A 144,179-nucleotide genomic window follows, 5' to 3' on the forward strand; every position below is an offset into this window, starting at 1 on the left:
TGTATTTTGCCAGTTTCACTATGATATGTCGTGCAGAAGATCGATTCAAGTTACGTCTGAAGGGAGTTCTCTGTGCCTCTTGGATTTCAATGCCTTTTTCCTTCCCCAGTTCAGGGAAGTTCTCAGCTATGATTTCTTCAAGTACCCCTTCAGCACCTTTCCCTCTCTCTTCCTCCTCTGGGATACCAATTATGCGTATATTATTTCTTTTTAGTGTATCACTTAATTCTCTAATTTTCCCCTCATACTCCTGGATTTTTTTATCTCTCTTTTTTTCAGCTTCCTCTTTTTCCATAACTTTATCTTCTAGTTCACCTATTCTCTCCTCTGCCTCTTCAAGCCGAGCTGTGGTGGTTTCCATTTTGTTATGCATTTCGTTTAAAGCGTTTTTCAGCTCCTCGTGACTGTTCCTTAGTCCCTTGATCTCTGTAGCAAGAGATTCTCTGCTGTCCTGTATACTGTTTTCAAGCCCAGCGATTAATTTTATGACTATTATTCTAAATTCACTTTCTGTTATATTATTTAAATCCTTTTTGATCAGCTCATTAGCTGTTGTTATTTCCTGGAGATTCTTCTGAGGGGAGTTCTTCCGCTTGGTCATTTTGGATAGTCCCTGGCGTGGTGAGGACCTGCAGGGCACTTCCCCTGTGCTGTGGTGTATACCTGGAGTTGGTGGGCGGGGCCGCAGTCAGACCTGATGTCTGCCCCCAGCCCACCGCTGGGGCCACAGTCAGACTGGTGTGTGCCTTCTCTTCCCCTCTCCTAGGGGCGGGATTCACTGTGGAGTGGTGTGGCTCGTCTGGGCTACTTGCACCCTGCCAGGCTTGTGATGCTGGGGATCTGGCGTATTAGCTGGGGTGGGTAGGCAAGGTGCTCGGGGGCAGGAGGGGCAGGCTTAGATCGCTTCTCCTTAGGTGATCCACTTCAGGAGGGGCCCTGTGGCAGCGGGAGGGAGTCAGATCCGCTGCCGGAGGTTTGGCTCCGCCTAAGCGCTGAGTTGGGTGTTTGCGCGGAGCGAGCAAGTTCCCTGGCAGGAACCGGTTCCCTTTGGGATTTCGGCTGGGGGATGGGCGGGGGAAATGGCGCTGGCGAGCGCCTTTGTTCCCCACCAAACTGAGCTCTGTTGTCAGGGGGCTCAGCAGCTCTCCCTCCCTTTGTCCTCCAGCCTTCCCGCTTTCCGAGCAGAGCTGTTAATTTCTGACCTCCCAGACGCTAAGTCGCGCTTGCTGTCGGAACACAGTCCGCCCGGCCCCTCCGCTTTTGCAAGCCCGACTCGGGGGCTCTGCTTGGCCGGCGAGCCGCCCCTCCGCCCCGGCTCCCTCCCGCCAGTCCGTGGAGCGCGCACCGCCTCGCCGCCCTTCCTACCCTCTTCCGTGGGCCTCTCGTCTGCGTTTGGCTCCGGCGACTCTGTTCTGCTAATCCTCTGGCGGTTTTCTGGGTTATTTAGGCAGGTGTAGATGGAATCTAAGTGATCAGCAGGATGTGCGGTGAGCCCAGCGTCCTCCTAAGCCGCCATCTTCGAGTTTGATAAATTCTTTATAGATTTTGGATACTAACCCTTTATGTGATATGTCATTTGCAAATATCTTCTCCCATTCCTTTCCATACTGTTTTGCTGATTGTTTCCTTCTCTGTGCAGAAGCTTTTCATTTTGATGAGGTCCCAATACTTCAGTTTTGCTTTTGTTTCCCTTGCCTCTGGAGACGTGTTGAGTAAGAAGTTGCTGTGGCCCAGATCAACGAGGTTTTTACCTTTCTCCTCTAGGATTTTTATGGTTTCCTGTCTTACAAATAGGTCTTTCATCCATTTTAAGTTTATTTTTGTGTAAGGTTTAAGAAAGTAATCCAGTCTTCCCAGGACCATTTGCTAAAGAGACTGTCTTTATTCCATTGGATGTTCTTTCCTGCTTTGTCAAAGATTAGTTGGCCATACATTTGTGGGTCGATTTCTGGGTTCTCTGTTCTGTTCCATTGATCTGAGTGTCTGTTTTTGTGCCACAGATCTTGGCTATTTTAAATACTACTGCAATAAACATAAGGGTGTATACATCTTTTTGAATGGGTATTTTCATTTTCTTTGGGTAAATACCCAGTAGGGGAATTACTGGATCATATGGTATTTCTATTTTTAATTTTTTGGGGATCCTCCATACTGTTTCCCACAGTGGTTGTATCAGTTTACATTCCCACCAACAGTGCAGGAGAGTTCCTTTTTCTCCACATCCTTGCCAACACTTGTTTTTTATTGTGGTTTTTATTTTAGCAATTCTGATAGGTGTAAGGTAGTATTTCACTGCGGTTTTGATTTGCATTTTCTTGATATTCGTGATGTTGAGCATCTTTTCATGTGTCTGTTGACCACCTGTGTATCTGCTTTGGGAAAATATCTATTCAGATCCTCTATTTCTTAATCGGATTGTTTGTTTTTTTGGTGTTGAGTTGTATAGTTCTTTATATATTTTGGATATTAGTCCCTTATTTAATATATCATTTACAAATATCTTCTACCATTCAATGGTTTTTCTTCATGTCTCATTGACCAAAATTGTGACACATGTCCTTCCTAAACAAGTCACAGGAAGGATCAGAATTGTTGTGTATTAGCTTAGCCCAATCAGGGTGTACCCTGGAGGATACATTCATCTGGTCAGGCACATGGTTAGGCAAAGACAACTGACCAAAAGCAGGGTTATGTTAGCAAGGAAAAAACGAAAATGAATTCTGGGTAGACTTCCAACAGTGTCCATTACAGGCATCCAATGTCTATGGTTAGGTTTTTCATCCATTCACATTAAAGCAAAACTTCCCAGTTGGCAAAGCTCTGCCCATGGACATAGAAGTCACAGTTCTCCCACTGCATTATTGTAAAATACGAACACTAAGCAACACCCTTCAGACATGTAAGGAAAATGTCCAACATGAAAATGTAAGATCATAATAAAGAATTCTACTTTCAATCATGATAAAGCAACTGATACTGGATATAAGACTTTCCACCAAAAACAACCATCAAACTAGGCAAAATAAATGTTTTTAGACATTGATCAATAGGAAACACAGAACTATTATCCCTACAAAAGAGAAACAAATGAACAAGCTTCAGGATTGCAGTGGCTTTTGTCTGGGGGCACTTTCCACTGGAAAGGCCAAATAAAGCATGGTGGTGTATCTGAGCTGAGGAGATGGAGACCAGATATCATTGAGAAGGAAGTTGCACAGAGAAGTCTGCACAGGAAAAGACTCTGCAAGACTAGGCAAAGGGCAACTATTAGGAAGAGAACAACTATGGAGAAACTATGGGTTGAACAATGATCAGAGGTTGAACTGGAATGGGAGATGTTGGTGTTCCAACCAACCACAGTGGAAAGGTCTATTTAACTATCCGAGAAATTTAGTAGACATCCCAGAAAGCCTAGGTTTTATGAATGGGGTTAAACTAGCACTACAGTAGCATACTTCATGAAAAATATAATAACATAAACGTTATTTAAACTTTTTCTAGTAACCTCTTGGAAAAAAAGTAAAAAAGTAAACAAAATTAATGTAAATAAAATATTTTACCCAATATGTCCAAAAATGATCATTTCAACACAGAAAATTATTAATGAGATAGTTTACAATCTTTTTCATACTAAGTCTTTGAAATTCAGTGTTCATTTTACACTTACAGCACACTTCAATTTTGACTAGTCACATTTCAATTATTTAACAGCCCTATGTGGTTAGTGGATTTCGTATTGAACACTGGTGTCCTAGAGTAAGGGGTACTCTAGCTCTAAAAACAAAACTTAAAAGCAAACCTTGAAAGTATCACACTGAGATGCAAGTAAATTAACTATTTTAGCAATATTCAATACTCCACCATGAAAGAGAATAAAAGTCTTTCAGAGTAGTGTCTGTAGTTTCTAGCCTAAGATAGCAAATTACAAGACATGAGAATTGGAAAATGTGACTCTCGACCAGGAGAAAAAATTGTAAATTCAGAAATGAAAGAGATGACGAAAATAGGGGATAAGGACTTAAAAGTAGCTATTATGTGTTTAAATATTTAAAGGAAAACATAAATGTAGTAAGGCAACAAATAGAAAATCTCAATAGAGAAATGGAAACTATAAAAAAAGAACAAAATGGAAATTCTAGAACTGAAGAAAATAGTATCTGAAATGAAAAGGTAACCAGATAAGCTTCATCAGAATTAGACACTATAAAAGTAACCTTGAAGGCATAGCAATGAAACCATCCAAACTGAAGCAAAAGAGAAAAAAAAAATCAAAATCAACCAAATAAGACAATTTCAAGTTGTCTGATTCTGTGTCTGGTGAGGTCCAGCTTCCTGGTGTATAGACAGCTGTGTCCTCACATAGTGGAAGGGGCAAGGGACCTCTTTGGAGCCTCTTTTATAAGAATACTAATCCTAATCATGAGGGCTCATTACAACCTCATTCACAATATATTCCTAGTTCAACTCAGCCCACCTTGATCTTCAACACTAAAATAACCCTCAGTTCTTTTACAAGTAGTAGGGAACCATGATCAGGAGAGATGGGAAGAGGGAGTCTATGAATGGTACTGTCATTTGTCCTCCAGTATTTCATGTAGTTTTTATCTTTCGTTTATGAACTCTTAATATTGATTCCTATGTATCCCTGACTAATAAACACTTGACACTTCCATGTAGGTAATGATACTCCTGACATTTTGGCCATAGGAATATTTCTTGGAACCATATATGTCTTTCCCAAAGTTCAGCCTAAATACATGCATGCTACATAGAGATTATGGGGAAGGTAAAGTTCTATTATTAAGTATCTATTCTCCAGTTACAAAAAGAGATAATAATATGTTTGAAGACAAAAGGTAACCTAGGATGTTGTTGGACAGAACTAAAATAGGAAAGGAATTATACCAGAGTACGTGGCAACAGAGCCACATGTAATTTCAAGAAACACTCTCTCTAGAACAAAAGAGAACACTGCAAGAGTCACTAATAAAGTAAGTTTGGGATAAAGGATCCTTTGCTCTTTGAGCTGGCGTTCAGGATAGTGCATCCCAATCTCTTGTGAGGATCCCTCTTTTGGTGCTAACAAAATTGCTGTCACTAAAGTTACCAGTAGCCTCCTGATAGCTAAAATCAATGCTCTAGTTTGAGACTTCATACTACTTAATCTTTCTTCAGCAGTTGATATAGTTGACCAAACTTTTATTCTGTAAACCCTTTTTTTCTCCTTATTTCTATGTGATTATTCTCTAAAGCATTTTCTCCTTCTTGTCCTATTATTTCTTTGTACTTTTTTTAACAGAATTTTCCACTCTTGTTTGTTGTAAACAAAATCCTCAAACATTAGTGTCCTTCTGGGTTGTTGTTTTGGGTCCTGTTCTCTTCTCCCTGAATTACCTCATTCATAGCCTTCTACCCAAGTCCTAATAACTCACATGTCTATATCTCCAGACCCATATTTCTAACTGACTACTAGATATCTTTGTCTGGGTGCTCTGCAGGCATCTCAAACTTAAAATGCCCAATGCTTATCTTCCCCTCCAACTCCTACAAAACCTCCTCCTCCTCCTTTATTCCCTATCTCAGAGAGTGGTACCACTATCCACCCAGGAACCCAAGCCAGAAACCTGGGTGTGATCCTCAACTTCTACCTCTCCACATTTAATGGACCATTAAGTTCTTTTAAATCTATGTTCAAAATGTTTCTGCAATCCAACCTCTCCTCTCTTGCCCCCCAACAGCCTTCTGTAAGTTCTTATCAATACTGTTATCAACAATAACATCTTAGCAAGTCTCCTCTACTACAAGGCTCTGTCATTTCCAATGTTTTCTTTAGAATAGAGGCCATTAGACTTAGAGATCTCACTGTTCAGAAAAGTCTAAAAAATGGTTTTGAGAACTGACATAGTATGGTTTTCTTTTTTTAAAAATTTTGTCAGGGCACAAAACCCAACATCATCATCTACTCTCACTACCATTTCATAGTAATTTAAAAGACTATTCAACTTCAAAAAATAGAAAGTACCATACCCTCGTTGAAAACAGTTCTTTAAATATATTTGCCTTTTTATTTTATTTTTTAAGTTTATTTATTTTGAGAGAGAGTGAGAAAGAACAAGTGTGTGAGCCAGGGAGGGCCAGAGAGAGAGGGAAGAAAGAGAATGCCAACCAGGCTCTGTGCTGTGAGTTCACAGCCTGACAGGCTTGATCTCACAAACCATGAGATCGTGACCTAAGCAGAAATCAAGAGTCAGACACTTAGCCGACCCCTATTTGGCTTTTTAAATGAAACCGTTTATTGGATGGCAACCATTGCTCTAGAATTTAGACCGCCATCACAGTGATCTTTAGCTAGCTTGAAAATCTCTGTGTTACATAACCATTTAAATTTATCCATATAATCTACATGCATATCCTTTTCTGGCTTTTAATGGCACATAGTAATCATTTTATTTACATGTTATTGACATGTCTATTATGGCTTTCTATTTTAGACTTTTTTCTAAAATAATAAACTTTAACATCCCTGTGACATATCACCTTCAGGCCTTACAATACAAGCTATCCTCTAGGGTAACATAAAAGGCCCTTTACAATCTAGTTGTAATTTACTCCTCAGCAAGAACTTACCATAAACATTCCATATTCTTTCATGCCTTTATGCCAGTGGCTCTCAGCTGGGAATAACTCCCTGCACCCTTCTATAAGAAGGCATTTGGCAATGTCTGTGTTATGATCTGAATTTTATTCCCCCCCCAAATTCACATGTTGAAGCCCTAACCTCTATGTGACTGCACTTGGAGACTGGCATGTGTGTGTGTGTATATATATATATATATATACACACACACACACACACACACACACGGCATATGCATGTATATGCCATGTCATCTATAGATTTTTAAAGAGTTATATCACGTTTTAAACATAAAGATATGAAAAAAATATCCTTACCCTTAACATTAAGAAATCAAGCCTTCTCAATTTTTTTCCTAATATATTTCTTGCTAACCCATTGCCAGAGGTCAATAAAACATAAGAGTGCCTTAGGATATCTAGGCCATCAAATGATCCAGACAAATGTAAAATTTCTAGGAGCATGGCTTACTAACAGTAAAGTTAGCTAACATTTATCACTATTGTGTAAGACACTGTGCTACCATGAGTGCTTTCTCTCCATATTGAAATTTAATTTCCATATTCTATGCAGTACTATTATTATACTCATTTTAGAAATAAGGAAACGTATGTTAATGTTAATGTTAGTTAACACAAGTAAGAGAAGTGCAATTTGGAGAAATTAAGTGACTTGTTCAAAGCCATACCACTATCAAGGACTTCAAAATAAAAAGTAAGACTGGGGCTAAAATGTCCATTTTTTGAATCGAGGTTTTCTTAGCAAAAAATACATTTCTGGACAAAATAATAAATATGTCTTATTGTATCCAGGCACCTGGATGGCTCAGTCAGTAGACCATGTGAATCTTGACTTCAAGGTTGTGAGTTTGAGCCCCATGTTAGGTATAGAGATTACTTAAAAATCTTTAAAAAATATGTCTTATTATAATGCATTGACCTTATAAATGGAAAAGTATCTCCCTAAGGAAAAAATACATTTTTATCTGCTTATCTAGTTAGCCATCTGAGACAAAATTACTTCATGTAGCCAGCTAGGAAAAATATTTTAGCCTGTACTGGTATTGAGTTACATTATTTACTTAGATTCTTAGTTCTCTTAGATTCTTTGAGATTTCAACATTTCTCATTCCTTTATCCTATTCAATTTCCTCTTGTAGAGAAACTAAATGAAGAAAAATGATGGAAATAAGGAGTGTAACAGGCTATTATTTTAAGTACTTACTCAGTTATCTCAAACTCTGGAATTTCCTGGAAAACAATCATCCAACAAATATCGACTACCATACTGTTGAGATATATATTGTTTTTATACAACTACCTTGAAGTTTAGTTTTCTTGCTTCTTTTCAGGAAAAAAAGGGGGAGAAGTAGAGTACAATCCCTTTCCAACAAAGAAACAGTATTTTGTCTTATTGCATTTTAGTAGCTTATTTTTTTAAGTGAACAAATTTTATTTTGACGTTGATAATTCTGTCAACCTATACCAGCACCCCTTTGTGAAAATTCATTTATCAGCCCTACAGTTTCTGTCCTCCAGGATCCTGTGTCTCCTCAACTGGGTCTGAGATAGTAGCCACAGTACAAGTATTCCCAGAATTTACAGAAAAACCGGGAAGATTTACAAAAAAATTTTGGAGGCATTTTGACGTAGCAGTATTACTTATAAGGATGTTAAAAAATCTTCTGCAGTAGCCTTGCACCTCAAAAGGGTGAGCTTTGATTTCTCCTGAGCCTAGTCACATCCTTGCCCCTAGTCTGAATATCTTCTAGACTGTTTTAAAATTCCTCACCTTTGTGATAGATTAGCTTGGAATAGAAAAGAATTAAATGACTTAAGTATTAGCATAAGTATTATTTTATTCTTATTTAGTTAAATTTTTGTCTCACTGAATGCTACACTTTCTTGAGGGTACAGATTTGTCCTTCATTTTTTTATTGCCCATCAAGAAAAATTATTTCTAACCTACAATCAATAAATGTTTACTGATTTGAAATTTCAATCGGGAAGGCAGAATACAGAATTATTTAACTTTTGGTGCCTGATGCCTGTTTGGATTCTATTCACTTGCTGTGTGACCTAAGTTCACAAAACTTTCTAATTTCCTCAACTCAGAAGCGGATAAAATGAGAAAATAAAGTACTTGGAGCTTTTAAAGTGCTATTGATACAATGACTATTTCCTGAGCTCAGACTATGCTTTAGCTTAGAGGTAGGTGCCGGTGACAGAACACAAAATACACAGGGTGTTCTCTTCAGAGCCCAAGGTAGTTGGGGAGACAGACATAAACCAATTTATCAAACATATTATGTAATTACAAATAGCCATGAAAGGTTAAGAATTCAACGAGAGGTTGTAAAAGCAGGGCCTGATTTAGATTACCGAGAAGAGTCTCAGAGGGAGTGGCATTTCAGCTGAAATTTGAAGGATGAGGAGAGTCTCTTATTTCCTCACCTCCCTCTCATTCCTCAACTCTCTGGAGTCCTCCTTCCATCTCTCACTATCTAAGTAGCTGTTGCAAAGGTCACCAATGTCTTCCATGTTACTATATACAACTGACATTTTTCAGTCCTCTTACTTGACTTCCTTAGCAGCACTCTGCGGTTAATCACTCCCTCCGTGAAACGCTGTTTTCCCTTGCCTTCTCTAATAATAAACGCCTCTTCAGTCTCCTTTGCAGGTTCATCACCGTAAGTGCTTGGACAGCCTCGTCGTGAACTGTAACTGTGAAAAACAACGCAGTCCTTCTGAGTCCTAAAAAAAAAAAAAAAAAGTGTACAAGTGAACACATTTTGGGGCCCTCTTCTCGCTTTCGGCACGCTTCATAAATCCGCTAATATGACTTTTCGGTTTCAGCACAGACGTCCCTCTCTCTTGAGGGCTGGGCAAGCACAGGCATTCAATGTGCCCGGGGAATGCCCGGGGACAAAAAAGGTGTATGAGGCAGCCCCACTAGCACTTCAGCAGCCACAGTCCAGCGCTCCTCCGCAGCCTCGCCCAACACCCTTTCGCGCGCGATTCGCGCCGTCGAGTCCTCCGACATCCCAGCATTCCCTGCGCTCCTACCATCGAGAGCAGCTTCCGGCGTCGCTCGTGTGGGTGGGTGAAGAAGGAGCGGGCCCTCGCCGCCCTGTCTCACTGTCTCGCGCTCTCTCGGGCAACATGGCGGGTGTGGAGGAGGCAGCGTCCTCCGGGAGCCACCTGAATGGCGACCTGGATCCAGACGACAGAGAAGAGGGAGCTGTCTCTACGGCTGAGGAGGCAGCCAAGAAAAAAAGACGGAAGAAGAAGAAGAGTAAAGGGGCTGCCACAGGTAAAGGGAGTTTTGTATGTTCCCAGTCCCCGCCAGGGATTGCCGAACGGCTCGGCCCAGGCCCGGCAGGGGTGACAAGAGACTGGGGGACTCGGAACACTGCACTGGACTGATTCCCAGGACTGAGTGTGTGTTGAAATCGGACTACAGATTCCCAATCCCGGGGGGAGGCGGCTTCTCTTTAGCTGGGACTAGAGAGTTGGTGGGGGTGGGGTGGGGGAGAAAAGGGTGCTTCAGCCTGTGGTGAGGTAGTTCTGGGGTTGCTGGGCCCTTATAATTGCCAGAACTCAGCTCCCACCCATACATACCGTGCAACGAACTTGAAGCTGTGCACAGGGCCCAGCTCTACTACCCTCCTCGCGGTGTGCCTTCCTCAAAAATCCGTTCTGACCCGGACTGTCGCCTCTTTGCTGAAGCAACCTGGAGCATATTTTCGTCAAGGATAGGAGAGGAGTGGGCAAATCTTAGTGCCTTGACTGCGCCTCCCCCCACCTTCCTGGTTTACAGAAGGATTTTTGTTGCGGGCTGCCCTTCTGGGTGTGTGTATATGTGTGTTTGCCCACGCGCTCATGTCACTGAGTAGTAATTGCAGAATATATGGTAGTGGTGCGAATTTTCACCTGCCTCATCCCCTAGCATCACCAAGCTTCAAGGCTTTTAGGTGTGAATTATGATGCCATTTGCCGGCAGTCCAGATAGAATATTCTGTGGGTTGGAATTGAACTTCTTTAAATCCATTGGTAAGGTAAGGAAAACAGCTGAAAGTTTACACTTGGATTACATTATGAGTTAGGAACTTAAAATATTTTGAGAAGTCGGTGTTTTTGTTGTACGTGGTCCTTCATTTTAGGGAAAAAAATGTTGTACCTGTTTCTAAAATCAGCCACACAAAGATTGAGGGACCAATGGAGAGGCCACAAGTGATGAAGGTGAAGTTGAGACAGGTTGGAAAGGGTTAATCTATAGCTTTATGAAATTTTGATTAAATGGGAGTTGAAAAGGGAAAGTTGTGGGTGCTGAGAAACTTCAAGAGAAAGTTTAATCCCTGGACATAAGTCGGCTGTTCCTGGCTTTCGGATGAAATCCAAACTCTTCAGTTTGTCCATTCAGGTGTTCAGTAGACTGACCCTAATATATTTTTAGCAGTTGTATCTCTCAATATGAACCCTCTACAGTAGCCAGAATATCACTTCAGTATGTGCTAAGTGGGAATACTATCCCTTTATACACACAGCTATTGCTCCTACAGCTAGATTCTTGTAATCACTTGGGTGAGGTGGGGGGAGCTGGTCTTGTGCTGTTCAAGAATTTAGGTTTTTTAGTAATGGAATTATCTTTTCCTATTTGTTTTGATTTTACCCATCCTGGCTTGGCAACTTCTTCATGAAGATTTGAAGTTCCCAGTGTCTTGTACAAATCCTCCTCTTGCTAAGACCTTCAGCATTTACTACCTATCTTAAGTACCTGTTTGGTTAATAAAGTGTTTGCTGTAGTCAAATTGTTAAGTACTTTAAAAAGTGAAACAACTTAAGGCTAGGGACCAACTCACATTTTCTTTTATTGTTTAGTTACTAGTACAAAGAAGGTGTAATGGATAGTTTATTGAATGGACAATGCTACTTAGATGTGGCAGATTTTTGTTAAGTAAATTCGATTATGTTCACAATAACGTTTCTGTTTTTGTTTCCTGAATACTTATCAGACGGGAAAGGACTTGTGTGTTCTCCAGGATCCTTAGAACATATTCAAATTGGAAAGTATCTTTATTAGATTTGACTTATGTTATATTTGATCAGCAGGGCAACAGGAACCTGATAAAGAATCAGGAGCCTCAGTTGATGAGGTAGCAAGACAATTGGAAAGACAAGCATTGGAAGAGAAAGAAAGAGATGATGACGATGAAGGTAAATGGTAAATTTGATTTTTGTGGTTAGAAAAGCAAGAAAATATGATATTCTTTAAACAAAATCTGCTTGTGTCCATATAGTTTGTGATTCTCTCTGGTGTTTTACTTAATTAATTGACATTAAAGCCTCAATATCACAGATAAAAAAGAAAAGGTATTTATAAGTAACTCTTAAAAAGTGGGATAGGTTGAATGACTGCTCAAATAACACAGATCTCAACTTTTAAAAATGTACTTGGTAAAATACCAAGTAGTGGGTATCAAGATGAAATAAAAGGACTGTTTATTCAACTAACATTTATTGAGCAACTAATATGTACAAGGCGCTGTCTTAGAATACTTTCACATGTGTTCTCATTTTACCTTCACAAAACCAAGCAAAGTAGGTGCTCTTTTCAGGAAATAATAGTTATGTCATTTGCCCAGTGTGACACAGCTATGTGTAGAACCAAAAGTTTCAAACCTAGCACCTGATTCCAAGTCTATTCCTTTACTCTGTATGAAAGCTCCCTCTCTTTATTTTCAAAGACTATATGGAGTGCCTCTAAACTCTATTACAAATTTCCCAACCCTAGCTTCTTGCCGTATGTTGGTCCTATAAAATTTCTTTAAAGACAAAAACTCTTGGAATTCTAACAATTGATGTTATCGGTAAGACAGTGGAGGCAGTATTTGCTAAGAGAACTTATTCTGCAGGCTTTTTTGGCAGAAAGGGAGATGAGATTTTCCCATTCTTAATTGTACCGTTGTGACTTGCTGCTCTTCCTCAAGCACTGCCAACTTGGGCTTGTGCCTTATAATCCTTAGCAACACAAAAGCTTGCTGTACTTTAATTATTGTGTTAGGATAAGGCAGAGTAGTTGTCTCTCCTTTAGAAAGATAAACTCTATGTCTTCAAGGAGCTTATAGTCAAAATTTGGTGGAAAATATGCCAAGGTTCAAGGGAATAGTTAGCTCTTCCTTAAGCAAATCTCTTGTCCATTTTACTTTGGTTTGTGCTTCAAATTATGACCATATTTTGAGCTCTTAGCAAGAAAGAAAATGTTAAATTCAAGGTTATATAATAGATTGCTGTAGGCCTGTGTACAATATCAAAATGTTAATCTTGAAGAGTGTTCCTTGTTTCATTGCACCTCTGCAAAGTTGTGTGAATCTCTTGACATTGAAGGAGAAAAGTTTGATTGTCGGATTGGAAATCATCAATGTTTTAAAGACAATTTTTGGAGTATTGGTTTTCTCTAATTGAATTGTTTGCCTAATTCGTTTCAATAGTAGCAATTATTGAAATGAATTAATAATTAGTACTAATTCATACTAATTAGTAGTACCAATTAATAGATTAGTACTACTTATCTATTGTGAGAGTTGTTTGAGAGGATAGAAAGTATTTCAGAATCTTTGTACTAAAGAAAAACTGATAGTGGGATGGAGAGACAAACAGCGGAAAAGATACACTGAAAGCTTATTGGAATTTGGAGATGGAATTACGGGCTCAATGATGAAGGAACACTCTTTGGAAGGAGTGGGACTTGAGTGAATGAAACCAAACAGAAGAGACCACTTTGGGGCAGAACAATGCTGAGAATGTATTCAAGATGTAGTGAATAGTGCAGACCAGCCACATGAGATGATTTGTTGAAGGAGCCTTGGAGCATTTTTAAAAGAATGTTATAGGGGAGCCTGGCTGGTTCAGGCCATAGGGCATGTGACTCTTGGTCCTCGGGGTCGTGAGTTTAAGTCCCACATTGGGCATAGAGCTTACTTAAAAGATAAAATGTTAAAGAAAAGAGAAGAATGTTATAAAAATAATTTAATCTTTATATATATGCAGGGTTGCTAGAGGAAATATACAGGAAAGGCTTGGAAATCATTTTGGAGGGCACTTAACAGCTTAGGCATGTGTTAATGATGATTTAAATTGGTGGGCATAAATGAGAATGGAAAGGAACGGTTCATTGGAATAGTGGTTGTGGAAGCAGAATTCAAAGGATGCAAGAGACTTTCAAACTGGGGAGAAGGAAGAAGAGGCATTAGTAGATTCTAGAGGTTTGAACATGGGTGACAATGTTGGTGCTGTTCACTGAAATGGCGAAGTAGAGAGGGAGAGTGGGTGGGGATTGGAGGAGGGAATTTGTAGGCAAAGGAGAAGGTATTGTGTTTAATTTTAGATGTGTTTAATTTGACACTGGAGTATTGGTGTGAAAAGTTAGTCCCATGGGCAATTGGCAATGTTCTAAAAGTAATTCAATAAAGTTTTAAGTTAAGTTTTTAAAAAAAAAATTTAAGTATTTAAGTCCAGTGCAGGACTTGAACTCATGACCTTGAGATCAAGACCTAAACAGAGCTCAAGAGTTGGACCTTTAACCAACTGAGCCACCTGGGTCCCCTAAGTCAAGTTTATTAAGGTATAATTTGCCTAGGACTATATTCACCATTTTCAAAAAATACACTTTGTTTTGGAGAAGTTTTACTTGGGGTTCATAGCAAAATCAAGCAGAAGGTACAGAGATTTCCCATGTACCCCCTACCACTACACATGCACAGCCTCTCCCATTATCACTGGATCCCCCACTGGAGTGGTGCATTTGTGACAGTGGATGAACCTACATTGATATATCATTATTATGCAAAGTCCATAGTTTATATTAGGGTTTACTCATGATGTTGTACGTTCTATATATTTGCCCTTTATGAGTAATCGTTTGATGGGGCGCCTGGGTGGCCCAGTTGGTTGAGCATCTGACTTAGGCTCAGATCATGATCTCACCGTTCATGAGTTCGAGCCCCGCGTTGGGCTCTGTACTGACAGTTCAGAGCCTGGAACCTGTTTCGGATTCTGTATCTCCCTCTCTCTGTTCCTCCCCTGCTCACACTGTTTCTCTCTCAAAAAAAAAAAAAAAAAAAAAAGATAAAAAAGGTAAGTATATCGTTTGGTGAGTTTTGACAAATGTACGCATTTGTGTTACCACAACCAGGATGTAGACCATTTTCTTTTAATGTTTGTTTATTTTTGTGAGAGAGAGAGAGAGAGACAGAGTGCAAGCAGGGGAGGGGCAGAGAGAGGGAGACACAGAATGTGAAGCAGGCTCTAGGCTCTGAGCTGTCAGCACAGAGCTTGACGCAGGGCTTGAACTCATGAACCAGGGCTTGAACTCAGGAGCTGTGAGATTATCACCTGATCCGAAGTCGATTGCTTAACCAATGGAGCCATCCAGGCACCTCAAGATGTAGACCATTTTCATTTAACATTTCCATCTCCACAGAAAAGTTCCCTTGTACCCCTTGAAGTCTGTTCTCTGCTCTATACCCTGATCCCTTGAAACCTTTGATACATTTTTCTGTTACTGTAGTTTTTTCTACAATATTATATAAATGGAATTATTGTAGTGTGTGGCTTGTTTGGCTTATTTCCCTTAGCATGATAATCTGAGTCATCCAGTTGTTGGATATGTGTCAGTAGTTCATTACTTTTTATTGCTGAATAGTATTCCAAATTCGTTTATCCACTTACTAGTTGATGGATATTTGGATTGTTTCTAGTTTTTGCCTTATGAATAAAGTTACTGTCAACATTTGTATACAAGGCTTTGTGTAGACATTTTCATTTCTCCTGAGTAAATACCTAGGAGTAGGTTTGCTGGTCATATGGGAAGTATATGTTTATAAGAAACTATCAAACTGTTACTTAGAGTAGCTGTGTCATTTTGCTTTCTGGTCAGCAGTGGTTGAGAGTTCCAAGTGCTTTGAATCTCTTAAGCATTTGGTATTGTTAATTTTTAAATTTTAGCTTTCTGACAGGTGTGTAGTAGTATGTTATTGTGGTTTTAACTTGCATTTCCCTAATGATTGATGATGTTGAACATCTTTTCATGTTTTTGCCTTTCGTATATCTTTGGTGAAATGTTCACATCTTTTGTCCATTTTTCAATTGAGTTATTTGTTTTACTGAGTTATAGTAGTTCTCTATTCTTGATACAAATTCTTTATCTGATAAATGTTTTAATATTTTCTTTCATGTTAGTATTGTTTGCAGCAGAAAAGATTTTAATTTTGATGAAATCCCATTTTATTTATGGGTCATGTTTTTTGTGTGTTATCCAAAAAGTTAAATAATTGCTGTCTCTAGGGTCATGAAGATTTTTTCTTACGTTCTCTTCAAGAAGTTTTATACATTTTTATTTTTATTTTTATTTATTTATTTTAAAGAATGGAAAGTTTTGTTTTTTTTTTAAATCTTTATTTTTGAGAGACAGATAGCATGCAGGTGAGCAGAGATGGAGCAGAGAGAATTTTGAGCAGGCTCCACACGGCCAGTGCAGAGCCGGATGTGGGGCTCGAACTCATAGACCATGAGATCACGACCTGAGCCAAAATCAAGAGTTGGGACATTGAACCAACTGAGCCAACCAGCCACCCCAAGAAGTTTTATATATTTTTAGCTGTTATGTTTAGGTCTATGATCCATTAGAATTCATTTTTGTATATAGTGGAAGGTAAGAATTAAGGTACCTTTTTTTCTTGCATATGGATGTCCAGTTGTCATTCAACAAATGTTAATTGATTTGGACATGGTGCTAATCCAGCAATAAATATGAACAGTCTATACCTGTTAAGAATATCCTGGGATGCTGTGAAAGACTTACAAAAACATAAGTTGTGGGGCACCTGGGTGGTTCAGTGAGTTAAGCGTCGGACTTCAGCTCAAGTTGTGATCTCACTGTTCATGAGTTTAAGCCCCTTGTTGGGTGCTGTGCTGACAGCTCAGAGCCTGGAGCCTGCTTCCGATTCTGTGTCTCCCTCTCTCTGCCCCTCCCCTGCTTGCATTCTGTCTGTCTCTCAATAAATAAGCGTTAAAACATAAAACGTAAAAATAAACATTAAAATCAAAAATTTTAAAAACCAAAAATAAATAAACATTAAAAAAAACATAAATTGTGGCATGGTATAATGCATGGGAGGATAAGCATATATAGTTGAGTATTCGGATCCAGGCTCTACTACCCTTCTGGCAATAAACAGTAGCTATTATTCCATACCGAATACAGACCTTGAACATTGGATAAAGTAATTAGCCTCAGAAGAATGAGTATCAAAGGAGGAGCTTCTTCTTACCTCATTTTCAAGATAAAGAAACCATGGTAGAGAGAGGCTAAATAATTTGCCTAACATCACACAGCTGGAAGGACTTTTAGGGTGTGTTTAAAACTGGATATATATCTTGAAGCATTTGTTTTAGGTTGAGTGTAGTGTTATGTACGGTATGCTAGACATTGAATGTTCTTCCAGAGTAAAGACCATCTTGTTTGCTATTTTACTCCTTTTACCTATTTGAGAAGTCAGCAAATTATTATTATTATTTTTTAATGTTTGTTTTTGAGAGAGAGAGAGCATATGCACACATGAGTTGGTGAGGGGCAGAGAGAGAAGGAGACACAGAATCCAAAGCAGGTGCCAGTCTCTGAGCTGTCAGCACAGAGCCCAACATGGGGCTCAAACTCATGAACCATGAGATCGTGACCTGAGCCAAAGTCGGATGCTTAACCGAGCCACCAATCCCTAAGCAAATGTTTATTGAATGAATGAAAGTTACTATTAAAATTGTAGTGCAGAATATATGAATTAGTGTTTTCTTTTTTAATTATTTATTTTTTTTTTTTAGAGCACCTGCAAGCAGGGGAGAGTGGTGGAGGGGGAGGGGAAAGGGGGTGAAGGAGGGAGAACCCTGGGATCATGACCTGAGCTGAAATCACTAGTCAACCACTCAACTGACTGAGGTACCAAGGCACCCTGAAAGTTGTGTTTTCTAAAAAAAAAAAAGAAAAAAATTCATGTTAGGGGCTCCTGGATGGCTCAGTTTGTTGTCTTGATTTCGGCTCAGGTCATGATCTCTAGTCAGATCAAGCCCTGCATTGGGCTCTGCTCTGACAGCGTGGAGCCTGCTTGGGATTCTCTCCCTTCCCCTCCCCTGCTCATATGTGTGTGTGTCAAAAACAAATATGTCTCATATGTCTCAAAAATAAATAAATATAAAAAATTTTTTTTACTGTTATTTTTCTTGAGCTTTTGAATCTAGAAACCACTAATGCATAAGTTGGCAATGTTTGTGTTCCCACTGTGTTTCCATGTTTCCTGTACCCAATTTCATGAGGTTGAATGAACATAAGAAATTGCAAATTTCTGGGGCGCCTGGGTGGCTCAGTTAGCTAAGCATCCGACTTCAGCTCAGGTCACGATCTTACAGTTCATGGGTTCGAGCCCCGTGTCGGGCTCTGTGCTGACAGCCCAGAACCTGGAGCCTGTTTCAGATTCTGTGTCTCCCTCTCTCTCTGACCCTCCCCCGATCATGCTCTATCTCTCTCTGTCTCAAAAATAAATAAACATTAAAAAAAAAATTGCAAATTTCTAAGTCAAAAATTGTCAAATATTGGCTGTTTCTATCACTCAATCCATTAAAGCCCTATATCATGTTACCTCCTTCTGTTAAACTGCTGTTTCCTATTTCTCATTTAGGTGAAAATAAGTAGGATAAAATAAGCGAAAAGAACATTCATTTGTTGAATAGAGTGAATATTTATCATGTGCTTAGTCCTGTGCCTTAGTTTAAGAAATGGTGTATAATCTTTAAGGAGCTCACAGACAAGTAGGGTCATTGTAGCTCCCTTATCATTTTGCAGACAAAAAAAAAAAAAGATTATAATTTTGTGTGATAATTATAATAGAAGAACATAGGTGGTAGCATGGTGAGATAATTTATGACTCCTGCTTATCATTCTGGGAGTAGAAAATTTAAGCATTCGTTTGACATTGTTTTATGAGTGTGGATTTCATGATCTAAAATTATTGATGCTAGCCATGAGTTACTGCCACTAGGGGAAACATTTAAAAGAAGACTATACGGTGAACATACTATTAAACTGTCAACTTCTAATTGTTGCCACAGCTTCCTATTCATCCCTGTTTCATAGCATTGTGATTTGTGGGTAGACTGGCATACTTCATGACTGTTGAAATTTATTGAGCAGCCTTTTTAGAAATTCAGAAATTCCAGTCTATTTTTTGGTACCCTTTATTTAAAATGTTTTAAGTCACTATTTATTTAATCTTGGCCATAATAGTATCCTTTATCTTTTCTCCAAGAGAATGGCATGGGCTTCATAAAATATTGTTATAAAAACTAACAGATAGTGGTTACTTTAGTTACTCTTTTGCCAACTATTTTTTCAGATAGTTCTTAATCTCCATTTTTGGGCATCAGGTTCTTTTAAGAACCTGACAACTGAACCTAGGAAAAGCATATATACCCTCTGATTTTTGTGTACATTTGACCCAGAAGAACTCTTTCTTTAATAACAACTATACCGGAAAATATATTTAAAAATTTTTAATTTTTTAAATTTATTTTTGAACAAGAGAGAGCGCAAGTGGGGGAGGGACAGAGAGAGAAAGAGGGAGACACAGAATCTGAAGCAGGCTCCACGCTTGGAGCTGTCAGCACAGAGCCCAACGCGGGGCTCAAACCCATGAACCGTGAGATCGTGACCTAAGCCAAAGTCAGATGCTTAACTGACTGAGCCACCGAGGTGCCCCAGGAAAAGATATTTTAAAATATGACCCCCTAAATATCCCTGCCTGGATTAGGAATCAGGTGATACATTCTTGGTCCAGTTCTGCCATTATCAGTTAGGATTACCTTGGGCATGTCCGTTAAACATTCCTTGTTTTACCTCATAAAGTTGCTTTGAGGATCACATGAGGTCATGAAATACTAACCTGCAAAGCATATGTAAACAAACTAGTAATATTTTAGGTGAAGTCACCCAGTCATTAGCATTAAACTAACACTGGTTATTTTTCCTAGTTTTTGAAAAAGAGTGTTAATGTACTTTTTATTCTTAAAAATACCTTTTTCAATAATTCTTTTATTAGAGTGAGTCAGAGTTTCCTTAGTGCTTTTGATTATACAAACCAAATTTTGATACATTAGCATATATATAGAATTCTGTTCTAAGAATATTGGATCAACTCTGTTGTATGCTATTTAAGATGCTTTGTGTGTGTGTTACTTGTCTGCTTATGCTTGTTTTGTCTCTCTGTTTCTGAGACAAATAAATGTGTACTTGAAATGGTCTTTTCTTAGATGGAGATGGGGATGGAGATGGAGCAGCTGGAAAGAAGAAGAAAAAGAAGAAGAAGAAGAGAGGACGTTAGTATCTTAAGTTGGTCTTAAAAAACTTGAAGTGTTTGTTAACCAGCTGGTTTGAAGAGTAGGTTTGAAGTTGCTTAAGATCCTAGTGTGTGTCAGGGAAATAAATTTAGGCTTAACAGAGGTAGAATTTAATGAAACAACTATTCTTTCATTTAATAGTCCTGTTGGTATTTTCTTTACCTATTGTTGAGATAAGGGATGTTAATAATAAGTTGGTTGCATTTTACCACAATTTAGGGATGAGTTTATCATTTAAAACTTGAATAATGCAAATAACAATTCTTTCAGGGATGACTAAAGTGATGCCACTGTGTGGTAATAGGGTAAACATAGTTGGCAGTTCACCTGCCAGCTTTGAAATTACAAGATTCTTGATGAGTATTTAATGAGGATTCCCATTATTTAAAATTTGTGCATATGGTAAAATGTTACTAATGACGTATTGCACTATTTCATATTACTTAAAATATGATCCTACTTGCGTTTTGTTTTATTTTAAATGGCAAATCAACATCTTCAGGGACCTGGAATTCTATTAGGGAGACCAGGGGGAGAATGTATAGTATTGGGGAATAAATGTTGGGTTGGGTTGAGAATCAGAACAAGTTCTAATCTTGGATGCCCTTTGGGCTATTAGGGAACATTGAATGTCTGGTTGCACCTTTCTTTAAATCTTTCAGGCGAAAATTTTATGAATTAGAATATTGGGGCTTGACTCATTTTTATCTCTGTGTTGAGAGAAATACCTAACTTTTTTAAGAAAGCTTTTGGCTCTGCCAGCATTTTTCCTGATGGGTCTCCAGATGAAGATAGGATAGCCTTCTTTCTATTCAGGCATCTACTTTTGTTAGGTCCTTCTACACATAGGATGTCAGTTCTGTCCCTAGCATAGTCTGTATTAACAAAAAAAATTTTTTTTAAGTTTATTATTTTTGAGAGAGACAGAGAGCAAGCAGGGAAGGGGCAGAGAGACGGAGACACAGAATCAGAAGCAGGCTCCAGGCTCTGAGCTGCCAGCACAGAGCCCGACACGGGGCTCGAACTTACAGACCACGAGATTATGACCTAAGCCGCAGTCAGCCGCCCAACCGACTGAGCCACCCAGGTGCCCCCGTAGTCTGTATTTAATGAGCATAGGCTACCTATGTTCTAGAAGTCTTCCAGGGATTATATCATATTCCTTCTGTTCAAAAATTGTTAAAAGTGTGCCCATGAGACAAGGTATTGTCTGAAAATGGTTTGAGAGATAACTCTTTCTCCCGATACTCTTAAATTACTCCCTAACAGAAGTAGATAAACAGGGAGTAATGTTAAGGGGCTACTTTGTATATGTCACTGGTAGAATTCTTCCACTGACAGATGTTTTACTATGATGCCATCAGCTTTTATTGTGCCTCCTCTGAGGATGTTGTTCAACCTATTGTTCATTACATTTCTTTATGAGTACTTGTAAGAGACACTCTTTTGTTTGGTCTTAGTATCAAGAATAATTGTGCTTTTCCTGAGTACTTATGTATTTATCTCATAAGCATGATCTATATGCAAATAACCTAGCTTTAAAAATATATATATTGGCTACTAGAGGGCTTAGAGCCAAATCTGTGGTTTTGTATTGGCTGTATTTCAGGTTCTACTTTATGTTCTTTCCATGTTTTGATTTTTGTTCTCTTATTTACTGTTTCTTATTTGTTTATTTTTGATCTCCTTGTAGGCTATCATAAATCACTTCTGGAATAAGCCAAATAATGTAATAATGAGCCATTCACTGCCCTTATTTTCCTCATTTATAAAGTGAGAGAATTACAAATGATAGTAATGATAACTGTAGTACAGATTGTATAATTATTCATAGTTTTAGATAAAACTTGGGGAGGGTACATTAGTATTTTCAAAGGTTATCCAAGATTTCATCTGGTTCTTCATTTTGTGGATGAGGAATCTGAGGCTTGGCACATTTGGCCATTTGTCCAAGTCACAGTTAATAAGTGGTTAAGGCTAGTCATATTTTTATTAACAAATTTTTTTCTCTAATGTTCTTTTTGAGTCTTTTGCTTTAATAATTTATGGACAGTATAAAAGGCATCTGTCAGATTTGTAGATGAAATAAAGCTGAGGGTGGTAATACTTTTGTTGATAAACTCAGGATTTCAAAAGATCAAAAAACCTGAGAAATAGACTAGGATTAGCAAGCTGAACTTTTATAGATGTACATAAAATTAGAACAGGGTAATAGGATCTAAGGATTTTGAGTGCTAGTACATTGTGAGCCAAAAAGCAGGGAGTCTTAACTATTTAATAGCTCTAAGATTTTTAGAATTAAAAGTATAGTCTTATATTAATTATACCTTATTTGGACTACTAATATAAATCAATTCTGATACCAACTTACAAAGAACATTGACAAATTCAAGGCTGGCACATAGGGGTGAAAGTGTTAAGAACCATTTCCCTTAAAGTGGTTTCTTATCATAGAGAGGAAGGAATCAGTTGAAATGAAAAGTAAAATGTTTTCAACTGCAAAGAATAAAGCTGGAACTAACAGTATAAGTATAGGAAGAGGTTTCTAATAGTTACAGTTCTTTCAAAATGAATGGATTTTTGCTTGGGAGATAAAGACTGCTTCCATTGTTAGGAGTTCACTGCCATCTGTCAGAGGCATTAGGGGATTCCTAGATTGAAGTGTAAAGCTAAATTAGTTGACCTCTAAGATCTTTTTTTATTTTAAATTTAAATGTTCCCTCTTAGGAGGGCCCTAAAACAGTGTTTCCCAAGTTTACTTGCCCATAGGACGCTTTTAAACATTATGTAAAGACGGAAAAACATTTGGTGCTCATGAGATACTATTTGGGTTAAAGGAAGGAACTGAACATGGTTCCATAGATAAATGATTTGGCTCAATAAAGTCATATTTTTATTTATATAGTTTTTTCCCCCCATTGCAGAACAAAAAGAGCAAAATATGTGTTAAAATTGAAGACAAAAATCTGTAACATGAGACCAGTTATAATAAAAAAAAAAACCACGTATTTCACCTCAGTAGTTGAAATGCTGGAGATATACATTAAATGTCTTATATCACTGCATAAATTAACTCAACTTCCTGGCAGTCTTTGGAAATAGCAGTCATTACTAAAAGGTGATTCTTCATATAATAAGAACTATGTAACTAGTTCTTATGTATTTAAACATTTTTTTCAGAAGACAGATCTCCAGATGTTTTTGAAAGTCATCTTGGAACACTGGTGTGTTTTAGAACATAGTTTGGGAAATAATGCTCTTAAAACATATGTAAGAACTCTACCTTTTTTTAAGTATCTGGAAATTTGTATATGGCTACCTAAATTCTTTTAGCCCTGGGTATGTATATGCTTAACTTTTATACCTTATTATTTCCTTGAAATAAGTTTTTCACTTAATTTATTAATACATAGTAGTTTTATATTTTTATTTCATCTTTATAGGATTTCTTTCATATTTTCTTGTTGCTTCTTTGATTTTTATTTATGAAAAACAGCCTTCATGCTATTCCATTTCCAGTATAGTAAATGAAGACAAAAACATTAGAATGTGCTTTCTGCCAAGGCATATACTATTTAAATACATAATGGAATTCTAAGGAGTTGAATATTTCTATTCCCAAGCAGCAGTACATCGGAGAGGAGGTGGCCAGCATGGTGAAATATCTTCTGTTTTTAACTGTAAGACAGCAAGGAGATTCTTTAAAATTAGGTCATATAACAATCATTAGGAACTGAGAAAAACTGTAATGATAAGTGCTTAATTTTATTTTTAACTGCAGGAGTTAATGCTTTATTTGTATCTCACAGCAAAAGTTCAAACAGACCCTCCCTCAGTTCCAATATGTGACCTGTATCCTAACGGTGTATTTCCCAAAGGACAAGAATGCGAGTACCCACCCACACAAGATGGGTAAGGATCATAAAATAACTTCCAGTTTGATTTTTGAAAATTGTAGCTTAGCAATAAAGCAGATTTGATTTTTCTCAGAGCTTTGGTCCACCACCTTAATAAAAGCTTGTGAATTTGTTAACCAAAAATACAGTAGAAGCCCTCTTATCCAAAATAATTGGGACCGGTCATAGTTTAATCAAAAAAGTATGTTAAAGTGGGGAATAACAAAAAATAAAAATCTTTATTGATAAAAGTTAAACATTTGTTTTTTATCATTCTTGATATTTGAACATGTTTTTTCTCATAAGCTATATCCATAATGCATTGTCTTTGAATGTATTCCATTTTGAGCTGCTGTGAATAGAAACTATGTAGTCTGAGGTCTGATACTTGTAAGTTTACATTTTTTTTCCTGAAACCATTTGCAGTTCTTATCTACACTTAATGTGACATGTTTTTTTTTTTTTTTGATGACTTGCCTTTATTTAGACTTTTCTGAGTAGTCAATTTAGTTTTCATAGGAATAATTTTTTTTATGTACTATATAACAAAATTACAGAATTATAGTAACTGATAATTTACACCGGTTTGTGAGCAAATCACCTGATTGTTCTGAAAGGCAACATTTCCGCTGGTCAGCAGACACTCATAGTGGCATTATGTTGACTGGCTAAGAACATGGAAGCTGGGATTCATTTGAATACCAACTCTAATGCTTATTAGCTTTGTGACTTGGGCAAGTAATTTATCATATCTTTGTTTTCATTTCTTCATCCATAAAATAAGCACTTCATAGGGTTGTTGTGAAGGATATATGTAAAGCATTTAGGGGTAACAGACACATGTAAGCATTGTTAGTTGCTGCTATTATTATTCGGAACAGGAACCTGTCAGCCCCTAATTTTCAGAATACAGTGGCCATTGGTCAGTATATTTTACAGAGGGAAGTGAGACCATCAGTTAATCCAGTGGTTGCCATAGTTGGTTAAGAAAGCTTCTACTGTAGCCTTGTTTCACTGACCTGTAAAGACATCATTGTTTTTCTTTAAATTTAGGAAAGAACATGATATTGTTATATTTTAATCCCCCTCCTTAATTCCCAGTACCTATAGGGAATAAGTCTATAAAGTTCTGAAATTTTGTGTCATGAGCATCTTTTCTTTGGATTTGAATTCATCAATCACCATCCCTATCTTAAAGCATCTGTTTTTGAAATGTTACAGGCATGTAATTTAACTTTTTGTAGTACATACGATATAATCAACATTTATTTTTAAATATAATCTTTTTAATTTTTTTTTTTTTTTTTTTGCTTGTTCCCTCTTCCTTCCCTTCCTTCCAGACCCATGTAACCACCTAGCAGGTAGCCTTCCATATTTTTATATGCTCCTATATGTACACATCTATGTCTGTTTATGTAGGGGGAGTGTTTTGGTCTTGTTTGTTTTCCAAAATGGAATCCTATGCACATTTTCCTCACCTTTTCTCATTCAGGAAGGCTCTCCAAGTCAGTCAGAAGACCTGTTATTCTTTTGAATGGCTTTATAATATTCCATAGAATGAATATGCTATATTGTATTTTACCTTTTTCTAATCGATGAGCATTTACTTTGTCTCTAATATTTTTTGCCATATTATAAACCATTTTGTAATAAGTATTTCTAAGATACACATATGTATTTATGTATACGTGTTTATGTATGTGTCTCCTTACACTCTGGCAGTTTTACTGTGTGATAGTTTTCCAGGAGTGGAACTGCTGAATCAAAGAATATGTTAATACTTTAGTTTATGATTCTCAAACTGCTAATGATTGTGAGCATTTTTTGATTGTTGGCTTTGTTCTTTTGCTCTTGTAAAAGTTTTAAAATTTTGAATATGGTATATTACACCTCTGGATTCCTAGCAGTCTCTTAGATTTTTTTCAAACTCTTCCTCTGTGTTTTATTATGTCTTTAGTTAGTCTGGAATTTTTTTGTGTAGAGTTGGGAGTGCTAATTTTATTTTATTTCAAATGGACAGCCAATTGTGCTAGAATTGTTTATTCATGAAATAATTCATTCTACTCGATGGAATAACCACCTCTGCCATATACTATATTCTCATATTATGGAACTATATTTTCTTAGTCACCCAATTTCTATTATTCTACGGATCTGTTTGTGTATTCCTGTGCTAGTATTTGGATTTATCAGCCACTTTATATGTTGATAATTCAATAAGGCAAGTCTTTCTCCTCTGCCATACACACCCAAACACAGTTCTTTTTTATACTAAGCTGTTTTTAGTCATAATAGTTTTAACACATATACCCACAGAAAAATGCTCTCATTAGAATTCTGATCAGAATTGCATTATACCTATGTATCTTTTTTCAGAAAATTGACAGTTGTGTCACTTTATCTTATCCATTGTCATAGTATATTTTCCCACTTATTCTGATTCCTTTCAGGTAGGTCCCATCCCTTGTTTGTTAAATTTGTTAAGTGTTTTATGGTTTTGTTACTGATGTGAACAGGATGTTTTTATGTTTCCATTTCTATGTGTTTATTGCTAAGTGGAAGAAAACCATTGATTTCCTATACTTATTAAAAAATAGATTAATATTTTTAATAATGTGAATATAGTGGAACAGTTGAAGTAATGTTTAATACAAAGAAAATTGAGATTTTATAAACCTTAAAAACTATCTTTCCCTCCTTACTATCATCTGTTGCAAATTAAACATTGAGGAGATAGAATAACCTCTGATTTTGAAACAATAGAGGAAGATATTAATTATATGTTATATTTCTTAAGTAATACTTAAATATTTAAAAGCAATCTTGTATGCTGTGGGGAAATGAAAAAGAAGTTTAATGTGGTTATGTTTGCTTTTTAGTAAGTTTTAATTTTTTTTTTTTTAATGTTTATTTATTTTTTTGAGACAGAGAGAGACAGAACATGAACAGGGGAGGGTCAGAGAGATGGAGACACAGAATCTGAAACAGGCTCCAGGCTCTGAGCTGTCAGCACAGAGCCCGACGCGGGGCTTGAACTCACGGACCGTGAGATCATGACCTGAGCCGAAGTCGGCCGCTTAACCGACTGAGCCACCCAGGCGCCCCAAGTTTTAATATTTTTTGACATTCATATAACCAGTTTTGACTATTTGCAAATAGATCAGAATCAGTATTCTTACAGGTTTGGTAAAGTATTAAATACAGTTTTATATCTACCCTTTTTTTTTTTTTTAAGTTTTCATTTAAATTCTAGTTAGCACACAGCATAATACTAGTTTCAGGTGTATAACATAGTAATTCAACACTTCCATATATCGCCCAGTGCTTGTCACAACAAGTGCACTTCTTCCTCTCCATCACCTGTTTCATCTATTCCCCCCACCTCCCACCTCCTGTAACCATCAGTTTGTTCTCTACATTATAGGGTTTGTTTCTTTGCTTGTCTCTTTTTTTCCTTCATTATTTTTTTTTAATAAACTTACTAAAAATTGCATGAATTATCACAAAGAACTTGCCTGTGTAACTACCACCCAGGTTGAGTGCAGCATTTTATTTAGCTTTTTATTTAAAATAATTCTGCACTTAAGAGAAAGAATTCCTGCATACCTTTCACTCAGGTTCTCTTTAACATTTGCCTCATCTATTCTCTTTCTCAGGGGAATATGACAATTACACCAAATATATATATTCTGTATAGTATACCAGTAACATTCCATTTTCTCCTTGGAAGACAGAAAGATAGAGGGCAGATGTGGAAAATGTTATATTGGTGAATCTCTATTCATCTGCTTTTTCTGAATTATTTGAAAGTAGTTTGTGTATTTTTGGATGGAATACTAGACAAGTAGATATCATGTCCTTTTCAGGATTGTCACATCTGGAGGCACATGATATCAGATTTTATCACTTGGATAAGGTGTATCTAGTTTCTCTAGTGTGTCATTACTATTTTTTCCTCTTATAATTAGTAATTTGCACTTCTAAAAAAACTGACTTTCTCTGTATTTCCTATGTTAGTAAAAATTTTTAAACCAATTTTGAATGAGTATAATATTTGATTTTGTATCTAGTATAATTTTATTAGTGATTTCGCTCTATTTTCTGTCACCTGGAATTAGTTGTAAAGCCTTAGATTATATTTAGATTTTGACAAGGACATACAAGTGATACTGTGTTCTTCATATTGAATCATAGTCTGTTGCATCAGATACAATGTCAGATTGTTCTGTTACTAGTTTTACTGTATGTGGTCACTTGGTTAATGTGATACTAGCCAGCTGTTTCTTTTTTAAAGGTACTTTTTTCTTTTTGCAGTTTCCAAGTAGTCTGTGGGTAGTTTGGTACCATTGGAATATCCTTTTTTTCAACAGCCTTTTTCTCAATTATTTTAATATCCATTCGTGCTTTATCAGTTTTTTCATTGGGGACTGCAAAATGGTGAATTTCTAATTCTGTAGTTCTTTCTACATTTATTAGCTGATTTTCTATAAGAAGAATTTTCCTGTATCAGCTGGGTCTCAATTAACTTTATCAGTTAACTATAGTTTCTTATAGGCAAAGTTAAAACATGCTTTATTTTTCTGTTTACCAGTTTTCAGAGGAAGGAATTGATCTACATGCAATCTTAATTTCTAGGTTAAAGACATGCATTTTTATATGATTTTTATAAACGTGATATTTGGTGCTTTAAAAATATAAGTGTAAGTAGCTTTCAAGTTATCCATGCAGTGAGTTCAGAAATGTTTACAACTGTTTGAAACTAATAATCAGATTCCTTTGTATCTTTTGGTTTTACTTACATTTTATGCTCTTAACACATCTAGTAAAAATGATGAAATATTGAAAAGACTCCGAAATATGAAAGAGGTGTGGGAAGTTTACATACTCTGTAAACACTTCTGTAAAGATTCTCTTTCGAGCAGTTATTTTGATAGTTTTGTTGTACATACATAATTTATTTAAAAAGTATTTCTAACCCACCTCTGTCACTTGGATGAATTAATTGCCTTTTCAAATAATTATTGGCTCAGAATGTTTTTTTCATTTTACTGATTGCTATGTATTTGCTAAATAGACTGAACGTCAAAATATCAAATTTAGGAAAGAGGACAGGCTCCTTGATAATATTTTTTGTCTTTAGAACGAACCTGGAATTCTAATTTTAGATGCTGGCAGTGTATTTCTTGAATATTACTAATGGCTTTCAATTTGAACTCAAGACTTAGGAAAAGAATTTCTTTAATCTAGCTTCTGATTGGTACCTCTTTAGCAACAATGTAGAACATTCCATAACCTTTTGAAGAATTACTGCTTCTAAGAATCAGCTATGCAGCTTCAGAAGTGTAAGATGTTTGAGACCTGTTGATTTCATTATTGGAGATCTTTATTGTGCCATATTCTGATTCTAAAATGTAGTTAGATAGCATTTGAAATTTAATTATACTTAGCATTTTAATCTATAAGAAATGGATTTGAAGAATTGAAGAGAAAAAATGGGAATTGATAATGACCAATTTCATTTTCATGGCCCCACTGCATGATATCCATCAATTCCCTGTGGACATAGTCTTTCTAGAAAAAACATTTGGGGATATTTTTGTTTTTCACAAAATGGCTTTTGAGGCAAGGGGTGCAATAATGGTATGGCTGTTGTATATGTGCCAGAATTATGGCCCATGTAAGAGACAACTGTGATATGTTTTGTTTAAAAACTGATGTCTTTAGCCAGTATTCTTATGCCTGGAAATGATTGATTCTTAGAATGTTTGGGTTCTTGGTTTCCCGGAAAGATTTTTGGATTCATGGGAGAGAATAAACTGGAGTTATATCTGGAGGTCAGGAGATTGTGGCTTGTCTGTCCCATCATGGAGTGAGCAACTATAAGTGTATTGCAGCTAAAAAAGATTGAGCCACATGTTGAGAATATACTTTTTAAAGGATCGTATCCTGTTACCTTCTAGTCTGAGGATGTTCCTTTGAATACTTGTAATTGCCTCTTGAATCTTCACTATTCCGATTAAAAGTAATTCATACACATTTAAGTATTTGTGGCGTTCAAAACTGACCTTAACAGATGGTGCTGCAATATTTCATTTCTTTGTAATGTCAGTATATAGATCCAAAATACATTTCCAAACAGAAAATAAGCCAAAGAAGCCTCTGTGATTCTTAAGTATCCCTAAAATGACATAGGACGGCCCCTTTGTGTCATTGTAGCAGATTAGAGGTGCTAGATGTTGGCACACAGGTAGCTGTTGGTGGTAGGAAGTAATCATAACTTGACAATGACCAAGAACTCACAGTATTTGGAAACATTAATATAGGGGCATACTCTAGAGCAGTGATGTTAACTTTTTCTATAAAGAGCCATGTAGTAAATATTTCAGGCCATGAGTGTTACTCACTTATGCTTTTATAGCATGCACGTAAGTACCTATAGACAGTATGTACACAAATAGACATAGTTGTATTGCAGTAAAATTTTGATTACGAGACACGTACCAGGCTGTATTTTGTATTTGCCTGCAAGCCATAGTTTGAGGAAAATAGGAGTAATCTTGAAGGCATCACTTTATTTCTTTTATTTTTAAATTAAAACATTTTTTTAATGTTTATTATTGAGAGACAGAGAGAGCATGAGCATGGGAGGGGCAGAGAGAGGGGGAGACACAGAATCTGAAACAGGCTCCAGGCTCTGAGCTGTCAGCACAGAGCCCGATGCAGGGCTCCAGCCCACAAACTGTGAGATCATGTCCTGAGCCGAAGTTGGACACTCAACTGAGTCACCCAGGTGCCCCAATGAAGGCATCGCTTTATACTGAGTATAATTTATACCTCAGTGATCACTGAGTTGTGAACTGTGTATTCAATATTGCCAGTAATGTATGAAAGTTATAAGAACTTTTTAAAAGATTTTCATTTGATAAGTTACTATTTTTGAAAGGTGCTGCTTAAAGGGAGTCAGTGTATCTTCTCATTTCCCAGATACTGAATAAAAAATGTTTGTTATCCCTGGCAGTTTTCAAATATGAGCCATATCCTTGAAGGAGCATCGCCTCTTACATTAGCAAGATCCTGCAAAAGCACATAATATTTTATATTTTGACGAAAGTGTATGTAGATTTCCGGTCAAGTTTTCATATTAGTACTTACCCTGTTGATGAAATTAAACGTTAATTTTTGGTGTGGTCTTTGAAGTCTCTCAGAGTAACCTTGAGTGGAAGGATAATTTTTTTTCTTCCACTGCTTGGTTTCCAGGACTCTTTTCTGGCTTCTCTGTTTTTTTTTTTTTTTATTTTCCTTTTTGTGTTATTTTTGTGTGGCAAAGTTTTAGTCTCTTTGACTATGAATGAAATTTCACTTGAGGACTTTGAGAGTCTTACAAAAAAGGTTTAACTTGATTTGGCTTGATTGCAAGTGTGTGACAACTCGTATTTCAGAAACTTTGCTGATGTTTAATATAAGAAATTGAATGTGTGACATTTTTATCTAAAATGTCTTATATTAGTATATTTTTATCTCTCAGCTTTTATGCTTATCTGCTGTTTCTAAAGTGACTAATACTATGCTATACATACTATAAAGGCGAACAGCTGCTTGGAGAACTACAAGTGAAGAAAAGAAAGCATTAGATCAAGCTAGTGAAGAGATTTGGAATGATTTTCGAGAAGCTGCAGAAGCACATCGACAAGTTAGAAAATATGTTATGAGCTGGATCAAGCCTGGGATGACAATGATAGAAATCTGGTAAAAGGAATATATTTTTGTAAGAATGTGATAAAAAAAAATTTTTTTTTAAGTGCTAACTCTCCAGTTGTAATGTTTGGCTTTCTTACTACTTTGCTTAAACTTGAAGTGAGGGTTCTAGAAATATGAATTCTTATACTGTAAATGTAATGAGGAAACCATAAGAGGACATTTATACCTCAACAACCCTATTTTGTACTTTGTACACTTATATGTGCAGATGCACACATTACTCTGATTCTTACTTTCTGTGTGGAAGTCTATTACTTCACTAACAATTTGTATTAAAATTATTGGTCACAAAACAGTTACAATGCAATGAAGAAACCAATAAAAGTACTTTGTCTCTAGTTTTCCTTTCAAGTAGTAATTAGCTATAAAAGGCAACAGTTTTCTAATTCAGACAGTTTTTTAAATGTGCAACATTGAGCAAATAAAATGTAATCAACATTTATATTAGTCTGAGTGGAGAATCTCACTTCCTAGTAACTATTTAAAAGTGGATTGTGTGGTTCTGTTTTTCCAGATTTCTAGTGGAATTGAATTTTTTTAATCTTCTATCTTTTAGAAATGAGCTACTATTTTCATAGCATCAGAGAACTATTAGTCATTCACATCCAGGAATTGTTCAGATCTTTCCCAGAAAGTAACTTAAGAGTTTTAGTAAATTCTCTGGACCTGATGACCTTTAAGGTATATAAAGATAAAAATGTAAATAATTTTTTTTTTTTTAAATAGTGAAAAGTTGGAAGACTGTTCACGAAAGCTAATTAAAGAGAATGGATTAAATGCAGGCCTGGCATTTCCTACTGGGTGTTCTCTAAATAACTGTGCTGCCCATTATACTCCAAATGCTGGTGACACAACAGTATTACAGTATGATGACATCTGTAAGATAGACTTTGGAACACATATAAGTGGTGAGTTTTTGGAAATAATCCCCCCCCCCTCCAGAAAAAAGTAGTCTTCTCTCTGTTAGATGGGGCTCAGGTACTTGAACTCCCTAATTTTCTTCTTTATGCCTCACTTTTCAGTAGAGTTGTGTTGAGCCAGTTTTTGAGATTTACTTTTAAGTATCCTACTACATGGAGTATAATGCAAACCATTGGGTAATTGAGGTTTATAACTCTTTGTATCAAGGTGAGAAGAAATTAATCTTGTTTATCTATTCATGTTGTTTCAGAAATTTATCTGTTAATAAGAACAACAAACATTTACTTAGAACATTTAAGTTTACCAACCTTTATACACTTGCTAGCTTTTCTAAATTCTGCCCCCAAACCTTGTTGGGTGAGTACCTTTTATCTCACTTAGGTGAGAAAATAAAGTTCAGATAAAGAAAATAAAATTCAGATAAAGTACTTACCTGAGGTTTTGCTAAATTGCAGCAGCTGCACTGATTGGTGTCTGTAGACCTTTACATTTTCTCTGCCCACATTACTGTTCCTTAGTCCCCAGGTTTTTCTTTTTTTGATTTGTTTCTGTTTATATTTTTGCTTATCCACCTGGGTTAGTACTATATTGGTGCTATCTTGAAATGTTATATACTGACCCTGGAATTAGTCTTTGCATTCTGAAACTTTTATATAACTTATTTGTACTTTTTTTCACTTTGATTTTGAATGCTGTGTGGGTACTTGGACTGCTGCCTTCATTTGAGCCCATCGTTTTATTTGCATGTTAACTAGGCAGATTAATAGAATAGATGCAATAAAGTAGACAAATTGACTAGCTGATACATCAACTTAAAGAAGAATTTTCTCTTTCAGGTAGGATTATTGACTGTGCTTTTACTGTTACTTTTAATCCCAAATATGATACATTATTAAAAGCTGTAAAAGATGCCACTAACACTGGAATAAAGGTATGTGAACTGGAAGCACAATTTCATTCAATGTATTTTGAGCATTTTATAGCCTGTTGAAGGTCTTTGGATTATGTAAGACTGGTCCACTGCCCTTAGGATTTTAAGTGGACAATTCTAGTATAATATACCAAGGTTTTATAAAGGAAGTTATAATATACAAAGCAGTTTATCTAATTGTCCTTTATTTTAGAATACTTATAAATTGTAATAAAATTATGCATTTTGAGTAACAACTATATATATCATTTTGTTTTTAGTGTGCTGGAATTGATGTCCGTCTGTGTGATGTTGGTGAGGCCATCCAAGAAGTTATGGAATCCTATGAGGTTGAAATAGATGGGAAGACATATCAAGGTATGTTTTTAAAAAATGAATATTATTTTGAAATGCATGTGACCTCTTGCAGAATTAATTTTACAAAGTAGTGTTGAGTGCTTTCTTTATCTCCTGGGAATATAAAGAGGGAAAACGGAGGGAAAATAACTTCATCTTATTAGGAAAACTGTGGTCACTAGGTGGGAACTCTTGCCGAGCTGCGGTGGTAGCTGATAAGATACCCGGGGATTTATCTGAGAATGGCCAAAATGTAGACTTGGTTTTCTGTGACTAAGTCAAATTGAGGCTTAAAAAGAAGCCAGGGACTCATTCCATTGATGAGCCCTTCACCTTTTTTTTTTAAGTTGAGTTCAGAATTTAGAGCCCAGTTAATTCCTTGTGTGTTTTTTCTTTAATCTTTATTCCCTTTGCCTCTTGGTCTTTCCCAGCCACTGCCTTAGGTACACCATCCCAGAGTCATCTGTGCTTTGTGCTGCTTTCCCAGCTCTCAGGGTCTAACCACTGTCCTCCTTCCTGATCTGTGCTCACTGCTCTCTGTAACTACTGTTCTAATAACTTTTTAATTTTATTTTTATTTATTTTTATTTTTTAGTGAGTATATTTATTCTAATAACTTTCTTAAGGAGTGTTTCCCACATTTCCTTTAACCAAATTCTGTCTCTCCCTTGTAGTCATCTGAGCAGGGACATTCATACCTCCTTGACCTCTGTAAATTCACATGATTTATTTAGCATTCTTTGCCTGACCTTGTTGATACTGATAGACTACTGTGTTTCTACCAACTGCAGAAGGTATTCTTCCTCTGCAACCTGATGGTGTATGTCCTTGTTGCTCACAAATCCGTAATCCTGTAAACATCAGTGCAAATAAATCATTTGTACAGTACAATCAATATAATTGTCGTTGTTTCATTGTTGTAGAGTTGAAAAAACCTTGCTACCTAATTCTGCCTTAAAAGAAAGACAACTTGTACTGGAATTCTAGCACTGCAGAGATAGATTTTTTTAAACCATTTTTATTGTGGAATATCACTGAAAATACATGCAACACAAAAATTCAGTTAAACAATTGTAAAAGTTATGTAATTTTATCCCTTGAGAAATAGAATATTGTCAGCATTCCAAAAGCCCTTCAATTCTGTATACTCTTTTGAATTACAGCAGTCTTCCTCTAGCAAACCACAGTCTTGAGTGCTAAAGTATTTACATTTGCTTTTCTTTATGTCTTTAGTATCTAACTATGCATCCTTAAACAACAGTATATTTGTCCTTAACTTTTACATATATAATAATAAAACAACATGTATATAATTGTGCCTGTTGTTCTTTTTTCTTTAGGTTTTATTTTGTTGTTCAGTGTATCCCCAACCTTTCATTTTTATTGTTGAGTAGTATTCCATTGTGTGAATATACCACAATTTGTTCTGTAATTGGTCTCAAGACCTTGGAGTTGTTTGGATTTTCCTTATTAACATTTGGAATGTGCTATAATTGTAAAATTTAAGATAGGGAGGTGTGTGGATTCCATTATGTAGGCCAAAGCTTTCTGGATTTTTCTACACCCTGGTGGCAGTCCTGCTAGATTCATTTTGTGTCCTGGGATCTTCAAGCCCTAGGACTGGAAGTCCAACCCCCCCCTTTGTCAACTGAAGACAAAACTGTATGAGTTGGTTTGTGAAAAAAATAAAAAAATGTATGGTTTTACATCCTATCATTTCGACACAGTATCCACATTTTCACATTACCTTTTGGTCCATAACTGTAAAAATATTTTTTGTTTGTAATCACTGTGTACATGACATGTACTGTGTAATATAACTTTATATTAACAGTACCTCCTTAAGGGCACTTGGCTGGCTCAGTCCATGGAGTGTGTGACTTTATCTCAAGGTTGTGGGTTTGAACCCCATGTTCGGTGTAGAGATTAAATAAAAAAAAAAAAAGTTAAAAACGAATGAAAAACAATACCTCCTTAGATGACCCCCCCATTGTTACCTCATCACATAGTTTTTTCTTTTCCCATCATCCCCCTTTACTCCCTTCTAGTTTTTAGTAAATTGCAATTAACATGTTTTCTATATTCTGCTAGTTTTCCAGTTTGTATTTAACTATGTCAATGCGAGGTTATTTAGTAGTGCCGTATCGTTTTTAAATTTTTTTTTTTTTTTTCAACGTTTATTTTTTATTTTTGGGACAGAGAGAGACAAAGCATGAACGGGGGAGGGGCAGAGAGAGAGGGAGACACAGAATCGGAAACAGGCTCCAGGCTCTGAGCCATCAGCCCAGAGCCTGACGCGGGGCTCGAACTCATGGTCCGTGAGATCGTGACCTGGCTGAAGTCGGCCGCTTAACCGACTGCGCCACCCAGGCGCCCCAGTAGTGCCGTATCGTTTTTAAACCAATGCTTGAACTCTGTGCCAGAAAGCCAAGAGATCTGTTTGTGCTTCTGGAAACCTTGAATAACTGTTTTCCTATTATGCCAGTGAAACCAATCCGTAACCTAAACGGACATTCAATTGGGCCGTATAGAATACATGCTGGGAAAACAGTGCCCATCGTGAAAGGAGGAGAGGCTACAAGAATGGAGGTATGTATGCCATACATACAAAGTGTTTATTGTGAAGCATTCTGATTTTTTTTTTTCCCTAAACTAAAGTTAGTGATAGTTGAGTATATAGTATGTTGAGCAAAATTAACTTGCCATCTTTACTGGTCTGTGTGAGTATGCAAATTGTGTCTGGTCAGGCCAGGGCTCAGTCAGCTATGGAAGTTGGGTATATCAGAGGATTGTTCATTCAACACTTAATGAGTATTTACTAAGCATCTCTGAGATGCCAGTCTCTTTAGTAGTCACTGAGGATGTAGTAGTGAACAAAATAAAATTCCCTGCCTGTATAAAGCCTACATTCCAATAGGAGGACATAGACCAAAAAGTGCTAAGGAGATAAAGCAAGGAAGGGTGGATGACTACCAGGGGGTTATTTCATGTTGTTTCTTTTTTTTTTTTTTAATTTTTTTTTTTTCAACGTTTATTTATTTTTGGGACAGAGAGAGACAGAGCATGAACGGGCAAGGGGCAGAGAGAGAGGGAGACACAGAATCGGAAACAGGCTCCAGGCTCTGAGCCATCAGCCCAGAGCCTGACGCAGGGCTCGAACTCACGGACCTGTGAGATCGTGACCTGGCTGAAGTCGGACGCTTAACCGACTGCGCCACCCAGGCGCCCCTATTTCATGTTGTTTCTTATATGAAGTAAATAATAACCTCAGCCTGAAGTTAACAAATGGCAATTTTAATTGGCTCTGAATTTTTCTTCTCTCCCCTTGACCTTACATATTCTTTAGGAAGGAGAAGTGTATGCCATTGAAACCTTTGGAAGCACAGGAAAAGGCGTTGTTCATGATGATATGGAATGTTCACATTATATGAAAAATTTCGATGTTGGACATGTGCCAATAAGGTGAGAGACTGTTGTTTTTATAGGAGTATTAAGCTTCTTTTCCCAGTTAGTAGCATTTTTAAAAATGTGACAAACATTCACAGTGGTATATTCATTAATGTACAGTTCTATAGCCTACCAGTAAGCTGTGTGGATTTTTATAATACAGCAAGGAAATTGGCCTGTTAAAAATCTTAACTGAGATGAAAATGATATAGGCAAGTATTCTCTTCAGATCCAGTTTCTAATAATTGTTAATACTTTCAGAGAGAATCATTTTGCTGGCATTTCTAGGTTTTTGTTCTTAATATTTTCCTATTGATAAACTTTCTATTTTTACCTTTTTTTCCCCCTTAAACTTTTTGGAGAAGATGGTTGAAGGATGGATTTATACCTCCTTTATGTGCAGGTCTTTCAGCTTGGTGCACAAAAAAGGAAATTACCACCATAATACTGTTGATGAGTCTCTACTGGGAATTTAACACACATATGTAGACACATAAATAAATACGTAAGATAGTCTTCAGGTGGTCTCCCATTCAGCTGCCATCTATAATTAGGTATGGGCTGTTACACATTCTGACTTTTGAATGTTGAAAGAGACAAAAAATTTTTTGAAGTTAATTACCAAGTAAAACCACAGCTACCATATGAGTTTTCCTTAATGGGGAAAATGAGTTGGTAACTTTTTAGCCACCTGTTAATTTTGGATTTTCTCCTCTTAGGCTTCCAAGAACAAAACACTTGTTAAATGTCATCAATGAAAACTTTGGCACCCTTGCCTTCTGCCGCAGATGGCTGGATCGCTTGGGAGAAAGTAAATACTTGATGGCTCTGAAGAATCTGTGTGACTTGGGCATTGTAGATCCATATCCACCATTATGTGACATTAAAGGATCATATACAGCACAGTTTGAACATACCATACTGTTGCGTCCAACGTGTAAAGAAGTTGTCAGCAGAGGAGATGACTATTAAACTTAGTCCAAAGCCGCCTCAACATCTTTTATTTTCTAAGCTTTGTTGGAGTACATTATACCACAATTAATTTGCAACATGTTTGTCTGTTTAACAGTGGACCTATGTAATGCTTTTATCCATGTTTAAAAAGGAAGGACTTTGATCAAATGCAAACCATCTAATGTAATTAGCCAAGGAAAAAGCTTTCAGGACTTTCAAATGTTAACTGTTTTTCCCATCTAGGAAATGCTATAAAGCTCAAATTAGTTAGGAATGACTTACACATTTTTTGTTTTAAACACCTAAGAGATGCTTTTCAGATATTTATATTGCCATATTCTTAATTGAATGCTTTGAATGACTACATCCAATTCTGCACCTATACCCTCTGGTATTGCTTTTTAACCTTCCTGGAATCCATTTTCTAAAAAATAAAGACATTTTCAGATCTGAGAGCTACATTTCAATGTCTGTGGTTATAATTCTGCACAGGAAATAGCTGAACTTAACGTAGGGAAATGTAGAGCCGTTTATCTGGATTGTAGACCTCTACACTGAAACTTTTCTTCTGACATAATGGCTAAAACAAGATCTACACATGCATAATGTGGGAAAATCTTCACAAATTAATATAAAGCTTTAGGAAAGGTTTGCCTTTATTTTCTTTTTAGAACCATATTAGTCTTTGCCTTTCATTTTTTTCCCATGACATTATGAAGATTAATTGAAACATGACCTGGTAGATACATTGTACCAACTTGAAACCTTGATTTAGTAAAATCTCAACATTTAGATCCTTTATCCAGTGGTAGTTTTTATCAGGAAATGTATTCAGCTTGCTCAATAAACCAAAAGGGCATTTAAAACTACAAATACTAGAACAGGAAAACTTCCCATACTTGGATCTTGCTATAGTTAGAAAAGTTAAATTGAACTATTAGGCTTTTCCATTAATGAATCAAATTCACCCTGCCCCTTGACTGGCTTGAATTAAAAACTAGTGGCATTTCAGTTACACTAATTATGGCAGCTAAGTGCGTAAGTTGAATGTAAGATACCTAATATTTACTTGTTTAAACTGAGTCCCACTACAGATTCTTGAACAAATTGCCTGAATTCTTTGTAACCGATTTGTTGGGAATGTTCCAACACAATTTCAAAATTGTTTATGTACCAAGGTAAAGCCTTAATTTGTATATGCTTTAGCACAATAAGATTCACTGCCTCTGGGATGCTGTTTAGTTTGTATTTTGTTTAATGTTTTTCTTATAGGAAGAAAAACTGGATTTCTGTACTTAGATCATTTATTATATATATAGCATTAGAGCTATAAATGTTGTCTTGTGGGGTAAACAATCTAGTTTTCAGTTATATGAGCCATGTTTATTATGGTGCTAATGTTCAATAGCTACTTTCAAATTATTTTCTCCAGTTTCTGTGATGTGCTAGTGGCAGAGCTCACAAGCTCATGCTTAGACATGTTATAGGGCTTGGGCCCTCCAGCTAGTTCTCTTGGGGTTCTGAGTCCATACTACTTTGATGTGTTTTGGTGGGAGATATAAAGTATCTCAATTTCTATGCTCAAGAGTTTTATAATTTGCCCTGTGAATGAAGAATATTGGAGCATTATAAGACCTCTCTTTAGCAGTAGGGATCTCAAACCAGTTATGACCTCCAAGCTCTCTTCCTAGTAACTCTTGTGAGCAGTAGCATCGCTGCATGCCCCTGGAATAGCTGGAAGAAATATGATCTTGTAAATAGGAAAGCTGTCACTTAAAAACATTGTATTGTTTACCTACTAGCCATGTATCTCTTGAAATCATTTTGTTATGTTTACAATGATGTACCTTATTAGTAACAAATTACTAGTTGATGTTTAACAAATAGTGCCTTTAGTAAATTATTTTACAACCAAAACATGTTGTTTTTTGTTAGATCAACTTAGCCGAATGTAGAAGTCTACACTAAGATGTACAATAAGAAATTTAAGTTTCTGTTCATTGGCTAGGTTTTGGTTTTGTAAATTTAATACATCTTTTTATATCCATTTTAGGTTTGTAGCAAAATTGAGCATCAAGTACAGGATTCCCATATACCCCCTTGACCTTACACACACAGTCTTCCCCCTAGGTTTTAGTTTTGAGGGATTAAAAAGTAAAAGGGTCAGGGCGCCTGGGTGGCTCAGTCGGTTGAGCGTCTGACTTCGGCTCAGGTCATTATTTCACAGTCCGTGAGTTCGAGCCCCACGTCGGGCTCTGTGCTGACAGCTCAGAGCCCAGAGCCTGGAGCCTGTTTCAGATTCTGTATCTCCATCTCTCTCTGAACCTCCCCCGTTCATGCTCGCTCGCTCTGTCTCAAAAATCAATAAAGGTTAAAAAAAAAAAAAAAAAAAAGCTATGTGCATACATATAGGTGTGTATACCTTTAAAAAAAAAGTAAAAGGGTAAGTCTCTCATCTATTTTTATATTGAAATAAGTACTGAAACATCTATACCATTACAAACAGCAGATCTTCCAGAGTTGTCTTTAAATTATCTCCCTAAAACCAGGTGCTAAAGTGTATAGCAGTTTACCCAAGTATAAAGTAATCCTTGAAATTAAAAAAGGCTAGACTCAGGTATCTTGACCACATAAATCTTTAATGAGGTATAATTACGTTAACAGTTGAGGTAACGACTTGCATAGGTAATTAAGTGAAAGATTTTAAACTTTAGCCATTTAATACTCAGGCTGTATTTTGGCATAAATGACTTGTCTGTTCAGTGATAAATTCTCATTGCACTTCATCATCAGCTGCCCCAGCAACTTGCTCTCTGAAATTTAAGGAAAATTTGCTAATAGAGGTCCTTTTCAAGCTTATACTTAATAGATGAACACTGGCAAAAAACAGCATTCTATAGGGTATTATCTTTCATGAAGATTTCAACCTACAAGCAAACCTAAAAAGAATAAATGATCTTCCAGTGGTTAACACTGAGCTAAGATGTGAAATAGCTGATCTATAGAGGTTAGTGGATGATAAATTAGCAGCAGTAGGAATTTAAAGAGATCTAGTAAGATTATTTGGGAAGAGCAAAGAGTATTTCATAACATATTTATAATAAAATGGAAGTTTAGTTTTTTTAAAAGGGCCAAGTATTTGAACATCTGAGGTTCCTAGTCTTCACATAATCGGAGCAAGAGTGAGTAATCCAAGCCTATTTAGAAAATGAGATTTAGAAAAATTATTTTAAAAAAATGAGATGCTGAATATATTGCCCAGTTGCCAATTTTGAACAATTATCTTCTCTGTCCTAAGCAATTTTTTCTCTTCAAGAAGACTTATTTTTTTTCCTTTAAAAACCTCAAGATATGATACAGTACAAAGCTTTTAAGAGATCTAATGTTAAACATACAAAAAAACTTCATATCCAAGTTAAACTGCACTTGCTTACCATAATACACTGCTGAATTCAGATTTTTGATAAGACTGCTTTATTACAATCTGGACAAACCTGTTTGCTGCCAAACAAATCATTATAAGTCTGAGCCATCATTGTTTTCATGTCCACAGTACTGAAGTAATTTAAATATACTATTTATAAAGCTGTCATTTTCATTTGTATGAAGTTTGACTATGCCAAATAAAGAACAATTATTAAAACTGAATACATTTTTGAAAAAAATGAAGTTCCTTTAACCAAAGGAATGTTTGTTCTGAGTCCTGTAACACACAAAGCCTCAGGAGTATCAATTAGTGTGACTGATGAGTATTTAGGTAATACCTTGGTATTTCACAGTGAATGTAGTAGTTTAACTGCCTTCAAGGGGCAAAGGTAACTTCACTATGCAAATGGCCTGAAAGAAATTTTTTCTTTTTTGGTAATATCATTAGTGAAGACTATCTAATTTCCAACTAATAAGAATTTGTATAGAAAATACCTACAAAAGCTAAATAAAAGTATAAAATGATGCCACCTGAACTTCAGTAAAAGATTGCACAAATTCATGATCTGAGCCAATTAAGACATGAAAATATAAAAGAAGTAATGCCAGTATGAAGTAAACACTGAAAGTTTAAAACTCCCAAGTACTTGAGAAAAGTTTAGTTACCTGCTGTCATTGATATACATGTTTATGCTAATTTTGTCTCTGTAAAAACAGTTTTGTTGTGGATACAAAATGTATAAACTGTGCACTGATTCCTAAGTAAAAAATTAAAACAATGAAGCTCAAAATTGTAAGCCCTTTTAAAAAGTATATATAAAATCACAAGAAGAAAGCCCCACTGTCTTTGGATCAGCTAAGGATTTCATTAGAAGAGGTATCAGCTTCTTCATTGGGATGTTGGCTACCAGACAGGAGTTCTGGAGGCAAGAGTTTAGAATGTCCGTTCTCAGTAACTCGCTGGGTATAAAACAAGATATAAGCTTGGGCCTTGCATACTTCATCCATAGTGCACATGCTTAGCTTGGAATCATTGCAGTGTACCCAGAACCCTAGAGTGAAGCACAGAAATATACCTTAATGTTTATAAAGGAATTTTAGAAGTTTCTAGTATAAATTAAAATGGATTTAAAGGTATTAGTTTCAGTAAGAGTTAAAGTTTCTTTGAAGGGAAAATAATTAGCCAACTCCTTTCTTTTAAATAGTTTGGGCAGTATGTTACTCTGGATTTATCTACCTTTATTCTACAAGTAGTTTTAAGTTAAAGAATCTGATTAGTTCACCTGACACAATCTTTAATTCCAGGTATCATTTTACCAGTTAATGCTTTTGCTACTAGTCATACTGTAAAGCAAACAGTGTACAACTCGCTCTTGGTAGTTTATTGTTAAATTAATTGCCTTCGTGGATTATGTGGGCTTTCTGTCCACACGTCTTTTGTGTTTATTTTGTGTAGGGTGAAGGGAAATGGTATGAATGCGGAGGCTCAGTCTTCGTTCAATAGTAGGTATGGAAGGGAAATAAAAAAACCCTAAGTCACTTGTTACCTATGAAGACTGTCCTTGAGGGTCAATGGAGGCAGTAAATTAAAGTGAGTTTTGTTAAAACCTAAACTCAGAGTTTATTCTAAGTATCTGTGATCCCAGTTTATTAGATGGTCTGTTCTCTAGCAAAATTAACTAGATGAAACCAGTAAACAGAGGACTTGCCCTTAGAAATATGCCTGTAATAAGATAGCACTAGGGTGTCTGGGTGGCTCAGTTGGTTAAGTGTCCGATTTCGGCTCAGGTCATGATCCCACAGTTCGTGAGTTCAAGCTCTGTGCTGACAATTGGGAGCCTGGAGCCTGCTTTGGATTCTGTGTCTTTGTCTCTGCCCTCCCCCCACTAGTGCTCTCTCTCTCTCTCTCTCTCTCTCTCATAAATAAACATGAAAAAAATTATATTAAAAAAGATAGCACTGAATTAATGCAACCATTCTTACTATCTTATTGCTACAGCCTTTGAAAGTCAAAACTACTACAATGCTGCAGAAAATATCCATTTTCTGCACAAACTCTCAGTTTTTTTATGAACTATAGAAGTATTCTTGAAAGAAAACAAAAGGTCAAGTGGCTTCACTTAAGATGATTTAGTGGTCAATTTAGAAATTGTAAAGCCTAAACTCCAGCTTCCAAATTTGACCCAAGATAAAATACTTTTCCCCATCTACCCATCTATACCTCCTTCAGAATTATAGCAGTAGGCAGTGTAGTGTCCTGAGCCAAATCCTTTCCCATGGTGCATTACTACAGCAGATAAGTCATAGATAAAACATTCTGGTCTGAGGGATTTCAGGGATTCCCTGCAGCAATAAGGCTCCATGTTTAAGATTTCTTCAAAGCCAACATGAACACCAATTTTCTCTCGGTTATTACGTCCTGACCACCTGTGAACAAACCAGGGTAAAATTACTTAAAAAAAAAAAAAATCAATGGAATATAAACATGTGCCAGGTTCAGACAGTCATAATAATAGGTCTCAGTATAGAATACAAAGTATCATATGTAAAATAATGTAAATATAAAATCCCTTCAATGCTGAAGGTGGCTATAAATGGAAGAATTTAGGCTTATTAAACAGGTCTAGTCAGGTTTTAAAGTATTTGCCTTCTGTAGTTAGATGATAATATAGGAAGAAAATTAATATAGGAAGGAAATTACGGCCCTATGGCAGTTTCTCCCTTCTAATGGATTAATTTAAAGTACCAAAGGGTTTTTAAATTTTTATTTATTTTTTTTAGAGATTGTATTTATTTTTCATTAAAAAAATCTTTTAAAGGTTTATTTATTTATTTTGAAAGAGACTTACAGAGTGCGAGTGGGGTAGGGGCAGAGAAGGGGAGAAACGAATTCTAAGCAGGCTCCGCACTGTCAGCACAGAGCCTGACACGGGGCTGGAACCCACAAACCTAGGATCATGACCTGAGCTGAAATCAAGAGTCGGATGCTCAACTGACTGAGCCACCCAGGCACCCCTAAAGATTTTAAATAATCTCTACACCCAACATAGGACTTGAGCTCACAATCCCAAGACCAAGAGTTGTAGGCTCCACCAACTGACCAGCCAGGTGCCCACTGAAAGGTTTTCAATTCTCTGTTGCCTTGTCACACCATAAGGGAGATACCCCAGAAGCTAGAGTTTGTACTTGGGAAACATACTCTGGATCCTTCTTGGCCAGATGTGGAGAAAAAAACAGAACAAAACCTCTAATTCCTCAGAACACTTCAGAGCTCTTAAAAAAAAAAAAAAAAAAAAAGTAAGCAAAATACTCATTAGGGATAGAACTCTAATAGTGCCTCTATACTGTCATTTTCCCAGCCTGTTGGTCATCCTTCTTGGTACTAGATCAAAACATGGCAAACAACGTTTTTATCATACACAGAGTATGAGCTGGTGCTACAAGGGAAAATAATGTAATACATGGTTGTTCTTAGAAGGGATTATAATGCAGCTTGGGGTACTGTGGTGCAGAGACAAAAGACAGCCATTGATGAAAATATAATAGCATTAAAGTACTAAAACATGAAGTTATGATAGATAAAAATAAGTAGACCAAGGAGAAAGGAATATAGATAGGTTTTGTGAAGTCAAAATATGTGAAGATGCTATCAGTACGATATAAACTGGTATGGAACTAAAGGTGAGACTTGCAAATTAAATGGACTAAGACTCATATCCCAATCCTTCCCCATGAAATGTATGAAAAATCCTACATCCAGTGCACCTTTAGTCAGGATGGAAGACCAAGCACGTTAAAAAAAAAAAAGGGACTTGCTTAACGTAAGTACCTATAATTCTTATCATTCACAAGTTTATATTTTATTTAACCATAAAATTCAAACCTTACATTATTTAATAATGCTCAATAAACACTTGTATGCCATCTAAATAGACAATTGATTCCTATTGATAAGTTTGGCATCCAGTTTTTTCTGCTGATACAGTAAAATGTGGGTGCCTGGGTGGCTCAGTGGGTTGTGTCCAACTCTTGATTTCAGCTTAGATCATGATTTTTTTTTTAATTTTTTAATGATTATTTATTTTTGAGAGAGACAGAGCACAAGTGGGGGAGGGGCAGAGACAGAGGGAGACACAGAATCGGAAGCAGGCTCCAGGCTCTGAGCTGTCAGCACAGAGCCCGACGTGGGGCTTGAACTCACAAACCATGAGATCATGACCTGAGCTGAAGTCGGACACTCAACTGACTGAGTCACCCAGGCGCCCCTCAGATCATGATCTTGAGGTTTGTGAGTTTGAACCCTGTTTTGGGCTCTGCACTGACAGTGCGGAGCCTGCTTGGGATTCTCTCTCACTCTCTCTCTGTCCCACTCATGCTCTCTCTCAAAATAAATAAAACACACACACACACAAAAGAAATACAGTAAAATGATAACAAGATAACACTATACCCTAAGTGCACAGTGGTTTACTTCAAAGAGAAGGGAGAGAATAGACTGGGAGACACACGTGGGGAGCTTTTACGGTACTAGAAACGTTCCATTTCTTATGCCTTTTCAGAGGCTCCTGTATGCCCCTCTCCAATCCCATTCTCCCTTTTATCTTTTATATATCCTATATATTTTATACACTGGCAAATCTTCATTCAAAGATGAAGAAAAAGGAGAAAGACAAAGTGGTAAAGGCACCATAAACAAAATCTCTGAATCAGAAATAAATATGGCATGAAGGGTCAAAAATGTTTTGGGCAGAAGATGGAAAGGGAGTCAAACAGGTTTAACTCTAAGGAAAGCTTCAAATACCAGGTTAAAGCAGCAATTATGAAGAACAGGAAGTTCTTTAACAGTTTACAGTGGCCGATTCAGTACCAATTTATGTAACCAAAATTTGAGTCCTTTCAGGTTTTTCTTTACAAAATCTCATTTATGTTCTTACCTCTCCATGCTCCCTGGCCCTGGAATACAACATTAACCTCCTAATTAGTCCTCCAGTTTCCACTCCACTTGATTTTATGCACAATGGCAGGTCTTGCCTGACTTCACTAAACCTTTTGTTTATACCCTTCCCTGTTCCTTCCTCCATACCTTTGTTCATGTTGCTCCCTTAGGCTAAAGTGCTCCTCCTTCTGTACATGCTCCATTCATTCACTTAGTAAATATTTTCGGCCAAATACTATGCACAGAATTTGGTTCTGGGCCTTGGGATACAGGAATGAAATAGACAGCATTCCTGTGCTTACTGAGCTTCTGTTCCACTAGCAGAGGAAGAGAAATAAGTAAACTACTAATTGCAGGTGATGGGTTCTGCCATTTAAGCAGAAATAGGGTAATATGATAATGAGGGTTGGGTGGTACTACTTTTTTTTTTTTTTTTAGAAAAAAAAGAGCTTGAGCAAGGGTGAGGGGCAGAGGGAGAAAGAATGTTAAACGCTCAGCATGAGCCCGACACAGGGCTAGATCCCACAACCCAGGGATCATGACCTGAGCCAAACGCGAACCCTTAACTGAATGGGCCACCCAGGTTCCCTGAGTGGTGCTACTTTTAAGTAGGATGGTCAGGGAAGTCTGCTCTAAAGAGATGACATATAAACTGAGATCTGAATAATATAAAGACCCCTATGCCATAAGAGAGGCTTTGGGAACATCAGCTAACTCCCTCTTCTAAGTCTCTGATAAATCAATTTGTATATAATTTGTGATACTTAGTATTTCTATTTCACCACTATTTCTGTGCATGCCTGACTATAATCTTGAGAAAAGGAACCTACTTTATATTCCCCAAAGAATATAGAACAACATCTTGCATTAACCAGCACTCACATGTTATTTGCTGACTGTACCTTTAACAGCTTCAATAAGTAACTGAAATAACTGACTAGAGTTAACAGTGAATATCTCTGGGAAGTGGGACTGAGAGGAAAGAGGTACTTATTTTGGGCTTTTACTTTACCTTCTGTAAAGTTTGAATTAAAAAAATATATTATTGGGGTACCTGGGTGGCTCAGTTGGTTGAGTGTCTGACTTCAGCTCGGGTCATGGTCTAGCAGTTCGTGAGTTCGAGCCCTGCGTCGGGCTCTGTGCTAACAAACAGAGCAGCCGGGAGCCTGCTTCAGATTCTGTATCTCTCTCTCTCTCTCTCTCCCTCCCCCTCCCCTGCTTATGCTCTGCCTCTGTCTCAAAAATAAGTAAATAAATGTTAAAATAAATAAATATTTTAATTATTAAATAAACTTTACATTTTTTAATGTTTATTTATTTTTGAAGGAGAGAGAGACAGAGTGTGAGGTGGGGAGGGGCAGAGTGAGAGGGAGACAGCAGGCTCCAGACTCTGAGCTGTCAGCACACAGCCCGATGTGGGGCTTGAAACTCACAAACCGTGAGATCATCACCTGAGCCAACGTCAGACCCTTAACCAACTGAGCCACCCAGGCGCCCCAATTATTAAAAAAAACTTTAAACAAGCAAAACCCAATATGTATGAAAAACATGGTCTTAGTAGTTTTCAAGTCCTAGCACATAAAGTCATTTAAGAGAAGAATAAGCTTTAAGGTTAACATGGTTATTACAAAGTATGAAACCATATGCTTTGCTTAACCAACAGTTTTGCGAACTAATTCACCTGACTAAACATATTTCTGAACACTAGAATTTTTTTTTGTTTTTGTTAACTGCTCTTAGTTGAACTTATTTTTCTGCGAATGAAGCAATTGAGCCAAATCCTCTAAGTTATAAAGACTTTTATACCCTCACTGAGCATATTTTAAACTCTACAAGCAGAAACTTACATGGAGAATAAGATTACTGAGCAGACCAAAATGGGAGGGGTCGACTCATTAGCAATGTATTCTACAAGGGAAGCAAATCAGAAGTTTAGTTATTAAATGTAGTGTTTACTGGTCAAGGCTAGAGATAATGACAGGATTTTTTTGTCTTTAAAAAAAAGCAGAAGTAGGGGTGCCTGGGTGGCTCAGTCAGTCAAGCATCTGACTCTCAATCTTGGCTCAAGTTATGATCTCATGGTTCCTGATATCTAGCCCCACCTGGAGCTCTGCTTGGGATTCTCTCTCTTCCTCTCTCTCTGCCCCATGCACACACACTCTCAAATAAGTAAACATTTAAAAAGTAAGTAAATAAATAAGTGAATGCAGAAGTAGGTAGAAGTTATTAAGTCATCTGCTAGCCCAGTATATACTACTAAAATTTGATTCATTACGTGTGTTAAGTTTTAAAGCATGATAAGCACAAGGAATGATTAAATTAGAAGTGTAAAGTTGGAGGGGAGCCTGGCTGGCTCAGTTGGTGTATCATGTGACTCTTGATCTTGGTGGTGTTAAGTTCAAACCCCACGTTGAATGTAGAGATTACTCAAAAATAAAAAATCTTTAAAACAAACAAACAAATGAAGCATGTAGTTATAATACCACTACTACTAACCTGAATCGTTTGAGATGTAGTCTGAGAACCTGAGGTAGGTGACAAACCATAAGCTGTTTTCGTGCTTCTGTGAGTACAACTGATTTTGAGGAAAACCTTCTACGTTTTGCTGTGATATCAAAGACCAAAGAATGAGAATCAAATTTAAAGATACAAAGAAATGCTGAGTAAATATTTTAGACATGTATTATTAAACATCTTCTCTGTCACAGGCATTGTACTGCGCTAGCGATAAGGACATACTTGCTCTAAAAAAAACTTGTAAGTACAAACATGCATACACACAACTTAAGAGCTAGTCAAGGTAGACAGACATGTACACAATTCAGTACATGATTTAATATAATCCTGCAAATAAGGCAACAGAATGATATAGTGCTACAATATTTAAAAATGGATTTGGCTATGCCAATTAATAAGAAAACTTTCCCTAAACATACTTTAATATACACTTCCCAAATTCTTCGTTTAAACAATTATCATGGTCAGTTCATTTACTGAATTTAATCAGAATCCCAGTGCTCAGAACACCCTTCCCCACTTCCTGACACAGCAGTCCTTTACCAGCTCTGTGTCTGAGGACTCCCTCGGTGTCTTGCTTTTGCTATTTTAGTACAAATCTTAAAACAGGTGGCATTTTAGATTCTTTCTGTTGTCTCCTCTGCTTCTCTTAGAGGTTCACCTATGAATTGTACCCTGCAGCTTCAGGCTGGGCCATTATCTCCAAGTTTGCTCTGGACGCCTAGGAGCTGTCCTTCAACTTATACAGCAGCTCTGACTCCCGTCACAGCAATAGCTGCTTCTCCTGTAGGGGGTGGAACCAGTCCCCTATGAGGCTATCCTCTAAGCCATCTCCACTTGCCACCAGAAGACTTTCCTCCAAGTCTCTGCTCCTGACATCCAGGAATCCAGCGCTGCTGAATGTCCTAGACCTACATTTGGATTGTCTCCCTGAATATATGGCCCATGTATAGCTAGATAAGTGATGTCAACTCCCTGACTTATAATTTTAAACACTTGCCTGTATGTATTAAATTAGAGTAGCTCTTTTAGGCCTTTATTTGGTAGGCCCAACACACACACACACACAAACATATTATAAAATCATATTCTGTATTCATTCATAGTATCTTTCTATTCCCAGATTTGGTGATGAAAGCATCTAGGACCATTCACATTTATGTCCAAGAAAAAAAATACTTCACCATTTGAATTTGATAAGGTTTATTTTGTTCTAACCTCATAAATCTTAGGGTTATATATTTATAACAGTTCATATTAGACAGCACTCAGAAAATGTCAGCATAAGCCATTCTAAGAAAACCATCAATTGATGTGACATTTCTTCAATGCTGGAACATCCAATATTTCTTTTATATTACTTTAGAAGTTTAGTATCTAAAACCCTAGAGTCATTTTTTCCAGACATGGAAATTAGAAAGAATACTTGAAAATATATGGTATAAACACTAAGATGCCACATGTACATTGCTAGAAAAGATAGACACCAGCTAAAGACACAACAGATCTGTCATGGTTTTATATACAGTTTCCCTGGAGGATGATGCTTCTCTTTAACTGCAATGGCTGTTTCATCCCCCAGTGCTGGGTTCCTGAGCTCACCTCTATGACAGAGTTTCTCATAATAGATCTTAATTGTCTGTTTCTTCCACTAGGAATGTAAGTACCTTAAAAAGTATTTTATTTCTATCCATAGCAATTAGAACAATGACTAATATAGAAGAGACAGTAGATGGTTTTTGACTAAATATTTGTTTTCATGAAACCAATTTCCATACAGCAGTCCCCCTATATATTATGTCCTATTATCTAGCTATGCATACACACACTTATACGCATATATTATCTATAGATCAGTGTTTTGATATGTAGCTAAAAGACTCAGCAAACATTACATTCAGTACTAAATAATATGCCTTCCTTTGACTATTCCCCGTTGCTACTTTATTCTGTCTCACATATTAAGTTTAAATTTCTTATTTTATGAATTCTTTCTCTCCACAATTGACTATAGGATAAATTCTTTTAATGTCATCAGAAGGCAAAACAAACACATAGTTCACAAATGCCAATTATAAAGTAGAAACATCTATCCCAATTTCTTTTGATGAACTACCAAACTCTATTTCCAGAACTACTACTTCAGGAATTTTTTACGCTTCCTCTCATTTGTGTTTCTCTTTGCTAATCTTAGAAAAGCAAAGAGAATATATAGTCTCTACTTACAGTTACACTGGTCACATACGTAGATTTTTCCTTCTAAAGCTTCAGTTTCTGTGAATTTGGCCAACATTTCAGTAACCAGACATGGCTGGGAAGTAATATCTTTTCCACTGCATTGGTATCTTTCTGGAAATTCCAATGACAAGTCCCAGAAAGGTTCTATGGTATTTGATTTGTTGTCACATGCAACACATGTAACCTGAAAATAAAAATATTAGTTCCTCAGATTACAATCCTTCTGTCAAAACACTTACTCCTTTCACTATAGAGGTCAGTAAATTAGTTTTTCTTATGAAAATGCACCATCAGAATTCTGAATAATTTGCTTTGTATTATTTTCAGGGATTTTTTATTATTATAATTTTTCCTTTCAATGACTGTCATTAAACCCATTATGTACTGGTGGGCTTTAACCAGTAGGCATTTAAAAAACTCCAAGGCCATTAGTCAAATCTGAATGTAGGTTTAAAAAAAAAAAAAAAGACAACTGTGGACTCATTTAATTTGGTATGTGTGTGTGTGAGAGAGAGAGATTTATATGCATTTAATTTAATATGTTTAGATTATTAAACTTGTTCTTTGTCCTTTTTCCTTCCTCATCTTTCACTAATTTTCTCTCTCCAAATCCCTATAACCTCTTAACCATGATACAAATAAAATACTATTTGTATATTTTTATATATAGTATATTAGTACGTGTAGATTTTGAAGCCCTACCAACTGATAATTTCAAAAGCCAATACATTTAATGTAAATGGTGTCATCATACTCTCACTTAAAACAAACATCACTACATCAAAATCTTCACCAAATATAGGAACTACAAAGAATACGGGGCAGTTCTAACAACTGACATAGGAAATAGAGCAACTAGAAAGGGAAAGACTTATAACTTCAGTGAAACACTCAGCAGGATTTAATGTTGAAGACAGACTACAAATCTAACAATCCCCACATGATAGATTACTAAACTCTTTCATAAAGTTACATTCCTGGAACAGGCAACAAAATAAAGAAGCCAGGTCTCATGTAGATTTTAGATTTAACAAATTGACACAAAGAAAAGAACACTCTTGGTGTTTGTCTGGGGACTCATTTGGGCCAGGTTTTAACCTTTTGAGAACAGTTTATTAAAGGAACCAAGCATCTGAATCTCCTGAGATAACCATATTCCTAAGAGTTTATTACATGTCTAAAGGAAGAGAGCAAAAAGCTGGCATAAAAATTTTTATTAATTTCAAATCATCCATAAAAGAAAAAATAAACACACAGGCACTCTTGCACTATTCAAAATATAAAATATAAAATTCTTTCTGGAAAGGAATTTGTACTCAAGTATTGAAAGACCTACCTTTTGACAAAGTAATGCTACTTCTAGGGTTCTGTCTTAAGGAAATCATTAGAAAAATGAGAGGTGGAGAGGGAGAGAGAACCCCAAGCAGGCTCCATGCTGTCAGTGCAGAGCCTGACACGTGGCTCCATCCAATGACGCTGGGATCATGACCTGGGCCAAAATCAAGTCAGACACTCAACTGACTGAGCCACCCAGGTGCCCCAAGCTTCAAAAAAAAATTTTTTTTTTAATATTTAAGCTACATTCTAGCAAAGTATGCTAATGTTATAAAAACAAAAGGTGGTATCATTACTGTGAAAGTTGAAATGAGGAACAGAGGCAGGTGTGCAAGAGGAAGGAAATGACCTAACAGCCAATTGCCTAAAACAAAAAAATTTTTAAGATCTATGCTATGGAAAAGTAGAGAACCTTATGTCTAGTAATAGTTTACCAACAAGTCCACTCATTAGAGTTATTAATTGGATTAAAGATCCTGGTTTTGTGATTCCTTTTCACAACAAGGGAAACTTTTACAGCAGTAATTAAAATAAAGGAAAATCATTTAGGATTATTTTCAATGAAATCACACTTACTTAAAATTTCCCTACCTACTTATTAAAGCTTTCAGACCTTGCCCTCGTGGATTTTATAGAAAGTCTTCCAGGGCTACCTCTTGGTTCCTAAAATTATTCAAGTGTGTACCAAATCCATTCCCAGTACCGTAGCATCTTCAAATCTGTTCCCTAAGGCATTAAACCCTCTCTTCTCAATCTCTCAGAAAATGAATTTAATATTATCAACCTAAGAAGCTTTGTTTCCTGATTCCCTCTTCCCACAAAAAAGGCTTTTTAAAAAATGTTTATTATTTTTGAAAGAGAAAGCGTGTGCGTGTGCATGCGCAAAAGAGTGGGCGAGGAGCAGAGAGAGGGGGGCAGACAGAGAATCCCAAGCAGGTTCCACACTGTCAGTGCAGAGCCCTGCACAGGGCTCGGACTCAGGAACTGGGTGATCATGACCTGAGCTGAAATCAAGAGTCGGACGCTTAACCAAGTGAGCCAGCCAGATGCCCCAAAAGCTTTGATACCATAGATGAAAAACTACTTCCAGTGATTCATGAAGGAAACACATAAATGAAACACTGTAAATGAATAAGCTGACTTCTTGGCACATATTTGTAAAAGCAATCTATTTTGACCTGAAAACAGTCCTCTCTAACACACTAGATAAACAGAGAATACACATTTTTTTAGGCTTCGTTTTATGAATTCCCCAAGATGAAAGTAAGATTAAAAACAAATCCATACCTGACTAAGTAGTTGTCCATGAAAAATATTATTCACAACATTCAGAACCTGTTTGATAAGTTTCCTTTGAGAAGTGGGGATAAGAGCTGGTAACCTAGTACCAGTTGTCTCTAGTTCATGTTGTATTTTATCCAAAAGTTCACAGAGAAATTCCTGAGCATCCTGTTGGGCATAACCACGAAAAGCTGGAATTAGTCTCCACACGGAGTGTAGCATAGCAAATGGTGAGACTAAGGCCCACTTTCCAGACCACATGACTTGGAACAAAGTATGCAATTCATGACAGAGAGAAATGTATTGTGAACTTGGTTCCTTTGGCTGAATAAGTTCCATCTTTCTACTCTTTGATGCTCCACCACTTAGTCCTAATGATAAACTTGGATGTCTGGAGGGAACACAGCCTGTATCTTTTTCTTGGCATTCATTCATTTGATATACTGTATCTGTGACTGGTGGATGCTTATAAGGTGATCTTGTCTTATCACTAGCTGTCACTGCCAGCCATCGGTTCAGATCAAGTTTTAAAAAACATTGCCGAAAAATAAGTAAATGACTCAACACTTGAAGAACAGAATTCATATAGCAAGTATTTCCCAAATTTCTCAATCCAGTTACACCAGGAGTTACTATTGGCCTTTGTTTACCTGAGGAGTCATTGGCTTTTTTTAATCTCACATCTTCTGAGGTAGGTACTACTTTATCTTTTGCTGGTGATGCTGGGGTTTGCAGTGGTACTTGAACAGGAACTATTTCTACTGTGGTAGACTGAGCTAGACCTTGCAAACGTAAACTCTTTCTTGGATGTATACTTTCCAATTCTGTTTTAACTTGATACTCTAATTCTTGTCGTCTTTTCTTCACTTCTCTTTTTGCTATTTTTTCCTGAAATTGTTCCTCTTGTCTTTTTCTTCCAATGGGTGATTGTTCAAACCAAGTTCGAAAGATTTTACCCATTAATATTCTTCTTCTATGCCAAAGAGCAGTATACATTTGATCTTCATTTTGAAGCAGAGATTGGGTGCTATCGTGTAAGTAATAAGTATCATCACTTGTACCCACAGACTGCAAAACCCTTCCACTACGAGTCGTGCACTGATAATTTTGACTTTTGATTGCACTTAAGGTACTTCGTAGTAACTTCAGGTCTCCAGTAGCATTATCATTAAGAACATAATCATCACAAAGGTAACAAAAAAACATACATCTCATTCACCTCCAAGGCAACAGGATGACTGCTATCTTGAAAGTGCCTGACTGCATGTTCTTCAATATATCTTCCACAGGCAACATGAGAACAGCTAAGGCAAGCCCAAATCGACTCAGTTGTATTGCAGTCCACACAATGCCATTTCTGAGGGTTGAGGATGGAATGGTCTTGAGCAAGCCGCAACTGCCCAATGTGTTTGCACTTATCCATTGTTAACATTTATTCAGTCTAGCTGAGAAACACATAATCCAAACAAGTCTCTGTTCACGATACTTGAAACATCTGAAAACTAAGCAGAACAATATCAATTTTTAATAAAAGCCAATATTTTTCTTTTTTATAAGGTATTTTCCCAAGAAAAATTTTTATAAATTTGCTTCCTTTGCTCCCAATTTGTGGGCTGCCTGTCATAACACCATAGGCAGTTCTTACTTTTCTTTTGTTCCGAAGCTCTCTAATCTCTCATCTGCCTTGCTCTAAAAAAATACACACTTAACTTTCTCCAACAGGTTCCCTTTAAAAACTGTTTTTAATTTTCTGCCACCATCTACTGGTAGAAAGGGGGTAGTGCCCTCTTTTCAATGAACTAGAATAAGATCCATCCTTTCACCCAATAGTTGAGGGCAGTTTAAAGAACTACATTCCTTTTCTTAAAAATTAGGGTCGGCAAGACTCAAATATATCTCAGTAATGTCTACATTCTGAGACCCCTATCCAAATTGTTACTAAAGCATAATCATAGTTAACAGCATGAGTTCTGAAACAAACACTTAGAGATATGAATTCTACCTCTGCAACATACTGTTATATGTCTGATTTGAGCAAATATTTTAACTTCTCTAAATTTCTGTAAAACAGGGAAAAGTCATACCAACTTCAATGAAAAACTGAAAAAATATGAAATATTTAACACACAGTAAACCCCCAATAAATGGTAGCTATAATGGTAGCTACAGTGAAAAAATATGTATTTTAAGTAGGCTCTACGCCCAGTTGTAGAGCCCAACATGGGGCTTGAACTCTGAGATTGAGACCTGAGCTGAGATTAAATCAGATGTTTAACTGACTGAGCCACCCAGGTGCCCCTAAGATGAACAAATCTTAACATTCTATTATATTCTATTTATTCAAATAAATCACATCGATATTTACTTAATTACCATTTTAAATTTAGCTTTCCACTAGTAAATCAATAATGACCTTTAATTCATGGCTCTGTAACATACTTTGAATTTGACAGACTTGACAGTTTACCTTAGGGAGGGAGAAAGACAGAGACATGCTTTTGTGTTTGAATAGCCTCTTAGGAATGTACAAGGATACATAAGCAAAGAGAAAAAGAAAAATATGAAGTGGATGGCAATATAATAAATGTTTACATTCTGGTGGGCCTATGCACTATCTGAAATTATAAGCTTATTACAAAAACAAAAACAAAACCCCATCCCAACATAATAAAACAAAACAAACAAAACCTATGTGGTTTTGACCCAGAAACATGTTCCTTTATGAGTTAAGAGTCAGGAAAAGTTCTGCTACAGGATCTAAAAATAGAGGCATTTGGCTGACTTAGTTGCTTTAGTGTGCAACTCTTTCTTGATCTCAGGATTGTGAGTTTGGACCCCACATTGGGTATAGAGATTACTTAAAAGTAAAATCTTAAAAATAGATAAATAAAAATAAAGATAGTAGGGGTGCCTGCATGGCTCAGTTGGTTGAGCCACTCTTGATTTCAGCTGAATGATCCCAGGGTCATGGGATGGCCTGAGTCAGGCTCCAGGCGTAAGCAGTGGAGTTCTGAGTTCCAGAACTCAGAACATTTTATGTAGTATGATCAATACTTTCAAACTTTTAGGGCAGCTGATAAAAGGACACTATCCAAAATCTATAAATAACTTATCAAACAACCTCCTTCAAAAACAAACAATCCAGTTAAGAAATGGGCAGAAGACATGAATTGATTTTTCCAAAGAAAACATCCAGATGACTGACACGTGAAAAGATGCTCAACATCACTCACCATCAAGGAAATACAAATCAAAACCACGATGAGGTACCACCTCTCACCTGTCAGGATGGCTAAAATTAACAACACAGGAAACAACACATGTTGGTGAAAATGTGGAGAAAGGGGAGCTTTCTCGCCCTGTTGGCAGGAATGCAAATTGGTTCAGCCACTCTGGAAAACAGTATGGAGGTTCTTCAAAAAGTTAAAAATAGGGGCGCCTGGGTGGCGCAGTCGGCTAGGCGTCCGACTTCAGCCAGGTCACGATCTCGCGGTCCGGGAGTTCGAGCCCCGCGTCAGGCTCTGGGCTGATGGCTCAGAGCCTGGAGCCTATTTCTGATTCTGTGTCTCCCTCTCTCTCTGCCCCTCCCCCGTTCATGCTCTGTCTCTCTCTGTCCCAAATAAATAAATAAACGTTGAAAAAAAAATTTTTTTTAAAAGTTAAATATAGAACTACCCTATGATCCAGCAATTGCATTACTAGGTATTTACCTAGTAAATACAAAGGATACAAAAATAGTGGTTCAAAGAGGTATGTGCACTCCAATGTTAATAGCAGCATTATCAACAATAGCCAAATTGTGGAAAGAGCCCAAATGTCCAACAACTGATGAATGAATAATGAAGATGTGGGGTGTAGGTAACAATGGAATATTACTCAGCCATCAAAAAGAATGAGATCTTGAGGCACCTGGGTGGCTCAGCTGGTTAAGAATCCAACTCTTTTTTTTTTTAATGTTTATTTATTTATTTTGAGAGAGACAGACAGAGACAGAGAACACAGCAGGGCAGGGGCAGAGAGAGAGGGGGAGAGAGAATCCCAAACAGGATCCCTTGGAGCCTGACTCAGGGCTCAATCTCATGAGTAAGATAATGACCTGAGCTGAATTCAAGAGTCAGATGCTTAACTGACTGAGCCACCCAAGCACCCCAAATGTCCAACCCTTGATTTTGGCTCAGGTCATGATCTCACGGTCTCATGTGAGATGGAGCCCTGAGTTGGGCTCTGAGCTGAGCGTGGAGCCTGCTTAAGATACTCTCTACCTCATCCCCATTTGTGTGTGTGTGCGTGTGCTTGCTCTCTCTCTCTCTCTTAAAAAAAAAAAGAATGAAATCTTGGAATTTGCAATAGCATAGATATAGCTAGACTGTACTATGCTCAGTGAAAGAAGTCAGTCAGTGAAAGACAAATACCATAGGATTTCACTTGTATGTGGAATTTAATAAACAAAACAGATGAATATAGGAGAAGGGGGAAAAAAAAGAGAGGGAAGCAGATGGTAAGAGATTCTCTAAATTACAGACAACAAACTGAGGGTTGCTGGAGGGGACATGGGTGGGTAATGGGCTAAATGGGTGATGGAGATTAAGGAGGGCACTTGTGTTGAGCACTGGGTGTTATATGTAAGTGATGAATCACTAAATCCTACTCCTGAAAACAATATTACACTGTGTTAACTAACTAGGATTTAAATATAAATTTGAAAAGATAAATAAAAAATACATTTTTTTTAGGACAGCAATATGAATTTCAATGGTACTTAGGTGCCACCTCCAGGCATCTAAGAAAGCTGCAAAGGTGAAGTTGATTTTTGGTTCCTTCTCACCAATTTTTTTTTTTTTTTGTAAAATCTCCTAGCAATCAGAGAGCCTCTCCCCCTTCATTTCTTAACTTTCAAATGTAGGGTGAATCGTGAATATGGACTTAAGGCTGACCAGTCCCAACACTCACACGTGTACACATTTCAGGCACACATTTTTTCTTAAAATTTTTGAAGTTTATTTATTTATAAATAAGTAAACAAGCACAAGTGGGATAGGGGCAGAGAGAGAGGGAGAATCCCAAGCAGGCTCCACACTGTCAGTGCAGAGCCTAATGCAGGGCTCGAACTCATAAATTGTGAGACCATGACCTAAGCCAAAATCAAAAGTTGGACACTTAACCGTCTGAACCACCCAGACACCCCTTCAGGCTCATATTTCAAGTTTATTTCTCTTCCTTCAAAATTTCCTGAGGTCCAGAATCTGTTCAAATATAGTATTTTATTAGAACTCCTAGCATTCAACAGTAGTTGCTAACGGCAAAATTAAGACATCAAAGATTAATATGCTCCATTATCCTAAATCCTTCCACGTACTGAAGCTAAATATCTCATCCTTGACTCCTTTTTCTCTCTCCCTACACCAATCCTTCAGGAAAAAATGGTTGGCTCTATCTTAAAAATATATCGAGAACCCGACTATTTGTTACCTCTACTGCTCTCACTCTGGTCCAAGTCACAATCAAGTCTCACCTGGATTACTGCAATAAGGCTCCTAAATGGTCTCCCAGCTTTGATCCTTGTTGCCAGCAAAAGTTTACACAGCAACAGCATGCTCTTCCTATAAACCTAGACCACTAGGGCCCAGACCTGACACTTAAGGGGGTCCCTGCCCTAACCCTCTCCCATTATGTGGAGTCTGCAGAGTCAGGGGGAGGTGGTCACCTGGAGCCTGCACAAATCCCAACTTCCCTTTTAGATCCATTCATGGGTACCTAAGACCCAGAAAATTCCCTGCCCTAATCATCCCCAAGCCTGCTTCCAGGAACTATGGGCAATAAGTCACTGAAAAACTCTGTAGAGAAGAATGACATTATCAGATATATAGGTCACAGATGGATCTGAAATGCAGACCCAGAGGAAGGATGAATGATTAAAAGAGATTATTAATCCAGATATAAGGAAATTAAAGCTGCAGAAGTGTTGAAGGAAAGATGGGAGCAGAGGTAGATTAGCGTCAAACAAACTTTGGCTTAAAGAACTGGTTCAATATGGAGATTAAGAGAAAAATCTTGGGTTCTCTTCTATCTACTTTAATGTGTTTTTTGTTGTTGTTGTTGTTTTTTTTTTTTAAGAGAGAGAGAGCACATGTGAGCTGGGGAGGGAAGCAGAGGGGGAGAGAGAGAAACTTAAGCAGGTTCCACACTCAGTGCAGGGGTCAATTCTGAGCCCCAAATCAAGAATCGAATGCTCATCCAACTGAGCCACTCAGGCCCCCTCTACTTTTGTTTTAAAAAGATTATATAAAAAATAAAATAAAAAGGATCATATAAAGAATACAGAGACAATTTAAACATTCCTTTCTGGCAAGTCAGACAATAATTATTAGTTCAACTTCTTGAGATGAAGATGGAAATGCTGCTTATTTACACTCAAGGGAAATTATTTCATTCTAAAATTTTAGAGGTGGTATGAGTTACACCTTGCATAACATTCAGAAAAGAAGACTCAAAAGAAAAGAAACTTCTAGAAAGAATGTATAATATAGTTTATTTTGGGGTTATCCATATTTTCAAATATCTAAATAAGCATGTTACTTATACAATAAATTTTAAATATGCATACTAGTATATAATTTAGCACATATGTAGCTAAATTATACACGAGCCTCTTTAATCTCTTCTCTGTTCTGCAAATACATTCCTAATTGTTACTAAAAAATCTATTTACATGATGATGGCAAGGTTCTCACGGCCCTTCAACAGGAAGTGGCCTAAAATTGAACATTGTGATTCCATTCAATGAAAAACCCTGAAAAAAGTGAAATGCTGATCAGATGCCATCTCTCTGAGAGGCAATATAGCAGTGGAGAGGTATCACAACAAAATGGTTAGAAAGGACACTCTAGAATACAAATGACTGAGTTTAACACTTAGCTATATTTACCAAGTGACCTAGACAAATTATTTATACTCTACTTACCTCAGTTTTCTTATCTTTAAGAAACGGTGGTAAGAACACCAATAAGGTTGTTGAGGGAATCGGAGAAATTTATATCCATAAAGCACTTAGAATAAACCCTGGCACTTAATTATGTGGCTCTCAGTATCTTAGTTGACAATACTACTATGACTACTGCCACTGCTACTGCCATTATATAGGCTAATTTTCTTCTAGTTTTATCACTTTTAGCCAGGGATTCATTCTTCTCAGCCAAATCTATACTGAGCCCAACTAAGGTGCTAACTGAAAATGAAGGTATTAGCTGAAAACTAAGGTCTAACCTCTCCCAGGAGTATTTACTTTTTAAAAGGGGAGCTCTCAAAGATAAAATCTTTTTAAAAAAAATCTAAAGAAGTGAAACCAGGAGCACCTGGCTGCCTCAGTTGATAGAACCAGAGACTCTTGCTTGATCTCAGGGTTGTGAGTTCAAGCCCTACACTGGGTGTGGAGATTACTTAAAAATAAAATCTTTTATAATGTTTTTTCATGTTTATTTATTTTTGAAGGAGAGAGAGACAGAGCGTGAGGGGAGAGGGGCAGAGAGAGAGGGAGACACAGAATCCGAAGCAGGCTCCAGGCTCTGAGCTGTCACCACAGAGCTCGACGTGACTCGAACCAGTAAACCACGAGATCATGACCTCAGCCGAAGTCAGAGGCTTAACTGACTGAGCCACCCAGGCGCCCCAAAAATAAATCTTAAAAACCAAAAGAGAGAAAACAAAATATTTTTGCATACTCCATGTAGAATCTGATAAAATATTACCTTATATAATAGCAACACACAATTAGTCAAGATGTTCTGAATGGAATCTATATACAAGGATTAAAATAATCCATACTATCATTTTCTCACACATTTAAAAAATGTTTCATACTTAAAGTTCCAATTAATATCTATGAAATGTTTTTTTAACCAAGTATGCTACCTTTATTTGAAAAGACAGATGGATTTATAATATTCTGAAAGCTTTGTTATTCTTCACTGATTAAAGACAATGAAATTTTTAATTGGTTCAAAGAAAACCATTCAAGCTATTTAAACTTTCCATGGCATATAACTGATGAACATTTTTATTTTTAAAATTCCCTGCTACTGCTATTATATAGCAAATCTCTACAGTTTAATAATTGTATTTGGCTTATTGAAAGCTAATTATTTTATACAGAGTTAACATATAACAAAAGCAATTATAAAATAGAAAACTAAAATGACTAGAAGAGAAAGAAAACATAAGATCTTATTAAATATGGTATTTTTAGTTAAAAATTTACATCACACACAAGTATCAAATACATGGGTAAACTATTTAACTTGTAACAGTTCAACAGCACAAAACTGCTTATACTTACCACCCAGTGAAGACTCTCTGAAATTAATTTTCATTTACTCAAATGATATAGCCCTTTGCAACATACAATCCAGGCTTTCAGCATGTAGTAATACCCTTCTGACATCTATTTCAATGGCTCATCCTATTGGCAGAAGTTCAATGACAGATGTAGGTAGCTGACCACCAGAACTTTTCTGAACCAGTCTCAGGCACACTGCAAACTCAGCTTACCTGTACATCTTGCTGTCACAGAGTTAGTTTCTCTTCCAATATTCTCGTATTTTTTAAAAATATTTTTAAATGTTTTATTTTTGAGGGAGCGTACGTGAGCAGGGGAGGAGCAGAAACAGAAGGGGACAGAAGATCCAAAGGGGGTTCTGTGCAGTAAACCCAATGAGGGGCTCAAACTCATGAACTACAAGACCATGACCTGAACTGAAGTTGGCCGCCCAACCAACTGAGCCACCCAGACCCCCCTAATATTCTCTTATTAAAGATAGAGTAGTATTATTTAAGTACCCAGGCTATTTTGTTTTGTTTTGTCTTTGGTTTTACTCCTCCCTCCCATCCTTTTTACTCAAACATTCTTATCACCTATGTATAAAAGGTTATCACTCCCCAAGTCTTTATTCCTTTTCATTTGCAGAGCTATCATTCTTATTATGGACTTTACTGTATCATTCCTGAGGTACAGCAGTAACCTCCAAACTGGTTTCCCATCCTCCAGACTCTCATTCTCCTCCACAGTACTATCCTGCCAAACTAATCTTCCAAGTTTCCTTTGAGCCTTTAACTATTAGAATCCTCTGTTCCCCATAGTTCAATAAAACAGAGGATTTCTGGGGCACCAGGCTGGCTCAGTTGGTAGATCATGTGATTCATGATCTCAGGGTCAAGAGTTTGAGCCCCATGTTGGGTATAGAGATTAAAATCAATTAATAAATTAGCAAATTTAAAAAAATCTCTAACTCCCTAAAGGACTTGGGTTGTGCCAAATGTGAATCCTTTGTTTGTATATACATCCTTACTGCCATTGAACTGTTGGATAGGTTCCTTATGGCCAGGGAGGGACTATATGTCAAACATTTTTTTAGCGTCTTAGTTAAAAAAAAAAAAAAAAAAAAAAAAAAAAAGCCATCTTACTTAAAAAAAAAAATCCTATAGGTTTGATAGCCATGTTGTTTTAGGCTACCAAATTCTTGGCACAAACAACTAGTATTGAATGCAGGTCTTGCTTCAGTTCTCTTTATGACATTTGAATAAGTGGTTAAGAATAGGAAGCCAATTATACTTAGAAAGACAAAAAGAAAGAATAGGAGGTCACTGATTACTAGTGACCCAAACTGCCCCCCCACCCTCAACCAAGTGGCTATTTTTCCCTCAAGGTCAGTTAAGGAACAGTTTCCTGATATTTTGTGATATCATTATCCTATTTCTCCATCCTTAACCACAGCCTACCACATGTCTAGTACCATTTTATGTGCTTTCAGACACCCCAAATAGACTTTATACAAAAGTAAACTGAGATATACTTCCAGCCTACCACGTGTCTAGTACCATTTTATGTGCTTTCAGACACCCCAAATAGACTTTATACAAAAGTAAACTGAGATATACTTCCCTAACCCTAATTATTTTAGGTGCCTGGCTGGCTCAGTTGGTACATCAAGCAACTCTTGATACAGCATGTGACTCTTGATCTGGATTCCGTGAGCTGGAGCCCCATGTTGGGAGTAGAATTTATTAAAAAACAAAACAAAACAAACACACACACACAAAAACTAGGTGGGGTGCCTGGGTGGCTCAGTTGGTTAAGTGTCTGATTGGCTCAGGTTATGACCTCACAGTTTTGTGAGTTTGAGCACCACATTGGACTCTGCGCTGGCAGTGAGGAGCCTGCTTGGGGTTCTCCCTCCCTTCCTTTCCTTTTCTTTCTTTCTTCCTTCCTTCCTTCCTTCCTTCCTTCCTTCCTTCCTTCCTTCCTCCCTCCCTCCCTCCCTTCCTTCCTCCCTCTCTCCCTTCCTTCCTTCCTTCCCTTTTTTCTTTTCTTTCTTCCTTTCTTTCCTTCCTTCCTTCCTCTCTCTCTCTCTCTCTTTCTCTCCCTCCCCCCCTCATGCTCTCTCTCTCTCAAAATAAAAACTTACAAACAAACAAACAAACAAACAAACAAACAAACCACAACAACCAGAGGCACCTAGCAGGCTCAGTCAGTAGAGCATGCGACTCTTGATCTCAGGATTGTGAATTCAAGCCCCACATTGGGTGTAGAGATTACTTGAAAATAAAATCCTTAAAAGAATAAAAATAAAAAAATAAACAGGGGCACCTGGCTGGCTCAGTTGGTAGAGCATGTGACTTTTCATCTTGGGGTTCTAAATTTGAGCCCCATGTTGGGTGTAGAGATTACTTACAAATAAAATCTTTAAAAAAATTTAAAATAAACAAAAAAGTTAAACAAAAAGGTTAAATTTTGGTATGATATGCAGTGACCCTTTAAATAAATATTTGTGCTCCAAATACAAATATTACAAAGAACTACAAAAATCACTGAAAACTTAGAAGGATAGCTAATTTTTTTACTTCAAAAATTAACATTCCTCTATAAATTCGTTACCTTCAACAAAATGGTCTTTTCAGCTGACCACCCCATTCCACCTATTTTATCTTAAAACACTTAGAAAGAAAATATGGAAAGGTACAATGACAGTATAAACTTTGGAAGTTCCTAGAGGAGGACAGGTACTAAAGATCATTCACATAAAAGTAATCTTGATCTTCTCACCAGTGCAATTAGCAGCACAGTTTTCATATTCTTTGCTTTAAAAAATGTTTTCATGAAAAAACAGGAAGTTACCATGAAAAATAAACACACAAAAATAGCCAAACTAAATTACTATTTTAAAAAGTGACACAGGGAGCTCCTGGGTGGCTCAGTTGGTTAAGTAAGTGTCTGACTTTAGCTCAGGTCATGATCTTGCAGCTCATGAGTTTGAGTCCTGCATTGGGCTCTGTGGGGACAGCTCAGAGCCTGGACCCTGCTTCAGATTCTGTATCTCCCTCTCTCTCTCTGCTCTTCCCCCCACTTGCACTTGGTCTCTCTCTCAAAAATAAATAAACTTAAAAAAAAAAAAGCTTAAAAAAAAAGTGACACAGAACGAGGGAACTGGCTAATATACACTCCTAAAAGAAAATCTATATTTAAAAATCTGAACAGACACTAAAATAGTATCATTATGCTCTATTAAACTTCTCCCAGGGCACCTGGGTGGCTCAGTCGGTTGAGCCTCCGACTTCAGCCGAGGTCACGATCTTGCAGGTTCGTGAATTCAAGCCCCACATTGGGCTTGCGGCTGTCAGCCTGTCAGTGTGAGCTCACTTAGGATCCTCTGTCCCCCTCTCTCTGCCTCTCCCCCACTTGCGCTCCTGCCTCTCCCCCACTTGCGCTCTTCCCCCTCCCCCTCAAAAAAAGCTTCTCCCTTTTCAGAGCATAAAACATTTGCATTTTACATCATTTCTAGTGTGTCTCATAGAACAGCTTTGCAATCATTGACAATTTGTTTAAAAGTTTTGAAAGACCACAAGATCAGTCTAAACTCTTTACCATGGCCTGTAAGTGCCTTCAAATTGCCTTCAAATTGTGGCACAATACATACTTTTCTATTCTCATCTATGACCAGCCACTTTTCACATATCTTTTATTAAAATGTTTTTATATACAAATGACCATATTGTGAATAAAAAATTTTTGTAACTGGGGTATTTACTACTGTTTCAAAGGCAATGGGTGTGCACATTTTATATAAATACTTATATACATACATAACACTGGGCATAAAGAATATTTAAATAAAATTGCATCACAGTAATCACCTTTGTCTCATTTGAGAATTCCTAGAGGGATAGATATTAAAGATTCAACATATGCTGAATCTTTATTTTAATAAAGATAATTTTTATAACAAAATTTAATTTTCTTTTAACAGTACCAAATAACCTAAACAGATCCTCTAAAAGCTATTAAAAGTAGGAAGATTTGTTATTTTCCATAATAAAAGATAGGAGGAAATGGCAATTTCAATAGGAAGTTGGCCTTAGGAATTACTAACCACACCAATCTTTGCGTTCATTTGGATAAGAATGAAAATAACCTTTATGCATAGTAATTAGGGCAAATCCTACCCCACTCCTTATAAGCAGGTTCCAAATTTCCATGGAACTACCATAGTAACCTGTGCTCTTAGGAGATGTTTGCAAAATGCCAAGGGTCAAGCATAGTGCCTGGTACAAAGGGGTTCAAAAATTTGAATGAACAAATGATTGAATGAATTAACAAAATGGCCTCTCAAACTCTCCCTACTCCCTCTTAGGTATGCTATCATGCCTCTTAAGTGCTTTGGCACCTCTTATCAATCATGATGTATTTCCTTTCCTTTATCCCTAGAAAGGCCCTAGTTATTCTTCCTTCCTCTAGAAATCTAGAATCTATAATTACCCTGATCTCGCTTGAAACTCTTCATTAAACAAAAAAGGATACTCTTTTTCCCTGGGCCTTCTTCACATCTCTAACATTGCCTCCCCAGAAGCACAGAGACTGAATCGAGTTGATGTTCTAAGAAAAAGAACTGGAAATTAAGTTCTGCCACCAGGTTTATTTGATTTCCTTACCCATCACTACTTACAGGTATTTCATTCATGGGCAATTTTGTTCCAAAATACTTATCATTAGTGTCACATCACCACACTTATATATCAACATACTGCAGCTAACTTCATAACAATGGGAGAAATGTTCACAAAAAGATTGAGTGGGGCACCTGGGTGGCTCAGTTGAGCACCCAACTCTTGATTTTGGCTCAGGGCATGATCCCAGAGTCGCAGGACTGAGCCCCATGTCAGGCTCTGTGCTGAGCATGGAGCCTGCTTAAGATTATCTCACTTTCTCCCTCTGCCCATTTCCCCACCCCACCTCTCAAAAAAAAAAAAAAAAAAAAATTAAGCATTCTATTATGGGTCTAGAAAATTGAGTTCAAATACTTTGTGTAAAATGCTTAGACTCTATCATTCTAGCACATCTATAATTTGGCCTAACAAATATATTCTTGGACTATAAATAAGCTTTTCCCATGGTATGTAAAACTCCACTGAAAGTAAAGTTTTATGGTCTCTGAAAGCGCTGTGAAAAACCAATGTACTTCAATAATCTTAATTTTTGCCAGAAAGCCAGTATTATAGAATCCTCCTATATTTTAGTGACCTGTCACTTCCTATTTCGATTAGGCCTAATGGCAAAACTGTCCATTACTGAATCCAGAAAATGATGGGCACACATTTCCTACCTTGATTAGTCTCCTAAGCCTGGCCCCAGTCTCTGTCTAATCTCCCTCAACCAGACAACTCCATTAGAATCCGGCAACCATGTTTGTTCTGCCTAACATTACAGGAAGGAGAAACACTTCAAAGCACCCTTTTTCTGCCTATAAGAAGCCAAGACGTTGCCTTTCTCTGTATCTCTGCACCATTCAAAACCACAAGTCGACACTTACAGGGATTTTCCCTCCATGATAAGCAGATAGTCAGGTGCTGGGGATACAAACAAAATACAATCAGACTCTGCCCTCAAACAACCCAATGAGCAGAAAATCCTCTTACGTACCACCAATGCTATAATACTCAGTAAGATTTAAGCATGTAGAGGAAAATTTTGGTAGAGGGTATATATGATAAATTTCTGTAGTACAGAAAGAAAAATCTGTGAAAAGATGGGGGGGGGTGGGTAAAGACAGGTAGAAACAATATATTTCAAATATTTAACCCAAATCTTCAACAGATTTTCCAATTTAAATATTCCAAAAAGTGTATCATTGTATAGTATACTCAACACAGATTCACTTATCACTTAAATGTTTTTAAGCTAAAAAGTCTGGGATAATTAATATTCTGGAAGAAAAACAAGGTGAATGTACAATGAAAACAGCCAAAACATTTCAACTTTCTACACGGTATGCGCTCAACTTTGTTCAATATTAGAATATCTCTAAATTTCAATATAGATAGATTACATGAAAATTCCTAGAATGAAAAATCTGCCATCCTTTGCAAAATGAACAGCTAGTACACAAAAAGCTAGAGAAATCGGAGCAGGTGGAGAAAAGGTAAACAAGACAAAATGTTTAACATCTCTTTCAAAATCTCTGTGTGGAGGTAGGGGTTGGAAATTAAATAAAAATAAAAATCTCTTTCAAATCCCGAGATGGTAAATTAAGGATAAAAAGATTAGGGCTCCAAGAATACAAAGTTTTCCTCTCTTTCAAGACAACTGAATACTGAATCTCACTGAGATGATGAAATATTCTATAAACATGTGCTTAACTCATGTTTGGCTTTCTGAATTTGACCACAGTGAACAGCTATTTTTTTTTCATTGTTTATACTGAATACTGATTTTAAAGACAACTCAAAATGGAATTCCAGGCCCTATGTTACCACCCCCTACTCCCCCACACCCCCACACCCCGCCCCGCACAGGCTACTTCACAGATAATAAGGAATTCAAGTGCAGGGTCTGAAGGTCCTATTTCCATGCTAATTTCACAATCCCGTTACTTGCAAGATAGGACCATTAGAGTTTAAAAGTGGGGGAAATCAGGAGGGCTTAAGGACAAAGCGACTCTCCTAAGACTTGCTAAATTGTCTACTTCCAAAATTAAAACTGCAAGAAATTATCCGGTTACATGCAGAATGTACAACAGCTCAAACTTGCAGTTGAAACAATCACTACGTTTCACTTTCTTTTTTATTGGGAACGGGCGTACGAGGGTCTCCTACCACCTCTTAAACTTGAACATTTTTTTCTTCTCATGCTAACACGTTTCTTAACGCCCCCAAATGAGTTTAGCCCATTAGCATTCCTTCCCCGAAGGCCAGCGGAAGCTGGTATTCAAAAATCCTAAGTGTCTCTAAGTGGCAGCAGGTGCTGGCAACGCTGGGACCGATCGATGGAAGGAAAGCAAGCCATTCCTCATAAACGGACGGCTAGAAAATGCCCTTCCAAAGCCTCCCAGGGGATTTCGAGCATCACCTGGCAGCAATCAGAGCCAGGGGTTAGGATGCGGTTTTATTTCGACAGTACCAGCTCTGCAGAGCGCCCAGCGCGCATCCCTATTCATGATCACATCTACATAGCGCTCCCCAACGCGGGTCAGAGCACATCTCCCCCTCCGCACCCCCCCAAAGTCTTCCTATTTCGCCTCTTCTCCTCCCAACTCATGCCCCTCCAGCCCCGCTCAGGGTGGCTACGCGGTGACCCTGGCCACACGGGACGCGCGGCTGCTCGCAGCATCTCTTGGCACTCCTGAGGTGGCCAGCCATCAGGACGCCGGCCAGGGCATCGCACGACCCACCGAAACTTCCCAGAGGCGCCAATTCTAAATTCGCCGGACCCGCCGCCACTGCCACTGCCTTCTCCGCGCGCCCCTCGGCCCGCTCCCCTCAGTCCGTCCGCAGTCCCCCTCTCCCTCCCTCAGGACCTCCCCGCGCCCTGCGAGGCGGGAAAACACCGCCAGGTGCCCCCAGGCCCCGAAGGCTCTGGTCGGACCTCCGCTCCGGTAGAGAGCCTCATTCCGCCAACCGCTGCAGCCGCGCGCGTCCGTCACGCACACTCACCAGCCCGAGCCGAGGCGGCCATCTTTGCGCTCACCCCCGGGCCCCCCGCCCCCGGTTCAGCGGCGGCGGCGGCGGCGGCGGCGGCGGCGGCGGCGGCGGCGGCGGCGGCGGCGGCGGCGGCCCGGTCGAGCGGCTACGTCACAGGTGACGCCGTGCCGCCCCGCCCCCCGGGCCTTTGGCGTGCCGGGGGTGCCGCTCCGCTCGGCTAATGCCACCCGCTCGGCAGCCGGGGACGCCCTGAGAGGCGAGCGGCAGCCGGGATTCCGGTCGTGATCCAGGGATGGGCTTTGCTCATGTGGCTCTGAGTGGATAGTAGCCGTTTCCTCCCCAGGCGGGCTTCGCACCTGTCCTCATCTCCCGGGCACGGGAGGGTGCAGCCAGTGTTTACTACAATTCTGTGAGATGCAAAAGATTCCGCGGGCGTCCGAACCCCTCCATTGAATTTCTGCGACTCACACAGCGTCAAATTGGCAGGAAGGCGCGCCCATTCCGTTGTCTTCAAACTCAGCGCAAATTGACTGGCATAGACAGTCGTTGAGAAAACGCTTCCTTTCTGGGGAGGCAACCTAGGTGTGACCTCAAGGGGATCGTGACTGCTTTGAATTCAGCTTCCTCAGACAGCAGTCGGGCAAGAAAGGTTCCAGAATGGGACACTTACTGAGACATAAATTTGAGGGACACGAAGAGACTCCTGTGTCCAAAATTAACCTGAAGCTGTCGATTTACCTGAAATTGCCAATTTAAGGTAATGAAATAGATACCGAAAAGAAGAGCCGAGAGAGAAAGATCTAGAGAAGAGAAAGTCAAACCCACAGGTACATGAAAATTAAGCCATTAATATTTCTTGAGCTTGTACTCTGTGCTCAGCTGTGTGCCGTTTCTACCTCCGCTACCCTGTGGGGAATATTTAAAATGAAAAGACCAATCTTTTTAAGGAGAGGTAGAAGCAGCAAGACAAACATGCAGAGTTAATAACGTGTCCGTGGAGTACATTATCTTGCAATATATAAGGGAAGCTATAAAATTGTGCACATGAACAACTCCACTTCAGGGAATATCTCTCCATGGTATGAATGGGGAAAAAATGAGCGCACAAAGGCATTCATAGCATATTATCTAAACAAAAGTTTGAAGGGAAATGGCTAATTAACATCGGCATATTAACCTCAGGAATTCTTATGTAGATAACAAATGGCAACAGTCTAATCAATTCACATTATAAAAGGTACCAGTTGAAGATTCAATTGCATAAAATGTAGTTTTGCACATATAAATGATAAGGGATGAATTTTCATAGTTTAATACTCCTTTCATTCTTTTTTTCTAATGCAAGTGCATAATAATTCTATAGAATTCAATTCTCTCCCCAGTGCAGTCCTCCAGTTCGAAACACATAAACCACTGTCTTGTAATCTTTCCCATCACCTTAATTTCTAAAATCCATTACATGAGAGTATCTCTTAAGAGGAAGTATTTCATTTAAGTATTTTTGGCATACAATATAGTTTTTCCTGCATTTCCTAGAAAGCAAAATATAACTAAGTTCAAAAACCTTGCTCTCCTTTTTTAAGGTCAAAAAACCCGTCTAGAAGGTCTTTGGCAAATATTAAGAATCTGCCGCCACTGATCTAGTAATTTTGCTTTTAGGAATACAAACAATTTTTTACTTCTGCTCAGTGTTATTTAGAATAGTGAAGACCAGAAACAACCTAACTGTTCAGTACCATGGGAAAGGATAAGTATATCTGATATAGTCATAGGACAGAATATTATATAGTCATCAAAAATCTTATTTTCAGGGGTGTCTAGGTAGTTCAGTCATTTAAGTGACCGACTCTTCATTTTGGCCCAGGTCATGATCTTGCAGTTTGTGAGTTCGAGCCCTGTGTCTGCTCTATGCTTACAGTGCAGAGACTGCTTGGGATTCTCTCTCTCTCCCTCTCCCTCTCCCTCTCCCCTCCCCTGCTCATGCATTCCCTCTTTCAAAATAAATAAATAAACTTAAACAATTATTTTAAAAATTCTATTTTCAGGGGGTGCCTGGCTGGCTCAGTTGGTAGAGCATGTGACTTGATTTCGGGGTCATGAGTTTGAATCCCAAGTTCAGCATAGAGATTACTTTTAAAAAATCTTATTTTCGGGGCACCTGGATGGCTCAGTCGGTTAAGCGTCCAACTTCGGCTCAGGTCATGATCTCACTGCTTGTGAGTTCGAGTCCTGAGTTGGGCTCTGTGCTAACAGCTCGGAGTCTGGAGCCTGCTTTGGATTCTGTCTCTCTCTCTGCATGCACCTCCCCTGCTCGCTGTCTCTGTCTCTCTCTCTCTCAAATATAAAATAAAACATAAAAATTTTTTAAAATCTTCTTTTCTACAAATATTAAATGAAGGATTTATAGGTCAAGTCAACTGTGTCTCCCGTTCCCATTCTTCAAAGAGGGTCCTTCTTCATAAATTATCTTACTGGACTGTATGACCCCTTCTCCCTCTTTTCCAGAGTTTATTAGTCTGAGATGAACACCAGACCCAAGACCAATCAATCTGTAGGAAGCTCTTTAAAAGCTCTCCCTGCCCACCCTTGGGGACCTGGCTGGCTCAGTCAGTGGAGCATGCTGCTCTTGATCTCAGGGCTTGTGAGTTCAAGCCTCACATTGGGAATAGGGATTACTTAAAAACAAAATCGTGAATAGATAGATAGATAAAACCTCTTCTCAAACACTGAGGTAAAAGGGGTTGAGATGGGTTGAATATTGATTTAAAGGCACATTGAAATAAAAATTAATTAATTAATTAAAGGCACATTGAGAAGGCAAACAGTGGACACCTGGAAGCAAGAGGCATAAAGAAAGAGGATATAAGGATTAACAGCTGAGGTTAAAAGAAGCAGTAGCTGGGGTCTTCAGATTCTGAGTAGAATGGTTTGGATGCCAAGAGTCTGTAAAATAACAATGTAAAAGCAAAAACTAAATGCAGGATGCAAAAATGTATATATTGTATTTAAGAACGAATGTATATACTATTCACATTGGACACTTGGAATACATCAACATTTTAGTAATGGTGGCAGGATTACAAGTGCCGTTTTTAAAAGATTTTATTTTTTAAAGTAATCTCTCCACCCAACATGGGGCTTGAATTTACAACCTTGAGATCAGGAGTCGCTCCACTGACTGAGCCAACCAGGCACTCCACAAGTGATTTTTATTTTCTATGTGTTCTGCAATGGTCATACTTATTTTTTTTAATGTTTATTTTTTTGAGAGTGCGTGGGTACATTCGTGCAGATGAGTGAGAGAGGGGCATGGAAGGAGGGGGATAGAGGATCTGAAGTGGGCTCTGCACCAACAGCAGAGAGCCCGATGTGGGGCTCGAACTCATGAACTGTGAGATCATAACCTGAGCCGAAGTCCAACACTTAATCGACTGAGCTGCCTGGGTGCCCCATGATTTTTAAAAAACTGTTTTAAAGGGTTAAATAGAATGAAGATCATCAGTATTCAAAAATTGTTCAGGGGCACCTGGGTGGCTCAGTGGGTTGAGCGTCCAACTTCCGCTCAGACCATGATCTCATGTCTCGTGAGCCCCATGTTGGGCTCTGTGCTGACAGCTCACAGCCTGGAGTCTGCTTTGGATTCTGTGTCCCTCTCTCGCTGTGCCGCTCCCTCGCTCATGCTCTATCTCTCTTTCTCTCAAGAATAAATAAAACATTAAAAAAAATTGTTCAGAAAATAAGCTGCATGTGGCCAAAGTGACTAGCAGATAGAAGTTCAGATAATTTCCTGAGGTCATAAATGACTTCAAGGAAACGGTATTTAGGCTGGGTCTTTTAAAGACTAAGATGATATTTTTTCATTTATGGGAAGAAGACAAAGCAAAGACAAGTTGAGTAAGTCATAGGAGGAGGGTACTGAATAGATGTCCTCAATAAAAGGTCTTGAATACAAAGATGTAAGCTAGAGAGAGGTGCTGGATGGGAAGGAATGAGCTAGAGATAAGAAATTATCTGGAGATTGTCATTAATTGTGTTAATAATTAAAGAGATCAATTGTAGCATAACCTTATATATATTTATTGTTATTACTATTTACTCAACTTTGAAAATTTCCTTAGCTACCATTTTATTCTGAGTCTTAACAACGTAGGCCTAAATTATGCCATGCCTAACTTGTTTCTAGAGCTCCAGAACCAGAACCTCATTTGTACATAGCTGTCATAATAATTTTTCTCACGTAATTTTCCTCTTTGTTTTACACCCATGTCATGAAATCTAAGCTTTTTACTATAACAAAGAAAAAAATGTCTTCTTCCCTTCACACATCATCAACAGGCTTCCCCAAACTTACCTACATCCTCAAAATCAGTCTTTCCCCTTATCGGCCTTTGACTGCTAGGAGGTCAGTCTCTTTACAGTCTTGCACACTTCAGGCACTTCCCACCTTTAAATCTGCGCAGATGTTTATCTCCTAAGTAGAAGCCCCTCCAACTTTCACTCCTGCAAAATTACAATCAACCTCTTTCAGAGCTGGCCTAAGCTCTTACCTCCTGGAAATTGCTTTCCTAGTAACTAGGCTTTCAGATCCCCATCCCCCAACCCCCAATACATTATTATGCAGTCACAGCTTTTGTTCTGAGTTCCGCGCCTGGTTCTCTCTTTGCATTGTAACCTCTTTGGGAAGAAGGAATGTGCACTGGCTCCACTGTGTGTCTCTCTACAGCTCCTTAGTATAGTGATGGCCAAAAATACTCTTAAAATGCTTAATGAATTAACAAAATTAGATGTTCTCTCGCATAATAGGGCATTGTGGAAATGATGTGTAGTGGTTTCCCTTGTTTCCACAGTCCCTATATTGGGAGAAACGTCAATTTGCTTTTTTTTCTAAGGTAAGTACAGTTTCCTAACAAGATAAAATTTTAATGACTTTGATACCTCCACTCTGAGGCCAGATCCAACTTCTGAAGTAGATACAACACTAACTGGTTGTTTCTTGGATCCTCAGAGTCCGAATGAATTAAAGGAAGACAAAACACAAAATTTTGTTAATCTTAGGGCTGCTTTTTAATCTTTGTGTTGATTTTTAGAATTTTCTATTCCAGTCTTTCATTAAAATGAGAAATATCTTGGGAATCCTAATTGTCTATTAAAGAAGAGTTTAGGGTTTTGTTAACTTTGAGAAAACTGCTTCCAAGAATTTTCAGTTTTACAGACTAAATGCTCCTATCAATAATTTTAAAGCTATGAAAGATTCATTTGACAAATATTTTTTGAACACCTATGTGCCTGGCACTATGCTAGGCACTGACATGTCCATGACCTTCATTTCAATGTGAGGAAGAAATAAAGGATTGAATGGAGAAAGTAGGTAAAGAAAATACTAAAAGAGTCAGACCTAAAGTTTGATTAAGGTGTAACAACACCCTGCTGTTGATTTTTTAAAAATAGAGTCACCCAAAAACCTTAAATTTGAGGCAAATATGTAAGAAAAGAGTTGAGAGAGAAATATTAGAACAGCAGATGACAACATATGGTCTTAGTAGGTGAATATAGAGAGTGGGACATGAGCAGAAAGAAATGGCTTTAGAATTAGCTCTTTTAAATTCTTTCTTTTTTTTAGTTTCTTTTTCTGAGTAGGCTCCATGCCCATTGTGGGGCTTGAACTCACTACCTTGAGATTGAGAGTCACATGCTCTACCAACTGAGCCAACCAGATGCCCCTAGGCTTTTTTAATTCTAAGAAACAAAGAATGAGGGTGGTGGCAGGTAAGGGAGGCAAATGCAAGTTAAGAAGTAGAAGACCCCCAAACTGATTTAATTTTAAAGGGCTGGTAAGTGTTTATTTAGTGGCCTGTGAGGGAAGCTTATACCTTGAAAAGTACAACATATGCCTACTGGAAATTGAAAAGGAGCCCAGGGTTTTGTCATTAACAGCAGCAAAATTGTAAAGCTAGTCATTTTGTCTCTCCTTTTAATATCTTCTCCACCTCCATCCTACTCAATTTTTTCAGGAATCCACAGGCTGCTTGTGCCCAGGGCTTTATATCAGTTTATCAAGGCTTTTTTTTTCTTTTTTCCCAATAAATCGTTTCCCACGGTATTCTAGGACTCTTTACTCCAAACTTCCATTTTCTAAGGAGCCCAGTTATCATGTAGTAAATTCTAGTGTTTAGTAATGTTTGCATTTCTGACTATTTATAATGGAACCTCCTATAGACACTGAGTATGGGATTATAAAATGAGATTTTAGGGGTCCATGCTGGCTCAAGTTGGTGGAATGAGAGACTCTTGATCTCGGAGTTGTGATTTGAGCCCCACATTGGGTGTAGAGATTACTTAAAAATAAAATCTGAATGAATGAGGGGGGCGCCTGGGTGGCGCAGTCGGTTAAGCGTCCGACTTCAGCCAGGTCACGATCTCGCGGTCCGGGAGCTCGAGCCCCGCGTCAGGCTCTGGGCTGATGGCTCGGAGCCTGGTGCCTGTTTCCGATTCTGTGTCTCCCTCTCTCTCTGCCCCTCCCCCGTTTATGCTCTGTCTCTCTCTGTCCCAAAATAAATAAAAAACGTTGAAAAAAAAATTAAAAAAAAATCTGAATGAATGAATGAATGAATGAATAAATAAATAAATATATAAATATATAAATAAATTTAAAAGATGAGATTTTAAGCATTGTGGAAAACAAATGAGATATTTTCTTAAGCCTGGATGCCTTTCTAAGGATAAGTTAAGGATGTATGTGTGTGTATAATGTTATAACATGTTTATCTAGTTATAATCACAATGTATGACAGTTTATCTAAATATTTTTAGTTCTTTAAATGTGTTGCATGTTTTACTTTTATCTCCTCTGTAAAGTTAGGGAAATAGTATCTGTCCTATCTTCCTTACAAGGATGTTTTAAATATCAAATGAACTTTTGCATGTTTAAACCCTTCCTAAAGTATAAAGAGAGAAGTAAATGTACTTATCATTATTTCTCTCAGGATCATTACTGCCCTGTAAAGTTCCTTGAGGTCAGGAACTGAGATTTGTTCATATTTATAACCCTTTAACCTGAGGTTTACTTTTTACTAAAGTAATAGCTAATTGGAGGATAAATACCATAAAGGTTAAAATTAGTTATAATATTATGAGAAACATGTAGAACAAAGTTTTAGCCCCTTTTCTCATAGCAAGCAGGGAAAGGATCTGGAGAAGCAGAGAGAGAAAGGAAAAGGGTTAGAACTGGAAATTCTAACTTATAAAGCTTTAGTAAACCATGCCAAAAAGATACTAAAAGTATCTTTCATGAGGGAAAGTAATCTTTTTTTTTTTTTTAAGTTTTATTTAAGTAATCTCTATACCCAATGTGGGGCTTGAACTCATGACCCTGAGATCAGGAGTCACATGCTCTTCCAACTGAGCCAGCCAGGCATCCCTCATGAGGGAAAATAATCTTTCGTGAGGGAAGATGATTGGGGTATCTAAATTTTATTTTATACTGTACATATTTTTAATTAATTAAAATGTTTATTTAATTTTGAGAGGGGGGAGGGACAGAGAGAGAGAGAGACAGAGCATCTGAAGTGGGCTCTGCACTGATAACAGACAGCCTGATGTGGGGCTTGAACTCACAAACCATGAGATCATGACCTAAACCAAAAATCCTGTGCTTAACCGATTGAGCCACCCAGGCGCCTCTGTACATATTTTTTTTTTATTTAAATTTTTTTTTCAACGTTTATTTTTATTTTTGGGACAGAGAGAGACAGAGCATAAACGGGGGAGGGGCAGAGAGAGAGGGAGACACAGAATCAGAAACAGGCTCCAGGCTCTGAGCCATCAGCCCAGAGCCTGACGCGGGGCTCGAACTCCCGGACCGGGAGATCGTGACCTGGCTGAAGTCGGACGCTTAACCGACTGCGCCACCCAGGCGCCCCTCTGTACATATTTTTAAACCCGTATTTTTTTTTTAATTTAAAAAAAGTGTTTATTTTTAAGAGAGAGAGAGCCAGCAGGGGAGGGGCAGAAAGACAGAAAAGAGAGGAAGACAGAAAGAGAGGAAGACAGAGAATCCCAAGCAGGCTCCCCAGTGTCAGTGCAGAGCCTGATGTGGGCTTGAACCCATGAACCATGAAATCATGACCTGAGCTGAAATCAAGAGTCAGGTGCTTAACGGACTGAGCCACCCAGGCACCCCTAAACTCATTTATAAAAAAACAATTAAGAAAAAAAAATTATGGTTAATCATAATTGTTTGTATAATTATTTACATCTTCACAAACCCTTTGAAAACTGAAATCCTTTAGTGTTGCAAAAAAAACAGAAAGCTGAGTATAAAGCAGCAATTAATGTAGTAAGGTACTGCATCATATAAAGGAAACCTCATACTGTAGATTCAGTATATATGCATACAGTAAAAAGAGCTAACGATTCTGGGGTGCCTGGCTGACTCCATAGATAGAGCACGTGACTCTTGATCTCAGGGTTGTAAGTTTGAGCCCCATGTTGGATGTAGAGATTATTTAAAAATAAATCTTAGAAAAAAAGCTAACATTTCTTCATGTGCAAGAGCTAGGATGATCACCCTGCTTTTCTCTGTTGTCTTAAGGTGACTTCCTTTCAGGCCATAGGGCCCTCTTGGTGACAGTCATTGGTTTAGCCATCTGTTTGTGTCTGTAAGCTTCTCCTTGCTCGGTTAACCAGAGATGAAGTTCTAGAAAACCGCATTTCCAGAGGAAATTCTTAAAAGGAAAGGAGGTTGTATGTAAGGCAGATAGCCTCCATCTATTTCATTTTATCTTTGGTCTTTAAACTAATATTTACAAAACTAAGCAGAATGGATGCTTGGTAGAGGTTTCTTAATTTTTAAACTAAATACATGATTCCTGGCCTATAGAAAAATAATGAAAGATGAGTCAATCAGAAAACAAAAGGTGGCATAAAGAAGTCTTTTTAGCAACAATGAAGTTTTCTTTCATCTATTTGCATGAAAATTCTAAAATGACTTGGGATTGATCACAGAAGGAAATTTGTATAAATTCACTTTTGAATACTTATGAAGTTACTTCTTCTTTTCATAAAAACCAATGATAATATTAAAGAATGACTTAAACATTTAACTTATTTGCTTATGCTTATAACATTTTATTGAATTAAGACAAAATCTAGTTTTAGCATTATTATTAGTCAATCACACTGGGCAAGAGGATTATAATTTTGACTAGTCTCATTATGAATAGTTTTCTCCCTTTTTGTTTAATACTGATGTTCATGTAATGTACATTATTTGTACAAAAAGTACTATAAAGTATGCCTTTGTTGTGTTGGTGTGATGGGATGCCAGGAAAAACCAAATTACCTTGGCTCCATTATGAGGGTCAGAAATGCCCATATTATTAAAACAATTTAAGACCCCAGGTTAAAATGCAAATCTGGGGGAGAGGAGGATAGTTTGTTAAGTTCCTATTAGTTTGTTGTTGTTTTTCCCCAAGAAAGCTCCATGCCCAACATGGGGCCTGAACCCATGATTTCAAGATCAAGAGTCACATGTTCCCTGATTCTTGAAGCCAGCCAGGCACCCCAAGCTCCTAACAGGTTTAGTATCTTATTGCAAATTAGTGAATTAGATAAATTAATAGTGCTGTGAAGATAATGGGAAATAGGTTTTTAAATTTGGGGGATGACAGGGAAAATGGGAAACACGCATAGATATTGTGTTGCCTTGGAGAGGCCTGATTAGGAGTGGAACAGCATCAGGCACTCACTGGGTCTTTGGGGAAATAGAGGAAATCTGAATGAACATAAAATGTTTTATCTTAAGGGGCACCTAGGTGGCTCAGCTGCATAAGTGTCCAACTCTTGATTTCAGCTCACGTCATGATCTCCTGGTTGGGGGATCAAGCCCCACTTTTGACTTTGCGTGAGGCATGGAATCTGCTTGAGATTCTCTCTGAAAATGGGAATTACAAAACTGATTCAGCAGATTCATATAGTTTTGAGGATTATGTAAATGCTTTTGTAAACTATGAAGTACTACATGAATTCAAAGTCAAACTTAAGTCCAAAACTTAAGATAAATGATCTTTCTATATAATTTGCAGATTTTTTATTGACACCAGTAAAAATCAGAATTGTGGTATTTCTACTAGCTGCTACTATGCATAACACAAAGATATAACAAAATTTTTAAATGATGATAGTTCTCAATAAATGTGAGGTGCTATTATTATTATTGAATCTTATCCTATCCTAATATGTGAGGTACTTTGTTGCTAAGCTTTTCTGCTTCTTCTAACATTTCTTTGTTCTCTTCCTTTTCACTGGCTCCTAAACCTCTGCTTTTAAACATCCAGTTTTCCACATCTTGAAAGAAATCGCTTGATGATAGCTTCCTGTCTCAACCCCTTAATTTCTCTTCTCCCTTATATCATCAATGAGAGGCTTAAAGGCACAGAGATAGTTGCCATAGTTCCGAACATAAATGATGCCGACTGGTGATGCACTGGTGCAGCTTCTGGGAAACCAAAGTCTTTGGATTTTGGTTGGGCATGGGAGTGGGGGAGGGGCAGGGGCAGAGTATGGTTGCAAAGCTGAAACTTAAAGGAATTGGCAGAAGGTTGCCACCAGGAGTGGAACCTCCTGCTTAATCTGACTCAACACGGGAAACCAAAGTCATGGACAGGATTGACAGATTGATATCTCTTTCTTGATTCTGTGGGTGGTGGTGCATGGCCGTTCTTAGCTGGTGGAGTGATTTGTCTGGTTAATTCCAATAACGAATGAGACTCCGGCATGCTAACTAGTTACAAAACCCTGAGAATAGTTGCCTTGAAACCATGTTTCATTACAGTCAATAAAAATTCATTTTTCTTCAGTCTCCTGTCTACTTAGAGCTACGGTTTGCCTCCCCCTGCCCACTTTACCTATCAGTTTTAAATTCATCATCAACGTACTCTTTACCAAATAACCTCAATAGTTTTCTACATTGTCAACCACTAAGAACATTTTGTGAGTTAGAACAATGGCAACAAGACAATCTTAGTAATTATTTTTCTCAATCCTAAAACTCTCTGTAAATGAGAACTATAATAAAAAGCCTAGAAATATAAGTCCTCTGATTTAAAAAAAATCATCATGACTCTATGATAGTAATTGGTGGATTTTGAAAATGCCTGGTTTATACCTGCTATCTCCATTTTCTTTTCATTAGCCACCTACAATCAGGCTTCTCACCTTACTGCTTTGAAAATATTCTTTCATTTCTTTCATTTACTTATTTTTAAATGTCTATTTTTGAGAGACAGAACACGAGCAGAGGGGGGCAGTGAAAGAGGGGGACAGAGGATCTAAAGTGGGCTCTGTGCTAACAGCCAAGAGCCCAATGCGGGGCTTAAACTCAGGAACCTTGAGATCATGACCTGAGCTGAAGTCGAATGCTTAACTGGCTGAGCCACCCAGGTAGGTGTCCCTGAAAATATTCTTTTAAAACAAGCTCCCCAGCAATTTCTTCCTGGTCAAATTCAAAAACCATTGATCTTCCTTCACCAAAAATATGCTAACGTTGATCACCTTTTCCTTCTTAAAATACACTCTTAGATTTTATTCTTAGACCTGTACGTGATCCCCTATGTATCAGGACAGAATAACTATGGCTGTTGCTGCTGCTGCTACTATTATTGCTGCTTTCACTTAATAGTTAGCTTATAGTCACTGCTTACTGTAATTCTCACAATTGTCCTAAGGAGGTCAGTATTATTATCCTCATTTTACAGTTGAGGAGGAAACATGTTCAGGATTTAATCAATTTATTTATATTCACACATCAGACTAGGATCTTCTCTGGAGGTGTTAGATTTAGCAGTGGAGAGGCAGACCTAAACTGGATCACGACATGCTCTGTTCCCTATATTTAGAGAAGGAAAGTTTATTTGTTTTATTCCATTTATTTATATTTTGAGGGAGTACTGTACTTTGTTTGTGAAGGTGGCATTTCAGGTAGTTTTTTTACACAGGGTATTCATCCACAATTTTATCAAGTGTCCTTTGAACTCAGTTTTCACCAAAATCAGAGAAAGTGGATAGAAAGCAAGCTGTGCTAGGTTACTGATATTTTTCTCCTTTTCAAGTCAATTGGCTCCAGTAGGAATGGGAATGCAACTTTGGACTTGAGTCTAGGCAATGCTTTAACCACATACACTAAATTGCAGGGTATAGTTATCAGAATTTGATGAATGACAACATAGATTTTAAATTAAGCTATGTAGTATAATTTGCTCAAATTTTGACCAAGTAGATTTTATTGGAGCCTTTGTAGTGATACAGTAGGATTTAGATACATTAGTTACATACATGTTTTAGTTTCTCAAATAAATGCATAACAGTATAATCTAGCTACAAAAGATTTCCTTAAGGTTTTTGTTGACATTTCAGTGTTAACAATTGGGACTTGAGTATTTTAGATTTCATCTGAAATTAGTGGTTCACATACAAAAATAAATGGTTTTCACAGTTGTCAGCTTTGATTAACGTAATTTTAAACCTCTTGAGTGTATTACACCACTACTTTTGTTTTTTAACTGACAGATCTGGAAAATAATAAAGACGGAGTATGTCTTACAAACACATTAAATGTATATATAGTCTTTGATTTTTTTCATTTAAGATACCCTTACCTTTTTTTCAGAGGCATTTGGCTTTCTTCTTTTAGCAGGTTTTGTCACTAAATTTTTTACCTTGTCTACCAAAGTACTTTCAAAGATTTTTTTTGTTTATTTTTATTTGTGTGTGTGTGTGTGTGTGTGTGTGAGAGAGAGAGAGAGAGAGACAGAGAGAGACAGAGACAGAGAGAGAGAGAGACAGAGACAGAGAGAGAGAGAGAGAGAGAGAGAGAGACAGAGGGAGAGAGCATGAACACGAACCGGGGAGGGGCAGAGAGAGGGAGACACAGAATCCGATGCAGGCTCCAGGCTCTGAGCTGCCAGCACAGAGCCCGACGCAGGGCTTGAACTCATGAGCCATGAGATCATGACCTGAGCCAAAGTCGGACACTCAACCGACTGAGCCAGCCAGGCACCCCATCTACCAAAATACTTTCAATCGTTTGATTAACAAATCTATTGGAGGGAAGAGAGGATTATGAGTTATCTCAAAGATATATTAAGGACCTCATATCTATATAAATAGATTGAGGAAAGGAGGAATTGTGCATTAGTTATAAAGCCTTTCACTGCAGACAATTTATATCTCAAAGAATTTTCACATTATCTTTCTTCATATTTATCATTATATAGCTGAGGAAATTATTAAGATATTAAGTGACTTGTCTGAAGCCACATGGCATTGATCAGACCTGGGATTAGAAAACAAGTCTCTCTATGACCAGCCATTGTTCTTCACAGCATGCGTACCTTATAGATACCATTGTTCTCTGCAGTGTACTTTATAGATACCATGGAAGTGATTTCTTTTGAGAGATAGTTATTAAAGCACTTCCCACCTCTCAACTTGTCTACTTTTGAAAAAAAATCCTTAAACCTGACTGTCTAAATTAAACAGAAGATAGTGTTAGCATCTCCAAGAAGAATTTGTATAAATATAATGAGAAAAATTGATTTAGAGATTTTTACCTGTAGTTTATTTCCTGCTAGATTGCTTCCTTGCCAAGCTAATTTGACCTACATTTAAAGGTGTCCAAATCAACTGAGATGTCATTCTATCATAATTATAGAAGCTCTTCCACCAAAATGTATTCACTCATAAATAGGTAAACTCATGACCTTGGAGAATGGACAGAAAAACAGATAAGACAGTCTCAAAGAAGAAACAGAAATGTATGTGCTTTCTAAGCTACTCATTGTAGGATGGGTGTAGGGATCAACTGGTTCATAATTAAAACTTTACTCATCTTCCTGATCTGAGCTGTATCCTTATTTACTCCATCTGCATTTTATGTGAAATGCATTGATGGTCACGAATCTGTTTCTTTGGTTATACTCAGTGATACAGGAAGTGTCCTAATAAGCACTAGAATCTGAATAATAAGGATAATGGCTTTGGTCTGAAATTTGCAGATAGGACAGTGGAAGCTGGGGCAAAATGACTGGTCCAGAGTCATACAATGGGATACATAGCTCCCTGGATCCCAAAGGACAGCTGTTTCCTCCAAGATTTGGTGACTCAGAAACCTCATGTTTTTAGAAAATTCTCCCTTAGGGCAAATAAAAATTTCTTTACTTATAATATTTACCATCTGGGACTATTTCTGCCCTGCAGGGCCTCACTGGACAACCTGCTTCTGTACCCTCTCTGCCCCACCTCAGTCTCTTTTATATCTTGTACAGCTTAGGTTCAGAAGCTGCTTTATTTCCTGAGGAAATTTCTCCAACCAAGAGTTTTCAGTATTTTAGATCTTTTTCTCTCTCTTTTTATTGACCACTTGTGCCTACTTGCAAAAGATTTAACATGTCTTTAATACCTTTTGTCCTTCCTTCTCCCACTCCCAGTCTCCAATCTCTTCTTTTTATTTTACTCCTTATTTTAGATAATAGAATCATCATCTAGTCAACCATTTATTTTAGATACCTTAGGATCATCTTTTATTCCCCAACCCAGCATTATCCATCACATTGAATCAGGGGCCAAATCTTGCCAGTTCTATCATTTAAGTGTCCCTGAGACCTATTTCTCTTTTCAATGCCACTGCCCCAGCTCTCATTCTTATCATTCCTTGTCAGCGCTATTATAATTAGCCTCTATACTCAATTCTCTGCTTCTATTCTCTCTGTGCTACTCTATTACATATTACATATTACCCTCATTACATAGTCAAAAACCTTACAATTTGATGAGAAAAATGAGATATGTGCATAATAAAAAATTAGAGAATAGCACAAGATAGAATTTATAATCCAATGCTAAAAGTTGTGTATTGGCCAGTCAGTATTGTGTGAAGTCAGGAAATAGCGGTTATCACTCAAAATTTCTAGAGAAATCTGCCTGGAAATGGTTTAAAGGACAGGTGGTATGCAGGGAGAAGTTGAAAAAATGCTCCATGTTGTAATGAATGAATTCACTAATTTGTTAATTAACAATAACAACAATAACATAACGACCCTTTAATTGAACACCTATAATATGCTAGTTTGCAGGATAGGTGTTATTACCTGCCCTCTTAGCCTTTCTGATCTGGGTTACAGGTGAAGTAATTGAGCTCTGAAATTTTAAATAATATGCCTGACATCACAATAAATTTCAGAACTGACATTTAAACTCAGGTGTGTTTGGTTTTAAAGCTCAGGGTTATTTCACTGTTTCACTAAAATTCATTCAGATTATCTCTGACAGTGTGGAAATTAGTATAGAAGTGGTGTTAAAGGGGATTGCAAACCCACATATCTGATTTTGAGGTCATTTTTATGGCACAAAGGACTATATTCATTACCTTCAGCATTTATAATCAAGGGATAGATTAGAGATCAATAAGACATTGTTACTGCCTTCAAGGAGCTCGATGTGCCGGCGAAGACTGGCAATACAGTGTGATCAGTGTTATAATGATGAGAAAAGATCAGGGAAACAAAAAGTTGAGGTTAATAGACCTGTTGTGTTCTAGCCCTGCTTCTGACATTAACTAATTTGTTGTTGTTGTTATTGTTTTTTTAAGTAGGCTCCATGCCCAACATGGGCTCAAACTCATGACTCTAAAATCTAGAGTCATATGCTCTACCCACTGAGCCAGCCAGGTGCCCCTGATAGTAACTAGTTTAGACAAGTCATTTAACTGATAACAAGTTTGCTTTTTCTTTCTTTTTTTTAAAAATAATTTTTAATGTTTTACTTATTTTTGAGAGGGAGAGAGAGAGAGAGAGAGAGTGAGTATGAGCAGGAGAGGAGGGGCAGAGAGAGAGGGAGACACAGAATCCAAAGCAGGCTGACCTGAGCTGAAGTCAGATACTTTAAATGACTGAGCCACCCAGGTGCCCCACAAGTTTGTTTTTTCTTCTGTAAAATGAAGGGGTATGACTAAATAAAGGAACTTCTTAGTTATTGAAAACTCATTGCTTTATTTAAAAGTATTTATTTATTTTTTTGTTCATTTATTTAAGTAATCTGTACACCCAACATGGGGCTTGAGCTCACACCCTGACATTGAGAGTCACATGCTCTTTGGACTGAGCCAGGTAGGTGCCCCCTCATTGTTCTTTTTATTCCTAACTTTTAGTTATATTTTTGCTTTTCCATTTCATTCATTCATTGAGTCATTCATCAGTCCTTCATTCAATCCATGTGTTCCAGGCACTACGTGGTACACTGGGAACACAAACATAAGATATGGTAACCCCTTCCCTCACAGGCTTGAGGTATGGATAGGTAAATTCAATGTAGTGTCACAATAGAGGCATTTACAAAGTGCTATGGGAAAATGGTGGAGAGAATGTGGGGTGGGATGAGGATGAGGATGGGGAGCAGAAAATTTGACAAGGAGTTGACATTTACAAAGACTCTCAAAGAGTCAGTAGGAGATTGCTAAAACAAGTGCACATGGGACTTCAAGGCCAACTTTTTTTTGGTGAAGCTGTGCTTGTACTGTCTGTGATCAGCTGCTTCTAGGATTGATTTAGCTAATTTGGCTGGTTGGACAAGCATCTTCTCCGTGTTTCTCACTTCATGTTTTCTTCCCTCAGAAACTATTCTCTTTCAAAGAGGACTGCCTTCCCAGACACAGTTGTATTTTATAAGTCTTTATCCCTGTAAAAGTCTAATATTCTAGCATGAATCTAAAAGATTGTATTAGAGGGGCACCTGGGTGGCTCAGTTGGTTAAGTGTCTGACTCTTGATTTTGGCTTTGGTCATGATCTCACAGTTGTGGGATGGAGCCCTGTGTCAGACTCTGTGCTGATGGTGTGGAGCCTGCTTGGGACTCTCTCTGTGCCCCAACCCCCCTCTAAATAAATAAATAAACATTAAAAAAAAGATTGTGTTAGAGTATTATGAAATGTTATCGTGTCAAAACTCTGGAACTAGGTGTGACCAGGAAGGATTTTCAGAGTATTAATTAGAAAAAAATTTCAGTGATTTTGGAGTCAAAACAGACCTTCATTCAGATTCCCTTTACCTGTGAAATGGGTGATCTCACAGAGTTGTTTTGAGGATTGAATGAGCTAATATATGTAAAAATAGACGTAGCCAATTACTTAGGTGCATGATAAATGGTATGTGTTTGCTCATAGTGGTGATAGTACCTTACTATGGTGATGTATTTTGTTGCTGAAGATAGCAATAGCTATGGTAAGAATGAACTACAGAGTTAAAAGTACTAGATTAGAGGGTTGCCTGGTTGGCTCAGTTGGTAGAACATTTAACTCTTGATTTCAGGGTTGTTAAGTCTGAGTCTCGTGTTAGGTATATAGATTACTTAAAAATAAAAAATATATACATATATTTTTTGAGAGAGTACACACTTGCACACAAGCAAGGCACAGAAGGGCAAAGGGAGAGGTAGAGAGAGAATCTTAAGCAGGCTCCACTCCCAGTACAGAGCCCAATTTGGGGCTCAATCTCATGGCCATGAGATCATGGCCTGAGCCGAAAGGAGTTGGATGCTTAACCAACTAAGCTACCCAGGCACCCCAAAAATAAAATCTTGAAAAAAAAGGTACTAGATTAGATGGTAGCAGATGATGATTTGTAACTCTGACAACCATTGTGCCTTATTATAGAGTAGAGATCAATTTCTTGATGATCCAATTTAAAGTTATATTGGTCATACATCTTTATTTATTTGTTCTTAAATTTTTTTTAAGTTTATTAATTTTTTTTAGTACTCACTATACCAAATGTGGGGCTTGAACTCATGACCTCGAGATCAAGAGTTGCATGGCCTTCTGACTGAGCCAGCCAGACACTGCTGTTTGCTATACATCTAATATAGGGACAAATGGGTAATTATTTCTGTGAATTTTTGTGTAATTTTCAAAAAATGTTTATTTATTTATTTTGAGAGAGAGAGAGTGCACACGTGTGAGTAGGAGAGGGACACAGAAAGGGAGGGAGAGAGAGAACCCTGATGTGGGGCTTGAACTCAAGAACCATGAGATCATGACCTGCGCTGCAATCAAGAGTCGGATGCTTGGGGCGCCTGGGTGGCTCAGTCGGTTAAGCGTCCGACTTCGGCTCAGGTCATGATCTCACGGTCCGTGAGTTTGAGCCCTGCGTCGGGTCCTGTGCTGACAGCTCAGAGCCTGGAGCCTGCTTCAGATTCTGTGTCTCCCTCTCTCTCTGACCCACCCCCCCTTCATGCTCTGTCTCTCTCTGTCTCAAAAATAAATAAAACATTAAAAAAAAAAAAGAGTCGGATGCTTAACTGAGTCACTCAGGTGCCCCACTTTATGTAATTTTTATAGTTAAAAAATGTTAAAGGAAATCATGGTGGGAAGAAACTCCATTTCTAAACATCTGTCTCTACACAGTCCAGGGGAGGAATTCTTCAGGGCCAGTCTGGCATTGGAGAAAAAGGGAGAAGAGAAGTTTGGGTTACAGAAGTGGGTACCTCACCTCCTGAGGTGCTTATATTTGAAAGTGAGAAAGTTCGCATTAAGAAGCCAGGGAGGGGCACCTGGCTGGCTCAGCTGGTAGAACTAGAGCATGTAACTTTTGATCTTGGGGTTGTTTGAGCCCCATGTTGGATGTAGAGATTACTTACCAATAAAATCTTAAAAAAAAAAAAAAGTAGCCAGGGATTACAGGGCTATGTCTTTACTATGTAGATAGTAAAGTCCTGGGAAAAAAAGATAATGAAAAAGAGGAAAATATAGTTTTTCATGGTATCTGTCATCTCACCTATGACACTGAAGAAGGTGCAGCTCTAAACCTATTCCTCAGTCTACCAGACTGTGAACATAAGATCCTCAACCATGGAAAAATATACAAGAAAAAAATATTTAGAAGGAATACGCCAAATGTAATAGTTCTTTCTTTAATTGTTAGGATTATGGGTGATTAATATCCTTTTTAAATTCTTTGTAGTCATTTCCACATTCTACAATAAGCATATATTGTTTTTATAAAAAAATTTCATTTAAAAATATTTAACAAGTCTATCACCTATCCAGTGGGAGCTATTGTGTTAATGGTATCTATTATTTCATAAACACTCACTTTTATGCCCAGGGACTATGCATGCAGCTTTGTAAGTATTTTGTCATTTAATCTTCACACTAAGCCCATGAAGTATATACTGTTATTCCCATTTAGAAATGAAGACACTGTGGTATGGAGATCAAGTAACTTGTTTTAGGCCATGTAGTTAACAGGTAGCAACACCAGGATTTGAATCCAGGAAGACTCCAGAAATTCCTATGTATACTTACTTCTACTATGTACAGTGCTTTGGTCTATACATACACTGAGACAACTGGCAGCTGTCAACTTTGGGTCTGCTTTTAGGTATGCCACACACATCTATTTGGTGGCTTATAGCTTATTTTAATGTTAAGAGCCTTCAGATGCTCTGATAATATTTTTGTTTTTCTTACAATTCTTAGGAAAACAGGTGAGTATTTCATTAGGAAGATAAACTAGAGAATTGAATTCAAATATATACATAAAAGTTTGTTTCATTTCTGAACAAGCTGAACAATGCTATAAAATTCTTTTTTTATGTCATTAGTGTAGCTTTTGCTTTTTAAAAACATTTTATTTCACTTATTTTTTTTAAGTTTATTTTTTTAGTACTGTCTACACCCAATGTAGGGCTCCAACCTCAGTTTGAGAGTCACACGTTCCACTGATTGATCCAGCCAGGCCCTCCTATAGCTTTTGCTTTTTTTTTTTTTTTTTTTAATTTTTTTTTTCAACGTTTATTTATTTTTGGGACAGAGAGAGACAGAGAATGAACGGGGGAGGGGCAGAGAGAGAGGGAGACACAGAATCGGAAACAGGCTCCAGGCTCCGAGCCATCAGCCCAGAGCCCGACGCGGGGCTCAAACTCACGGGCCGCGAGATCGTGACCTGGCTGAAGTCGGACGCTTAACCGACTGCGCCACCCAGGCGCCCCTAGCTTTTGCTTTTTAAGCCACTGTGTCCTAGAGCTAGGTTTCTAGCTCCTGTGAATGAGTGTTTTTAGGAATACAGTTAAACTTTGGATTGGAATAACTTGTTCTGCAAGTGTTCCTTAAAATGAGCAAATATTTGTAATAAATTTTAACTTGATAAATGAGTGATGTCTTGCAATGCAAGTAGTATGTGATGCTGAATGTCACATGATCACAGTGGGCCAATGGTTCTTGAAATTTGCTTTGATATGCAAGTGCTTTGGATTGCAAGCATGTTTCCAAAACTAAACTATGCTCACAAACCAAAGTTTTACTGTAATTGCAAAGAAGCAGAAAATGTGAACATTTTTTCTTCAGTTAGTGCAACCACTGTAGGAAGATGCTTTTTTGGAAAGTTGAACAAGAGTAGTAATGTAGATCAAGAGTATAATTTTTGTTTTTGTTTTTAAGTAAAGTCTATGCCCAAAGTGAGGCTTGAACACACTACCTGGAGATCAAGAGTCACACACTCTACCAACTGAGCCAGCCAGGTGCCCCATGAGTGTAGTTTTGGTATAGAATATCCTTCTGTAATTCTCTAGCAAACAGTTTTCATACCAAAAACCATAAAGTACCTAGGAATGAACCTAATCAAAGAGGTGAAAAATCTATACACTGAAAACTATAGAAAGCTTATGAAAGAAATTGAAGAAGACCCCCCAAAATAGAAAAACATTCCATGCTCATCGTTTGGAAAAATATTGTTAAAATGTTGATACTATCCAAAGTAATCTACATATTCAGTGCAATCCCTAAAAAATAACACCAGCATTCTTCACGAGCTAGAACAAACAATCCTAAAATTTGTATGGAACCACAAAAGACCTCGAATAGCCAAAGCAATCCTGAAAAAGAAAACCAAAGCTGAAGGCATCACAATTCCAGGCTTCAAGCTGTATTACAAAGCTGTAATCATCAAGACAGTATGGTACTGGCACAAAAGCAGACACATACATCAGTGGAACAGAAGAGAGAACCTAGAAATGGACCCACAAACATATGGACAACTAATCTTTGACAAAGCAAGAAAGAATATGCAATGGACAAAAGATAGACTCTTCAGCAAATGTGTTGGGAAAACTGGAGAGCAACATGTAGAAGAATAAAACTGGACCACCTTCTTACACCCTACACAAAAATAAATTCAAATGGTGTAAGAAGGTGGTCCAGTTTCAGAAGTAAACGTAAGACAGGAAGCCATCAAAATCCTACAGAAGAAAACAGGCAACAACTTCTTTGACCTCGGTCACACCAACTTCTTACCTGACATGATTCCACAGGCAAGGCAAAAGCAAAAATGAACTATTGGGACCCCATCAAGATAAAAAGCTTCTGTACAGTGAGGGAAACAATCAGCAAAACTAAAAGGCAACTGATGGAATGGGAGAAGATATTTGCAAATGACATATCAGATAAAGGGTTAGTATCCAAAATCTATAAAGAACTTATCAAACTCAACACCCAAAAAACAAATAATCTGGTGAAGAAATGGGCAAAAGACATGAATAGACACTTCTCCAAGGAAGACATGCAGATGGTTAACAGACACATGAAAAAATGCTCCACATCTCTCATCACCAGGGAAATACAAATCAAAACCACAATGAGATGCCACCTCACGCCTGTCAGAATGGCTAACATTAACAACTCAGGCAACAACAGATGTTGGAGAGGATGAGGAGAAAGAGGAATCCTTTTGCACTGCGGTAGGAATGCAAACTGGTGCAGCCACTCTGGAAAACAGTATGGAAGTTCCTCAAAAAATTAAAAATAGAACTACCGTATGACCCAGCAATTGCACTACTAGGTATCCGAAGGATGCAGGAGTACTGATTCAAAGGGGCACACGCACCCCAGTGTTTACAGCAGCACTATCGACAATAACCAAAGTATGGAAAGAGCCCAAATGTCCATCGATGAATGAATGGATAAAGAAAATGTGGTATATATATACAACGGTTATTACTTGGTGATCAAAAAGAATGAAATCTTGCAACAAGGTGGATGGAACTAGAGTGTATTATGCTGAGTAAAATAGGTCAGTCAGAAAAACGCCAATATCATGATTTCACTCATGTGGAATTTAAGATACAAAAGAGATGGACATAAGAGAAGGGAAGCAAAAATAATATAAAAACAGAAAGGGAGACAAACCATAAGAGACCCTTAATACAGAGAACAAACTGAGGGTTGCTGGTGGGGTGTTAGGTGTGGGGATGGGCTAAATGGGCAAGGGGCATTAAGCAGGACACTCGTTGGAATGAGCACTGGGTGCAACATGTAGGTAAGGGTGAATCACTAAATTCTATTCCTGAAATCATTGTTACACTATATGTTAACTAATATGGATTTAAATTTAAAAAATAATTTTAAATAAAATGCAAATAATTTGAATTCAATAGTATCTAAACCATGAAAAAAAGAGAATCTGACGTTTTAAATATATCTTAAATCAAAAGTAAAAAATCAAAGTTAAAAAAAAAAGTTTTCAGCTTTGGAAGAGACCTGATAAAGTCCAGCCAAGTGGTTGACATCTGGACATCTTTGAGTGCCCTCCTCATTTCCCTTCCATCATCTTCCCTTGTCCTATGATTCTAGTAACAAAGGACTCACAGTTTCCAGAGGCAGCCCTTCTGTTTTAGGACTGCTGTTGGTAACTTTTTCTGATGTTGAGTAGAAACAAGTCTTCTGGTACCTTTTTATTTGTCCTACAAATGATTGAAAGAACAATTTTAATAGATCTGAAACAAATTTTAGTCTATTTTTATTATGTGTGATGGCAGAAGTGAACCCTCAGTATGCTCTGTATCATTATGGATTTATCAGTTAGTGTTCTTTATACGAGACTTTTGTTTCTCCAAGTGTTTTCTGTAGAGTACATTGTATTTTGGCTTACCCTGTCATCTGAGAGGAGGCTGGGATAACTCAAGTACACACACACCTCCTTTCCTAATCCTTACAAAGTAGATCTTATTATTTCCATTTTACAGATAAGGAAACTGAAGTTAAATAATTTCAAAATCACAAAACTAGAAAATAGCTACATTGGCACTTAGATCTTAGGGTTTCCAAGGGATTAATGCCTGGACTTTGAATCCTTATACTTTACATTGTAATTAATATGCTAAATATCAGATCAAGTGGAATATCTGTGGTAGCAAGGTAAAAGACCTGAGAAGGTCACAGAATTTGTTTGGAGTTGGAATCAGTCTTGCAGTATATCTTGGTTTTGTTTCTACTTGTTTGTGTAGTCTACTGGATGCTATTGGCTTGAAAATATAAATTTGGCTCATTTTTTCCTAAGTGCTTGTACACAGAGGTGCCTGTTTGATCCTTTGATTTAAAAAGAACCTGTTTAGTATCTTTAGGACTATACAGATGGCATACTGCTACAAAATTAGACCATGCTTCTATTTTGAGATGATTCCATTCTAGGATTCCGGTTAGATTGCTTTTGAGACATAGTATAAAACTTTCCATAAGCGTGACCATTTCTGAAGAAGCCCAGTGCTGAGACAAGTGAATATAGTCATTTCCCCAGAGGATTAGGGAGAGTATTTTGGTACAAGGATACCTAGCACCATCTTCAAATGGACAGGATTTTTGCTAATAAGTTAATAAGTCAAATTTAATTAATAGATGGGAAGGATCAGGAGTAACAGTCAAAAACAAAAGCCTTTATTTTCCAAAATATCCTAAACTCTAAACTCCCCAGAGATGGTTTAAGTATATATCAAAGCATCTTCCATCCCTAATGGGACAGAAATAAATCACAGTTCTCTGAATTCTCTTTTCTTTCAGGCTCACCTGCCCACACTTCAGAACTTTCTGAATTCTCAGACTTTATACCGATGGCAGACCCCAGCTCCACTCATCCAAAGCTTTCCATTTTGGTCAGTTTGAATCCCTATGAGGCAACTGCTTTCAGAAGGGTAGGTATTATGAGCTCACATAGGGCTGTGGGGGAGGGGTGAGCTGATCTGTGGGGACTCCCCTATTTAGTAGCTGGTCACTCCACTTCAAACAAATCTGCATCACACTGAGGGTTTCCACCCCTTTTTCTAACCCATTTGTCCCTAGTGCCTGGGGTTTTGGGTCCTGGGGAGCCATTCTCATGTTATCTTCTCTTTGTTTTTAGGTTGCATTCTGCCTTAACCATAATTATCGTTTATTCTGTACCTTTTAGTTTGGTGGGGAATGCTGAAGTTTTGCTAGCCTTTCAGTTGCTGCCACTCAGGTCCTTTCTAAAGGACAGAGGCTCAAATATCAATTCCTTGATCTGTCTCTGGCTGGCTGAGAAAATCTTAGTGTTGGAGGGGGTTTCTGAGCCCAAATTTCTCTTTCAATCTTCTTTGGTGAAAAAAAAGCAGCTCTTCCCATTTCTGAGTCTTTCATCTCTTAAACTTCTTTGAGGATCGTTCTATCCTCAGAAAAACACAATTTTAGAGGTTCACAGACCTTCCAATACCTAAGAATATACCATCTCCAAATTAGGAACCCTGCCTGCTCTAGTGTCTTTGTGGAGTCATATGGGTTCTGGTCTAGTATGAAGGAATAAGTGATGAATGTGGCTTTTAGGAAGCAATAAACTGATTTCCTCTCAATTTTTTATAATTTCCATAAGCACTTTCAGCCTCCTGTGTTTGAAATTCTGGGAGCACTCTGCACCGTGGCATGGAAAGACATGGTAATTCCCAAGTTGTTTTCATATTTTCTTAGAACTTTAACATCAACACTTTATTTCATAACCATTTTGGGGGAAATGAAACTGAAATTCCCTATCCATTGCATGTGGCAGTAAAGTGACCTCTAGTGGACTTTTCTGGTAGTTTCCAAGAAATTCTGGAACAAGGAGCTGGAGGGGCAGTCCACCGAAGTTAGATTAGCTATTCAGCTACCCAGTGCCCTGAAGTTCAGTTGGATGCATGGTAAGCTTCAATGCCAAGGCTGAGGCAGGTGAGGGAGGTACTTTTGGATGAAGCAAGGTTCATCACTGGTAAAAGTGGCTGCAAGAGACCTTGAGTTCTTTGGAACTAACATTTCTCTAGAAAAGGAAGGACTGAGGATCAGATTATGAACGATGAGTCAGGATGAACCCATTGGATTGATTTTAGAAAAAAAAAGTTGTCTCTTTGAAATAATGAATAGTAAGAATGATATGAAGTCATGATAGACCTTTAGGCAAAGTGAGGGAGGAAGTGTTCCAAATTTTATGTTTTGTGTGTTTTTTAAAGACACATGATGAGGCAATTTAACAATCAACAGCATGGGTGCAAAAAAAAATCTACATTAAAACCCTTTGTTGGAATACTTTACATTTTCTACAGAAGAGAAACTAAAATAATCTGTTTACACTTAGTCACAAATACAGTCCTCGAGTTTTTTGCCCATGTGTATGGACGCATGAGTATTGTCTAAAACATGTCTTCTTTGTATACAGCAGCTAGGCCCTGCCACCACTGTTCTTGGCTGAGTTCACAAATCTGTGGTAACCTGTAGCTTCCCTGTCACTTCTCTGGCTTCCCTCTCCTGCTAAGCTTTGTTTCTTGGCAGTAATTAAAACCTTCTGCCACTGCCATAGCTACTGCTGCTGCTGGAACCGCCATAGCCACCTTGGTTTCATTGTTTGGCAAAATATTGGCCTTCACCGCCATAGTGGCCAGAGCTTCTGCATCCAAAATCTCTTCCTTTCAAGGGTCCAGAGTTTGAAGACTGATTGTTATAATTGCCCAAATCATTATAGTTTCCATTGCTTCCATCATTACCAAATCCATTATAGCTGTCTCCACTGCCACCATATCCACCACCACCTGGACTTCCACTAAAGCCACCAGCTCACTGAAGTTTCCTCCATGACCAAAGTTGTCATTCCCACCAAAACTACCTCCACAACCACCACCAAAGTTTCCAGAACCACTTCAACCTCTTTGTCTGGATGAAGCACTAGCCACCTCTTGCTTAGATAGGGCTTTTCTTACTTTGCAGTTGTGGCCATTCACAGTATGGTATATATATTTTGAGAGAGAGAGCACACATGAGTGGGAGAGGAGAGAGAGAGAGAGGGCATGTGCGAGCATCGGGGAGGGGCAGATACAGAGGGAAAAAGAAAGAATCCAAGAAGGCTCCACACTGTCAGTGCAGAGCCTAACACAGGGCTCCAACTCACAAACCATGAGATCATGACCTGAGCTGAAATCAAGAGTTGGATGCTTAACCCACTGAGCCACCCAGGTGCCCCAAAGTGTGTTACTTTTGAAAGACAATCTTGTCTACGGAGTTATAGTCATCAAATGTTACAAAAGCAAAACTGTTCTTGGCACTGCCTTGGTCAGTCATGATGTCAGTCACTTCAGTTTTCACATACTATTCAAAATAATCTCTTAGATGGTGTTCTTCATCACCATCCAAGAAGATGGTGTCTTCTCTATTACCACCAACAAAAATCTTTTTCACAATTAAGTGGGCACCAGGTCTTTGAGAATCTTCTCTTGAGGCAGCCCTCTTTGGTTCCACAACTCTTCCATCCACTTTGTGTGGCCTTGCATTTGTGGCTGCATCCACCACAGTGGCGTATGTGACAAACTCAAAGGGTCTGCAGTGCTTGGTGTTTGGATCTCTGATTACCACACAATCCATAAACATTCCCCATTGTTCAAAATAGCCCCTTACACTCTCATTGGTTGTTTCAAAGCTCAAACCCCTGATAAAGAGCTTCTGCAGCTGTTCAGGCTCTTTGGGAGCCTCTGACTTAGACATGATGGTGGTAGGAGGGGAGACTTTAATGATGGTTACTCGGTGGCATCCAGGGGTGGAAAGCTTTATGTTCTATTGTTTTTTTTTTAATGTTTATTTATTTTTGAGGGAGAGAGAGTGTGAGCTGGGGAGGGGCAGAGAGAGAAAGGAGGACAGAAGAACTGAAGCTGGTTCTGTGCTGACAGCAGTGAGCCCCATGTGGGACTCGAACTCGTGAACCATGAGATCATGACCTGAACTGAAGTTGGACACTCAACTGACTGAGCTACCCATGTGCCCCTGTTTTGTTTTGTTTTTTAAAGATTATCTACTTGGGGAGAGAGAGGGCGAGAGAGAATCCCAAGCAGGCTCTGAGCTGTCAGCACAGAGCCTGATGCGGGGCTCCATCCAACAAATCATGAGATCATGACCTGAGCTGAAATCAAGAGTCAGATACTCAACTGACTGAGCCACCCAGGTGTCCTTTTATGTTCTTTTTTGAGTGCTGCGACTTCTTCTTGGGAGGAAGAAAAGGAAGCAAACATTTTAAGAGTTCCAACTTGGAGCTAAACAGTCTGTCAATCTGTTAGTCTCTGTCTCTCTGTTTCTGTCTCTCCCACTCTCACCCTGTACCTTTTATTCAGCCCTACACAACAGCCAAAAAATGGGCAAATTCCATATATGGTCATTGCCCAGGGCCTACCCTGGCTCCTTTACTGGCTCTAGATCATGCTTTCTTTCCACTGGACCTGCACTGATCTTGATTACCTGGCTTGCTACTTGGAACTCTTCAAGAACATTTACTGGGACTTACCTCTCAGCATGTACCAACTCTTGGATGTTTTAGGGAGGTTACCCTGCCCCAACTCTGTCCATGAGGATCCAAACCCTGGTGGTAGCTGGCCCACTCTTACACTGGGGAATAACTGGTTTGGACATTTGGTTTGTTTGGGCCTTTTGTCTAATAATATTCCCCTTGTTCCCCTCTAACCTGGTATTTAGTCTTGTACCTGTGAGCCTATTTCTCAAGTCACTACCCCCTGGGTTTGGTCCTATGTTGAACACTGAGGTCTCATCTAGCTGTAGGACTAAGGCTTCTAAGGACTTAGGGTTGTAGGCCTGACCTTTTTGGAACTCTGTTATGATGGGATTAATATCATGCCCTCAGGATAAGGTGATTATAGATTAATAATGAGGATGTTTTCTCAGAGGGATATAGAAACTCAATATCGAATATTCTTTTGATTAGCATTTAAAGATACTGTTAAACCAAATTCTATCATACATTTAAATTTAAATGCTTTTTTCCAATGTTTAACACAAGAACACAGAGATGTATTCTTAACACACATAGAAAATTTGGAGAATCTAAATAATGAGTTAGAATACCATAAAAGACTCTTTATGATAGAGAACAACCCAGGGTTGATGGGGAGAAGTGGATGGGGGATGGGCTAAATGGGTGATGGGTATTAAGGAGGGTACTTGTTGTGTTGAGCCCTGGGTATTATACGTAAGTGATGAATCACTAAATTCTACTCCTGAAAACAATATTACGCTATATGTAACTAAGTAGAATTTAAATAAACATTTGAAGAAAAAAAGTATAATGGATTAGAAAAACAGAAGTTATGTATGAATTTCTGGTTGTGCTAAATTATTATAAACATTTGCCTGCTTGGGGCAGAATTATCTCATTTCTTGTCTTTCTAGCTTCAGCAAAAACCCACCAGAGAATCACGCTTATAGCTGCGACAGTTCATGATCTATCTTAACAGTAGGACTTAATGATTCTGTTTAGTAAATAACAGCTCATATGGCACTTGTAACATGTATGGGTTATGAAGATGACACCCAAGAGGAATTCAGAGGCTAGTGGGTATGCATGGTTTAGTGAAAGATGGCACTTGACAAAATACTTCAAGTTCAGCTGGTGGTAGAGGAAAGCCATTTGAGAATTAAGTTCAACAGAAGTATAAAAACTGGGTTAATTTAGGTTTGCCATTATTGGGTGAATCTAAAGTATAGGATTCCATGTTCTAGCATGAAAGAAATTATTTTTGAAGTAGTAAATAAATCTATCTATGAAGTGAAATGAGACTGTTCTTTTGAGTGGCAAGATGATTTCTAATTTCCCAACAAAAATAAAGAAAAGGGGGACCTGGCTGTCTCAGTCAGTAGTTCGTGTGACTCTTGGTCTTGGGGTTGTGAGTTCAAGTCCCACACTGGACATAGAGCTTATATTAAAAAAAAAAAAAAAAAAAAAAGAGGGGCACGTGGGTGGCTCAGTCAGTTGAGCGTCTGACTTGAGCTCCACTTCGGCTCAGGTCGTGATCTCACAGCTCCTGAGTTCGAGCCTCGTGTTGGGCTCTGTGCTGACAGCTCAGAGCCTGGAGCCTGCTTTGGAGTCTGTGTCCCCCTCTCTCTCTGTCCCTAACCCACTCACATTCTGTCTCTGTCTCTCTCAAAAATAAATAAACATTAAAAAAATTTAAAAAAAAAAGAAAAAGAAAAATGAAGAAAAGATCTTAAGAGTGGAAAAGCAATATTTACCTCCGTATACTGAAGGTTTGAAACACTTTTTTTTACTTTTCCTACAGAAGCACTTGCATTAGTGTGTTTGCCATAAGGGGGTGCTCTGGGATAATAATTTTTAGCAAACAGCTATCTTTTCTGCTCCGCTACCTGAAAAAAAAGCAAACATATAGATTTGTTAATTCTGTTAATTCTGAGGGTTAGTATAACTAACTCTCAAAAGGTGTCAATTTAAATTAAAAACGTGAAAAGAATGTTGAAAACTGTTTAAAATGTAAATAGCCAGTGTCTGGCTTCAAAGGAAAAGACAGACATTGGAAGATGTATTTTTTTTTTTTTGTAGACCCTTGTTACCTTTTAAGGGATTTGATTCACAATAAACCAAAGCTGCACCTGAGTTCTGCTAGGTTGGAAAATGAAAACCATATCTCAGGGATTAGCATTTGCTGTTTCCTTTAGGTTTTTTTTTTTTTTTTTCAGCATTACTTTCACTATGTCTTTGGCCAATGCTGTGGTGATATAGTTGAAATTGCTTTCTTCCAAAGTTGTGTCAGTGTTTTGTATTAGTTTATTCTTAAGGCAGGGGGTTAGGAACCAAGAATTCCACAATAGTTTCACTGTCACCCCTTCAGTATTTGTTGATCAATTCTTAGGTTCTATTCTTGCCTCTCTAAGGTTGGTGAGGTGGGGGTTGAGGCAGTGAGGAGGAGACTCCCTTCTGTATTCAGACTGGAAGGGAGAATCAGAGGCAATCATAGTAGCTCTTCCAAGTATAGAATGCTGTGAAGGGGAACTAAAGAGTCAAGGTCACAAACAGGACATTTAGAGAAATGGCTACAACATCTGGTGGCCAGAATGGAGGGTCCTCACTGTTTTGGTCTAAGTAACTCATAGGGTTCTGCTGCAGATGTCTGTTGACATTGGCTCCTTCCTGTCTGGGTGGCAAATGGCCATGGCATATAGCAGAAGGATAAAGAGAAATGTTACATATTTGAATATGAAAGATTATATAGTCCCTAAACTCATCTCCTTAGGCAAAAACAGGAGAGGCTTTTTTAGTCCTGTTTATGACCATTTAACTCTCTATATGCAAAAGGGAAATTTAGCTGAGGATTTGTATACTATAACTTGGGAGATTTTCTTAAAAGTTTATTTATTTTGAGAGCAAGAAAGAGTGAGTGGGGGAGGGAGGGAGGGAGGGAGAGAGAGAGAGAGAGAGAGAGAGAGAGAGAGAGAGAGAACCCCAAACAGATTCCACACTGACAGTGTGGAGTAGGATGTGGGGCTTGAACTCAGCAACTGTGAGATCATGACCCAAGCCAAAACCAAGAAAGAGCTTGAGGCCTAACTGACTGAGACACTCAGGCACACCTTAATTTGGGAGATTTTATTTGAGAATAATGTCCAGACATCAGTCTTTAGTGCACTCTTTATACACTACATTAAGTGAAAAAAAATATATATATATATTCATATCATCTATATTTTTATTTACTTATTTTTAAAAAACATCTATATTTAAAAAATACATTTTCCTTAAACATGTTTTAGGTTCTGCTTTCCAAATTGGTTGGCTTTATGGCTTTTCTTTCTAGAGGTGATGCAGAGGAAAGAGGAAAATGAAGACTTTTGAGTAAAGGAAAATGTACACAAGCTTTCCCCTCCACTTATTTTGATATTTAAAATTATATTTTTCTTGCTCTTTTCTAATCATAGAAAAAATAACCCAATCTTTTCTTAGACTCTTGATTATAATAGAACAGCCTAAGGAAAAGATTTTCTTTAAGAGTCTAATATTAGACACCATCAGAGATTACCAAACGGCCAAGAACTAAAACAGAAGGAAAATGTTCTCCAAGATTTGTTTTTGTTTTTTCATTTTGCTCGTGGCCTTCCCATCTATAAGTTTAAAAGATTTAAGGTTTAAAGTAAGCCATAACTCCATATGGCTGATAGTTGTCTCATACATTTTGTGAGCTGATGAAGCATCTGAAGGGGGATGTGCAGTCACTAGACTAGCTTCTGACCTGCACACACATTTTTTTTTCATTAATCCTTTGCACAGAACAGATGCTCTGGGTGCAGTTTTAGGCCAGAAGAATGTCCAAAATATGTGGGTGTGAGTTTGGCCAAAGGGTTAGTTGAATGTGGAGCACAGATACCAGCCTGGAAACAGGTCACATTTTAATGAAAAATGCACATTCAGCATGGCATTGTGTTTTTCAAAGAGGTGGTTCCCAGCCATGGAGAACACAAGGGAGAAATAGGCATTCATGTGGAACTGCTTTAAAACAGAATTCTTGTGTATCCTGGCTGGTGGGGCAGGGCTCTAGTACCCCTTGGGAAATGAGATAATGGAATTTTGCTAGGCATAATTGAGTTTTTTGGAGCATCAGTCGTAATTCTTCAAAAAGAAAAAGAAACCTTTATAATTGGATAAAAGAAAGACTTCATAATTATTACTGGCTATGCTAGAAAAAAAATCTTTCTGAGAGGGGCAAAGGTGTTGTCCCATTCACATGCTGAGAATGTGACTAAGCAGAGAAACAGAATTTTCCTTGCCTCACTAAAAAAAAAGAATAGTGAAGAAAAAAAGTGGCCAAAAAATCTCTACATGTTAAAGAGTGAAATATAGAACTCACTTAGATATATGTTTTACTAGAAGTGATTTTATTTCCTCTCAAGAAATGTGTGTGTGTGTGTGTGTGTGTGTGTGAATTTTAAACCATTTGAAATGAACTGTAAGTACACAGGCAACATAATTAAGGTTACTTTTAAGAATGAGCGAAATATAGGAATATTAGACTCAGTCACTTTTATTTTTATTTTTTATTTTATTTTATTTTTTTACATTTATTTATTTTTGGGACAGAGAGAGACAGAGCATGAACGGGGGAGGGGCAGAGAGAGGGAGACACAGAATCGGAAACAGGCTCCAGGCTCTGAGCCATCAGCCCAGAGCCTGACGCGGGGCTCGAACTCCCGGACCGTGAGATCGTGACCTGGCTGAAGTCGGACGCTTAACCGACTGCGCCACCCAGGCGCCCCTCAGTCGCTTTTAAAATAGGAACAAAATGCTATTTGCTAGTGTTAACAAATAGATATTTAATTTTATGTCATTATTATGATTAGTTGTGGATGGCATGCAAAAGCAGCAATGAAAAGTAGCTTCTCAAAAAACAAATACATTAATGGAGGTATTATATGTGAAGTAAAGAAGGTGATGGTTTATTCTAGTTTCTGCTGGTCAGTTAGGATGATGAGGGGATATGAAATTAGGACATCAAGAAGAATGAAAGGATCTTAGTGTTATTTAGTGTGAAGAAGGCAAGATTAGAAAAGTCAACAGGAGGAAGAAGGTTGCTTCTGGGTGGAACTCCAAGTCGAATTTTGTTCAGTAAATGGAAAAAGTACAGATCAGTCAAATTCAATATTGAGTCTTCAAATTAGTTGGCCATTGGGCAATAATGTTGCAGAGAAGATTCAAGTATGAAGGTGCCATGACAATAGGATAGAGTCTATGAGATAGAGATATGGCCCCAATTCTGCCCAAACCTTGAGGGTAAAACAAGTCTCAAAACTCTATTTACAAAGATAGCAAAAATAAAGAGTTAAATGTACATAATCTTTAGGTATAAAATAAATGTTATAAAATATTTTACTTCTTAAGTGTTTGTTGAATTGAATTACATTAAATGTTATAAGTCTAGGAATACTTTTTATCCGTTGTTTATTTTCAATATAGTTTAAGCCTATTTTCTATACTATAAGTTAGGCAAGTTAGATATCTGTTTTAGATAGAAAAACCCATGGGGCACCTGGGTGGCTCGGTCGGTTGGGCGTCCGACTTCGGCTCAGGTCACGATCTCGCAGTCCGTGAGTTCGAGCCCCGCGCCGGGCTCTGTGCTAACAGCTCAGAACCTGGAGCCTGTTTCAGATTCTGTATCTCCCTCTCTCTGACCTTCCCCCATTCATACTCTGTCTCTCTCTGTCTCAAAAATGAATAAACGTTAAAAAATTTAGATAGAAAAACCCATTTCCACATTTCAGCCTCATATTACTACAACTAACAATTTAAAGAAATCAACTCTTTTGAGTTTTAGCAACTTTTGGAATAAACTGAACCCCTTCTTGTTGCCTTCTCTATGAGCTGAAAGCAATTGAGTTAAGGGCTAGAAGTTTCCTACACCTACATTAAAAGAAAAGAAAGAAACAACTCAGAAGAATTTCTTCTTGCTCTGGAATATTGGTGCTGGAACAATTGGGTATCTATATGAAATAAAAAGAAATTGAGTTCTACTTCATAACATAGACAAAAATCAATACCAGGTAGATTCATGACTTAGGTATGAAAGTCAAAACTATAAAGCTGTTAGGAGATAATATAGCAGAATACCTCAAGGGTAGTAAATGATTTATAAACAAGTCACAAAAGGCATTAAACATAAAGGGAAAATTGACTACCCCCAAATTGTCAAGACAGCCCCAGGAACCTCTTCAGACCTGCTTTCTGCACCCAGCTCTCAGGTGAGCTCAGGAAAACGGCTCCCAGCCCTGCCCTCCAGCTGTGTCATGAAGAGAGTGACTTGGGGCCTTCTCTTCACACTGGCAGGGCTGCCTGCCTTGGATGCCAAAGTCCCTTCTACTATGACAGGGAAAGCCTGCAAGTGGGTGGGATGATTTTTGGAGGGCTCCTGTGCATTGCTGGAATCTTGATCGCCATGAATGGAAAATGCAAATATAAGTACAATCAGAAGCACAGCCCCTTACCTGAGAAAGCCACCCCACTCATCACTCCACGCTCTGCCAGTACTTGCTGAGCACACGGCCAGCTTCGTGGCACGCTTGGTACCAGCTTCAATGCTGTTCTCTCCCCGCTTGGAGGCTTTACCCTTCATGATGGACTTTCTCTCCAAGGGTGGGCCTTTAGTCTCCCTTCTGATCAAGAGGCTGTCCTAAAAATTTTTTTTTAAAGTGTCAAAAGACAGTACAAAAAGAAAAGGCACAGAATAGAAGATTTTTGCAACCTGTAACATCAATCAAGTACATACTAGTATCCAGAATAAAGAACTTCTTAAAAAAAAAAAAAAAAGACTACCCTATAGAAAAAAGGGCAAGAAAAGTGAAGGGCATTTCACCATTTCATAATAAGGGATATCTAAATGGTTGATAAAATATATGAAAAAAGTATTCAGCTTCCTTCCTAATTAGGGTTATTTAGACTAGTGGGATACCAATGTATACATACCAGATTTTTGAAAATTAGAAAAATTTGAGGTTGGTCAGGACAAGAAGCAACAGGAGCTCTCATACACTTCTAGTAACAGTGTAAGTTGGCACAACCACTTTGGAACTTAGTTTGCATTATCAATAAAGCTGAGACACTCATATTCTATGACACAACAATTCTCCTAGGAATATATTGTGTGCTTATGTTTACCAGAGTTCATGTTTAACAGTACTTATAATAACAGCATTGTTCATAATGACCCCCAATGGAAACATTACAAATATCCATTAACTGTGCAAGGGAGGAATAAATTGAAGTATACTTATATCCAGAAATTAAAATGAACAAAGTACAGCTATCAGAAACAATATGGAGAAAAAGAGAGTATGTACAGTATGATTCCATTTCTATAAAGTTCAAAAATAGGCAAAACTAAATTCTTTTATTTAAGGATATACATATGGGTGGTAAAACTAAAGGAGAGCAATCCAGGATCATGATAAAAGTTAAGATAATGCTTAGCTCAAGAGGGATGGGAGAATAAAAAAGGATCTATTCTTCAGAGTTAGCAAGTATTGATGATTTCTAGAAGGAACAAGATATAGAAAGTTCATGAGTTAAAAAGAAAATGTGCCTAAGAGAAGTGATATCTATAAGTAAGTCATTCTCTAGACTTATCAGATTGGTATTTTGAAATGTTTTAGAAGATAAATTAATATATAAACCTGTTAATATGTATTTATATTTCTGATTCATTTATTACCTGAAATGTTATGAAAGTAGACTATTGATAAAATTGAAAAGTAGGCAAAAAAATTGTTTTTCTCTTGATTTTATCTCTGCCCAAATCCTGTGTCTCATTTCTAAATTGTTTAATGAAGATGGTAGTTGCTCTCTTGGCTTAAGGGATTAACTATTCCAGGAATTTGTATTTTAAGAGATTTTTTTAGAAGACTGAAAGTCTTTAAAGACTCCAAATAAAATCTCAGATGATGGAATTTAAGCTATTTTCACAAGGTGGTTCACTTTTAAGATTTTGTGAGTAACAAGCAGCCTCTGCTTGTAGATGATCCACCGAAGAAGAGACCTCCCCCTCTTTAGCTTGAAAGAAAGTTGGTTTCTTTTGAAGCTGACAAAGATTTAAAACTTTGCCTGAAGTTTCTGCTATGTGATTCAGAGGTGGAATCTCTACAAAATCTCTACTAAGGACTGTAAATAGAGATACACATTTTAGCTGCTCATGTATGAGATGACTATTCTCCGCTTAGTCAGATGAAATATAACCAACTGCTAATGTATGAAACTTAGAAGTCCTTCATAAAAGAAATTGGAAAAACATTATACTCTTGGCTGGAATGGAATAAATTTCTTTGATTTATGAAGTATAAATTGTAAGATCACTTGTTTGGCAAAGTTAGAAAAGATATATTATTATGTGGAGGTGTAAGAATAACTTATCTGTTGAATTTGAAGTGAAGCCCTTAATTAATCTTAAGATTGGGCCATCTCTTGGGATGGAAATAATCATCAGAAATACTGAATAGGTAACTGATATACTTGGGAATTTTTGGAAGCAGCCAACAGAAGACTTTTAAATAATTTGTATTATATTCTGACTATTGAATACCCAAAATTTATTCAGTGACAGTACTAAGCCAACTCAAAACTGTAGACAAAAATAATTGCTCTTATATTGGTTTAAATGTTAGTGAAACAGTATTAAGTGGTAAAATATGTACATATACACACATTCTCTCAAGAGTTTCATTAGTTTCTTTTCTGAGTGGTTGGTGGGAGATATTTGTAATAGATTTCAGAATGGTTCTTTGAGCCTCTTGATGCATCTTTGTTCTAGGGTAGCCAATCTAGTTGTCATAGTAGATATCTTATTTTCTATTTGTATTTTTAAATTTTTTTATGGAAATCTCACAAGTGCACAAGGATATATATATATTCATTCATTCTCTGGAACATTTTAAAAGCAAAATAAAAAAATTGGAGGCAAGCTAAAAACCCATTACAATGGGATAGTTGTTTTATGGTATAAGGATAAAATGGAATACTATCCAGCTGTTAAATGAATGAGCTACATTCATAGTGCAGATATGAAAGTATCCCCATTCCTACTATATTGCCTTCTCTTTCCCAGCCTGTGCCTCTGGCCTCATGGGGACTTTCCTACAATCGGTTGACAGAGGAAAAGAAATCGTAGGCCTGGTTTATAGGTAGTTCTGTGCGATATGTAGGCACCACTTGAAAATGAACAGCTATAGTACTACAGCTCCTTTCTGGGACATAAAGGACAATGGTGAAGGGAAATTCTCTCACTGGACAGAATGTTAAGCAGTGCACCTGGTTGTTCATTTTTCTTGGAAGTAAAAAATGGCCAGATTAGTGATTATACACTGATTTATGGGTTGTGGCCAGTAGTTTGGCTGGCTGGTCAGAGACTTGGAAGGAACATGATTGGAAAATTGGTAACAAAGAGATTTGGGGAAGAGGTATGTGGATAGACCTTGCTGAAAGGGTAAAAAATGTGAAGATATTTGTGTCTCATGTGAATGATCACCAGAGTATGTCCTCAGTAGAGGAAGATTTTAATAACCAAGTGGATAGGATGACATATTCTATGGATACCAGTTAGTCTCTTTCTCAAGCCACACCTGTCATTGCCCAATGGGCTCATGAACAAAGTGGCCATGGTAGTGGGGATTGAAGTTATTCATGGGCTCAATGACATGGACTTCTACTCACCACAGCTGACCAGGCTAAGGCCACTGCTGACTGCTCAATCTGCTAGAAGCAGAGATTCCCCAGTGTGGCACCATTCCCTGGGGTGATTAGCCACCTACCTGCTAGCAGGTTGATTATATTGGACCATTTCCATCATAGAAGGGGCAGCATTTTGTTCTCACTGGAATAGATACTCTGGATATGGATTTGCCTTCCCTGCATGTAATCCTTCAGCCAAAAGTACCATCCATAGACTTATAGAATGCCTTATCCACCATCACTAGTATTTCACACAGCATTGCTTCTGATCAAGGAACTCACTTCACAGCAAATGAAGTGTGATAGTGGGCCAATGCTCATGAATTCACTGGTCTTTCTCATATTTCTCATCATCTTGAGGCAGCTAGTTTCATAGAATGCTAGAATGGCCTTTTGAAGACTCAGTTACAATGCCAGCAAGGTGGCAATATCTTGCAGGGAGGACAGGATTCTCTGGGAGGCTGTATATGCTCTGTATATTCTGCTGTTCTCCCGTAGCCAGGCTTCATGGGTCTAGGAATCAAGGAGTGGGAGTGGCACCACTCACCATTAGCCCTAGTAAACTACTAGTAAAATTTTTTTCCTGTCCTTATGACCTCATGCACTCCTGGCCTCGAGGCCTTGGTGGCAAATGGAAGAATGCCTTTACTAGGAGACACAACAATTATTCCACTGAATTGGCAGTTAAGACTGCCACCTGGTCTTTAGGTTCCCCATGCCTCTGAACAGGAAAAGAAAGGAGTTACTGTGCTGGTTGGGGTGATTGATCTTGATTACCAAGGGGAAATTGGGTTGCTACTTCACAGTGGAGGGGAGGAAAGGTATGTCTGGGATTTTAATTACTTATTTATATTTTTTATTTTTTAAAGTTTATTTTTTTATTTTGAGAGAGGGAGAGAGTGCGTGAGCAGGAGAGTGGTAAAGAGGGAGAGAGACAATCCCAAGCAGACTCTGCACTGACAGCATGAAGCCCAACGTTGGGGCTTGAACTCCCAAACCGTGAGATCATGACCTGACCCCAAAATGGGAGTTTGATGCACCCTTTTATTATTTTTTAAATTAAATTTGGTTTTGTTTTAGTAATATGCACACCCAACGTGGGGCTTGAACTCACAACTCCCAGATTAAGAGTTGTGTGTTTTAGGAGTGCTTGGGTGGCTCAGTTGGTTGGGTGGCCAACTTTGGTTCAGGTCATGATCTTGTGGTTCATGAATTTGAGGCTTGCATTGAATTCTGTGCTGACAACTTGGAGCCTGGAGCCTGCTTTGGATTCTGTATCTCCCTCTCTCTCTGTCCCTCCTACACTCATGCTCTCTCTCTCTGTCTCTCTCTGTCTCAAAAAAAATATATTAAAAAAAAAAAAAAGATTTATGTGTTTTACTGACTGAGCCAGCCAGGTGCACCTGGCTATCTTTTATTATTACCACACAGTTGAAATTGATGGAAAACTGCAACCCAATTCAGGCAGGACTAGAGATGACCCAGACCCTTTAGGAATGAAGGTTAAATTACCCCACCTGGTAAAGAACCATGAGCAGATGAGGTGCTTGCTAAGGACAAAGGGAATACAGAATACAGAGTGGAAGAATAATTTTAAATACTAGCTATGACCAGTATTATATTCAGTAATAATGAGGTCTGGAATTATCATGAGTATTTCTTCTTTATTTTGTTATGAATATGTTTATGTGTATGTGTGTGTGTAGCAAGTATCTTTGTTTTTTTCCCTCTTATCCTCATCTCATATAATATAAATGCTTTGACTTTACATCATAGTATTTAAGTTATATGATATCAAGAAGAGTGAACATCACCCAAGGACTTTGCATTTTCTTCTGGGGAAAGGGTTAATGTTTTTTAAATTTTATTTATTTATTTTTAATTTTTTCTTTTTTAATGTTTATTTATTTTGAGAGAGAGACAGAGATGAGAGAGAGAGAGAGAGAGACAGAGAGAGAGAGAGAGAATGAGTGGGAGGGGGGCAGAGAGAGGAAGACACAGAATCCAAAGCAGGCTTCAGGCTCTGATCTGTCAGCACAGAGCCCAATGTGGGTTTTGAACCCACAAACCTTGAGATTATGACCTAAGCCGAAGTCTGATGCTTAACTGACTGAGCCACTGAGGCACTCCAGTTTAATGTTTTTTTTAGTTGTACGAAGGATAGTTGTATCATGTTAAGTAGAAGTATAACCATATTGTTATGGACTGAATGTTTGTTTCCCCTGAAAATTCTTATGTTGAAACCCTGTCCCTCTAATGTGATGGTATTAGGAGATGGGGCCTTTGGGAGGTAATTAGGATTAGATGAGGGCATCTAACCCTCATGAATAGCATTAGTGCCTTTATAAAAGTCATAGGAGAGCTTTCTTACCCTCTCTGCTCTCTGCCCTGTGAGGATATAAGAAGCCAGCAGTCTGGGATGCCTGGGCTGGCTCATTTGGTAGAGCATGAGACTCTTGATCTTGGGTTGTGAGTTCAAGTCCCACATTAGGTGTAGATCTTACTTAAAAAAAAGTCAGCAGTTTGCAACCAGAAGATGGTTCTCATTAGAATTCAACCATGATGACATCTTGTTCTTAGACTTCCAAACTTCAGAACTTGAGAAATAAATTTCTGTTGTTTATAAGCCACCCAGTCTATGGTACTTTTGTATAGTAGCCCTAAGATGCTTGTCTTAAACATTTAAAAAAATTTTTAAAGTAAACTCTACACCCAACGTGGGGCTTGAACTCACAACCCCAAGATCAAAAGTCACATATCCTATTGACTGCACCAACCAGGTCCCCTAAGACACTTGTTCTATTTATTTAGATATCAAGTATGGTTTAAAGAGTGCCAAGTTGACAAGAGGTGGTCTTGTGATGATTAATTTTATGTATCAACATCTGTGGTGCCCAGATGTTTGGTCAAACACCAGTCTAGATATTGCTGTGAAGGTAGTTTTTAGATGTTATTGAGATTTTTTGTTAAGTTTATTTTGAGAGAGAGAGTGTGTGAGCAGGGGAGGGGCAGAGAGAGAGAGAGGGAGAGAGAGAATCCCAAGCAGGTTTCTTGCTGAGAGTGAGTAGCCTGATGTGGGGCTTGATCCCACTAACTGTGAGATCATGATCTCAGCAGAAATCAAGAGTCAGACACTCAACTGACTGAGCCACCCAGAGGCCCATATGTGATTGACATTTAAATCAGTGGTTTGAGTAAAGCAGATTACCTTCCATAATGTACGCTGATGAACAATGCATACTGTAAATTCCATTTTTATTTAAAAAATCACATTCAAACATATACACACCTATAATTAAATACTCATGGAAAAGGTTCTGAAAATAATGCACACCAAACCAACAGTGATATCCTCTGGGAAGTGGGACAAGTGTTGAGGTGAAGAAAGAGTATATCTTTCCTTTTTTCTTTTTCCTTTTTAAATTTTTTTTCATGTTTATTTATTTTTGAGAGAGAGAGAGACAGAGAAACAGACTATAAGCAGGGAGGGGCAGAGAGAGAGAGAATCCGAAGCAGGCTCCAGGCTCTGAGCTGTCAGCACAGAGCCTGATTTGGGGCTTGAACTCACAAACCCTGAGATCATGACCTGAGTGGAAGTCAGATGCTTAACAACTGAGCCACCCAGGCGCCTCTCCTTTTTTCTTTTTTAAGTTTATTTATTTTGAGAGAGAGCAGGCAAGAGAGAGAGAAGAGAGAGGGGGAGAGAGAGAGCGAGAGAGCAAGTGAGTGCACACAAGTGGGGGGGTGGGGAGAGAAAGACAGAGAGAGAGAGAGAGAGAGAGAGAGAGAGAGAGAGAGAGAAAGAATCCCAAGCAGGCTCTGTGCTGTCAGTTCAGAGCCCAACTCCAGGCTCAAACTCACAAACTGATATCATGACCTGAGCCGAAATCAAGAGTCAGACACTTAACTGACTGAGCCACCTAGGTGCCCCTTTCCTTTTTAATTTTGTAAAATTTCTATAATTAAAAATTTCCCAATCAGAATGTATTACTTACATTTGTCCTTTATTCCAGAGGAAGACCCTACTTTTCTTTATTTTTATTTTCTTTTGGTTAGAGGATTAGTTATCACCTTCAGTCTGTCAAATTTTGTTTCCCAATGTTCAACTACACTGTATGCTAGAACTATTTCTGTGCTCTGTGTGTCAGAGCATAGCTATCCCATGGCCATCTTCTCTACATCCTGTGGACTATGGAAGTGTGCAGAATAAGACTAAGAATAATATAACTTGTTTGTGATTCCATATTTTACAAGAAGTAAATTAGGAACATGTATTATTAAAGACATAAGATATTTTGTGTGAGTAAAGATAGTCTTTTGTTAGTAGTTGACTTGCAGTGTTGAAAATTGGGTTTCCCAGGCAGCAGACTCTGAGACAGAGTGAAGGATGTTTATTAGGCAGGGCCCTTGGGATCAAAACTTGTCAAAACATGGGGAAGGAAGCAGAGGGATAAGTCCAGCTGTGATGCGTACCAACCACAATCTCATCTGACCCCACAAAGAGCTCTGAAGCTAGACTAGCCCTTCAGTGGTGTCCTAAGTTGGCCCTAGATAGCCAAGTCTTTATACTCCAGCAGCAGCCAGTCATCGGAGATGGGCTACCCTGGAAAGGGCGTGGTTTCCGGCAAAGCTGCTCTCTGCTTCTCAGACAATCTTGGAAGGGGCTGGCTGACAGCCGACGGCTGGCTGATTGAGGCAATTTCTGCAAGGTGTTAACACATGGTAGGGCTGTCTGCCAACAGTTCTCCTAGCAGCTGGAGCAGCAAGTCCTTCAGTGATGAGAGATCTGGGTGGTACATCATAATGTCTATCTCATTCACCCTTCTTATTCTTGGGATCAACTTCTTAAAACTGTTCATGTATTTTTGTTTTTGTTTTTGTTTTTTTCGTATATAATATGTATCAGCATGATAATTCAATGAGATAATCATGTGGAATACTTATGGTACTGATTAAGTGCTAACTATCTTTATTATCAATACCATTATTAATATTATTGTCTCACCTAGTTGGCAGATATCTTGAGAAAAATGTTTTTTTCTAAGCTTCATTTTTTTTAAACGTTTTATTTATTTTTGAGACAGGGAGAGACAGAGCATGAACAGGGGAGGGTCAGAGAGAGGGAGACACAGAATTTGAAACAGGCTCCAGGCTCTGAGCTGTCAGCACAGAGCCCGACGTGGGGCTCGAACTCACGGACCCTGAGATCATGACCTGAGCCGAAGTCGGCTGCTTAACCGACTGAGCCACCTAGGCGCCCCTAAGCTTCATTTTTTAAAGTGTATTAAATTTTATATCCACTTCACATGTATTTCAGCACACAGTATTATTTTGTGCTACAAAGATTTCTTTTTAATTCTTTAAAGTTGCGATTTATAATATTAAATCATTACATTATACACTTGAAACTAATATAACATTGTATGTTAATTATACTTCAATTAAAAGAATTTCACTGCATCTCAGAGATAGCAACTCTGAGACAGAGAGAGACAGAGTGTGAGTGGGGAAGGGGCAGACAGAGAGGGCGACAGAGAATCTGAAGTAGGGTCCAGGCTCTGAGCTGTCAGCACAGAGCCCAACATGGGGCTTGAACTCATGAACCATGAAATCATGACCTGAGCCGAAGTCAGACACCCAGCCGCCCCAGCAACTACAGTTTTAAGTGTTTTCCAAATTCATAATCTCTAGGCCTTTAAGAGTTTAAGCTTCATTTTTATTAAGCATGGAGAAGAGTTGGTAGAAGTGGAAATGAATATTATTATAACATTTCTGTTGTGCATACATTATATCAAGTTGATCCTGAAGAAGTTTCAAATTCACAGGTTGTTTTCCTGTAGTATGAGTGCTAATCTCTTTTCACATGATAAAAGGAATTTTATTCTTCCTTTTGCTTTTAAAAGATCTAATTCAGTGTCATTCGATGATTCCTAAGGAACTCTCTTTCCTGGTTTATTAGGGGAAAAGCCAGGCCCAGATTTTAAATTCATTCCCTTGACAAATGTAATCCCATCATAAATCATAACAATAAATGAAAAGCTGGCTTCTGCTCTAGAAAATAATAGTCATATGAGACTATTGTTTTAATGCTGTTGACATTTGGTTTTGTACATTTGACTGCTGTGCTGATGAAAAATATCTGTTAACTAGGGAAAAAAATAATAGAGGCTAACACTTACTGAGCATTCTGCTAACTATTTCACCTGCATTAGCTCATTTAAGAATTATATCAGTCTTATGAGGTAGATTGTGTTAGTTTCTATTATAGATTGTGAAATTTAGACTCAGAGGGCTAAGTTAAAGTAAAATGCAGGAATTAGAACCCAGGATAATCAGACTACAAGATTCACTCTTCTGGCCAGGGGAGCCTGGGTGGTTCAGTCAGTTCAGCCCCCAACTGTTGATTTTGGCTGAGGTCATGATCTCACGGGTTTGTGAGTTCGAGCGCTGCATTGGGCTTTGTGTACTGAGGGTGCAGAGCTGCATGAGGTTCTCCCCCTCTCTCTCTCTCCCCCTCCTTCATACCCTCTCTCCCAAAGTAAACAAATAAACTTTATATAAAAAAGATTCATACATCTAGCCATTCCACTTTAGTGACATGAAGGACTTATTTGAGTCCATTTCTCTCAATTAATGAATCATTTATTGAAAACATACTATGAGCCCAGCCCAGTCCAGCTTGGGGATAATATAAAATTATAAAAGCCCTCTCTCCATGTTTACAATCTAGTTGAGGGGTTTCAAGATAATCAAGGGGAGTGTTTCCTGAGCCTTAATTATTCTTTTACTATTTTTCTTTGTTGTCATGTGTGCCACATCAAGTATTATTTCCCTATCTCTGAATGCTCTTACTTCCTGAACTTGTACACTCGAATCTCCTAAAAGTATTTTTAAAAAGCTTAAAAAAAGACTTAAAGATAGTCTTCCCTATATTTTTTATGCCTTCATCTTCTTTTTTATATTTTCTTTTCTTTTCTTTTTTTCTTTTTTTGAGAGAGAGAGAGAGAGAGAGAGAGAGAGAGAGAGAGAGAGAGAGAGAGAAAGCACATAAGCAGGGAAGAGGGGCAGAGAGAGAGAGAGAGAATCTTAAGCAGGCTCCATGCTCAGCTCAGAGCCTGACATGGGGCTTGATCCCATGACCCTGGGATCATGGCCTGAGCCAAAATCAAGAGTCAGGACTCAACCTACTGAGCCACCCAGGTGGCCCTAGATTTTATTTTAAAATAATCCCTACACCCAACATGGAGCTTGAACCCACAACTCCAAGATCAAGAGTCGCTTGCTCTAATGACTCAAAGATGATTCAATACTTTGAGTATTTTTTTTGAGTACTTTTTTTTTCTTTTTGAGAGAGAGAGACTGTTCATGCAAACTAGTGGGAGAGGGGCAGAGTGAGGGGGGATAGAGAGAGAATCTTAAGCAGGCTCAATACCCAGCTCAAAGCTCGATATAGGGCTCGATCTCACAATTGTGAGATTATTACCTGAGCTAAAATCAAGAGTTGGAAGCTTAACCAACTGAGTCACCCAGGTGCCCCAAAAGATGATTTAATACTTTGGTCAGTACAATAAGAAACTGAAGAAAAGGAAAATGAAGTGGAAGAATGTTATGCTAGTGGTCATTTTTTCACTATTGCTATAGGTAATTTAATATTTCTTCCATTTTCTTATTATTTTACTCTTAAAAAAATTTTTTTTAATGTTTATTTTTGAGAAAGACAGTGTGAGTGGGGGAGGGGCAGAGAGAGAGGGGGACACAGACTCCAAAGCAGGCTCCAGGCTCTGAGCTTTGAGCACAGAGCCTGACCTGGGGCTTGAACTCATGAACTGTGAGATCATGACCTGAGCCAAAGTCAGACACTTAACCGACTGAGCTACTCAGATGCCCCATTATTTTACTCTTTTTAAAAAATATTTATTTTTGAGAGAGAGAAAGAGATAGAATGAGAGCAGAGGAGGGGCAGAGAGAGGGAGAGAATCCCAAGCAGGCTCCATAGTGTTAGTGTGGAGCCCAAAGAGGGGCTAGATCTCATGAATCATGAGATCTAGACTTGAGCCGAAATGGAATCAGTAACTTGACCGACTGAGCCACCCAGGTGCCCCTTGGTTTAGTCTTTTTTAAAATCGCAGTTGAGAATAATTGGTTAGCAGGATGAACTTATTCTAAGGTTGATGAAATAGCAAAATATTTCAAGATACAAGAAAAATAAGATCACTAAGATTCCATAATTTATCATAGATTTTCAAAGGGTCCAGTGGACCTTTATGGTAATTGCAAAATAGAATGAATTTTAACCTATTAAAAATAAAAAAGCAAAATTTCTCTTTGTTTTTTGAAGACATCTAAGATAAAACAAAAGTCAATATTTGAGGAAGACCTCTATGAAAAATCAATCCTTACAAACAGAACAGCGCAGAAAAGAAAATCAATAACCAAAAACGGGTCCAGTGTACACTGACATTATACCAAGTTGAATTTTATAACAATTTTATGATATTGGTATTATTATTATCCCCATTTACAGATCAAAAAACTTAGTGTTTACATTGTTAAGAAACTTGCAGGGAGTACAACTCTGGAGCCTGTGCTCATAATCACTATTTTATCTCCCAGGTCAGTGGTCCTCCTATTTTAATCTCTCATATCATCCTATAGTTTTTTTCAAAAACTATACATATGTATGTATTTATATTTTATTACCATACTATAAGGACAAAAGCTATGTTTGTTTTACTGATCTCAGTATGTCATTACGTGTAGTGTAGTGTCTGGCAGAAAGTCAATATACAGTAAATGTCAGTTGAATAAATGAACAATTATTCAATCATCATGATTAGCATACAATCAGTTGCCATGGGCAAAAGTATCTAAACACTTTCTGTATTGAGCATATTCCGTTGAGAGCAAGTTGTAGATGCTGGGAAAAGATCCAGACATAATCCTGCCCCCAAGAAATTTGCAGTCTAGATGGGATGTAGGGCAGGGAGCAAGAGCAGGGGCATAAAAGGGTTATGCAGGTGGAAAGGTATAGACAAGTGACCTATAGAGAACTTCACTATTCCCTAGTGGTTTCAGTTTCATAGGAGACAGTCATCATGGAGGGGTCCTTTTTTCCAGGGAAGAAAACTTTTTCATATATTTAATTGTAGCCTCTCAAGGATTTTTGGAAAGAAATTTTTATTTCTCATTTTTCTAATCCATCATGTGTTCCAGGAAATTCTTTCAACCTAAATCTTATATAATTGATTTATTAACATTTAAAAAATGTGTATTTATTTTGAGAGAGAGACAGACAGACAGAGAGAGAGAGAGACAGAGAGAGAGAGAGAGAGAGAGAGAGAGAGAGAGAGCAAGCAGGGGAGGGGCAGAGAGAGAGGGAGAGAGAGAATCCCAAGCAAGGTCTACACTCTTAACACAGAATCTCACTGGGGGCTCAATCCCATGAACTGTGAGGTCATGACCTGAGCTGATATCAAGAGTCAGATACTTAACCAATGGAGCCACCCAGGCACCCCCTTATATGATCAATTTAAACTGCCATCCTCTTTTTCTGTTCTTGGAGCATAGAAATTGGTGGTGAATGTTGATAGACTGCTTTGAGGATCATTATTCAGTCACTCTCCAGTCTCTTTTCTCCAGGTATATAATTTTATTTTTAAAAATTTTCATCATAATTTTATTTTCCTATTCTCTAGTCCTAATTACTGCTCTCCTCTGACTTATCTCTAAAATTTTTAGGTTTCTTTTAAGTTGTGAAGCTGCGATTTGACCATGGTCCTTATAATGGGATCATTATTTTACTATTTCTGCCTATTTTTCTTTGTCTTTTTTTTCTTCTTTTTCTGTTCTTTTTCTTCTATGTTGGCCATACAAAACAGTTCTCTCTCTCCCTCTCTCTGTCTCTCTGTCTGTCTGTCTGTCTCTTTCCCCCTATGCTTTATTTTACAGGCTTATTAGCATCAATTTTTCCTCTAATTAATAGTAGCATATAGTTAACTTTGCATAAGTCACATCTCCTCTGTGGTAAACTGAACCATGGCTTCTGTATTCATCACCTGTGTGGTATTCTGTTGGATCTGCGCTGGCTCTACTTTAACCAAGAGAATTTAGAGGAAGTGACACTGTGCTTGTTCCAGGCTTAAGCCTTAGGAAGACCTAGCCTTCTGGGGAAAGCCAGCTGCTGTGTAATATGTTTACCCTGAAACTGCCATCTGTGAGCAGTTGTCTTCCACATGGCCTCTCCATGAGCCCAACCTAGCCACATGGAGAGACCACGAGGAGGAGAACCAAACCCTGGCCAACAGGCCCAGCTGATCTTCTAACCGACAGCTACACCAACTTGCCTGCTTCTGAGTAAGGCCATCTTGGAAGTAGATTATCTAGTCATAGTTGCTCTGCCCTAACTGACGCCATGTGGAGCAGTGACAAGCTATCTTTGCTGAGGCTTGCCCAACTTACAGAATTGTGAGCAAATAACCAATTTTAAGGCACTATTTTTGGGGGGTAATTTGTTAAGTAGCAAGAAACAATGGAAACATCCTCCCTGGGCAAGACTTTGTTTTTATTTTTATTTATTTATTTTTTTAAATCTGTGCATTAGTTCAAAGTGAATTAGTTGGACAAGATACTCTGTACATACTATAAACTCTGTATTAGAGAGTGTGGTATACTTTGCTCCATTGCTGCTCAACTTCTGCCTACAGCCCTATGTTGGTCCTTATTGATGCTTATTTGATACTAATTTGTTACTGGTCTTGTTGAATTTTTTTTCTTAGATCCAAATCTCTAAATTGCCAGAGTCATTAGAAATAACTTATTTTGTCCTCCAGCATGCTAACACTGCTCTCAGCTTGGTGGCATGTCATTTCATGAGCTTGCCTTTTACTTCATCATTTCCTTCAGCAGTCTCACAGCTGCATTCTCACAGCTGGACTGGCTGATTCATTATCTTTTTTTGGCCCTCAGAAAATCCTACTGGCATAGTTTCTAGGATTCATAAACTTGCCTTTCCCACCATTTTGCTGTTTCTGGCTCAAGCATACCCTAAATGGGTCATTTTTCTAAGACATAGCATGCCCATTCCTGTGAATTTCTTGTGAATAATATGTGCTATTAGAAAGCTAATGAGAAAAGTACTACTCTTTTTTGGTGGAGTCTTGGCTCAGAATATTTCTGAAGCAATCATCATCAATTAATTATGCCTCAAGACTTCTGTGATAGGGATATGAAACCAGTAATTCTTTTTTTCACATCACTTTGAATTCATGTCTAAGAATATTACAGCACATTTGCTCTCCTTGAGTTGAATTCATTCCAGAAGGAACATATTTCTTAGTAAATACTGTCCACTCATTTTTGAAGGATATTTAAGCTTGGAGAATATTAAAGTAATTGATTCTCAGCATTTTAAAAACTACTTTCAATTTTAGCCACTGCTAGCCATCTGTTTATTCACTTCAGAAAGAGTTCCAAACATAGCCTAGAGTCATCATGAGTAATCTTAACAGGCTCACTGGAGCATATGCTATAACCCCAGTCTTCCCAGGATTTCAGAGTGCTTTAGAGAAGAACTGCATGCCATATTAGGGCCCATTTATCCTGTCTTATACATGATATACTCAGAATAAGAGCTAAACATGTTATCTGAGGTAACAACAAAATAGAAGAGTTGATCTGTGGAACAAGTAGCCTGTAAGGTTGGCACAATACAAATTCCCATGATGCAAGGTTACTAGTTCTAGGATAGAAGGTTGCTGTTTCCCCTTCCCACCAACCCTCTCAACCTCTGAAGAATACTAATTGTCAAAGGCCCCATATGCAGGTCTAAAAACTTTCTGGGACTATATGTATTACCTGATGTTATGTTTTTCTACTACTGTACTAGACATTAAACTTTTTTTTTTGTTAATCCAGCATCTCTTCTTTACAGGAACTCCTCCTCCTCCACTTCCTATGATTCTGATGGGCTACAATTCCAAGGGCCTCACTCATCTGGCCATAGCTGAATGATGGTAGAGAGGATTCCTTCTGCAGAAGTTGCTAGCTTAGGATGTAACATGGAGTCACACATGATAATTTTCTGAAACCTCATGGAGTCTGTCTTATATTAGGAGAAAACTAACAAATGGGAGCAGGGTGGAGACAGAGAAAATAAACGTTGCCAATATTGGTCTGGCCTCAGGATACAGCTGTATTTGAACTTTCAGACAATCTACTCATTTGCTCTTTTGCTTAAACTCATTTAAATTGTGTTAGTCTCATTTGCAATCAAGAGTAATAATTAATAGCAACCTATTCCTTAAGGAAAATTTATGCAACCGTAAAAATAGCTTTCTTATCTAGCAATTCCACTTCTGGATATATACCCAAAAGAAATGATGGGGCACCTGGGTGGCTCAGTCAGTTAAGCGTCCGACTTCAGCTCAGGTCACGATCTCGCAGTCCGTGGGTTCGAGCCCCACGTCAGGCTCTGGACTGATGGCTCAGAGCCTGGAGCCTGCTTCCGATTCTGTGTCTCCCTCTCTCTCTGCCCCTCCCCCATTAATGCTCTGTCTCTCTCTGTCTCAAAAATAAATAAGCGTTAAAAAAAAAGAAATGAAACCATTTTCTTGAGGAGATATTTATACTCCCATGTTCACTGCAGCATTATTCACAATAGCTAAGATACTGATTGATCAACAAATGAATGGATCGAGAAAGTTATATATATAGCACCAATATAGATGAACCCTGGGTGGGGTTTTATACTAAGTAAAATATGCCAGACAGAAAAAGACAAATATTACCTGGTATCACTTACATGTGGATCCTAAAAAAAAAAGGTCAAACGCATAGTAACAGAGTAGAATGGTGATTACCAGAGGCTAGGGGTGGGGGAAAAGGGGATATAATTGATAAAAGGGTGCAGACTTTCAGTTATAAGATGAATAAGTTCTGGAGACCTAATGTACAGCATGGTGATTATAGCTAATAATAATGTATTGTGTACTTGAAATTTACTGAGAGTAGATCTCAAGTGTTCTTAGTACACACACACACACACACACACACACACACACATCATAACTATGGGAGGTAATGGATACATTAATTAGCTTGATTGTGCTAATCATTTCATATTTGTAATGTATACTTGTATCAAAACATCATGTTGTACACTTAAATATTACAACTTTTATCAAAAAATGAATGAATAAAATACATTGTTTAAACTGAACATCACTAATCAAAGTGAGAAGATAAAATTCAAGTCCAAAAGGTGGGAAGGGAAGTAGTAGAAGGAAGGAGGAGATGGTATAAACTTTGAAAATTCTGAAGGATTATTTTAGTTTTCTTTGTAAGGATAAAAATATGTAATTTCAAAGCTGGAAGCTAGAGATGCATTAAAAACAAGTTTACTGATCTGGGCTTAGAAGTCTCCCTTTCACTGTTCCTGACACACCCATCAGAAAATAACTCATGCTCAGCACATTCATCACATCATCAACACAACTGAAAATCAATATTGCCTATCTCTACAGGCATTCCTAAGGAGGTACGGTTGCCAGGGTTTGTTAATTCCATTTATTTCTCTAGGTCCTATATTCCTAATATTTCAGGCTAAAATGAAGCTACAACTATATTCCTTGGGCTAAAGCCTTCCAGTGGGTAGCAGTATATTTTTTGGAAAAAAAATTAGGATGCAGATCCTTGTGAAACATGGCTCTACCTGTCTGGATTAAGGCAGTCACTTCCACCTACTGAAAAAGTATGAAATTATATGAAAATTCTGTTCTAAAATGTTAACAACTGTCACTTACATTTCCCAAAAAAGCCCCTGGCAACAATTTTTCTTTTCTCTGTTTCTATGAGTCCTATATTTTATAATATTGCAATGAAATATATATATATATATATATATATATATATATATATATATATATATATAATATTCCATGATATCTGTCTTTCCATCACGTTGTTTATCCATTCATCTGTCAAAGGGCACTTACGTTTTTTCCACACATTGGCTATTAGGAATAATGCAACAGTAAACATAGGAATGCAGATGTCTCCTCAAGACAGTGATTTTATTTCCTTTGGATATATACCCAGAAGTAGGTTTGCTGGCTCACATGGTAGTTCTGTTTTTAATTTTTTGAGGAATTTCCAAATTGTTTTTTATAATGGAGGCACCAATTTATATTCCCACCAACAGTGCACAAGGGTTCTCTTTTCTCCATGTCCTTTCCCATATTTGTTATCTTTTGACTTTTTGATAATGGCCATTCTAACAGGTATGCGGTGCTATCTCATTGTGGTTTTGCATTTTCCTGATGTTTAGTGATATTGAATGTCTTCTCATATATCTGTTGGCCATTTATATGTTTTCTTTGGAAAAATATCTATTCAGGTATGTCTGTATTAAAAAAAATTTTTAATGTTTTTATATTTGAGAGAGAGAGAGAGAGAGCGAGCATGAGTGGGGAAGGGGTAGAAAAAGAAGGAGACACAGAATCCAAAGCAGGCTCCAGCCTCTGAGCTGTCAGCACAGAGCCAAATGCGGGGCTAGAACCCACGAACGGTGAGATCATGACCTGAACTGAAGTCAAATGCCCAACTAACTGAGCCACCCAGGTGCCCCAGGTATGTCTGTATTTTAATTTTCAAGGTACCTTAAACACATATTGGAAGTACGGCAAATATACACTCATACATTACTAGATAAGGGTGGAGACTTCTATCAAATAGGAAGAAATATTAATGGATATGTGTATTGCATTTGAACTTTTATCCTATAAAAACCATTAGGCACATCAGAGAATCTAGTAAAAATGATTCTTTTGATAAGTATTTAGATTAAATTAACCAAATATTGAACACCTGTGTACAAGGAGTCATGCCAAATATTGAGAACAAGAAGATTAAAATGATTTGAATCTTAGCCCTTAAGGAATCTAGTGAGGGAGATAGACTTGATTTCCCAGACAAGCAGAACTAATACTTCTTCCATTAGGCTCACATTGTACCTATCTCTATTATAACACGTATCATAATTATTTCTTTTGGGATACCTGCCCTGTTTTAGAATGAAAATTCTACAATGGGCCAATTGGCTGTCTTATTCACTTTTATATTCTCAGTGCTGAATACTGTCCTTGATACAGTAGGCATTTAATAAAAGCTTGAAGTTGATGCAACTCATGGAATATGTAACTCAGACTTTAAAAATGAGGAAGTATATTATTTTATATAAAAGGAACTCCAGTGGCAAGGTAGATCCAATGGTCTCAGTAGATCATCAAAACCAGAGGTTCTTCATACTGCTCTGTTCTATTTTAATCCTTAGGCAGTTTCCTCTTATGGTTGGAGGATGGATGATGGAGTGATTAGGCTGCATACTAATTTGGCATGTGATGTGGCAGGAGGCGGTGGGGGGTGGGGTACAGGACTACTGATCTTCTTAGGAGAGATGAAAGTTTTCCCCAAAGCACCTAGAAAACCTTTTCCCATATTTCATGGATTAGAGTTGCACATAATTGTGAAGGGCTATCTGTGCATTGTAGGATATTTAGCAGCATCCCTGTTTTTTTACCCAGTAGCATCTTCCCACCAGTTGTGACAACCAGCCAACCAACCAACATTGCCAAATGTCCCTTGGGAAGCAAATCATCCTGACTGCAAGCTATTATTTAGATAATTTAGGATTACTCCCTAAGCTAAGAGTGAGTCAGGTTTGTGTAAGGCAGATGGGGATATATACTTGAACCAATCAGGGTTCTGTCAGGAAGATAATAGATCTGGTTAGGTAGCTAAAATGTCCATATCGCATGCTAAACATAGAGGCAAACAAGTTCAGCATGCAATTTAAAATTTTAGTTTTCCTCCATCTTACATGCCCTCAAATTTCTGTTCAGTGAAATTAGAAGTGAAAAAAATGAGCTTATGTTGAAGGGATTGGTTCTTGTCTCTTAGCAGTTCCTTACAAAGTAATTGGAATCAGGCCACTTTAAGTTGGAAGTTATAGAAACCCAATCCAAACTGCGTATACAAAAATGGAATTCACTGGCTCACGATAATAATCATAGCCAAATTTTATCAAGTGCTTCCCCCGTAACAGGAGTTGTTCAAAATGCTTCCCAAATGTTAACAGATCTTATTCTCATAATAATTCTATGAAATCTTTACTATTATTTCCATAAGGAAAGTAGGTCATAGGGAAATTAACTAGTGATCAGCCATTAAATGGCCATACTTTGTAAGTGCTACGGAAGCCCCGAGGAAGAATTGAATAATTCTGACCTGTACTGAGAAGGTCTCATGGAAAAGGGGCATTTTTACTTTGCTTGGAGGGAGGGTACAATATTTATATAACTGCAAGTTGAGGGATAGAGAGGAGAAAATGGTCCCTCTCTCTGTATAATGCTCTTTCGGGGCTGTACTCTGGCACAAAAAAACCTCTCTGGATTCCAAAAGGTAGAGCTCTACTCAACTTATAAGCCCCAAGCCATTTCCCCCACAGGTACACTCACAGCTCTGTTGTGACAGGTTCAGGATGGATTCTGATATTACCTACAAAGTACTAGGGGCAGCACTCTGATTTACAACCTTTCTTGAAAACCCTTCTAGACTCTTTCTACCTGTCTTCTAATGGGTCTCTTGCCATCCTGTAATTTGACCTTAGTCAGAATCAGGGTCATCACATAACAGCCTTGCAGGTTGTGCACTATACCACTCCAGGGGCATCATTCACAGAAACCTATTAAATGTCTGCAAGAAGCTATACACCTATGATTTTATAACTGTAAATACAACCTCTGGGGCGTCCAAGCCCACACTAGTAGGAAACTTTTTTTTTTTGATGTTTATTTATTTATTTATTTTTGAGAGAGAGAGAGAGAGAGAGAGAGAGAGAGAGAGAGAGAGAGAGAGAAAATCCCAAGCATTCTCCACACTTTCAGTGCAGAACCCAATGAGGAGCTCAATCTCATGAACTGTGAGATCATAACCTGAGCTGAAATCAAGAGTCAGATGCTCAACCAACTGAGCCACACAAGCACCCCCAGGCTGAGAAATTTTTGAATCTCCAAGAAGGAAATAGTCTTCATTACTGATTTAAGAGGTGGTTACAGAGGATAATGGGCATGAAAGAACCTCCCAGATAGCAGAATCAGAGTGGATCAGAAGGGCGGGGAATTGGGCAGACTTACTCTCTGTCAGGGCAGGGAATCTGTGCATTTGCTGTGGACCAGTGACTACTATATATTTCCCATTCTTTCCTTTTCTGACTTGGAGTTTTTATTATGGTTATCATGTCTTTCTCACACACCAGTGCATATTGGGTGCCTTAGTTTATGAGCCACTCTTCCAAAAGGAGCCACATCCAAACTTGATGGAGAGGACTAATTCTTAGAGATCTTGGACTCTGAGATGGGTGTGGTAACTTGGTGGGAGGTCATATTGGTTCTCTTGGGATGGAGGTGAATGTGTTCTTGTATATCAAAAGAGTATATATCAATATTTGGACAGCCAGAGAAGTGGTTTGTAGAAAAGCCTACTAATTGGCCTATGATATCCATTCTCTCAATCTTCTTTTTAGGAATAGAACTTTCAAATTTTAGTTAGACACATGGTTATCAAGCTAGAAACAACATTTTCTAGCTGTATGTAAGTGGGCCATAAAGCTATGTCCTGGCCAATGAGATGTGAAAAGAGATGATCTATGTCCTTAAGAAGATATCATCACTTCTCCTTTTACCCTTTCATACAACCTGCAATGTGGTAGTAAATTATTTGACTATGTGGCTGGGAGCTTCATTTAGTAAATTTTCTTTGCAGGGGCTGGCAAATTTTCTTAAAGGGGCTGATAGGAAATACTTTGACTTAAATGTCATAGAGTCTCTGTCATAACTACTCAAATCTGCCGTCATAATTCAAAAGCAGCCACAGATAATACTTATACAATTGGGCATGGTTATGTTCCAATTAAACTTTATTTACAAAAACAGGTGTCCAGCATACCAACTATAATTTTTCTATCCCTGATTTGATGGAACAATAAGATAGGTGAAATCTAGGTCCCTGGATGACCTCATGGAAGAAAGCAACCCTACATTCCTCCTCATCTACTAGTTCAGACTTTTATGTGGAGAAATAAGTCTTTCTTTCCTTTTCTTTCTTTCTTTCTTTCTTTTTAATTTTTTTAACGTTTATTTATTTTTGAGACAGAGAGAGACAGAGCATGAACAGTGGAGGGGCAGAGAGAGAGGGAGACACAGAATCGGAAGCAGGCTCCAGGCTCTGAGCCATCAGTCCAGAGCCCAACGCAGGGCTCGAACTCATGGACCTTGAGAATAGTGACCTGAGCTGAAGTCGGACGCTTAACCACCCAGGTGCCCCTCTTTCTTTTTTTTATTTCTTTATTTCTCTCTCTCTCTCACTCTCTCTCCCTCCCTCCCTCCCTCCCTCCCTCCCTCCTTCCCTCCTTCCTTCATTCCTTCATTCCTTTTTCTCTCTCCTACCTCCTTCCCTCCCTCCTTTCTCTCTCTCTCTTTCTTTCCTTCTTCTTTTGAGTGAGAGGGGAAGGGGCAGGGAGAGAGGGAGAGAGAACAAGCAGGCTCCACACTCAGCACAGAGCCTGACTCAGGACTCAATCCCATGACTATGAGCCGAAATCAAGTTGGATGCTTAACCAACTAAGCCACTCAGGTGCCCCAATAAGTCTTCATTCTTATTTAAGTCACTGTTATGTTGGATTCTATTAAGGTGCTCAAAGCAATATCTTAATACAACTATATCTTACTGGAAGAAATCCCTAAATGATCCACTGTAAGCATTATTACTTTATTTTAATCATTAATCTATTTCTAGAAAAAGAAGTGATGATTGGAAAAGTAACTTTCTCAAAATCCCATGGCAAATCTGTGATGGTATGGGGAAATGCTCCCATTTCCCGTGATTCTGAAGATGTCCGTTGGAAGTAGCAACTAAGATAAAGTTTCTTTGTTTTTGTTTTTAACCCCAAATCATTTCAAAAGTGATTAGAAGATGTTAAATGACTGCTGAACCATGTATTTACGAGTAAAGGTAGAATGAATAACATTTCATTAAATGCATGTTAGTTGCAGGTTCCTACCTGCAATTCTGGTTAAACATAAATATCCTAAAGGCAGCATACTTGTAAAGGAAATTCCAGTATGTTGCATAACATATTCACATTTTACCCATCATTCAAGGCATTGTATGTACTATTATCATCTTCTCTAAGTACATTTTTTTATTCATAATCAATATGAAATTGAGAATACTGCAATACTTCTTTTCATGCTGCTGACAGCCCACTGTTTTCTGAAGAGCAAGATAATCAAAACAAAATAATTGGTCATTTTGAAAAACAAAATTACTAAATGAAGTAGGCAGTTGCGGGATGGCTTATAATTATTTTTGAGAAAGTTTGCATCAGTTGTTCATATTAAAAAGTAGATCTTTGGGGCACCTGCGTGGCTCAGTGGGTTAAGCGGCTGACTTGATTTCGGCTCAGGACATGATCTCATGGTTTGTGGGATTGACTCCTGCATCAGGCTCTGCACTGACAGTGAGGAGCCAGCTTGGGATTCTCTCTCTACCTCACTCTCTGCCCCTTCCCCCCGCCCCGCCCCCACTCACTCATGGTCTCAAAACAAGTAGATAAACGTGAAAAAGAATTTTTAAGTAGATCTTCAAAGTTGTCTTTCTCTGTTTTGCTTTCTCTCTTTAGTGAAGGTATCTGTGTTTACTCTCTTTATGTTCTTAGTAGTAATTACTTTCATTCATTTGCTTAATTTCATCTTTTGGCTCCATTGTTTTAAAAGTGCAAAGTGATGCATATATTGCCAGCTTTGAGCTTTGCAGCAGTAGGTGTGGTGCAAATGTCATGTTTCTTATTTGTGTGTTATTTTCTAAACATATTCAAGGCAGCGCCCCCTGAGACAGCTGTGACAATAATGCCCCACCATGACAACAGAGGAACAGTGCCAAAGCTCAGCAAAACAACATTTACTTGGCAGGGGAGAGAGAAATAGAGGCTTTTCACAGCCTTTTGGAAATGCTAATAAGGTCTCAACCTTGAATCATGTTTGCTTTTTATCTGGGAAACCCTTTCTAGTTATGATACCATCTGTATAAGTAGAAGGAACAGCTTCCAATTTTGAAGCATATATCATAGCAGATTTCTGAGAAGGGCTAGTCCAAAATCCAGGTGCTTCCTTTTCACCTGGGAGAACAGTGCATTTGGGGACATTTAAAGCCCAAGATCTACTTCTTTGGGTCCTTAAACTGAAGACAGTCTGAAGCTTGGCAGGCATCACCACCAGGGGTGGTGTTGTGTTAAAGTGCACGAAATACATTTGCGATGTGTAAACAGTTGACTCAGAGCTCAGATTTTGTTCTCATGAATAGCTCTTTTAAGCTTTCCTGCCCTTTTTGTTCTATGTTGCATAGTTGGAAAAAACATTATTATTATTTGATAGCTCAATTTAAAGACCCACACGAAACCAACTAAACTCAGCCTTCACACTTACATCCTCCCTCTGATATCTGGCAGTAATCTTTTAAACATCTTGTCAGAGGAATACTGTTTTGTGGCTGTATTAAAACAGGTCATGCTGTATGTCCCAACAACACATGAAGGCTTAAATCTGGGTTGTTGGGTGGAAGCTCTCAGCTCCCTTTCTCCGCCTCATCCTCACTGGAATAATTATATGGATGGTGCTTTTCTTCTGTGATTTATCTGTGTTTTCAATGGCATAAATCCCATGAAGAGATGGGCCATTAAGGAATTCTAAAAGTCAACACTTTAAAATATGTTTGAAAATTTCTATTGCTTCTTTGCTGTTTCTGAAAAACTTAGGAACTTGGGGAGTTATATATAATAAGCTGTAACTCTCTTTTTGATCATTTTTAGAGTTACTAATTTATAGCCCAAAGAATTATATGACACTGTTTACTATAAAGACAGATAATACAGGATCATGGGAAACCTGAGCTGTATTACTGCATAGCAAAGGCCACCTGTTGGGTTATGATTTACTGTCTTAAAATTTATCTTTTCCTATAGAAGAAGCAATATCATTATTAGCCAGCTCCTTTGAATGTTTACTATTATTACTTTTTAGTCCTGGATGTCAGAGAATATTTTTCTCTTTATTATTTTCACATATATTCAAATAATAGGAAAGGCAGATAGAATAAAAACAACATAGGAATATTATTTATGTGTATGTAAATGCATGTGGCTTAAATAAACATGATAATTTAGTAATATGAATAATAATATAAATACACTTAGTTGTCTCTGTAAAAAAATGTGGAAAGTTCTGTTTACATGGATTTTCAAATTAAAGTGATTTAGGGACCAAAGAATACTTTCATAATAAAATCATTTCTCAGTGTTTCAACAAACCAAACTATATGTATGTATCTGTATATAAGTAAGAGAATGCTTGTTGTAGAAAATGTGGAAAATTTTCACCTGACATTTTATCAGAGATCATTACAAATATTTTTTTTATCTTTCCAGTCTTTCTAAAGAAATGCACACAAGCATTTTCTCTTCTACAAATTTGATATCAAAGTCTGTATAAATCCAACAGTGTTTACTATTTGCTTTTCCTGTCACCATATATTTTCAACATTTAATTCTTTCTTAAAATATTATTTGGTAACATAATCTTAAAGCTTAATCAAATGAACATACCACAATTTAATCAAATTACTACTGTTGGACATTTAGATTGGCCTCAATTTTTCCATTTTATAACAACATCTAGCAGTTGAACATAAATCTAGTTGAACATAAATCTTAGATGTATCTTATTTCCTTAGGATAAATTCCTAAGTCTAAGATTAATGAGTTCAATGTTATGGTCACCTCAATTTTAATGGATGAAATAATGAAAAAACTTGTTATTTTCAAGTTTATAGTTCCTTTCAGCTTCTATGTGTGAGAAATGAATTGTCTAACAAAATAGTTTTGTTTCTTTTAAGACAGGAAAGTTTCTTTGGGGTAGTCCAAGAAACGAAACATTATCAGTTTCATTTGTTTGTGATTTTGTAAGCATTGTAAATATATTTGGGGGACAAATTGGCATGGAGTTTTCTCCTGCTGCTGTGAATGCACCATTGCTTCATTCACAGCTACCCACTTGCAGTTATAGACCTGATATTATTACTCATGTCATTTGGGCAAGGGTTTAGAGGGTAGAGAAAGAGACAAAGACTGGTGACCAAAGATAGATAGGAATTAATACCAAGTCAGGCAAGAAAGACATAAGTAAAGGGTAATAACTGATGTTGGTCATAGTGGGTCTGAGAAATAGAGTAGATACTTTAATCTGTTTTAAATTTTTTTTAACGTTTATTTATTTTTGAGACAGAGAGAGACAAAGCATGAACGGAAGAGGGTCAGAGAGAGGGAGACACAGAATCTGAAACAGGCTCCAGGCTCTGAGTTGTCAGCACAGAGCCCAACGTGGGGCTTGAACTCACAGACCGCGAGATCATGATCTGAGCCGAAGTCGGCCGCCCAACCAACTGAGCCACCCAGGCACCCCTTTAATCTGTTTTAATGAATGCTAATCATCTGGCTTAGTGAAAACATCCTATTGATATGCCAAAACACAATGGCTTATACAAACATTTGATAAGCCATTCTCAAGTGTGGATACAGTTTAGTCATTAAGACAGATTGGATGGTTGTATTCTTCCTCAATCATTTACAGCACGCACACACACACACACACACGCACACACACACACACTGCATGTACACATACCCAAAAATGTAGCTGTGTGAATAAAATTAATTATTAAAAGCATTTATTTTGCTGGGTGGTGCCTGGGTGGTTCAGTTGGTTGAGCCTCTGAGTCTTGATTTCAGCTCAGATCATGATCTTATGGTTCTTGAGTTGGAGCCCCGCATTGGGCTCCATGCTGACAGTGTAGAGCCTACTTAGGATTCTCTCTCCCTCTCTCTCTGCCCCTCTCCTATCCATGTACACACTCTCTCTCTTTCAAAAATAAACTTTGAAAAAATAATAAAAATAAAAACAGTTATCTTAGAAGTGGTAGTATTTTGAGCACAAATGTAGTGATAATAATAAAAATAAAAACATTTATCTTAGAAGTGGTAGTATTTTGAGCTCAAAGGTAGTGAACAAGAAATAACCAAAGGCATTCTGCATTGAGCCCAGGGAGATGGTCTAAAAGCTATTTTGTTCTTGCATTGCTACTTTGGGAAGAATGGGGAGTTTTTTTTCTTTTTTTAAGAGATAGAGGACCAGCGCACCCAAGAAAGTTGTCTGTTGTTACCTAGGACAGTTTCCCTAGTGGTAAAAATCCCTCTGAAACTATTCTTTTCCATCTGAAACCAGAGAGTAGGCATAAGTAATTTCTCCTCTTTAACACAGAGATCAGAAGGATAATCGAAACATTGTGAGTCAGAGTTTATCAGAGGGATGAGATGGTCAGGGATGAATGCACAGAGAGGGAGAGGTGATAATATTAGGACCAAACAGATGTAATCACTGTTTTCACTGACCCTGTGGCCCTCTGGGCAGGGCTTGGGTCTCTTACTGCAGTGGTTTCCACATCTGAGCATCAGCCACAACTGGAGTGTTAACATGTTCTAAGTTGGAATTTGGGGGAGTGGGACTTGAGATTCTATCTTTTAAAAAAGTTTTTCAACTCAGTCAGATTAGGAGCTGCTGTCTTGGAACTTTATAACTTTTAAATTGTGAGATTGCTGATGCTGGACATCAGACCTAAGTGAGAGTTTCTTAAAGTGATAGTCTCCAAAGTGGGATGTCAGAAGAAAATATTAGAAGTATTTTATATATTTATATTTAAAGTTTTTAAATGTTTATATATTTTTGAGAGACAGAGAGACAGTGTGACAAGGGAGGGGCAAAGAGAGAGAGGGAGACACAGAATCTGAAGCAGTCTCCAGGCTCAGAGCTGTCAGCACAGAGCCTGATGCGGGGGCTCAAACCCAGGAACTGTGAGATTATGATCTGAGCTGAAGTCAGACACTCAATGGACTGAGGCACCTAGGGGTCCCTGTATATTTATATTTTTAAAATCTCATTTAAAATATTCTACTTTTTCATGTATTATGAAATATATAAGTATGTATTGTATAATTTATAAATAAATATGCATATGGTGGGACTAGGCTCAAATGTTTTACTGATAAGGTTGAGCAGTGAAAACAAAATTTGGAAACCACTGCCTTATAAGGCAGGGAAAATTAAAACTTAGCCTTAAGCCTTAAGCAGGTATCCAAAAAGAAAGTTGGCCTCCAGAAGTAGATGTAATGGACAGTATACTTCTAGAGTCATTGGTATCTTAGAAAATGCCAATCCAGATAGGACAACGGTAAAATGCCAGGAAAAGGAGGAAGTGGATAGGAATTGGGGCTCTGGCTGCTGATAGCTTGAGAGGCAGTATGACATAGCCAAAAGAGAATAGGCTTAAGAGTCAGCAGATCTGATCTTTGAATTCTGCCACCTCACGGCTGTGTTACCCTATCTCTCAGTCCCACTTTCCCCATCTGTAAAACAGGGATAGAGATACTTAACTGGCAGGAATGATTTGAGAATTAAATGAGATAATGTATGTATTTAAAAGAGTTCAGCACATAGTAGGTACACTATAAATGATAGCTATTGTGGAGCACCTGGGTGGCTCAATTGGTTAAGCATCCAACTCTTGATTTTCTCTCTCTCTGTACCTCTCCTGCTTGTTCTCTCTCTTTCCCTCTCAAAATAAATAAATAAACTTAAAAAAATGATAACTATTGTTATTGCAGCTATAGTTGGGAATTGTACCATTTATAGAGGCAATATAAGGCAGTGGTTGATAGTTTGGGCTCTGAAGTCAATTTGCCTGAGTCGGAATCTGGGCATTGCCACTGATTAACCGTTATATTGGGCCGGGTGATGGTAATAATAATAATAATAATAATAATAATAATAATAATGCCTATCTTCTGTGGTTTTAGTGAGGTTTTAAACAGATTATATATGTAGGGCATGTAGCATGATGTATGGCTGATAATATATGCTTGATAAATATTAGTTGCTGTCATCATCATGGTCATCACCATCATCGTCATTGTCATCATAATCATCATCATCATCACCATGTTTGCACCAGGTTTTTTTTTTTTTTTGAAGTGAGAAGGTACATGATAATTATACAATTGTAACCATATAGTTACAATTCTGTTTATTACAGAATTCTGTAATATCTAAGTAAAATGACCAGTAAATCTGTTGGTATGGTTCACATACAACATTGATTCTTAAATGTTTCTATATACTAAAATCATCAGTGGGGCTTATGAAGAATACACCTGAGTCCCACTTTAGATTTCCTGAATCAGATGGAGTCCAGGCAGCTGTATTTGCCACAGGACATATGAGCGCTTCTGATACATAAGAAAGCTTGAGAACCACTGATTACAGCGTTCTCCTTTTAATAGTTTTAGTTCTCAATTACTCAATTTTCCTCAAACCCCAAATAAATCATTCAGGTAGTGTTAAATTAGAAACGCCTCAGGGCACCCGGGTGGCTCAGTGGGTTAAGCGTCCGACTTTGGCTCAGGTCATGATCTCGTGGTTTGTCAGTTCGAGCCCTGCTTTGGGCTCTGTGCTGACAGCTCGGAACCTGGAGACTGCTTCAGATTGTGTCTCCTCTCTTTGCCCCTCCCCCACTTGTGCTCTGTCTTTCTCTAGCAAAAATAAATAAATGTAAAAAAAATTAAAAAAAAAAAAAGAAATGCCTCCACGATCCAATTGACCATCTGATTATTACTTGGCACTTAGCAAATTGCACTCTGGATTTAGACTGTTAGGCCACTGGTTGGGAGTTTTAAAATGCTTGCCTTTCATTTGGAGGTTACATTTTACTTTTTATTTTCACTAAATCACCATCTAGCTTTACTGCTGGAGATAAATGAAAATATTCTTAATCAGGATTGAGAGAATTTAGGGGTTAACTAATCCAATGTCCAAATTGCACTGATTAAGAGGCTATACTTTTCCCTATATCTAGTTAGTAGCAAAACCATCCTTAAGATTCTGTTTCTTGATTTCTGCCTTTGTGGTCTTTTTGTTACAACATGCTGCTTCCAATATTTTGATGACTTGATTTGGCACTGAAAAAAGGCAATATGTTCACCTTTTGGAACTCTGTTTAAGTCACTAAAAACATCATTTAAAAACAGTCTCTCTCCTGCATCTCTGAAGACATGAAATGGCTAGTACTTTCAAAATGAGAAGAGTACTCTTGAAAACCAAATTTCTTTTATTACTTGTTCCCAATTTTTGGCTTCATTGTCAAATGAAAATAATAGAAAACTACTTCCCATTATCATTCAAGTCAGTTGGAGTGATCAATATACTTAAAATACCCACTGACACGTGCTGATTCTTTAAAGTACTATGTCACTGAAAACTTTTGACTTATTTGCATTTATCTACTTGGAGTAACTCTCATCTAACCGTGGGAGTTGGTCCATCAGTTGTCTTTAAGTTCTGTTGTTACTATCTCATAATATAGTCTTTCCCCTTTATAAACTTATAAAATAATTTAAGCATATAGAAAAGGTAAAGAAAATCATATGACAAGTAATATATACCCACTGTCCAGCTTTAAAAAACTCTTAGAATCTTACCACAGTTTTTTCGTATCTTTTTGTTTCGTTTTTTTGGAATGAGTACCAAAAAGTAAGATATAGTACCTATATATATCTGAAATACCCTGTATAGCCTTCCTCTGCCCCTCTCCTGTGATAACCACTATTGTGAATTTGGTGTTCATCATTCCATGCCTGTTTTTTTGCTTTTGTTTTTATTTTTGCTTATTTTTTTGTTATGCTTCTTTTTATTATATGAGTTATGCACCCATAAACAATAGGTAGGATTGTTTGCATGACTTTAAACTTTATATAAACAGTATACTGTACCTAAAGTCTTCCAATTACTTTTCTTTTTTGCTTAACATAAAAAGATTTATCCATGCTGACAGGTGTTGCTCCAATACATTTATTTAAATTGCTGTAATAATGGAACAAAAAACTGCTGTATAGTGTTCTATTGCTTAAATATACCTTAATTTACTTATCTAGTCTTCTGTTGGTGGATATTTAGGTTTTTACTTGATATGCTTCATTGGCCACATGTGTGGGAGTTTTTCTATGGTATGAATCAAGAAATGGGGTGTAGCTTTAATTTTGTTAGTTATTGCCAAATTGCTCTGTTATACAAATTATAGTGCCTTAGAATTCCTATTTTTTCCACCTCTTCAATATCATTGGATATTATCAGATTTATTAATTTATGCCAATCTTATATCTCATTCATTGTTTAAATTTACATTTCTCTGATAACTAGTAAGAATGAACATCTCTTCATACGTTTACTGATCATTTTAAAAAATCCTATATATTTTTTTCTAAGAGTGTTAAAGTTTTGCTTTTCATATTTAAATTCTTAAACTTCCTGGAACTGATTTGTACTGTGTGTGTGTGTGTGTGTGTGTGTGTGTGTGTGTGTATGCTGTATTTTTTCTAAATGTAAAACTACTTATACATGTTCTTTGTGTTAAAAAGTAGATCCTGGGGCGCCTGGGTGGCGTAGTCGGTTAAGCGTCCGACTTCAGCCAGGTCACGATCTCGCAGTCCGTGAGTTCGAGCCCCGCGTCCGGCTCTGGGCTGATGGCTCAGAGCCTGGAGCCTGCTTCCGATGCTGTGTCTCCCTCTCTCTCTGCCCCTCCCCCGTTCATGCTCTGTCTCTCTCTGTCCCAAAAATAAAATAAAAACGTTGGAAAAAAAAATTAAAAAAAAAAAAGTAGATCCTTTAGGGGCATTTGGGTGGCTCGGTCGGTTAAGCGTTCGACTTCAGCTCAGGTCATGATGTCGTGGTTCATGAGTTTAAGTCCTGCAATGGGCTCTCTGCTGTCAGTGCAGAGCCTGCTTCAGATCTTCTATACCACCCTCTCTCTGCCCCTATCCCACTCATTCTCTTTCAAAAATAAATAAACCTTTTAAAAAGCTATAAAAAAGTAGATCCTTTACAGTACCGGTAGAGTTGTATCTTTGCAGTCCCCCACCTTTTATATTTTAGTGATTCTGAAATTGCCAACTACCCATCAGAGCTCTGCATCAAAAATAATTTTTTACATAGTTACCATTTTATATGTAAATGGAAACTTAAGCCATGTATACAAATTTCTATAATCAGATTGTCACTTGGTTGAATTATTTGCATGATACCATAAATATTTAAATTTAAATTTGGGTCCCTTAGTGTCACTTAAAATAATTTTAAAAAGATTACACTTTCATGTAGCATTGAAAAGAAAAGTTAGTGTGTATTTGAAGGGCATGAAAATAGATCTATGGGATATACATTTTTTCAGGGAACAAAAGTTTGTCATTCTAAGATTGGCTTGCTGTCCGTAGTTTCTTGGGTTAGCAAAAACCACATGCTTTCCAGGTTCTAAGAAAAGGAGCCACCCACAAATACTTTGTTTTATTTTGTGAGTGATGTGTGCAAAAGAATTATGTATTGTGGGCCTAGCAATGCAATTACAGGCAGTGGAAATTGCTAAATATAGGAAAAACTGGTATGACTGATTCAGATATCATGAAAGACTTGGGCACTAAATATATGTCAAAATCTTCTGGATAATATTCAAGGGAAGCTTGAATTTTCTGGATAACATCCAACTAAGAAAATAAAAACAAATGCAGAGTGCAGAACACATCCTGGTATTCTTTAATTAATCTGCTTTGAAATTATTCTGCTAATCCTAAAAGTGGTAAAGAGGATCAGCAAGTATTATGCCAAATCAAGGTCACTGATGCCATGTATTGTGCATGGCATGATCACTGTAAAAAGTGAATTGGAAGTATATGAATAGGAAAAGTCTTTAACTTTGACTGTAATACTACATAATACAGCGTAATGTAATTGTATGGATAAATACATGTTTAGTAAACATTTTTGTGTACATTTAATATACTGGGTTTTTAAGTTTTTAGTTTTTTAAAAATATTTATTTTAGAGAGAGAGTGGGGAAGGGGCAGAAAGAGAGGAGGACAGAGGACCTGAAGTGGGCTCCACACTGACAGCAGAGAGCCCGACATGGGGCTCGAACCCAAGAACCCTGAGATCATGACCTGAGCTGAAGTACGACACCTGACTGAGCCACCCAGACGCCCCTATATTGGGTTTTTTAAAAAAGTGCATTATTGGGGCGCCTGGGTGGCGCAGTCGGTTAAGCGTCCGACTTCAGCCAGGTCACGATCTCGCGATCCGTGAGTTCGAGCCCCGCATCAGGCTCTGGGCTGATGGCTCGGAGCCTGGAGCCTGTTTCCGATTCTGTGTCTCCCTCTCTCTCTGTCCCTCCCCCATTCATGCTCTGTCTCTCTCTGTCCCAAAAATAAATAAAAAACGTTGAAAAAAAAATTTAAAAAAAAAAAAAAAAAAAAAGTGCATTATTATTGATGGTCTCTCTGATAATTGATGTCATTTATTTATTTATTTACTTACTGTGTTTAATGTTTATATATATTTTTTGAGAGAGACAGAGAGACAGAGTGCAAGCAGAGGAGGGGCAGAGAGAGGGAGACACAGAATCTGAAGCAGATTACAGGCTCTGAGCTGTCAGCATAGAGCCCGACACAAGGCTGGAACTCACAAGTGATGAGATCATGAACTGAGCTGAAGTCAGATGCTTAACTGACTGAGCCACCCAGGTGCCCCTGATGCCATTTTAGAATCAAAGAATTTGAAATGCCTCTTTACCAGGTATGGATCAAGACTTCTCTGTCTGCTACCTCTTGCTTTTTCTTGGAGAGAGCTGTTAAGGACCCAGAGAACTACAGGAAAGGGGTATAGGCTTTTTTTTTTTTTTAATGTTTATTTATTTATTTATTTTGAAAGAGAGAAAGGGAGCGAGCAGGGCGAGGCTGGGGGGGGGGGGTGGGGAGAGAGAGAGAGAGAGAGAGAGAGAGAATATGAATCCCAGGCAGGCTCTGTACTGGCAGCGCAGAGCCCGAGGCAGGGCTCAATCTCACTAATGGTGAGATCATGACCTGAGCTGAAATCAAGAGTTGGACACTTAACCAGTTGAGCCACCCAGGTGCCCCAAGGCCTTGTCTTTATCTTACAACAGAGGAGAGACTATTAAAAAAACTTGCTTGGACTTGGTGATGCTGAGTTTGGACTGTTAATGCCTAAGCTGTGATGTTATTTAGGAAAGGAATGACCCAGACTTTTGAAAATGTATTGAAGTGATTATCCTTGAGACTCTCAGAGCAAGAGCATACCTTTGTGAGTTGGAGTAGTGGTTTCCATGATGACAATGGGAATTCCCTTGTCACTCCTATCAGAAGAAGCATTTCCTGGGACTGGAAAAAAAGGCAGGACATGGGTGAGCCTTAGACTGAAGGCAAGAGAGAGAATTCTTCTCTCACTGGACCTTTTGGCATTTTGCCTAAGCTTTCTTGTATAGATGTGCCAGTACACTGCCAGTGGTGGGGGGGTGAGCCAAAGCTTGCCACATTTAGGCCGGTTGAAATCTAGGCAAGGAGATACCCTGAGGGTCCGTGAATGTTGGCTCCCTGTCCAGAAGGTTCTGGGAGAAACCATAGCAGTTATAAATTACTTATAGCAGTTGTAAATTACTTCCCATGCCAGTGATTCAGATATTGGTGTGCAAGAGATATCTTGTGGAGTTTTTTATAGACTCAGATATCTGAGACCCACTTCCAGAAATTCTAATTGAATAATAGTGAAGTGGGGCCCTTAACCTTGTTTATAACAAATATTCCAGATAAATCTAATGCATTTAGTTCACATTTTAGGAAATAATCTTAGGCTGCTTTCCATTTGGCTACTTTTGAACCTTGGTTGAAGTCTTGTTAGAGCTGCTAGTCTGCTGTGATGGAATACCGGAAGGGCCTGTTACATACTTTAAAAGATGTGGCAAAAGGGAGGGTGATGCCTTACCCCCAAGGCCAGAGCAGCAGGAGCAGTGGTGGTGACCAAGCTGAAGAAAGCCATGCTTAGTAGAGTAGCTGTCTCATGAGGGACATCATGGGAGGCAGTGGACTTAGGCTGCTGGGGAGGTGGCAAGGTTGAAGTCTGCAAGAATTTTTCATGGAAAAAAAATAACAGGAAATGATTTTGTAGTCAGGGTCCACATGGTTTGGGGTTAAAGGGCTTGAGAGCATAGAGTGGCTTCCAAAAGAAGAAATCCTTTTCCTTCCCTATACCACACCCAGATGTTAAATAGCTAGTAAAGACTGACTTCAGTATCCCTCAAGGGTGACAAGTAGGAAGAAAAGACAGAGTGTGACACTGCTGCTCTTCAGAATCATTCCTATCAGCCAGGGCTTCCCTGGTAGCTCCCAGTGGTGCTTCTGGTCTTGGGGACTTTTCTCAGGTTTATGTATTTGGTAACCACCCCTCACGCCCCTCCCCAAACATCCTCAAGCAACACAGTGACTGGAAACCTCAGTGTCACCTCCAGAGGGCGCTTGGGTCTCTACCAAAGTCCTGAATGGCCTTCACCAGTTAGGGATTCCACTTTCTTCCAAGAAATTCCTTTTTTAAAGATTACACAAGAGGAGTAGGACTGTGGAGTCCTAATCAGTCCTGTGTTCTCTGTATTCTTCAGTGCCAGGCTCAGGGCCAGCTTCCCTTTCTCTCCCTTGGCTCAGGAAACATTCTTGAATTTTCCATGGGTACCCCCTTCCCAGTGTTCTTCCTGCACTGCAGGGTGTTGATAGTAGAACCCATCACTTTCCCTTGGCACATCCTCAGGGATCTGTTGGCTTTGATAACAGCCCTAATTAGCTCTTTCTGTGTTGCCTCAAGTACAGGACCATAGAGACAGACTGGGCTCAGGTACTAGTCTAGGGATGGATCTCAGAGAACCTTAAGGTAGATTTACAGACTAAACCTCAAAAATCATCCCCAGGAAGCACCAAAAATATCAATTTCTAAACAAGAATAAGTAAAAGGAAGTTTTTCTGTGTTAACCTCAAAGAAAGGCAGTTTTGACCTTTTGTTCTCAATAGATTGTTTGCTTGAGTTAAGAAATGTTCACATGGAATAGTTGTCATTAATATGGGTGACCTAAAGGTTAATATAGCTTAGGGAATGCTTTTCACTGTTTTGTATTGTTGGTTTCCCTTTTGTGAAATTCTGTGGCCAGGGAACTGCATAGTTCCAGTGTGCAGTCCAGTAGCACATTACTAATTGCATTCTTTAAAATACAGATTTATGTTGGTTTGTTTGGCCATATCAGGAGAGAAACCAGTGTAGGGGGTTATAAAATGTCAAGGTCATAAACTTCATGGGGCTTTCAGGCAAATGAGGAATTTTTATTAATTCTTTAAATGCAAATGTCCAGTAATATCTCCATTTGTCACACCCCCTGCAGTGCTCCAGGTAGGAAAGGATTTCAACCTGCTCAGTTGGGGGCCAAGTAGAGAAGAAAAAAAAATCTGATTATTCGGAGGCTCTCTGTTGTCAAATAGTATAGCTAAATATAATAATATAAAACATCCCCCCTTTTCCCCTGACTGTCCTTGGAAGAACGTATATCAAATACAGATGCAAAACTAGAGGAATCACTCTCATTTTGTACCCCCTGGAAGGACATATTTTAGAATGAAATCAGCAAGTACCTTGGCAGGCACCCAAGTTATCAGGTAAATTGTTAACCATCTGACTATTCTTTTACAAGAGGAAAATTGAGTGTGATATTAAAGCAAAACCTCTTTATTTTAAACTAGTGGTTCATAGTCCCATTTTAGATGCCCCTAAATACTCCTTCCTAAGACCTTTTGAAAACACTTTAAAAGTGCTTTTTTTTTTTTCCTTTTTGTACAATAGGAGCAAAAGTCCAAATCTGGAATGACAAATCATCATGTTATCAATCACCTTCCTATTCTGGTCAAGGGCATATTAGGTTACATGAAAAAGATCCTAAATCTGTCTTCTTGTGACTAATCAGCATGGGATGAAGTTTTCATACTCTACCACATTACCCGTAACCAAATATTATTCCTGACTTGGGTTTTTGTTTATAGTCACACAGTAGAGAGTTAAGATTAAAGAAGGAGAATGTTGCTGTATACTAGTAATTTTCAACTTGTGGGCTCAGGACTCCTGAGAAACTGGGGAAACTAGAGACAGGGTTCTCTAATCAGCATGTGAAATAGCACTGTGTGTAGATCAATAAATAGCATGTCTTGCATATATATGTGCTTTCTAAGGTTGGGCGCCATATTCATTTTCACTCATTTTTGTATCATCAGTGCCCACTTCAGTGCCTGGGACACATTAGACATTCTGTAAATAAATAAATGAATAAGGGAATAATGAATATTATTTTTCTAATATATGTGAATGCTGTCATGATAAATAAAGTACACACTTATTTAAAAAGCACTACTAAAAAGGGGCGCCTGGGTGGCTCAGTCGGTTAAGCCTCCGACTTCAGCTCAGGTCACGATCTCACGGTCCGTGAGTTCGAGCCCCGCGTTGGGCTCTGGGCTGATGGCTCAGAGCCTGGAGCCTGCTTCCGATTCTGTGTCTCCCTCTCTCTCTGCCCCTCCCCCGTTCATGCTCTGTCTCTCTGTCTCAAAAATAAATAAACGTTAAAAAAAATTTTTTTTTTTAAAATAAAAAGCATGGGGCGCCTGGGTGGCGCAGTCGGTTAAGCGTCTGACTTCAGCCAGGTCACGATCTCGCGGTCCGTGAATTCGAGCCCCGCGTCGGGCTCTGGGCTGATGGCTCAGAGCCTGGAGCCTGTTTCCGATTCTGTGTCTCCCTCTCTCTCTGCCCCTCCCCCGTTCATGCTCTGTCTCTCTCTGTCCCAAAAATAAATAAACGTTGAAAAAAAAAAATAATAAAAAGCACTACTAAAAAATAAAAAGCACTACTAAATTAATATTTTGTCATCATGGTTTCTTGTTTTTTACTATGGTAAACCATAAATAACATAAAATGTACCATTTTAATGATTTTTTTTTTTTAATTTTTTTTTCAACATTTATTTATTTTTTGGGACAGAGAGAGACAAAGCATGAACGGGGGAGGGGCAGAGAGAGAGGGAGACACAGAATCGGAAGCAGGTTCCAGGCTCTGAGCCGTCAGCCCAGAGCCCAACGCGGGGCTCGAACTCACGGACCGCGAGATCGTGACCTGGCTGAAGTCGGACGCTTAACCGACTGCGCCACCCAGGCGCCCCCCCATTTTAATGATTTTTAAATAGACAGATCTGTAGCATTAATCATCATGTTTCTTAATGGATACTAAGAGCATGAATGCTAACCTGAGGGTCATAACTAAACTTCAAAGTGGTCCTCATTGTCTTACCAGGGTTGAAACCACTCATGTTCAGTTTTTCTGATAGGAAGTTATCTATTCTTGACAATTTCCAGTGTCATGCATCTCACCCGTTCAAAGAGTTTCATGATTGGGTTGATAAAAGTGTTAAAAATGTTCTTGCTTGAGTATTGAGTTGAAATCTATCTTCTTGTACTTTCCCACTGGTCTAAATGATTCTAGTTTGAGGAAACAGAATCAATATATTATGCCTTCTTCCAAGGAACAACCCTTATCAGTTGCCAGGTTTTTAGGGTTTTTTTCTTTTAAAGCAACTTATTATAGAATCTGGATCATATCTAACCAAAATTCCGTCTTTTGAGATTTGAAATTGAAGGATTAAAAATTGTGCTGCTTTCTCTTAGTTCTAGGCCTTAACAAACACTAATAGTTATAAAAAGCATTTGTAGATTGAATGGACTGGGCTTGTCTTGTCCACACCCCAAAGACCAAGACCAATGGAACAGCTCAGCCTTTTGCTTGTGCAGGAAAGGCCTTACCCAAGACAGAGCCTCCTTCACTCCTCCTATCCATATGGATGAAGCACATACTAGGATACCCTTCATCTCTCCCCTCATCCCCACAATCAACCCAGCATGTAGGAGATTTGGAGCTTCCCCCTGCTCCCCACAGTCTTACACGTGCTAACTTTTTTTTTTTAAGTTTATTTATTTTTGAGAGAGAGACAGAGCATGAGTGGGGAGAAGCAGAGAGAGAGAGGGAGACAGAATCTGAAGCAGGCCCCAGGTTCTGAGTTGTCAGCACAGAGCCTGACGTGGGGCTTGAACTCATGAACAGTGAGATCATGACCTGAGCCAAAGTCAGACATTCAACTGACTGAGCCACCGAGGTGTCCCTATATGTGCCAACTTTTAAAAATGTCTTTGAACATAACACAATCACTATAATTTCCTTTCCTTTCTTTCTTCCCTTTCTTCTATTTTCCTTTTTATCAGATATTTGGGATATTTAAAAATAAAGCAAAACAAAAATTTTCTTTCTCCTGTCTGTTTTCTTCTCTTGTCACTCTCTTTTGTCTCCACCATCCTGCCTTGTGTTCAATAGACCACTAATTTCCTTTTGTTGTTTGTTTGCCAACAATAACATCTTTCTGAATTATCCATATTAATTAAAAGTGAATGTCAGTGTTAAAACAGACCCCTGGCTTCACATTTTGATGAAGAATTATTATACTCAGAACACAGTGGGCCTAGCACGAGGTCAAACTCTAATGAATGCCCAAGATAGGTTGATTATTGAGTGAAAGACAAAATGACAAAACAAGCTAGTTGGGGTTGCCAGTCCATACTTGGCTGCCTCTTGTGTTTCCCTGATTACCAGAGCCAGAATTAGCTATGAGTGGGAGACCGTGCTTTCTTTTTCCAGTTCCCACTCCATGTTGACTCACATGGACATTTCAAAAGAATCCCCAAGTCCAAAATAATTTGTAATGAATACAAACACCTCATTTATAATTTTGGCCTTTTATTACAGTCTATAAAAAAAATGTTATATTTGATGGCTAAATAATGTGTATGGGAACCAATATCTAAATTTAAGTTTTTGACTTGCTTCCAGAAGTCAATTCTTGGTCAAGATCTTGAAAGTTTATCTCCTTGGTAGTTATTTCTTCAAGTGATCCTTTGACAAAACCTATTCATACCATGATATAGAATCAACAGGGGCTACATTACCTTGGTTTTTTTTTTTCCCTCTTATCTCAGAAAATCTCTTATGCTAATTCAGAATTTATCAGTGTCCCTTTAATTCTTTTGGGTATTATTCTATTGAATTACCTGAAAGAATTGATGAAAGCCAACTAATTCTAGTTAGGACCTCAGAGTTGAATTTAGCCAAACCCATTTGGGCCATCAGTTTTAAGGGCAGTATAGGCTTTCATAGTAATAACTGACCTGTCTCCTTTCACTAGGTCAAGAAACACTCTTGTCATTTCTTATCAACAAAGAAGAACTTTTTTTTTAGGTTAAAAAAATTTTTTTTAATGTTTTTATTATTTATTTATTTGGAGAGACAGAGGCAGAGCTAATGAACAGAGGAGGGGCAGAGAGAGAGAGAGGGAGTGAGAGAATCCCAAGCAGGCTCCATGCTGTCAGCACAGAGCCCAATGTGGGGCTCCAACCCATGAATTGCGAAATCATGACCTGGACCCAAATCAAGAGCCAGACGCTTAACTGATTGAGCCACGCAGCACCCCAAAGAAGAATTTTTGGTTGCTCTTTAACAGAAAATGGGAAATTCTGTTGGTCATTTTCCTATGGTGAACATCTAAATACCCATCTAATGATAGGTCCCAGAGAAATCTAGGACTGGAAGAAAGCCCTCAGGTCTTATGATCCATTTCATGATAGTCCTTTATGTCCGTCCATGTTAAAGA

The 144,179-nt window shown here is 38.0% G+C and overlaps 2 protein-coding genes and 2 pseudogenes across 3 annotated transcripts; 2 read left to right on the forward strand and 2 right to left on the reverse strand.

Moving 5' to 3' along the window:
• Positions 1 to 6,067: 6,067 nt before the first annotated feature.
• Positions 6,068 to 38,775, forward strand: METAP2 (methionyl aminopeptidase 2). 2 transcript variants are annotated; one of them, XM_043562173.1, is made up of 11 exons: positions 6,068 to 9,949; positions 11,749 to 11,853; positions 19,993 to 20,058; positions 23,889 to 23,991; positions 31,560 to 31,721; positions 32,460 to 32,641; positions 33,491 to 33,585; positions 33,846 to 33,942; positions 36,407 to 36,510; positions 37,268 to 37,383; positions 38,088 to 38,775. In XM_043562173.1, the coding sequence occupies exons 1-11, from the start codon at positions 9,475 to 9,477 to the stop codon at positions 38,338 to 38,340; spliced, it is 1,758 nt and encodes a 585-aa protein (XP_043418108.1). In that variant the 5' UTR covers positions 6,068 to 9,474; the 3' UTR covers positions 38,341 to 38,775. The 2 variants fall into 2 exon arrangements, with proteins under 2 accessions (XP_043418108.1, XP_043418107.1); XM_043562172.1 differs by having other exon boundaries at positions 9,700 to 9,949; positions 11,746 to 11,853.
• Positions 38,776 to 40,942: 2,167 nt separating this feature from the next.
• USP44 (ubiquitin specific peptidase 44) lies at positions 40,943 to 94,032 on the reverse strand. The gene is given in 8 exon segments (XM_043562170.1): positions 40,943 to 42,800; positions 43,970 to 44,175; positions 49,181 to 49,289; positions 51,428 to 51,623; positions 54,062 to 55,255; positions 55,257 to 55,557; positions 92,705 to 92,799; positions 93,899 to 94,032. Coding segments are annotated over 6 exon segments (2,136 nt in total). The 5' UTR covers positions 55,488 to 55,557; positions 92,705 to 92,799; positions 93,899 to 94,032; the 3' UTR covers positions 40,943 to 42,600.
• Positions 94,033 to 95,529: 1,497 nt separating this feature from the next.
• LOC122473697 lies at positions 95,530 to 96,968 on the reverse strand (annotated as a pseudogene).
• A 6,626-nt stretch (positions 96,969 to 103,594) lies between these two features.
• On the forward strand, positions 103,595 to 104,497 carry LOC122473699 (annotated as a pseudogene).
• The last annotated feature ends 39,682 nt before the right edge of the window (positions 104,498 to 144,179 follow it).

Source organism: Prionailurus bengalensis, chromosome B4 (genome assembly GCF_016509475.1).
Source record: "Prionailurus bengalensis isolate Pbe53 chromosome B4, Fcat_Pben_1.1_paternal_pri, whole genome shotgun sequence".
NCBI classification, from domain to species: domain Eukaryota; kingdom Metazoa; phylum Chordata; class Mammalia; order Carnivora; family Felidae; genus Prionailurus; species Prionailurus bengalensis.

What these genes read in the sequence shown, in the direction of transcription:
- METAP2 (XM_043562173.1), top strand. Translation starts at nt 9,475, where the DNA reads ATGACTTTTCGGTTTCAGCACAGACGTCCCTCTCTCTTGAGGGCTGGG. An exon ending in AAGAGATGATGACGATGAAG is followed by an intron (nt 11,854 to 19,992) that starts GTAAATGGTAAA and finishes GTCTTTTCTTAG; the next exon opens with ATGGAGATGGGGATGGAGAT. An exon ending in GAGAGGCTACAAGAATGGAG is followed by an intron (nt 36,511 to 37,267) that starts GTATGTATGCCA and finishes CATATTCTTTAG; the next exon opens with GAAGGAGAAGTGTATGCCAT.